Raw genomic sequence first — 140,054 nt, forward strand, 5'->3', positions numbered from 1 at the left:
ATTTGAAGGGCAGAGTTACAGAGAGGGAGGCATCTTCCATCCGCCGGTTCACTCTCCAAATGGTCACAACAACTGGAGCTGGGCCAGGTGGAAGCTAGGAGCCTGGAACTCCATCGGGGTCTCCCAGGTGGCTGGCAGGGGCCCAAGCACTTGGGGCCATCCTCTGCCACTTTCCCAGCTGCATTAGCAGGGAGCTGGATCGGAAGAGGAGCAGCTGGCACTGGAAGCAGCACTCACATGCCAGTGTCCTGGGTGGCAGCTTAACTTGCTGCGCCCCCAAAACACAGTGGCTTCCACATAATGCACAAGGCAAGCCCCTTGGCACCCATGAAGACTCCATACAAATTCTGTACCCATGCCGCGGTCCTTTCCTCTCCAGTGAGGGTCCCTAAACACCACACGCCGGCACGTGCTGTGCTTCTGGACTGTCCAGAGCACTTGCCTACCCACGTGGAGTTCCCCCAAACACGTGGCAAGCTCTCCTCCGTGCTGGTGGCGTGCCCTGGCCTCCCGTGTGCTCTGCTCCTGTGGCAAGCTCCTCTAGACCTAGACCTATGGGGGCTTCCGGAATGGGTGGCAGCTCCTCTATACCCAAGTTTCCCTCAGCTCCAGGGTTCTCATCCAGACCCCAGTCAGCTCTATCTGTATCTGTTTTCAACCACTTTGGTGGGTCCTCCAGGAGCTGCTGTCTGCCAGCTCCTCCAGCTGTGTGACCCACAGCCTTCAATGTCGCCTAAAGGGAGCTCAGTACTCCCCTGCCCTCCACCCACCAGGCCCATGGCTCCCACCTGTTTTCTTGGTCTAATGAATCCAATGACCTTTATCCCCATAAAAACCTCAGTTGGCCTCAGGCTATCCCTTAGCCTCCAGCCCAAATACAAATACAAAAAAGCCAAATGCCCTTGAGCTTTTATTTTTGAGATTAGGATTCAAAGGAGACCCTTGTTGCCTAGTTCAGGCTCACCAGTCCTCCTTTGCTTAAATTCTTCTGTAGGTCTGTCTGCTTTCCTGGGCCACTATCTTAGCTTTCTTAGTTTCTTGCAAACTGCTGCCTTAGATCCTTTCCTACAAAACAACAAAAATTGCATAAGCTATTGAGAGTGGTTTCCCCCAGCAAGGGGAGGGGAGTATTAGTATGGAGTGATAAGGAGTTATCTATGTCTGAAATGTTTACAATGAAATGTTTTACAATCAGAAAAATTCGCAGGTCAAAACTTGTCAGGTGCCTATTGTTTGCAGGATACACTCCCCCCATTTACTTCAAGATGCAGCACAAATACATCATCCCCATGGCCTCTTCCTTGACCCAGCTGCCTCGCTGGCTCTGCTTTGGTGTGCAATACAAGATGAGAAAATGCATAGTACTGAGCACAAATGGATGTGCCACAGGGACTCAGATGGTGACAAGGTTTTTGGCAGAGCTAGGGGAAAGAGTCAGGACAAGTCCAGGACCACCAGCAGTGCCCTAGGCACCAGGAGGCCCTGCCCTAGTCCTCAGCAGCAATCGCTACAGTAGGAAGGGGTGTGTGCCCCTTGCTCCTTTCCAAAGAAATCCACATTCAGAACCAGAAACATAGCTGCAAAGGAGTCCAGTAGTTTCCCATGGCCTAGCCCCTGCAGTGAAGAACAGGCATATGGGGTGGACACTAAGCATCAAGTGACCAGCGCAGAGACTGCTGGAAAAAGCAGTTACCCTAGAGGAAACAGAAAAAAGAAGAGAGCTGGAGGAAGACAAGTAGTGCAACAAAGGCTTGGTTTCAAGATGTGGGATTGCAGTAGGTCAACGCCAGAAGCCTGCCAGGGCAGAACTGAGAGACAGGAAAGCATTAGGTCCAGAAACCGGGTTTTTAGACTAGAACTCCAAATCGTTTTCTGGGTATAACTAATTCCTCCGCAATCCACCAGTTTACACAGACTGTAAACTGCTGGAACATTACCGACAGGGCACGGACATCAACACCACTTTGAAGACATCGGTGACAACAAGAATGCATTAGGAATACATGGGATGCAAAATATTTCAATTTTCTCCTTTCCTCAACAGGTTTATTGCCTTTTAAGAAAATTTTTGTAAAATATAAATACAAAGGCAGAGAATTTACTTACAAAGTTAAAACACAGATTTCAAACATAAACACACAATTCAGAAAATTTTAGTTTTATGTACATTTTCAAGCAACCTCAACATATTATGTTAGTTTTCAATATTTTACAGGGTACAGAAAAAAATAGCTCAAAGTCTTCTTTAAATAAGAGCATAAAATGTTTAAACATATAAACAATCCGGTTTGATGCGTGAAAACTAATTTCACAGCTTTTAAATTAGGATATAAAAGTTTCATACAATTAGTTGTTGTGTGTGGATATGGTTTGAATTTATATTACACACTACTGGATTACATCCAATAGCATTTACCTGGCCCAAGCAGGTACTCTGTAAACAAAACATAAAGGTACAACACCACCAAGTGCCTTCACCAAATCCAACCGCACGCTTCTGACCACACATTACACACAGACAGGCTGTCATCGGAGCTTGCCATGAAATTAAGTCAAAGTGTGAAGCTCCTTTTCCTCATTTTTTGTTTCTCCTTAGAAAAAAAAAAAAGAAAAAAACAAGAACAGAAAAGAAACAAATGTTCCAAGTAAAAACAAACCTATCCCGAAACAGGTGTGCATGGAAAAGTAAAGAAACACTATAACAACTTCATAAAAACTGACTTAAAAGCTTAAAAAGAAAACAACAGGTTTCGAAGTCCTTCTGACTGGAGCCATTTCTCTTATATAAAGAAGAGATCTTTTCCTATGTAATAGTGTCCTTTCTTTACAGAAATAGCTGTACTATGACACATATGCACAAAGATTCACACCAGAATGCACTGTCCGAGGCGGGGCTGCGGCGCTCACCAGCAGTTATCCAAGACCCCCTCACTGGGGTGGAGCCACTCCAGGGTGGAGCCCAGCAGAGTCTGCAGGTCGCTGGTGAATTCCACCAGATCGAGCAGTTCCTTGCTCTCGGGGTTGAAGGCTTCCAGGTCTTTGGAACAAGAGAATAAAAGGCTCGCGGACACCTGCCTATAGAGCTCCGCCTCGGCGATGGTGACAATCTCCACATTGGGAAAATTGCAGCGGAAGATGCGCGAGGACATTTTCAATTTCTTCAGCACATCTGAAAGCAGTAGCCAATTTCGTGGCCTGCAAAACAGGAGGGCAAAGCGCTTTGAGTTCCCGGCAAAAATGCAAACACACCCTGAGCAGAGTCCAGCCCCTAGCCGTGGGCCGGAGGCCAGGGGTTTGCCCCTTTGATCCTCTGCATCACATAGCAACTCCAGACTCATTTGGTGGTATGAAGAAAACACCTAGGCAGGTGGCCTGAATGACCCTCACTGTTCTCCCTACTGGTGGAACTGGCCACAGTTTGAGCCACACCTCTCCACATGCTCCGCTCTGCTGTTTTTCCTGGGGGAAGACTGTCTGTCTGTCTGCCAGCCTCTTTGCTCTCTCCTCTCCTTGGATCCACACTAATGGCACACTGTGCACAGAGAAAGCTGTCTCTTTCCTTTGCAATCTCCACCCCCGCCCCTCAACTCTGTTGGAAGTGACTTTATGGATTTCCCTCGGTGTTTTTGATAGCATACATGTTTACAGCTGCAGAGCCCAAGGAGGGTGTTACTCACGAGACACCTTTGACCTTTGTTAACACGTGGTAGAGCAGTCTCTTGACACATATACCCCAAGGGTGCCCTGACCATAGCAGCCAGACAGGTCTAACCCCATCTGATGACACATGGAGATCCCAAGCATCGTGCAGAATGATTATCCTAACTATATACAAGAAAGCACCGTACCAGAAGGGTCCCAGTGCAACTGAGATGCCTGGGAAGGCCTGTATAGTAGCCCGTTATGGGGGGGGTCTCCTAAGGAAGACCCCCTTCCCAGAGCATTTTGGTGATCGTAGAAGCAACCAACACTCTTCTGTGAAATTCCAGCCATTGATTTCAATACCCTTTTCAATGAGAAGTTTATCCCATGCACCAAGGGACACCCCGGGGTAGAATTAAGCAGATGTGTACGTACTCTTTGTGGAAAGGATCTCCTGCACTGTGTAAGATCTGGGGACTCACCTACCCACTGACATCTGCCTAAAGGGGATTTCTACCACGGCCCCCCACCCCACCCCACCCCTGCAGCTCGGCTTGTGGTCAGCCAGCCATGCTCACCCCTGAGCGACGGATACTTGAACATTGTAGCACGGTAAGAGGGGGCTGTCTGAGAACTCGAATTCAAACACATCACTGTAGGAGTCATCGTCGTCGTCCTGGTCTTCAGGTCCCGGGGGGTTCGCTAAGACATCATAGCCACTTTCGTCATCTGGCTCTGATGGAGGACAAATGAGAGAGGAAGCAATCAGTACACACTGTAGCAAGATTTCAGCTGCTGTCAACAACAAGATTCTTTCCCAACTGAGCCCAGCTTCTAACATCCCCCACCCCAGCCTGGGCTCCCCTCACCCACACCAGAAACATTCTAACTCATTCGCTTCCCCCTGAAAAACAAAATTAACAATGCTGCTCACCACACACTGAGCTGCCATAGAACTCCCAGGAGCCATTGGAGTCATCATCACTGCGACCTTGTAGGTCATTTAAGTAATCTGGAGGGAAGAGGAAAGATAGAATCCACTCGTGAGAAGAAAATGGTGATGGAATTGGGGTGCGGGGCCATTTCCCCCCATATACTCATGCCCAGCTGCCACAATTCTCCAAGTCCCGCGCTCGCAGGACCCCCCCCCCAAGTCTACCTACCCCACCCCAACCAGAGCCTAGGTCTTCCATGCAGAAGCAAAGTGGCAGTTCATTGGCATAGCCCTTCTCCCTCCCAGCAGGTTCAGGTTCAAGTTAGGGGACACAAGGGTGGGGCAGCAGTGACTTCGGAGCACCTGATAAGGAATTTCACTGCAGGTGCCTGCCACTCGTGAAAACCTGGTGTTTCTGCTTCAGGAACCTAACAGCGCCTGGGGCTTAGAGACGGTTTTGTCCTGTGGCAAACCCCACACAGCTGTGGTGATCAGTCCACGTATGGGGAGCTTGAGCCATCTCACCCAGATGCCAGGTGCAAACCCGGGAGCCAGGGCTAAGTTAAAAATGCCTCCACAGAAAAGGCAAACAACTTCAGGAGACCTTTGAAAGCCTGAAGCTGAGGAGCTGGGTTAGCTTCGCTAGAATAAGGCCCCTCCGCCCCAGCCTCGCAGAGCGGCGCTTGCACATTGTAGCCTTTTTGAGTTTTGCCCAGTCCAATGCAAAGTCAAGGGTCTGGTTTGGGAAGACCACTTCCTGCCCTTTTGTCGTACCTGTTAAAAACTTTTCCATTAGTTCACTGTGGGTCATTTTCATGATGGTTCTACCTGAGTACGTAGCCAGGGTAGGGTCAGCACCATAAGAAAGCAGCAGACGGACGATTTCCAGGTGATCGTTCTCTACGGCATCGTGCAGAGGCCTGGGAAGAGGCACACAGCGGCACTGAGCTCCGGGGGCCACGTGTCCCTCCCAAGTTGTCCCCGCTGACTGAGCACACGGGGACCCCTCCAAGGGCCTGCCGGGCGTGGCACTTTATCCTTTGCCATTGTACAGACAGGGCAACTGAGGCACGGTGACTGCCCTGAGGTCAAGGGACAACTTCCTCTTTTATTTACCACTGAAAACCCTTTACACGGCAAAGTGAAGGTGCTATTTTTTGGCCTCACTCTCAAAGGCAAATCTGTCCAAATCCAAGGCCAAAGAGGAACTCAAGTCTCAACGAAAACATTTTTCAACCAGCACCAGACCATTTGAAGGGAGCTCATGGGGGTGGCGGAGTGCCATCAATATGGAAGCCAATACAGCCAGCAATTATTAGCCCATTAAAAAAAAAAAAAAAAGCCGCCTGTTTCTCAAAGATACTAGGTGCGACGGGAGGTGATTAGTGGAGACTCCTACAAACCTGACCCCGGGACCTAACACCCATCAGTCATCAACCCTCTGGCCCCGAAGCAGAGGACGGCAGGTGGAGGGGACTGGGGACTCTGCTTGCCATCCTCTCCTGGTGCAATGCTATTTGCACTTTGGTCAAAAGACAAACTGCCTAGCTACCTGGCAAGACAGCAGCACCAGGAAGATGCTGGCGCTGACTCAGACCTGGGTCTCAGACCAATAAACCAGGCTCAACGACAGGGCGAGGGCCAGGGAAGCAGTGGGGGGAGGGGCAGGCGGCCAGCCATCTGCGGGGGATGGGGGGTAGGGGTGGGAGAGGAGGGCCTCGCAGGTTGGAGATTTCAAAGATGGCAATGATGGAAGCCCAGGATCCTAAAAGGCAACACTCAACTATCTGTGCATTTCCCATCTGACATTTCGCAGACTGGTGTGCTGGCAGCTGACTCTGCGCCTTTCTTGCGGGGTCCCCCTCCGCATAGCCCGATAGCCACGTGCCTGAGCCCGGGACACACCACTGACCTGGTTCCATCCTGGGCACTGCAGTTGACATCAGCGCCATATTCGAGGAGGTGCCGCACGATGTTGAGCCAGCCCCTGGCACAGGCCTCGTGCAGGGCACAGTAACCTGCATTGTCCCGATGATTGACATCACAAATCTTGTTTTCCAAGCAGTACAAGACAACTTCCTGTGCGGAGAGGACAGGGAACACCATCAGATCACCGCACCGTGACGTTCTGTAAGGGGGGAACCTCGCCACCGCTCTCCCAGACAGACGCCCTGGAGCCCGAGAGCCCACGCTGGCTCCGGTGGGCTGTGGACGTCTCGGTGAGGGCTTGGTGACAGGGACCGGGTCACTGAGGTCTCTGTTGGACACCTGGCTCGGCTCCTGCCTCCATCTCCTCCTCTCGGGAGAGAACAGAGGCTCCCGAGGGCTGTTCCGAGGATGCCACCCACACTCTGTGCCCGGTGCCGGCACAGTGACCGTGTAGGGATGTGGCTCCTAAGATTTCAAAGGGCGCATTCTTCAGCCAGGCGCGTTCTGATTCGATCAGTTCATTCAACAGGTAGTGGTGGATGACAGCCCAAGTTTAGACAACAGCGAGGGCTACTCATGTACAACGGGAGATGAAAGGAGCGACAGAGGTCAGCCAGGCCCTCACGCCTACAGTACGGTAAAGAGAGGAGGCAGGAGGTGCCAGTTTGGGGCAGCGGTAAAGATGCTGCTTGGGATGCCCAGGGCTCATGCTGGCCTGCCTGGTTTGAGTCTCGGCTCTTCCTGCTTCGGATCCCAGCTAATGCCTACCCTGGAAGGCAGCAGAGGATGACTCAAGTGCCTGGGTGCCTGTCACCCAGGTGGGAGACCCGGACGGGAGTTCCAGGCTCCTGGCTGCGGCCTGGCCCAGCTCCAGCTGGGGAGTGAACCAGCAGATAGGTCTCTGTGTCTGTCTGTCTGTCTCTCTGCCTGCCTTTCAGATAAAGCAAGAACAAACAAAAAGACTAGGAGGAGGAGAGCCCCGGGCTGCAATGCTTCTGTTAGAATGTGAAGTCAAGTTCAAGACTGGCTCCCTGTGAACCACATATATCATCAAGAGATGACAGGCCTCAAATCCCCGCCCTCTCTGATTTTGGCCTCACTCGCCACCTCCCTCAGGGTCGAATCAATCGAATACGTTCTTACAGCCTTAAGTTAATGGCAGAAATCTGATAGGCCACGCACTGCGACCGACCGACACACTTCAAGAACTAAATAAAACAAGGCCGCCCCTCCCCCCTTGCAGAATGTGCTTTGCGCCAACAGTTTTGCCTGGGAATCGCTGTTACTAATCTTCCTTCTTTGGCTTGTTAAAACATTCATGTGAACCGCTCCCAGTAAGCAGAGCAGTAATTTCTCCCATGTTTTATTACCTTGATTAAGAAAGTTTTCAAACACACTGAACAGTATCTGCCATCAGAAAACATGTCGCACCATCAGCCTGCCCGTCTGGCGCAGCAAAGGGCTACCCAGTGGGTGGGCGGCCCAACACGTGGGCCACACGGCGAGGGCACCTGCGGGTCACGGCGGAACGCCCTTTGTGACAACTCTTTTTTTTAATGTTTCGTTGTTTATTTTCACCGGCTTGAAAGGCAGAGCAACAGGGAAACAGCAAGGGAGACGGGAGAGAGACCCACACACACGGAGGGAGGGAGATATTCCATCCCCTGCTTCACTTCCCAAATGCCTGCCAACAGCCAGGGCTGGGCCAGGCGGAAGCCAGGAGCCAGGAACTGCATCAGGGTCTCCCATGTGAGCAGCCAGGGGCCCACAAGCACTTGAGCCCCGGTCTGCTGCTGTCCCCCAGGGTGCAGTAGCAGGACGCTGGAGAGGAAGTGGGAAGTGGAGAAGCGGGGACTGGACCCTGGCACACCGATATGGGACTTGGGCATCCCCGCCAGAGCCACAGCGCCCACCTCTTGCTGACAGCGCATCTGGTGCAACCTAAAACAAAGGTCCCTCGAGCCACGCAGGAGCGTGGAGCAGGTTCTGAAGACGGAGGGAGAGAGAGGCCATCAGCCGCCTGCGTGCGAACAAGAACGCGAGCTGTTCCAGGCCCATGTGGCGGCTCGCGGCCGAAACAAGCCGAGGAAGAGAGAAGGCATGCCCAGAGAAGGTTCCTGCCTTCGGGTCCTAACCTGCCGCCGAGCCCACAGTCCTCGCGGCTCCCAGGCCACCTGCCCTGAGCGCTCGTATCCAGGATACCGCATGGAGCTGCTGCTCTTTTCGCAGGCCCTCACTAGCCAGACTCGAGTGGACGGCGGCAAGCTAATGAGTTGTGTGCCCCAGCCAGGGAGAGGCCCCCGTCACGTGACGCCGGGATCAGCTCTGAGCGCCACCGACTGCTGTGCACAGATCAATTTACCCAGATCCCGGCGGCCTGCCTGGCGTCCTATCAACCCAGGGTTTATTTGTTCTGACAATTATGGCTTTCACCTGGAAACCGTCAGCGCTACCAGGGCTGATTTGAGGGACCCGAGAAATGAAAGGCCATCGGGGCGGAAGGGGAGATCGGCCCCCACCCCCACCCAGGATGGCCGGAGAGGCAGGAGGAACCCAACAAGCCAGGTCAGTCGGCAGCCATCGTGTGTCCTCGCTCAACCGTGCCGGCCCCTCTGTTTGCCAGGGCGTTTCTCATTGCCCCGGTGCTCAGGGGGAGACATCAGGAGGGGAGAGGAGGAGCGTGGATTGTGTTCGATACTTGGGGAAACTGAGGGAGGACCGGAGGAGTTAAACCCCAAGTTCAACTAACACGAAGTACTAGACTGTGGCTCAGGTCCTTTTGGTACCTGGGTTGCTGGGAAGATTCTCCAGAGCCAACAATCGAGGGCCCCTACTAGAGGGGTGCAATCCAGCCGCACCCAGCAGCCCTCGCCCTCTCTGTTGGGGTCAAGTGTACTTCCGGAAGGGTCCTAGCTGGGAGGCTGACGGCCTCCTTAGGATGGCAAACGCTGTCACCAACACAGCACGTGGCAAAGAAAACAGACAAGGGCCATGCACTCCGTGTCGTCCCTGGTCTATTTTCTGGGCTATAAATGGGAGTGTTCGAGGGGCAGCCCACCCATTCCCAAACAAAATCAAACTGTTTTTGTTGGACAATTCTCTGGTAAGTGGCTATAAGCTGAATGCCATTAACCGCAAAATGTAACCATAAAGGCCATAAACCCGACATTGTTAATTAATTAAATGCCTCATTAACTTTTTTAAAAACATGATTTATTCAATTCATAGAAAATTTAACCATCACCACTAAATGCACAAGCATGTGGTCGCACGCTGGCATTGTAGCCTAAGAGACAGAAGCCTCTTTGGCGGGCGGGGAACGGTTCGCGTGCATCTGGCTTTGCAGGCAGTCTGTCTCAGAGAGACCTGAAGACAGAAGGCACTTCTGGACACCAAGAAGCCGAGGAACCCCTGACAAAGCCCGGGTGGCCTTGCGATCGCAGGGGTCCCTCCAGCTAAGCAGGAGACCCCTGAGACCAAAGCCTTGCCATCCTCCCATTTTCAAAGATTTCAACTGCCATGACTGAACGGCTCACCATCCCAACACTGGCCCCCGCCAAGAACTCCTGGAAAGTGGAGTTCAATGTCAACAGCATTCAGCACCCAAAGGGATGCCCTGGTGAAATTTACACCATAAAAGCGTCATTTGAGGTGGGGGGGGGGGGGGAGGCTTCACATGCCAGCCTCAAAAACCTGGTAGCCTAACAGAGTCTGGATCCAGTGCTCCTTGGTCCAGGCCTCAGGCTTACACTGAAACGGAAAGGGTTCCTTAGAAGGCCCACCCTTGACCCCTAAGGTCTCCACTCCCAAAGGGGTGAGATGGGCAGAAACGACGCCAAGATCAAAGGCCACGCCAGGAGCCTCGACCCCCGAGGCCTGTGGAGCTGGCTGCCCTGCTGCTGGGAGCCCGCATGTGGCACGTGGCCCCTCCTCTTCCCCTCCCAGGTGCTTGCCGCTCTCTCAGCTTGTGGAAAAGCCAACTGGCTGCCACTTGGACTTAATCTGCAAGTAACCGAGCTAATGACCAAATCCTTCCAGAGAGTTCTCTCCAAGATAACCTGAGATCTCAGAAACAAGACAAGACATGCTGGTGCAAACAATAGCATGCGCAAAGCACCCTGCCAGTGTTTCAAAGGTCTGTCCTACCACCAACCTCCAAGCCGCTACCCACGCGGCCACGACTCAGGGAGGCCTCTGGGCCAGGGGGAGACTGGTGGCTGAACAGTGCCAACCGGGGAGGGCTCAAGGCACAACGGACCTAAGCCACTCCCCTGGTGCTCCTCCCCACCTCCACTGGCAGCTGGCCGAGCTGTTTTATTTTTCCACATTCAGTTCCCCGAGGGTTGGTGCCAGCAGAAAAAAAAGCGCCTTTGCCCTGTAGGCTGTTACATCCCAAGTTCAACGGCCTCGGTGGTAGTGCAGAGGGCGCACAAGGGCAGAGGGCATAAGCTGTCTCAGGGAGGCTGAGAGCTGTCGCAAAAGTGCAATGGGAGCCAGGCGGCCCCTGGGGACCCCGTCTCCTCATTCGAAAGAGGGGCTAACACGGGTTCCTGCCGCACAGAGCTGATGAAAGGTTGGGATGAGTCACCCCAGATCATCCTGGTTTAGAGCACAGGGCGCTCAGCGACCAGACTGAGCTGGCTGGGGGGCTGGGGGGTTTGGAGCAAGGCCTTGCTCCTCCTCCTGACCCCTTGGGCTACCTCACTCTGTCTTAGACCACTCAGGGGCCAAGGTTGTGGTGCAGCAGGTGAAGCCACGGCTTGTCACACCAGTTTCCCACAAGGAAATGCTGGCTCCAATCCCAGGTGTCCCGCTTCCAATCCAGCTCCCTGCTAATGGTCTGGGAAAGCAATAGAAGATGGCCTAAGTCCTTGGGTCCCTGCCACCCACATGGGAGACCCAGATGAAGCTCCTGGTTCCTGGCTTCGGTCTGGCCCAGCCCCAGCCATTGCTGGCATTGGGGGAGTGAACCAGTGGATGGAAGATCTCTCTCTGTGTCTCCCCTCTCTCTGCCTTTCAAACAAATAAATCTTTAATAATAAAAGAGACCACTGAGACCTGCCCCGAGGACCCTGTACCTCGTGGGACCTGGCACAGCTGCTCCCCACCTCCCTGCCCTGGGACCACCCCTCCCCCCGCACCAGCAGAGAACCGCAGAAGCAACCCCAAATAGAGCTAATAACTTCTCTTCCCTGCCCCCCTCCCCGGCCCCTTGTTCGGCAGAATCCAGAAGGGCTCATTAAAATTCCCCCAGTGGCCAAGCCCTGGCGGATGTCCGATTCGGTATCAGAGATAAGTGATAGAGACGGGAGGAGGCTGAAACAGCCTACCGGCCTGGACACAAACTGAACATCAGAGAACCCTTTCTTCTCCCAGCGCGATTGAACCAGCCACCAAAGAGGCGGCGGCGAGAGTGAGGCCACACAAACACCCCGCTGCACAGCAGCCCGGCCCTCATGCCGAGGGGGCGGGCTCTGCTCGCCAATGCCCTCCCCTCCCCCCCCCCAGCTCCAGGCTGCCCGCCCCGTACCTCGTAGCCCAGCCGGGCAGCCCGCTGCAGGAGGGTCTCGCCAGCGTTCTTGTTGACAATAAGTCTCCGTGCTTCCGGTGGCATCGGGCGGGACTGGGTGGTCTCCTGAGGGGAACTTGAGCGCAGCAGCTGCGGAGCCTGGGAGGCCGGCAGCAGCTGCTGCAAGCGGTCAAAGGGCTTGGGGTCCTGCTTGGCTGGTGGTGACGCATCGTAGTCCGGACTGGGCTCGGGCCGCTTTCGGACGCGCCGCACGGTCATCTATCAGAGAAGCAGGCCACGCCCACAGTCAAGGCCACAGCCCTTTCAACACCTGCCCCTTGCCTGCTGCCACTGCCTTCGTGGATCAAGGTCCACGTGGTGGGGAGTGGGGTGGGATGGGGCTGTCAAAGGAGGGCGGGGGGAAGGCGTCTCACTCCTCCAAGATGGGGGAGCCCAGGCCAGGCAGGGGTACAAGCTGGGGCGTGGTGTGGCGGGCGGTGGGGGGGGGGGTACCTTGCCGTCGGCGTTGTCCACGTAGTAGTCCCCGGGCAGCGCCAAGCCCCGCCTGGGCTCCTGAGATATGAGGTGCTTGGTTTTGCATAGCCTCTTGCCGGATGGCTTCTCGCTGTGGTCCGGGTATTTCTGCAGCAGAGAGGCTGCGGGGCAGCCCTCGTCTTCGTCTGTGCACAGCACATCTGGCTTCGGGCTCTCTTTAAGTCTCGGCTGTCTGGCAGGCAGCCTCGAGGCTGGCGTGCAGCTTGGCTGAGTCTGCTTTTTCCCGCTTGCATTGGTGGATGAGAGACTCGTCCTGGGCAGAGAGCTGGAGAAGGCGGGCAGGCCTGGGTGCAGAAGGAGGAGGGGCGGGCGAGAAGCAGGCGTTACACGGTTGCAGCCGGAAGGGGCCCATTGTCCGTGCCCACCCCTGCAGCGGCTTCAGGTGTTAAAGATGCACCAGTTACCCTTTCCAAGCATGCATATTTTCATCAGCCCCCGTTCACCCCCAAAATGCCAAGCGGTAGGCTTCTTCAGCCAAGGGCCACGACAAGAGGCCACAAGCGAGGGCGGGGTAGCCAGCGTGGGTGCCTGGGGCCCCAGCACCTGCAGGCAGCCAGGGACTGGAATGAGGATGCAGGCAAAGCCCCCGGGGGCCACACGGCCTTGCCTTCCGGTCCAGCCTCAGGCAGGGGTGAGGAGCAGCCTGGGAAAAGTCAGGCTTCCGCCCCCCCCACCCCCGGGGAGGGGGTCAAGTAGTCCTGCCTGCCACATCCGCAGGGCCCCTCCCAGCAGCCTTTCCGTACCTTGCTCATTGTCACTGGACTTAAGGGACTCCTCGGACCAGCTTCGGTTGCCCTTGGCCTCTGTCCTTTTCCTGCTGGCTTTCTCTTCGCTGATGTCATTCCCCTGGATGGTGACTTCAGATGGAAGTGCCTGGGTCACTTCCTTCCTGCTTTGCCGGGCACCCTTATTCTCTGCGGCCGACACCTGCTGCTCCCACCGTTCTCTAAGGTGCAGCAAGTGGCGTTGCTTTTTAGGATGGAGCCCTGTTAATTCAATACACACCTTCAGGTTGGTCAGCTCACTATAATGTGGGTCTTCTAAGTGGTTAGAGGAACTGTTTGTCATTCCCCTCTCGGGCCAGTCATCTAATGGAGAAATAACTACAAATTAATCACCAAGCCCCCTGGGCGGGGAACAAACTGTCTTACACATCACTACTGGGGGGGAGGGGGGGAGGTGACCGCCTCTCTGCCTCAGCAGGTCACCTGCTTGTCTATGACCACATCTGAGTGCCTGTCCCGGGATGGGGGGGGTGGGGGAGGTGGGGTGCCGAGGTGGGGGTGGGGGAAGGTCTCACGGAGGTGGCGTGGGAATGGGAAGGCTCCCCCTCCCCGGCTCTGTCTATAGGGCAGCTCGCGCCTCCGCATGCACAGGCCCCAGCAGGCAGCCAAAGCCTGCCGAGCTCACCTTTGGAAAGCCGCCTCCGCTTGGCTTTCAGCACAGGGTCCTCCGGCAGTTCTTCCGCAGTGGTCTCGGTGTGGCTGCTGTCACCCGAGACTCTGCGCTTCCGGTCCAGCCGGACAGTGGGGCTGTGCGGCATGTCCGTGGCCGCCTGGTGTGCGGGCGGCTCGCTGGCAGGTGGCCTCTCGGCGAAGTACTTCTCCACAGGAAGATCTTTGTCCTCTGGGGCTTCAAAGGGATCGTGTTTGTTTCCTGCGCTAAACTCGCCTGCGCAGAGGGGTTGAAAAGAATGCATTGAGCCAGGGGCTAAAGCAGTCCGGCTGAGAAGGCAGGGGTTTGGGGCGCAAGTGCACCCGCCAGGTCACGCGCAGTGGCCAGCGGGCCTTTCGTGGAGACTGGGGTGCTCACACACTGGTGGCACATCAGGGCCACACTCACACCACTCTCTGGCCCTTTCCGTGGCGGCTCTTCAAGCAGCTCACGGGAAAATGCAGAGCGGAGAAAAGCAATTGCACGCATCTCGCAAACTTTTCGTACCCTAGGAAAGGGGAGGTGATGAAGACAAACCCATGGGAGATGACAGTGCCGGAGGCCAGCTGAGATGGCGAGCCTTGACAGCCAATGGTGAGGGTGACTTGTGCAGAGGATGTGCACAGGCCCAGGGTGCTGGGCAAAGCCAAAGGCAAGGTTTCCTAGCCCAAGTTCAGAGGCAACTTCAAAGAGCTCAGTCTCGTGGCTGCACACGCGCGCGGTGGGAAAGGCATGTCACTGCAGTCAAGGAGTGGCCCCATGGCACGCCTCCTCCGCATAGGCACCCCTGCTCCCCCAGTCCCTGGCTGACGTTTTCCTAGCCAGATCAGCACTCTGGAAGCTGCCCGAGACAGCCCCAGGATAGCCTGTCTGCACCCACCCCCACCTCCCCGGCTGCTTACTGCCCGCGGGGGTGGGGGTGGGGCTCAACCCAATTATCTACAAAAGCCCAACAAATAGCTAGTCCACTGCTTTCCTGCCACATCTTTTTTTTTTTTTTCCTGATCCGCAATAAAATACAAACGATAACAACAGAAGGACCACCATTAAAGCTAAGGTGTTTGCCCTTGGCCCACTGAAACGAGCCGGCACCTCCCCAGGGCTGTGAGTCTGGGATCTTGGTAGCTTGGAGCCGAGAGGCACAAGTCGGTTTCTAGATGAAATGACAAGACTCCCTTTCGCTAGATGAAATGACAAGACTCCCTTTCGCTAGATGAAATGACAAGACTCCCTTTCGCCGGCCCACTTCCAAGAGGGCTTGTCCTCCTGACCAGCCCGCTGCAGCTCCTCGCCAGCCTTCTGGGGGCATTCTGGTGCCAGCTGGCTATGGGCACAAGCTGCACGCGGGCAGGGCTGGCCCCACTCAGCCCCCTCTCCGAGGGTGTGCCTCCCAAGGCAGGCCAGACGGGCTGCGTCTACTCTCGCGGTGGTACGCCCTATGGACTGGCAGAGCCGAGCCTGGGACTGGGCAGCCAGACTCCCCACCCCCATGGCACGACACAGTACTACCAGCAGGCTCGGCAAGCTGCAGGCTCCCCAACTCTGGTCCCTGCTTTCAGGAGGGATCTAACAACACAGCCGCTGCCCCGGGCTTGGATTCCCTGGCAAGGGCAGCCCCTTCTCAGCTGTCAAATGGGTCTGCGAGCTGTCCCCCGAGGGGCAGCCTTGGTACACATGAGCTGTGCCCAGTCCAGGGAAGGCCTGAGACAGTTATCCAAAGGCTGCCGAGATCCTGAGGCCAGCTCGAACTTGTGACTCCAGTATTTGAAACTCTTAAAGCCAACCACCTCCAACCTTTTAGGTGGGAAAGATGGTTCCGACCGGTAGGCGTCAAAGCAGAGGTGGCTGCACTGTGTCCTAGTCAGAGACAATAGCTGAGCCGGGCCCCACCCTGGCACCTTTCTCACACCAGTTCTCTCCCCCAGCAGATAAAGGAAGAAATCTCCCTGCCCTAAATGCTTTGGCTTCAACTTGCACACCTTACACTTGAACTCCAGGTCTCATATAGTCACTAGTGGGGTTTCGTTTGTTTGTTTTCTAAAGATGTATTTATTTATTTGAAAGCAGAGTTACAGACAGAGAAGAGATCTTCCATCTGCTGGTTCACTCCCCAAATGAATGCAATGGCCATGGCTGAGCCAGGCCAAAGCCAGAAGCCACCCTCCCCTGCTCTCCCAGGAGCATTAGCAGGGAGCTGCATTGGAAGTGGAGCAGCCAGAACTCAAAGCGGCACCCATACGGGATGCCTGTGCAGCAGGCCGTGGCTTAACCCGCTGAGCCGCAGTGTCAGCCCCCAGGCACTGATGTCTTTAACAGTTTCCACCCCCCTAAGATATGTTTTTCGGGGAGAAGGTTTTCCTTCCACGTGCTCACTTCCACTGCGGGCTTCCGGATAGCGAAGTTGAGTTAATAACTCACCCAACCTTCTGCCAAAGCTGCCCATACCTTCTGCCCACAGAACAGCACCATGACCTCTAAGGCTCACTGGAACCGCACCTACCCACTCACCTCCGTCTATCCCAACCTCCAAGCCTCTGACTGCCTTGGTGAAGACCTTCATGAAGGGTGCAGGGGTGACAGCTCGTGGGCCAAGCAATAATCTGAAGAACCCCTCCCCCCAGCCTGATTGCCACCAGCCACGGAGAATGGGCTCTGTGTCACAGCCCTGCACATCACCTTGGACTTCCTCCAACCACTACCTAGTGGATTAGCCTCGCGACGAAGGAGGTGGGTTCTAAGCATTAGACTTCTCCATCGCTGCTCCCTTTCGGCCCTTCTGAAGGTGACAAGCCACATGCTAACTCAATGTAGGCAGGCATGAACAGAGCCGCGCGGCCGGCGGTTTTAACACTTGCTTGCTCCCTGTAGCACGGTCAGATGACTCAGCACACGCATCTTATAATCTATCATGGTTGTGCCACAGCACCACCTCACTGATGCATCGCCATGGCGACATTTACAGGTCACCCTGGCAACAAAGCAACCTCACCACTGAGGCAACCATGCCCAACGAGCCCTAAACGAGATGGGAGAGTACTGAGACTTGCCCAAGAGGTCAAGTCCCTCGGCGGTGACTGTACCACCTCCCGCAGAGCCTGGCCTTGTTACAACCTGCGCCGCCTACAGCAAAGACATGAGCCATCTCTCGGCTCTCAACCCCAGAGCAGCTCAAGGAAGGCGCGCATGTGCTCTCCGGGACGGGAATTTTCCTGAGCCACCAGGTGCCACGAGGCCCTTTGGCTCCCCAGGACACTGCCACAGAGCAGGTTCCAGGTCGACTCCAGCCAAGTGGCTGACACAGGAGATGGTCACCCACGGTCAGGGAGGAAGGGCCCAGTGCCTCCGTGTCCCACCCTCCTACCCATGAGCCTTCAACTTTCAGGAGACTCCTAATGCATCTGTCCAGTTTCTACAACGAAAACTTGACCCAGTCGCCCAGGTTGTCATAAACCCAGTCGCCCAGGTTGTCATAAACAGAAAAGGTGAGCCCTGACCACGGCTTCCAAGTTAATTCCCTTTTCTTAAAGGCGCCCTCCCCGACTCCCCGCCGCCGTCTCAGAAGCCAGTGATGCCTCCTGCCCACCTCAGCTCCTGGATGATCAGAGCTTGGTTCTTTGGCCACCATGAAACCCATGAGAAGAGAACCGAAGAGCCCCTTCCGGAGCAGGGCCCGGGCTGGGGGAAGGGCCATGAACTGAAGGCCAAGTTAATTTTGCAGCTGAGTGGATGCAGCACCTGCTGTCCCCTGAAGTGGCAGGGGCAGCAGCAAGGACAACAACCTCTCTACGGGCACTCTCCTCGATCAACCGCAAGCCACGAGTCTCTGGAAAGGTCTGACCCACCTCCCGTTTAAAGGCCAGCCTTTGCCTCCCCTCCCCCGCCACCCGCGCTCAGCGCCATGGCTGATCACACACTCAGTGGGGATTTACGGCTCTCAGGCTCACTGGGCCCCGGTCAGAAGCCCCAAGGGGTCCCGGGAGGCCTTCCTGGGTCTCCTGGGGCTCGGGCCCTGCTCCCCACTGTCACATGGAGCTCTCTGTTTGGCACAGAACAGGAACATCCCTGGGAGGAAGGCACAGGTGATGAGGCCAATCAGATTTGAATATGTACACGGTGGCTAGCCAGCTGGCCGGAAGTCTGGGCGTGTCATTTGAAAACCGGAAAAAAAGGCCCAAAGGCTTGAAGCTGGCTGAGCTCCTGGGCCCCCTTCCTGCAGCCTCCCTTTCCCTCAGAGCAAAGGTGGCCCCTCTCTTCTAGAAGCGGTGCCCACCTCTGCCAGGTCTAGCAGCCCTTCCCAAGAGCCCACGGCACCAGGCACGCAGGAAGGGGAGCTGAGCGCCAGCCAGCAGGAAGGCTTTCTTTGCAGCCTCTCCCATGAGCAGTTTGCGCCGGCCAGTGCACGCGGTTAAGGGGACTCTGCTAAGTGGGCGAGACCCTCCGAACCAGCAACACAGACCACCTTTCTTGGAACTACCGCACAACGTACCCAGAGCACGGGGATGAACTGGAGGCGGGGGCGGACAGGGCTGACCAGTTTTGCCCCAAACACCATGGGCACGGGGAAACTGCGCAGGGAATGCCAAACCTTCCATGGTCAAGGGCACCGAGCTCTCACACACGCCCCACAACTCTCACTGTCCTGTCTCGCGAGGGTTTGGTACCTGCTCTCGCTCGCTCCACGCACACGACACCCAAATTCGAGCTTTCTGAGGCTCAAAGCAATCCAGCAAGCACTTTCGAGAAAGGAAGACATTCTCTTGCTCCCAACACAGCTCATCCCGGGGGAAATCCCCCAAGGTCAACCCCAGCGGGGACCAGCTACTGGGGGTGGAAGGGCGTCCCGAGGAAGGCCCTTGCCTTCCCTACATGTTTCGCCTCCAGGATGTGAGTCACTCTCGGGCCCCGTGCAAAGAGCCACACTCTGCAGGACTGTCGCCAATGATGGCAAAAGAGCATCCACCGCGAGCAACCGTGCTCATCTTGACGGCGCCCTCACGCCACCTCAACCAAGCCTACACCTTCATACGTCACCGGGTGGCAGCTGGGGGTGCAGGACATGGCTGGGAGGTGCCATGCCCTGCTACAAGGCAGAACAGCTCGGGCGCTGTACTGTGTGGAACCATTCCCAGGCACGGCACCGGCACTTCTCTGGAAAGAGACAGGTGTCTCCGCGAAGGGAGCCTTCCCGGGTGCCTCACCCCCCCCCCCCCCCATAGCTGCCACAGCGTTCCAACACACAGCCAACTAACACAGGAGCGAGCCCCCGGCCCCAGGCAGACACCAAGTGGACCGCAGAGCCTCCTTCCCACCCTGGGCCTGGAAGCGCGCTCGCCCTGTGTTCACCCACACCACACCCCCAGGCCAGCCGCTTGGGTTTACTTACATCTCTCGTTGTCATTCTGGTCCGCAATGGCCTCCTCCAGGGCGACAGACTTGGGCTTTCTGTCCTGACTTCCTTTCAACCTGTCCCAGTCGGCTGGACTGAATTTGGACACCTCGGTGTCTTTGGTTGCTGGGTGGCCACATTCTCTCTCTTTCATCTCCAATTCTGAGAAGCGCATCATTGCACGCTAGAAAGAGAATGGAGATGAAAAAAAAAACAACAACAACACAACGACAACAACAAAACAACACCTTACCATAAAAGCGAGCTCAATTTGTCTTACCTTAAAGGAAAGCATTTCAGAGAAAAGTTTGCCCAAAACCAACCACAATTTAAGATATAACTCACATATTTAGAGCTTAAAGATAAAATTTAATAGCATCTCTATGTAAGTAGCCACACATTGTTTACTTATTACGTCATACGGATATAGATTATCTATGCGGTGTGTATGCATAGCCACATACAGGATTGCATACAGACAGACATTTTCTCTCGCAGATAAGTAAAAACACAACAGAAACACAACGCAAAGGGAACAGCACAACAACACAACAGAAAAGAAACAAATGCACAATGAATAAAGACGACCATGGCCCACAAACTTCCCTTTGTATATTTGGAAATGAAATTTAACTCAAAAGGTTTATGTAAGATTCTAGTAATAAAAATTTGAAGAACTGACCTCACAGAAAGCAGCGGGTAGACATAAAATACTGTCCTCTTGTAATCCTTCCATCTATGTAATTAAAATGGGCACTCAATGGATCATTTAGATAACTTCATCCATTTTTATAAGCAAAAACCAATTTTTTTCTTAACATTGCAAAACAATTTGGCTTCATTCATCTTTTAATTAAAGCTAAAATATCTTAAAGGAAATTCCTGCACAACATCTATCACAATTCACCAGCAAATTAAACACATACTCTATCCCTTTAATTGAGCTTTTCTCTCTCTCTCTCTCCTTCTCTGTCGGTGACAAAACTGCACACGATTCCCACAGACATGCGGCCGCTACACTGCACCAAGTATCAAGTAAGGCATTCTAAGCAACACTTCTGCAACTATCTGCTATCTTACAGGCAGAGAAATCAAAGCAATTAATAGGTAAACGCCATGCATCTCTAGATACCTTTCACGATCATTAAAACTTCTGGTATCAGCATGTGTGCGAGGTTCTCGCATCATCTACATACAGCGTAACTGCAAGTATCCAGACACACGGACCGCCTCCTAAGCGCGCTACCACTCAGGTCCCCTTACTGGACACGTGGCATACATGCCAATTGCCATAACGCCTCATTCGCATCTGCCTGGTGCCTTGCCCTACCGCGTTCCCGCAACCCTCCTCCAGTTAACTGAAATCCGGCCGGTGGGCTCACCTGCAGTGCCCGCTGTTCCCGGCTGAGCTGACTGGAGTCCGCGTACAGTTCGGTGGTGACACACTTGAAGCGATCACCCACATAACCCGCCGAGTTGGCGATTCGCTTCGCCAGCTTCGATGGCTTCGGTTTCAGAACTTTGCCATCGCTAGGCTCTGTCTCATCAGCTCCATCTTTGGTATAGGAGGGGGCAACGTCCACGCTCGGAGGGGCACTGCCCACGCAAAATGGTTTGGGGTCCTCTTGGGCTTTCCCGAAAGCCACCGCAGGGCCGTCGCTCCCCAGGGTGGGCTCCAGGAAGGGAGTGGATGCTGGTACCCCGAGGTTCTCCTTGTTGGTGCCCACCGCCACAGCGTCTTTGTTTATGCTGAACACCGGCTGGCCCGGCGCCTGCTTGAAAGTGTAAGTGTCATGGAAGTCTCCGATCCGCCCCAAGTCCTCTCGCAGGGCAATGAAGTCCCGATGTGGCTGCAGAGCCGGGTCCGGCGGCGGCTTGGCGGGCTCCGCACTCTGGCCCACACTCTCGGCAGCGAAGCTGGCCTTGGCCGCGTTCGGCTCGGCCTTGGTGTCTGCTTCTTCTCGGAGCAGGTCGACATAGACCAGCTTGTCACTTTTGCCAACGGTCTTGCCTTGACTCCAGCTGGGGTTGGCCTTCAGGTTCTTGTCGCTGGGAGCTTCTGGGTGGAGCTTGGTGCCGCTAGCTTCCAGCATCTCAGAAAACCGGCTGCGGAGCGCTGGGTCCTCGTATCGGGCTCTCTCGTGGGACCGGGACCTCCTTTCGGCTTTCTCCTCTTTCGCGATCTCTATGGGCGTGTGCGGGATCAGCATGGGATGTACCATGCCCAGCCCCAGGGCATCCTGGTAGGTCACAAACTCTGGCCGGCCCGTGGGCAGCCCATAGGGCAGTCCAGGCTTGGGGGCCAGGTGCCCAGGAAAGAGACTGCCGTTCGGTAACAGAACTGGGTGAGGGTAGACGGGTCCTTTGCCATGTAAGGACAGGGGACTGATGGCGATCCCCTCAGGCGCCGGGTAAGGGAGGTAACTCCTGGGGTAGGGGATCGGTGGTGACCGGAAGGCCTCGTTTGGAGACAAGAAGATGGAGCTTGGTGGGAGGCCATTCTCACTCGCTTTGAAGCTTGGTTCCGGGTTGCTCGCTTTGGTGCCCTTGCTGCTGGCGCTGCCACTGTGCTTGGCAGGGGTGGTCGGGGGCTGGCCCACGTGCTGAATGACAGATGGTGTGGTGTCCACGGAGCTCCTGCTGGTCTTGGTGCTGTCGGTGTTGGCATTGGGGGCTGGCGACGCGGAGGCTGGGCGGCCCGCGCTGGGCAGGGAGCCCGAGACGCTGGCGACGACGGCCTCGGTGCCGCCCATGCGGGGACAGGACGAGCTCCGTTGCTGTGGGATGGCCCAGTCCAGCGTCTTGTTTTTCAGTGTCACGCTTTTGCCGCTGCACTCCTCGCTGGGACTTGGCCCGGGCACCACCCAGGACGAGGGAGCCGTGCTAATGATTTCAGATCTATAGATAGCACAGCCGCTTCCCGGGGGAGACAATGTTTCTTTTGGAATGTCACTTCCGGAGAGCACTAAGCCACTTCCAGCCCTGCTATGAACCAGGACCGTGGGGGCCATCTTCTTCATGTGGTCGGCTTTGGAAGCATCTACATCCACCACTTTCGAGGACAAGTCCAGTGGCTTGTCGGTGACGTCTTTGGTAACGGTCTGCTTCTCCAATAGGGGAGGTGAGCCGCCATCTTTCCTGTCCTGAACCGTTGTCGTCTTCCGGGGGTGCCCGGGCACCGACGGGGCACCTTCGCTGCCTTCGGGGGCCTTGGGATACTTGCCGCCCGACAGCCTGGCCGCGGGGAACTCGCTGCTGACTGTCATGTATGGCTTCGACAGGGTGACCGATGGCGAGGTGGAGATCCTGCCGTAATGCTTGTGAAAGTCGGAGTAGGTATCCGCAGCCGGCTGCGTGGGCAGGTGGAGGCGGGGCGAGGGCCGCGGTGAGGGCGGCAGCAGGAGGGCCGCGTCCCCCGGCAGGCCACTGCTGACCGCCTTGGCGGAGGGCACCCTCGGCTGCTTGCTGTTCTGGATGTGGGGGTAGGCGTGGGAGTCGACGGGGTTCCCCGGGCTCACGCCCATCTTCCACGAGAGGCTTTTGTCTGCGCAGTGGACCAGCGGTGGCATGGCAGGCGAGGCCGAAGGGGTCGAGAGCCTCATGGGGGAGGCCAGGGAGGACGGGATGTGGGGGCTGACGTAGTGAGGCGGCGGCAGGTAGAGGAAGCGCTCCCCGTTGGTGCAGACTGGAGAATACAGTGGCTGTGCCAGGCTGTAGGACTGCTGAGGTAGCAAGGCCTTGTACATGTTCAATGAATACTTATTTGGCGAGTCGAGGAAAGGGTAGATGGCTGGCGTGGCTCCGTCCATGTAAGGATTGACCCAGGGCAGCCGCAGGTAACTAGCACCATTTATGTTAAGCGAGCTCTGCTTGTCGCTGGCGGGCCTGTCCAGGCCCAGTGTCTCCGCGGGGGCCACGGCACTTTTTTGTATTCCAGGTGGGGTTTTGTAGATAGCACTGAAGCCATTGGGGGGTTTCCCGGAGACGGCGGCCACCTCCACCGTCTCGGGAGTGTTCGGTTTGAACTGTATCTCTGGGTTTCTTTCGGAAGAGAAGCCCAGGCCACCGAGGGAGCTGGGGGCAGCGTCCCGGCCTTTCTCGGAGCCCAGTCCGCACAAGCTGGAGTAGACGATGTTACTGGGGACCCGGAGCCCTTCGCGGATCAGACCCGTGCGGTCCATGCTCAGCGCGGCCAGGCCATCGATGCGATGGGCCGTGCTTGTGTCCACCTTGGTGGGAAGAACAGACACGGTGCGTTACTGGGGGCCCTCCTGCAAAGCAGCCCTCAGCCTCCAGGCCCACAGGCTGAATTCAGGCATCTATTAACCCTGGAAAATCCACCTTCTCAGCAAAAAGTCCTCGCTCCAAGGAGACAGCTAACACAGCCGGGGCTGGGGCTGGGGCCAGGGCCAGGGAGGGGGAGGACAGGGAGACTTCACCTCGCTTTCCCCACACCCAGGAAGGCAGCATTTAACGGAACAAGAAACAGTCCTCCTTGGGACCACAGGAACGGAGGGCTTTTTAGCTAGCTCGTTGCTAAATCAATACACAGGCCAGGGGTCAAACTGTGGTTGCGTCTTTTGACTTCCTCTCCCTGGTGCCTGAAGAGACAAGCCCTGTGTTTCATATTTTACTGGAAAGGTAAGCCCGAAGGGGCTCCGTGGAAGCTGGGAATTTATCCAGCTGAGAGCAGCGAGGTGGCACGAAGCTTCCCAAAGAACAGGCAGCCACAAGCCACCAGTCACTGGGGGACGGGACAGACGGGGCCAGCGTGCCACTAAAAGATCAGGACGGGAGGAGTGGCGCCAGGAGCCTTGTCCTGCAGCACAGCACAGGCTGTCTCCCTGGCCCTGCCCTAGAAGCTGCCCCCTCCCCCCCTCCTTTAATGACATGCAAATTAATGCACGATTGATTACAGATCACTAATATCACAGCAACAGAAGCTATTAATCGCTTACCACGTTGTGGTTCAAGGGATTCTCTTCCCTCAGTTCCAATCTGGCTTTTGAAGCGTCACCATCATTTACAGGAATTTTCCTGTTGAAAAGGACACAGAGACTTCATGAAAGCAGTCCTCGCTGAATCCGGGAACGCGCCCTTCAGAGCCGCGCCCGGAACAGGCCGTTTGCTGCTACCAGCCCCGTATTTTCAACTGTCCCTCGCCCTCCCCAGCGGTGAGTGGGGCATACTGAAAAGTGTCCCAAATGGTGATTCGCCTTGACCCAGGAAAAACAAAGAAAAGGCAGGGCCTGTGGGGACAGGAAGCACAAACACATCCCCTAGGTGCCTCAGCCTGAACTTCCGGCACAACTGTGTCATGCACACATCTTTATTCTAGAGACCAAACAGGCCCATGTGAGCCCTGCTGTCCTGGCCAGTCCTTGTAAGCGTCCCAGAGGGCGGGATGAGTGGCCAAGAGTCCGGGGCTGGGCACCCAAGCACTTTGGTGTTACCCGGGAGGGCAGGCTTTCAAAACTTTTCCCCCCAACAAAGTTAGGGACCATGTCCTCCAAAATGGGTTGCCATGGTGATAATGAAGTCATATTTGACTGCCTTTATCAAAATGACGGGGGGGGGGTACACACTACTATCATACAAATGTCAGCTGCTCCAGGCTGCAGAGGAAGCTGCACATCTGTGCCAGGCTGCTGCGGCTGCCCTGGGACTTGTTATCAGAGAGCGTCGATAAAGACGGCGCTTGGTGCCAACTTCCAAATCCCCAGGATACAATCGCTGACAAGCAGCGGAGGAAAAGTTTCATCATTACCCCAAAGAGCGGCTTCAATCATCTGCGGCTTGCTTGCTCTACTCCCCCCACCACTCCGCGCCCCCACTCCACAAGCGCTGCAGAGCCGGCGGCGGTGCGAGAAGGGACCAGACACCCTGGGCTTGCGTGGAGAGAAGGGTGGCTAGCTCCCCCGCTTATTACTGAGCAAACTATTTGTTTTAAAAGCACATCGAATGCAGATCCACCTGGGCCCACACTCCTGACATTTAGAGTTAAAGCAGCATATAGACTGGGATTAATTCTCCTTCATAAATATGAAATAATAAATTAAGCACGAAAGTGCACTGAAAGGCCGCTTTAGGGGCTAATCTTTTAAAGGGCGGCGATGCTTCGCTGAGCCAGGGTGCCTGTTAAACCTGTAAATCAAGGGCCGCCAGCTAGCAGGGGCTCCTTCTCCCCCACCCCTCGGGGCCCTGCTGGCCGTGGAAAGGTGGGCACATTTACCTGTCTTCGCTGGTCCCACACATGCGGACCCGCTCGCTGCTCATCCAGCTGTGAACGTTTCCATACAGGGGGGTTGCTGAGAGCATGTCTCCTTCTTGGATGGCAGCTTTGCGTTAAGCGTCTATTCTGTTTCAAAAAGAAAGAAGGGGGGGGGGAGACAAAACCCACGAGGTTGAATAAAGGAGAGCTGTGAACAGCCAACTAGGCAATTCGTCCCAGACACAGCCTCAGGAAGGCACACGGGGCTTGAGGGCCCACAGGTGTGCAGTACACACCTGCCCCCCACACCCTACAGCAGGTGCACAATGCAGCTTCCTTGGCTGGTGGGGGGGGGGGGCGGTGTTTTAAAGCCAAACCCGCAGCCCATCCAAGTCACAGCACACAGCCTTTGAAGTGCTTAGTGGCCAAGGAGAAAGCCACTCATCCTTGTTCCTCGTCAAAGGGGAGACAGACTTTATTCGGCGGGGAGAATGGGTGGCCACAGTCAGTCCAGGGACCTCTGCCACAGGGCAGTGGGTTGCTGGCAAAGAGGCACCCACTGCGGCGCGTCCAGGGCTCAGACTACAACGCGCTTCCAAGGCTGAATTGCCAAGGCTGCTGTCCGTGCAACTTCCAGATAGAGGGTGGGAAGAAAAAAAAACCGCACAAAACAACAAAAAAAGAGTCGGTGGGCTGCTGAGCTGCCCCACTCGGGGCCTAGACGAGATTAAGCACCTTCCCCGGGTAGTTTTGCCTGGGTGGTTTTGCCTGGGAGCTGCAGAGGGAGGTGGCTGAGTAATTCAATGACGCCTGCTCGCTGGGGACAAGAAATCATTAGCGAGCAGAGCAAGTGTTAGCAGCCCAGGCTGATGGGCTCAGAGCCGGAGCAGGCAAAAGCCACCCATTTCCCAGCTCCTGGGAGGGGGGAGGCTGCGGAGGCAGAGGAGCCCAGACCACCTCCCCCCCCCTTACCTTCCCTGCCCACCACCCCCACCCACATCACATTCTAGTTTGCTGCATGAGTGAAGGGTCAGGACAAGCTGCATTTTATTAACAGGATTATCACGGCGCGTGATTTATCCTCGTGCAGGATTTTAATTGCTCTTTGGAGGGTGAGCCGTTTCTTTTGACTGCGCTTCAGCCCATATCCTGCTGTTAAATGCTGGGTTAATAAGTAGGGGAGCCTTTAATGCCTGGGACCCATGGCCCTTGGCAACTCTCTGCTCACAAACACATCTCCTGGCTCCCCTGGCCGGGATCTGGCCGCGGCATTTTTCCACGGGACCCAACCCGGCGAGGAGTGTGAAATAATCGGCGAGCGGATCATCAGGGGAACTTGTCTTTCTCCTCCCTCACACACCCACCCACACAGTTTCCGAAAGCCCAAATGTTCCCGAAGTCGACACATTTCCTTTGTTAGCAGGGAAAAAAAAAATATGCAAATGCTTGCTTTTACACTTTAGCAGACTGGCGGGTCGCTGGGTTGGAGACAACCAGGCCGTGGCAGGGAGGGACTCTTCGCTGAGAGTGACTGCGGGTGGGGGGTCGGGTCGGGGTCGGGAAGCACCTGGGAGCACTGAGGCCTCTCTAGGTCTTGGGTCCACCCGCACCACCCCCCTCCGCCGCCGCCGCCGCAGCCCCCAACCGTAGAACACCGGCTGTTAATGAAAATCCACATGCCCAGAGACACCACGCACAGTTAGAGCTCAACAATGAAACTGGAAGAGCCGGAAGGGGGCCGGGGAAGAGGCAGTAATCTGCATGAGGCGTGCTGGGCTCGGAAAAGTCTGCAGACACACAGAGGGCTTTCCAGGGGGGCTGGCCAGGGCGCCCCAAAGGCTGCCTCGGGCGTGGGGGAAGGGGCTGTTCTTCCATCAAACAAATACCCAAGGCAAGTGGAGAAGGCCACACCACGAGGCACCATCAACGAGTGCGCCCTCCCCAGCCCCTGCCACCCCCCTAACAGAGGAAGACCTGCAGGGTCGCCTCAGACAAGGTGGAGCTTCAGCCCTTGGTGCTGTGTCCTGGTTATTGGGTGGCAGCCGCGAGGCCACACCACGTCATTCCATCCAACTACCAAGCAAAGAAATGAGGCTCGAAGAAGCAGGTGCCTAAGAAACTGCGAGCTTCCGGCCGCATGGTTCTCACATCCTAGCCTCCCCTTCAAGCAAGCTGCCTCCCACACGCCTCCTTTAGTAGCCACCTGGTGAAAAAGGACCTCCTGGGACCTTGCACAATCACCCTAACCCAGTCCCCGGCTCCCTCGCAGAGGCGCCGGGGACTAGGTGGAAAGGCGGATGGAGTGGAGTGGCACCCGGGACCATCGGGTGCTAGCCCGGCCTTCGCCCTTTGGGGCCTTCCCTAGTCCTGCTGCACAGGTCAATGAGAGCAGCCATCAGAAAGAAGAGCCGCGACACGCACAGGGTCAGCTGGAGAGTTGTGGCCAGGAGCACGGCTCAGTGTCATCTGTGTGTTTGGGGAGCAGGAAGGGGGCTGGGGCACCAGGAGGCTGCTGTGGACTACACACACACTCACACACACACACTCACACACTTATAATCTTTAGCTGCCCCATGAACTTTTTGTGAACTGTTTAAAAGTGGAGGTCTGTTGAACAAACAGCGGCGCCACTGCCAGCCATAATTTCATTGCAACAAGCTAAAGACTTTTAACTCTTCAGGTTCCTGGCCAGCCACGGAGCCAATGAAGAATGGCCTTGCCTGGCAGGAAGCCCTTCTCCAGGGTGACAAACAATAGCAGCCCAAACCCCACCCCACCCCCACCCTGCGGCAGGGCAGCAGCAAACACCCAAGCACTAAGCCTACTTCCACGGAAGCCACTACCATGACCCCGCCCCCGCCCCTGCACTGGGATGGAGACTGAAGGAGCCACCGGGGTGAGACACAAAAAGGCAGAGGTACGGCACACTCCTCTCTTACCCCACTTCCAGAAGCTGCGGTTGAAAGAGCCCACCCCAGCCCCAGCCCCAGCCCCAGCCCAGCCATGGCACACAGGCAAATGAGCTGATTGCCAGGACAAACAGCAGCAAGGCGCTTTGCTGCCATGCAGGGGGCTCGCTTAGCCCTGATTTTCAGCAGGCCTCTTCTTCCCTGTGCAGGCTGCACGGCTGCAAGTGCCAAAGCGTGTGAAGTCACTCATGAAAGGCACTTTACAAGCACCAACCTGTCTCCAGCGTGAGCTGCTAAGCTGCACCTTGGCTCCGGGTCCTGACCCTTCTCGCCAGTAGTGGAGACCAGGGGACAAGGAGGAGGCGGATCGGGATGGAGGGGAGGATGGCTGAGCAGAGACAGGCCAGGCACGGAGGGTGTCTGGTTTCTCCAGCACAGACTGGGAAGCTGCACAGGCTGCCTGCTGGAACACCCAGTTCCGGGGGAGAGCCCTGGCTCGCAGGCACGCCGCGTGGTCTCCCGTCTCGGGCCACTGCTGCTAATAGAAAGCGGAGAACTTGGGTCAGCATGCACACACTTGGAGCAGGCATTTGCTCCAGAGCCAAGGGTTCTGACTAGAGTGCCTGCACTTGGCCTGCACGCAGCGAAAAAGGCCTGATGGGTACAAAGGGGTCCCAGGAGCCAGGGTTAGGAGGCAAAACCCTGGCCACTGCTGCCCCGCCCCCGAAAGGACACCATTCCGGGCTGCGGGAAAGGACAGGCCACTCGCTGTTCCTCTCCAGGGCATTTTCTCCCAGCGACTGGCATGGGAGGGACAGCGGCCAGCACTGGGGCCCGCGTGGCCCTTTTCTTTCCTAACACGCTGGCTCGGGCTGCACCAGGCCAACCTCGCGTTGCCTCTGCCCTCGACCATTTACAGCTGCCAGCCCATCACAGCCCCCTGAAATCAGACCAAAGCCTCCTGGTGTGGTTCTGCCTCACCTAGGCGCCCCTCGTCCACAGCCAGCCGGCGGCCAGAAGGCCTGGAGAAGTTTGCAGGGACTTCCGGCTCGGGAGGCCCCCGTGGGCATCAGCGACCCTTGCCACCACAGCCTGCCCGGTCCCCAGCCTCCCGCACGGTGTGTCTCTGGGCAGGTGGCCGAACCTCTCCAGCCTTAGTCCCCTCTGTAAATATTTGGCACTGTGTTTTCCAGAGGATTAAGCTGCACTATGGACTTGAGTTTTGCCTGGCAATAGCTGGTGCTGGCTATTTAAAAGCATCAGCCTCCACTAAACAGGCTTCAAACAAGTCCCTGCCAGTTCCCCTGAGGCGGGGGGGGGGGGGGGGGTGAGGCGCGGGTTTGAGGCAAGCAAGGGGGAGGGGGATGACCTGCAGTGCTGCCCCAAGCTAAGGGGGGAGCTTCAGCAGACTGGGTCACAGCCTTACTGTGTGCCTGGTGTCAAGGGAGGGAGGGGTGAAGCCTTCCTATTTTTAGAATATTGGGGGAGGGGCTCCTTGGGAGTGGGAGGAGGAAAAGCTGTCTGGGATGTACAGCCTGGGGCAAGTCTTCCTGGGCTGCTGCTTCGGCTGTGATGTGACTGAGGAGCAGGGGACCCCAATGCCGCCCCCAGGTCCTGGGCAGCCAGCGGTGTGCCCCAGGAAAGTGGCTGCCCTGGCTACTTCCTCCACCAGCTCCTCCACCCCCCACACCGGTATCAAAAGGGTTTGGCAGGGAGTAGGAGGAGTGACCCAGTAGGGCACGGGTGCTGTCTCTAGGTACACTCCTAGGGTAGCATTAGTCTCTGGGGGCGTCCCCACCCACCCCCCAAATTTTGCATTAGTAACAGGCTGAGTGGGGGCGCCAGAAGGGAGGGGCTAGGAAACTTGCCCAGCTCTGACCTTTAAGCGCCCAGAACCCTCCTTGCCTCTCCCCGGGTCGCCTAGGTCAGAAGGCAGAGCCACCCGGGTCGGGAGTGAACTTGGCCCTGGGCAGCGGGAAGGGGGGGGGGAGGGGGGCCCTTCCCAGCGACGCAGCCCGAGCGAGTGCCACGCCGAGCGCTATCGGTAGGCAACAAAGGGATTTTTCCCCCACCACACACACACACACACACACACACACACACTCGTGCGGCTCCTCCGCCAAGGACGCTGCGCGGGGCGCGCCGCGGCGCACACCCACGCCCTCGCGACGCGCCCCCGCCAGCCTTCCAGGAACTCCAGCAGTCCTCCCCACCTCCCCAGTCCCCGACCCTAGTTAACCCCTCGGACCCTGCGACCCAGCGCGCGGCTCGGTGGTCCCCCTTCCGGAGCTAGCGCGGAACCTTCTGTCCTGCCACACTCCGACAAGCAGAAACTTTGGGTGGGGGCGGGGAGGCACCAGGAGAACCAGAGACCTCCCGGGAAATGCCCGCGAACCCACCGCGCATCGGCGCTGCAGCCCCCCCACTCCCTGCTGTCACTCAGGGATCCCTTGGGATCAGAAAGGCGCGTTGCTCGTCTGCACGCTTCCCCTGGAAGGATGTGAGCCAAACGGAATGGGGGAGGAGCGTGGCCCCGGAGGTTCCACAGAGGGGGCGCAGCAGCAGGAATCAACCGAGGGTAGCTGCCTCGCGTGGACGCGCGCGCGTGCACACACACACCCTCCCCCTCCCCCAGGGTCAGGTGTGCCGGCCTATTCAGGCCATGGCGTTGGCTTTTTGTTCCTTTCACTTTCCCCCAGTGGTTATGCCACACCAGAAATCAGGGAACCACGTGCGCATTCTAGAGGGGGTGGATTTGTAAACAGGTGTCCCGAAACAGGAGGCCACCCAGTAGCAAAAACCTATTACTCTCCTCTCCTCCCCACCCCCCAACAACACAGGCCCTGCCCTCTATAATCCCGGCGGCTCTGGGGCCCTGTTTGGAGTCTACACAACCCAGTAGCAAATGTAGAAGAAACGGTCTACACCACACCTCTAAAAACCCGTGTCTGCACTTCCAGCTCCGCCAGGGCTTTGCAGGAATAAAACGCATTTTAATGTCCCCTCTCAACAGAAGCCAGCAACCTCTACCATAAGGCTAACAACAGCTAGCATTAGTATACCCAGGAACCACAAAAGAACTTTTAGTGCACAAAAGATGTACAAAATGCAGGGGTCCCAAGAGCCACATGAGTCCCCCCACCCCGACTGTGCGGAACCTAGGCATGAGTTCCTAGGAGAGAGTTTCAGCAAAGCTGAGGTTGAGGGTGAGTGGAAGGGAGTGCCTACTGCACCTTCTCTACAAGGAACAATAGAAATCCCAGGAAGCGAAAACAAAGCCGAGCCGTGGGGCAACTGCGGGCTAGGTGGGGGCCCCTGAATTTTTGTAGCTGTTCAGAGCTTAATTACTCCTCCTTGATCCGTGGGACCAGACACGACACCGCCAAGGTTAAAATGCCCCGAACAGCGCCGAGCAGATGTGAGCGCGAGCTGGCAGACGCGCAAATGAGGCCTGCCTCGGAGCACGATAACAAGTGACTAATACATTGCATATCGTTGAAAGAAAATTATTTTTCTCTAATTTGCATTTGCTTGGGGGAAAAAAAAAGCCAACCCAAGTCCCTCCTCACAAGCACGAGTCTAATCCTGGAAATACGGCCCGGCTGCTTTAAGAGAGCTGGAAGGAGGGAAAGACTGCCAGTGTTTTGGCGTTGCGGGCTTGTTTATCTTTCCGCCTTTCCTCCAAGGCGAAACTCGTTTTGCAAGCAACATTCCTACAGAAAATGGCACACGTCATAAAAAGAGACCAATTTATAGAACTGGCACCGAAGTTCATGTATCACTCCAGAAGCATCTCCCGGCTCCCCCATACGGAACCCAACTCAAAGTAGAAGTCCAGAGAAACATTTGCAGATATCCTGTGGGCCGTGCACCCAGGGGCCCAAGTCACAGCCGAACAATGTCACACGTACAATGAAGTCAGCATTGAACGAGCCTTCAAACCCCAGGGTGGACCAAGTGGCCAGGCCTGCAGGGTTTCAACCTGGGAATTCCTGGCCGGGTAGGGGGTGGGGGAGCTGGCAGAGTTTTCACACCCAGCTTACCTCCCCCCCATCAGCCCCAGGTCAGGTCCCAGGTTCCTGGGCAGGCATTTGCAGGACGCTATCTGCCTCCTACCCTGGCACCTCCCTGTGGGGCCTGGCAGGGTACCAGGAGCTCTGAGAAGGCCTGTGGCTGTGGGCATCTAGTTGACGCCGCAGGGCTGCACCCTCCTCTCCCTGGGGCCCCTGCAGCTACACACTTGCATGTTCGTGTCTGGGAAGGTGTCTGAGTGACCAGGGCCTTCATTCAGCGCCTCTGTGGATTTCCAAGTGAGCCTTAGCCTTCAGGGACCAGCCTTAGCCTGCTTGGGGCTCAAAGTTATTCCCTTTGCCCACCCCACCCCAGCCCCCATATTTAAAAAACCCAGCCATAAGCCAGCTCAGGACCCAGGTCCCCAGATCTGTGGCCAAACTCGGGCAGCTGGTGCCACTCGCGCCCTCGCGGGCCTTATTCGGCTACCTCTGCCTGGCAAGTTCCTTAAAAACCACAACAGAGAAAAGCGGCCCGAGCTGGCGCCCCAGTCCGGGGAAGTCACGAAGGTGTGTGCTGGGGGCGGGCTGCGGGAGGAAGCGCTGGCCAGCAAGCGCCGGCCCCCTCTGCAGCTCCTCGGCGGGCTTGCATAGTGCGCGCTTTGTGTAAGCGCTGAGGAGGCGCAGCGCTGCTCGCGCGCCAACAGCTGTCACATTATTTGCACTCGCTGTAAACAGCCTTCACATTCCCCCCTTACCACATAGTTAAAGCCAGACTAACAATCCACAGTTAGAGATCAAACCAACAACAGCAGCATTGTGTCTGCCTTCGCTGCCTTCGCACCAAGCCCAGCAGCTGGCAGGTTTCTCCGGAACAAGGGACCCCCGGCACCCCCCCACCCCCACCCCTCCAGGCTCCAGCCAAGGCTAGCCAAGGAAGCATGCGGGTTGTCAGTGTTGTTGCAAGAGAGCACCGCCATTTCGCAGAAATGTCTGCGTGGTTCATCAGGCCCTCTCCCCGTCTGCTCCTCCTGGTAGCTCGGGGAAGCGGGCCGTGGGAGGGAAGGAAGGTGCTTCGGGCTCCCGGGGTGGGCTTGCACGCTTAGCAGTGGGGGCTGGCCCATGCTGGCCAGGCTGGGCCTGGGACGGGGAGGCGCATGGCTCTCCCTCCTGCCATGTCACAGGGAGGCAGCCCGCAGCACAACGCCTCTGGTCTTTCAGAAATTGCCCAACTCACTGAATACTTCCTGGTCGCCCCAGTGATCAAAACGTCTCCTTTATGATTTTTGGTTAAGTTGAACATTTCCATAATCGTCATTATTAGCGCAAATTACACGCCTAATCGGTCCTTAAATAGATTTTAATTAAATAATCATACAAGGCTCATTTTATGACTTAAGAAAGGCATTACTTTTCGTTATAAACTTTCCACCAGGATACACGATCACCATAGCCGACAAATACTTCCTCTGAAAATCACCAACAGCCACTGGGCAGGGCATCCCGGAATGCCCTGATTCACCTGCTGGAATGGACGCGGGAGAGCAGGCATCCGCCAGCCACACCACTTGCCTCCTAGGATGGGACAGGGGCCTCTTCCTCCCAAGTGCTACTGTGCTCTTCTCTTGGCCCAGCAGAAATCCACCCCACCCCGCCACTTCTCCTGACCCATCTGAGTGCCTCCCCCGCCCCCCAGCCCTAGTGCAAAGCAGACAGACTGTGCTTGTGAAATGCTGTTAATAAAACCACAAGCACAAAGGACGGAGGCTCTGGGTGCATGGGTGTTTTGACTGCAAATGCCTTGGCACTTGCCGTGTGTTTATGGGAGGGCGACAACTCCAGGATTTACATGCTTTGGACATTTCTGTACTTCATTTATTCTTTCCTCACTGACGTAGGCCTCGAGCTATTTCAAGTTTGCATTTGTACCCAACTATGAAACGCCTAGGAGTTTCTCCAGTTCGACCAAGTTTTAAGTCAGACCCAAGGCTGGAACACACTCTCTCAGACTTGTCCAACTCCATCCCCAGCCAAAAACAAACAGGCTCGCCCCCCCACCACCACCTTCACCCCCTCCACTCCCCACCCCGCCCTGGAGGGCCCCCGCAGGGCAAAGGTGAAGGCGTCTGGGGATTCCAGGCCAGGCCAGGCTGCTGTGCACACTGGCAATCAGCTCGCAGGTAAGTGCGCCCTGTCCATACACCTCCTCAAAAAATACTGAGCTAAAATGGAGGGGGGGGGGGGAGGCTCCTGGCCTGAGAAAACCCGCTGTCCGCAAAAACAATGTCAGCATAGGCTCTGAGCATTCTTTCGACAAGGACCAAGGCTTCATGCCTACTGAAGCTCTGGCAAGCACAAAGGCTTTTAGGGAAAGAAGGGAAAAAGGTGGTGGTGGGGGGGAACGCCTGTTTCAGAGCAGGCATCCCCTGAGAGTCAGGAACCAAGTGTAGCTTCAATCAAAGGCTGACTTCCCCTCTGGGAGTCCGGCAGGAAACCTGGTCACAGTACCTTACTACCGGCCTGGATCCATACAGGTCTGGTTTTCTTCTCATGCTAGTAATTTTTTTTTCTAAAAAAAAAAATACATATCGATATAAAAGAAGCAATCCCTGGCAGACTTCACTGGAAACCACACTGGGTCCCCTCCAAACATCCGGAATTAATCCCTATCTAGCAAACCACAGCACCTCTGGCCTCTGAGCCGGCCACCCCTCACCACCTCCAACCAGGTCTCTCCCCTCTAGCTGCTGCTCTTCCCGCCACCCTCCCCGAATAATGAGGGGCAGACTTGCCCAGCAGCGCCTAGATACTGGTTCTGGAATCCATCCCTAGCCATATCAAGATCCCGTAGCAGGTCCTTTCATATGGAATCTTTTAAAGGGCAGGAACTGTAACAAAGGGAAGGAGGAACCCACGGGGCTACCCGGAGCAAAACCCTCAGAGGGAAACTCTCTTCTGTGCCCTGGGTCCCAGGACACTGGGAGGTCTGGGTGAGGGGGGGAGTCCCCAGAAAGTACCAGGAGCAGCAAAGATGGAGGAGCAGCCCACAGCAACATGAGCAGCCATTCAAAGTAATTATTAATCCTCGGGGCCTACTATGTGCCAAGTATTCTTCTTTGATCCTAAAGGTGGATAATTATTCCCAGTCTTACAAATGAAGAAACTTACTGAGGCTCGGAGGCCATAAATAACTTGCCCCCAAGGTCACACAGCTAGTAAAAATGGGCCACGGTCAAACTCAGTCCTGGAGTTGCGGAGAGGAGCCAATCATTGGGCTAATTGTGCCATTGGAAATTCGGATTTTCACAGGCCATCTCCTCCAGGAAGCTGCCGAAAGCTCTCTTAGGCTTCGGGCACCCCCAAATATAGGGGTAATGTTTGGCACCCATCCTATCCCAGTCCACAGTCCACAGTGAGGCTTCAACCCGGCTCCTCCTACATCCAAGAATCTCTTGGTACCTTGAGAATCTTTCCCAATCTCCCCTACAGCCTACAAGTCTCTCCTCTGGGACACATCCTGATCTGAGTGAGGCCAATGCCCCCCCCCCCCCAAGGCTGCACTTTGCGCAGGGCAGGACGGGTAGGGTAGGTGGCTGTGCTGCTCTCAGCCCTGCAGGGAAAGCGCTGACTCCTGGCACCAGGGACTGGGCTTGCCACCCTAGTTTTGCCACATAAAGCAATAAATCAAATTATCTAGATAGACCAAAAGCCCTTTGGAAGGAGCTCCTAGAGTTCAAACGGAAAACCCCAGAGACCAAAGTGAGGTGGGAAAGAGAATTCAGAGGGAAATCATTTGCAAGATGCCCAGTCCCCCCTCCACTATGCGAGTGTCAAGCCTCCCCCGCCCCGCCCCAGGGAGCCAAGCCGCAGGCGAGTTGGGGGATGGGTATCTTCCTCTTCCCCCCCCAGCCTTTCCTCCCACAAGCTCGCGGCGCCAAACCTCAGTGCCCAACATCCCCTCTGCACCCTAGGCACCATTTCCAGGTCTGCCCCGGGCTTTGAGATGCTCTAGGGACACCACGCATACACTCTGGGCCAGGCTCCAGTGCCAAGGACGCCCTGCAGCTGGGCTCGCTGAGGACGGGCACCGGACACTCTAACGTCCCTGAACCGGTTGCTTCCCCCCCACTCCTCCCCGGCACATCGTCCGGACGTGCGAAGAAATGGCTTCGAGACGCTACCGGGCAGGCAAGGAGGGATCGAGGGACGCCGGCGGCGCCGGCCGCTCACCCGGTTCGCCAGCCGAGCACGCCCCCGCGGCCCGGCCGGCCCTGGCTCCGGGCCAGCCCTCCGCAAGTGGCTTGCTTTCTTTTTAAACTTTCCGGCCTCCGCGAGCGGCCAGAGTTTTCCAGCTCTACTCCCCCACCCCCACCCCCACCCGCCCCAGCGCCAGCGCCAGCTCCGGGCGGACTTAGCAACCCCTCTGGGGGAGACGCCCCCCACCCCCACCCCCACGCCGGGCACCGCTAGACTGCGGCGGGAGCAGACGCCTTCCCCCGCCTCTCCCCCCCCCTCCCCCGCCAACTTGGGCCACCTGGATTGGGCGGCATCCCGAAACGCTCGCCGTCCAGCAGAGCCTGGGGCCGTCACGTCCGGAGAGGAACACTCCCGCAGCCCCAACTGTAACGGTCGGTCGGGGCCTGACTGCCGAACGCGTACAATGAGCTCGAACCTTTGGCGCGCGCTCGGGACGGCCCAAGGCTTCGGGAGGGGTGGTTGGGGGGGGGGGGCGAGAGCGAGCGAGCAAGGCGGGAAGGGGAAAGGGTTGCTTTCTTTTCTTTTTTTTTTTTTTTAACTCTTCACATACAAGAGGTTTCGTTGTCCCTGGCATGATTCCGAGTGCCCAGACAGAACAATAGAAATGGGGGGTGCCGGATATGGTGCAGGAAGACCCCTATAACCCTATAACCCTCCCCTCCCCTTCGCATTCACTATCAAGCACCTTTAAGACCCCGGTGCCTTCAATGCAGTAAGTGGGTTCTTTTTTTATATATATATAACTTTTCCCCCTAAACCTGTCACCTTCGGCACACTGCGAAATCACAAGAGCAAAGATCGCTCCCCAAGTTGTGACCTCACGAAGCTCTCGGGTCTCTCACCTGCTCTGCCCCTGGCACCGTGACCTGACTCACTGCCCCTCCCCCAACCGTTCCCCTGCTTTGCACCTAGACAATAAATTTAGTTTAATTTAGCTTCCGGTCTTTAATTTTAGCAGGTCTCCTTTTTGCATGCAAATCAATATGGCAATTACCATCTAAAAGCTCGCCCAGCCCCGGGTCAATGTAAATTGATCATTGTCCGCCTTCCACAAAATAACACCGGGAGTCTGTGGTGCATAATGAGATTATACTGGAAACTGTCTTTTAGATCACAAATTATATTTTATGCTGTCAGGATCTTCTCCTAGCGGACTTCCCCGCTTGTCTAATCGTGGGGAGCCGGGTCCGTGGGTACTAGCCAAGGAGACACGGCTCTGTAAAACAACCCCCGTTTCTGAGACCCAGGGAAGTGACCTAGCAAACATCGCAGAAAAGCCCCGTTAATGAACTCCGACGCAACAAAAAGCTCTCCCTTCGTGAAAACACGTTTGAGGGTAACCACGCAAAGCCGTCGGGCAGGGCGGAGACTGGTGGACACTCTGGCCAAGTGTTCGCGATGGACGCGGCGCGGCGACCACGGAGACGGGCGGACGGAGGCCCCTTCCGCCAGTCCCGGCGGCTGCCCCCTCCCGCCTCTGCCACCTAGGCCTCAGCAGCACGGCCGGCTCGGCAAACAGGCGGAATGCCGTCGGCCATAAACGCTGGCAAAGACCCAGGCCCCATCCGATGCAAGGAAGAAGGTCCTCCCCTCGCCGAGGGCGCTTCTCTCCCGCTCCTCGGCGGCCCCCAGGGCACGGGTGTGACCCCGGGACCTAACAAAAGCCTTTCTTCGCTCTTTTAGGCCTCGGGCGAGCGGGGGAGGGGTGGGGCGCGGCGGCCGACGAGGACTCCTGCTGCCCTCCGCCCTGCCGCGCCTCGCTGGGCCGGCTGGGCCCAGCGCCCTCGAGGAAACCACACCACGGTGGCCTCGCCAGGGCTGCCGGGCGCTCCCGAGGACCGTCCTGGGGTTGGGCCGGCCCTGCGGCCTTGCGAGCCTGCGAGCCTCCCGCCCGGCCTACGGCCCAGCCCTGCCCCGCCCGGCCCGGCGCGGGCTCCACCCAAGTGCGGTCTTCCCAATAAAAGCTGGAATTCCCGGCTGGGCTTAAACAAAGAGGGACCGCGGCAAATCGACGCCGCGGGCAAACCAAACCCTAGCTGGAGTTTACGTGCGCGTCAGGGGTCGCCCAGGAGCCTGCTAATCCACCCTAGGGAAGCCGTCCTGGGCCCTGGCCCCCGGCCCCGGGCCCCGGCACGGTGTCCTCCAGAAAAAAAAAAAAGAAAAGAAAAAAAACATGAAAACACATCCAAATGAAAGCCTGCCTCCCTCCCTCCCCTTATTCCTCCCAGAGTCCATACTTCTTTTAGTTCTGTCTTCCGCAGCCCGCTAGGCCCCGCCAGACCAGCAAACGGGACCCCTTCTGGGGTCTGCACTCCTTCCTCCCCGTCCCAAAATAGAAAGCTACTCCTCCACACCACCAAAACCCGCTCTGCAGGTCAAGAACTCAAAACCTCTCCAGGAATCCTCCTACCTGCTCAGCAGACATTTCCCTACCCCAGCCTCGCAGCCAGGTGACCCTAGCTAGGTAGGTGGCTTTGCCCCTCCCTCCCGTTCCTTGAGGCCAGAGGTCCAGCCCGTGGTAAGTGAGCAAGGAACGGCACTGGGGTGCTGGGGGGAGCCACACTTCCGCAGCCACCTCCGTCTCCCGCCGTGCCAAGAGCCTCCATTAGCCTGCTAGGAGTTTTTGTCATTCAGCCTGTGTACCTAAGCACGGATGTATGCATATGAGGGCTTTTTGTGTTGCCAAGTGACCCTCTTCACACCTTTAAATGGGCTTTTGTCTCTGGAACGCACTTACAGAAATTCTGCCCCAGTTTGCAGCTCCACAAAGTATGGGATTCCCCCCACCCCTTGCTTAGCCTATTGCTACACCTCGCTGTATTTGCATAACCCGTGTCTACACCGCTCGGTCACTTCTTCATCGCTTAGGGATCGCGCACTCCAAGTGGGCACCAGAGCCCAAGTGTCTTGATTTGTCTCAGCACATGTCATTCAGGCGCACATCTTAATCTGAGCATTCCTGGCTCACACGGCCACCTCCCTACCATTACATTCTTCTTGGTTGCCTGGAATGGGGGGCTCAATCCAAGACAGACCACTATGCATCTGCAGTTGCAATCAGAGTCCCTTCTTCCACAAGCCCTTAAAAAGGGGAGGAGGCCGTGGGGGACCCGAGGGCAGTGGAATGTCAGTAATGAGCTTTTGTACAGAGTAACCCACTCACCAATTCCAGTTCTTGAAAGAGCTAGACAAATGTCTGCAGACTGGTATTCATTTTTTTTAGGTCAATTCAATATTAGCCCCCACTATGTGTATACAAATGATGGATCTCACGACACATCCACACATCGGAGAACAACTCCTGTTTGGAGGCAGGCTCCCTGACATGTGTAACTCCCCACAAGTTCATGGTTACAAGTATGTGTATTTACAGACAACTCTAGGACTGCTTGGCTCTCTCTCCAGTGCATACCTGTACACACTGAGCTGGCGGCCATCGCAGGCTCGGCCCCGGCATCTGCAACAGTCCCAGTCAGGCCCCCACGGGACCCCAGCTCTGGGCAGACCCTTCCCCGACTGCAAAGACCGACCACAAGAATTCTGAGGTGTACAGCTGCGTCTGCCAAACCGAGTTCCTAAAGTGAGGGTGCCCCTCTTGTGTGCCCACAGCTCCTCCACGGAGAAGTAGCCAGTCCAAGCAGACCAGCCATCTAGCCAGCAGCTGCGTTTGGTTTGTCGAAGAATCGAGCCCGATGCACCAGGATGTGACCAGGCACACACAGAAGAGAAAGGAAACCCCAGAGTCTAGACGACTGCCCCCTCCTCCCACAGGCTACCGGCCTCCAGGAATTCCTGCCAGGCTCGGAGCTCCTCTGCCCCCATCACTCTAGCCCAACGGCCAGGAAAGGGTTAAGAGAAACCCCCGCAGCCCTCACTCTCCTGCTCGCTGGGCCCGCAGGCTAGCTCGCTGACTCGCTGCTCGCGGGAGTCTGCAGCCGTCTCTGCGCCCCCCACCCCCGCCCGTCCTTCAGCCGGGAGGGAGCCTGCATGCCTGTCTAGACCGATCTATCACCGGTACACCAACAACACCCGCGAGAGCGCGGAGACCCTGCCTAGGTCCCCCGGCCCGCACGGTTCACGGCGGACGGAGCCTCAGGAGCGTGACGGCGCCTGCGGGGTGGGGGCGGGGGCCTACAGGAGCTGGCCGCCCGGAGCGCACCACGGGTCCGCCCCGGCCCCGGCCCCCAGCGCTCGCACCAGCCCCGCTGCCGGGACACAGTCACAGCTCTGCGCGCTGGGCAGTCCTATTTTTATCTTGTCTAATCCCAAACTGGGCGGGGAGCACAGGCGTCGTGCTTAGAGAACAAGAGATAGGCGAGGGAGGCGGGGAGGAGCAGCCAGGCAGCGACGCGAGCGGGAGCGAGTTAAAGACACAGTGGAGGCGACCGCGAGCAGGAAGAAAGAGCGGGCTGCGCGGGCCTCGCGGCGCCGCACGCAACGCGCCGCCCCGCGAAGTTACACTCGCCTCCCCGCTGTCCCTCGCTGCCCGCCCCTCCCCACTTCCCAGCGGCGCTCTCCGCAGCCGGGACCTCGGGGCCCCGGCCTGTGTGGGAGGCGGAGGCCAGGCCGGCCCTGCAAAGGGCTGGAGAGAATCGCTAATGAGCTGTGCGGCCCATTGATCCGGAGAACACTTCCTAATTAACTCTCAGTCACCTACTGGTGACAGCGTCTCAAAGGACAGCGCTGGGGCCGGCCGAGCCCCAGCCCCGACCTGCCGGCCGAGCGCCTGGCGCCCGAACCCGGCGCGCTCCCCCTCACTACCCCAGGCAATTCGCGTGCGTGGCGGTGTTCACCCGTACACCGCAGGCCAGCCCCGGATTCAACCTGGACGGCATATTAATCATCGCCTTCAGCGCTTCCCTTACGCGGTGGTACAAACACGAGAACCAACACGGCAAAGCCAGGCCAGATAACAGGTCGGGAGGCAGAGTGGGAAGGGCCGGCGAGCGAGCCTATCTCCCAAGTGTGCCGGCGGGCGGACAACCGTCTCCGAGGCTGGCAATGAAAATGCCTTCCACCCAAGCAGTTCTGTTGGCAAAACCGAATCCAACACCTCGTAAGGATTGATTTCGGCCCGCGGTGTCCGTTTCCAGTGCCACAGGAAGTGTCAGATGGCCAGAAATACCCAAGTCTGTCTGCGCTCACCACCCAGCGCCTTCTCGGGTGGGCCGTTTCCTCCTCGTAGTGACTCCCAGGCCATTTTAAGGATCTCTCTCCCAAAGGCTACCTCGGGAACCAAATGCCAGCACCCCTCCCCTAGCCTGCTCTCGGCAAGAAAAAGGGAAAAAAAGACACACAGACACACAGAGCTAAAACCCTGGGCTCTCTAGACGCAGCGAGGCTGTGCGAATACCTATTTGAAGCGCGCTGGTTTCTTTTTAAGGTTTGTTTTTAAATACACATAACCCTCCTCCTTCCTTCTTCGCTCTTTCATTCCCCCAACCCCCACCCTCCAGACGCCGGCGGCGCGCGCCCTCGCGCGCGGGCACTCACAGCCTCTAGCTGGAGATCGCGGACTTTCTGGAAAAGATTCATTAACAGCAAATTAAGCCTCGCCCGGCCTCGGCCTACATGCGGCCAGTCTCTGCGGTCTCCGGGGCGCGCGGGTACGTGTCCCCTCGAGCGTGCGAGCGTCGGGAGGTCCGCCGGGACCACGCGTGCCTCGAGCTGCCCTACTCCGCGCACGGCGCCGCAAAGCCTCGCTTCGTAAACAGCAGGCACTCCCCGCCGTCGCCGCCGCCGCCCGGAGCCCCCGAGTTGGCGAAGGCTCTGCAGCGCAGCCTCCCGCCCGCTCCGAGCGCGGGCCCCGCGGCGCGCCAGCGCCTCGCCCTCCCCTCTTCGGCCGAGGATCGCGCCCCGGTGCGCAAGTTCCTCTTCGCCCTGAGCCTCCGCGCCGCACGCCCTTCAAGTGGGACCAACTTCCTCCGGCCTCAGACTTTCACACGCCCATCAGGGCTTCCCACCACACTCCCTACAGCCCAGCGGAGCGCCCAGGCCCCGGGCCCCTCCGCCCCCGCCCAACCACATTCTACACCCACCCCAGGGGCTCCTAACTTAAAACCTCCCCTTCCCCCCACCGTCGGGGAGCGGGGGGGGGGGGGAGCAGAGGTGGGCGGAGTGGGGGGAGCAGCGGACTGCAATCTAAAGAGAACATTTACAAAACAAAGCGTCTGACCTGGCTGGCGGGCGGACGGGCCGAATCGGAACCCCTCGCTCGGCTCGATTTCCTAGTAGATTTTTTTTTTTAAATCCACGTGATTCGCGCTTTGGGGCAAGCCAAGAAAAAACCCGGGACTCCCTTCCCGAGTTGCGCGGCGGCGGTAGCAGGTCGAGCTCGGCTCGGCCCGAGGCGCCCGCCACACACACACACACACACACACACAGCCTAGCGCACGCACACGCCGTCGTTCCACTTGGAGGAACGACTGGCCCCTGGAGAGGCGAGACCAAGCGGCAGCGGCTGGGGGTTTTTACAGTTCTTTCCCGAGTAGAAAAAGAAAGCAGAGGGGAACCCGCCGCCCTCCCCTTCCTGCTCGCGAGCTAACGCCGAGCCGAGCTTCCCAGCCTCCAGCCCAGCCGCCCCCCCCCCCGCTCCGCCCGACTCCCGGCGCTCCGCGGCGACCGCGCTCCCGCGCACACACAGGCTGCAAACTTCCACTCCGCGAACTCACTGCTCTGCTCCCAGCCCCCCTCGGGGGGGAGCCGGCAGCCCCCCCCACTGCGCCCTCCTCTCCCTGGTGCCCACGCGGGGCCGCTTAGGTTGGCTGCATTTCTAATAACTTACAGCTATAAAATAAAAATGAAAGCGAGCAAAGCAGCTAAAGGAAAGCGCGAAGCCAAAGCTCCGCGGGGTATACGCGAGTCGGAGGAGAAACCCGCGGCGGGCGGGGGCCCCGGGGGGAGGGGGCCGATTGCAGCCCTCGGCACGCCAGCCCGCCCGCGGCCTCCCCCGGGAGAAGTGTTCCGGACACTGACCTGAAATCCCCGGTCGAGGAGTAGGCTGGGAGCCTGCGATCCGGCGCTTTGAAGTTTTCCCCCAAGCGGAGTCGAGGCGGGCAGGAGCGGGGTGAGGTTGGGTGGGTAGAGGAGAGGTGTGCGGGAAGGGGGGGGGGGCGGGGGGGGGGCGACGTTAGCGAGCGGAGAAGGAGCCGGGCTGGGGAAGCGCGGCGAGCAGCAAAGTTTGCCGTCCCCGGCTGCCCGCAGCCCGCTCTCGGCACCGTGCTCGCTCGCCTCCCTCGCCGTCTGCTGCCAGCCGGCTGCCCTCGGGGTCGGCCCCGCCGAGGGGTGGGCTCTGGGCCGGGTGGGGGCGGGGCGGGGCGGGGCGGGCTCAGCGCCTCCGGGCAGGTGGCGACAGCCCCGCGCGATCCTTTGGGCTCCCGCAGCTGGACTAGGCTCGGCCGGGCTCAGCAGCTCCCGCGCCGCCGCTGCCGCCCGCGCTCGGGCAGGAGCCCCAGCGCCATGTTGTCGGTTCGCCGCGAGCGCCCGCTCGGGCTGGGTGTGTGTGTGTGTGTGTGTTGGCCAAGTCGTCCCTGCGCGGCGACAGCGCGGCTTGGGCTCTCCGCCCGGCGGCTCGCGGGCTCCCCCTCCGCCGCCGCCCGCTTCGCTCCCGCTCTCGGTCGCGGTCGGGGCTCCGGCGCGTCTTCCCCGCAGCCGCCGAGCTCTGCCCGCGTTCAGCGAGGAGCGCAGCTCTGCCTCACCTTGCCGCTGGGAGCCCGGGCTCCGTCTGCCGCCGCACGCCGTGATCCCAACGCGTCCCCCCTCCCTCGTTCCCTCCTCTTCCTCCTCCCCCTCCCTCCGCCCGCCCGCCCTCCCTCCCTCCCAGCAGCCGCCTCCCCTCCCCCGCAGGCACAGCGCTCGGGCTACAGCCGCCCGCCCGCCGCCGCCTCCAGCTCTCGCAAGTTTGAGCTCCCCCAGTCGCCGCTTACCCTCGGCTGCGGCGTCTCCGCGGTGGGATTTTGAACGGGGTGATTCCCCAGGAAAGCTTTGCCCGAGTTTCCCCGGCCGTCATCGATTCGCGGCCGGACGCATTTTGGCCTCTCCAGGTTCGAATCCGGGACCACTTGGGTGGCGCCCCTCTCGCCCCCTGCCCTTCCCTTCTCGCCTCGGGCCGAGTTGGTTGCGCACGCCCGGTCCTGGCGCACGTCTTGGGCAAGCTGGAGACCGACTGGGGCGGCGGCGGCGGCGGCGAGGGCAGCCCGCAGCGACGAAGCCGAGGGTACGGGGGGCGGCAGGGGCGGCTCTCCCAGCCGCGCGCCGAGACTCCCCTTGCTACCCAGAAGGCCAGTGGAGGACCGCAATTACCATAAAGCGCCTCGCGCTCCGCTCAGCCCAAGCTGTCAAACGCCAGCGGCTGCCGCCTCTCCGCCACCAGCGCTGCGCTCCCCTGGCCTCGCGTCCCCCTCCGATCCCCAGCAGAGCCCAGCGGGTGTGCGTCCGCGCCCACTCCCACTCCAGATCGCTCCTTCCTGGCGGAGGAGCTCTTGCCCGTTTCGGTGTCATCAGCTCTCTGAAAACACTACCCCGGGCAACAGTGGCCGTTCCGCCCGAACTCCGCGCCCGAGTTCCCCGGACGTTTCAATTGTGTGGGAATCGCTTGCAGGCGGGGGTGGGGGCGGGGGAGTAGCCCTGGAGGGGTACCGGGAGGCGGTGGGGTGCGTGTGTGTGTGTGTCTGTGTGTGTGCTGGCAGGGGAGCGAAGATCGCCTGAATCGCTCCGGGGTCTCGCGCATTTCAGGGTCTGCACCTCAGATGCTTGGAGGGTCTGCCTTGGCCCCTCACCCAGGCCTCGGGAGATTATCTCCCGCGTTTTATTTCCCTTGGCAAGGAGCAACTTTTGGCTTACACCGTTCGCCCCATAAATTTCCACTCGGTAACGTCGTGCTGATCGGTGCTCGGCGGCGGCGTACAGCCTGCGCCCGCAGCAGTTCAATTCAATTGACACGTATTGAGCTCCTCCAGCGCACCCGGCGCGGCGCTGGGCGCGGGGGGAGGGCGGGGGCTGGCTGGCGGGAGGGGGAAGCGGAGAAAGAGGTTCCGGCCTCCCCAGAGCGCGGAGCCTCAAGGGCGAGCCGAGAAGCCCCAGTTTGTGAAGCTGGCGGGAAAGGGTGGGAGTGGGGGAGGGGGTGTTCCGGTCTAACCGCACCCAGACTGCGGGCCTGGACATCACGGCCAAAGGTGACCGCATTCAGCTGCCCGCTAGGGTCTTTCTAGGATAGGAAGGGGGTGGGGTGTATCTTTCTGCCTAAGGACAAGATGGTGCAGGCTGGATGAGAACATAAATCCGAAATGGGGGTGGCTTGTATATCCACACGGAAAGTTTTAAAATATCCTGGAGTGTCCCCATGCCAAAAATAATCAAAAGCATCTCAAGTTGATTACTAAGTCAAGGTCAAGGCCAAAATCAGCTCTGGCTAGCAGATATTTTCCCTTTTAAAAATTAGACTCACTACGGAGTGGGACTGGTAGTATTAGGTGCGATTTTATTCATTCTGTTTTAGTTCTCAGCACATAGTTATAAAAACAGCCCTTCTCAAAGCAGAAGTGAAACATCTCTACCGTTTGAAACCCGAAACTTCGAGCGGAATGAAGTGTTCAAGCTCCAGAGCTGCTTATAACAACTGATGCAAAAGACAGGCGGGCCGGTGCCCCCTCCAGCAGTGCCCAGGCGAGCTGGGCGAGAGACCCCTTGCAGAACCTGCTGCTGCAGACTGGAATGCGTGCCTTTTTTCTTCCTGGTCTTTCTGGGGGCGGATGTCTCTGAAAGCTAGCCCACACATTTTTTTAATCTCCGGTAACAAGCAGAAAGACACCTGGACTATTATGCTGTAAAGCTATTTTTTATAAAGACATTTTAGGGCCAGACATTAAAAGTTATTAGACTGAACGCATGCGAGTTACAGACCCAGCTGGAGAAAAGGCCCCTGGTTGTGTGTTGTAGCAACATTTCTTTTTGAAGCAACTCCTTTTATTCAAAACAAGTCTAAAATAACCGGGAAGGCTGAAGTTGGGGATGGGGGGGGGGGGAGTCTCTGAATGTGGTTCCAGGCAGGGAGGCCACTGAAGACTGGGGCGGGTGAGCTGGCCTGGGGGAGTGAGAAGCTGTGCCAGGCTCTTCCGGCTGGGTTGGGCCGCACCGCAGAGGCCCTGGCCCAGTGCCCGGCCGCCACCTTCTCTTGTCTCCCCAAGTCTCCCCCTACCCCCCCACTCCCAGGCATAGGCTTTTCCCGGAGTTCCCAGTGGCGTGTAACTGTCCAGAACTTTTGGAAAATCCAGGAACTGGGCCTGGGGCCTGCTGCCCTTCAGAGTCTCCTGGCCTCCCGGGGCTGCTGACAGAGAGGCCTATTTGTCTAACTTTAAAAATCCCGAGAGTTAAAATGAAGGCGGGAGTGGGGGTGTGCTGTAAATGGGAAAGGGGGCTGCGCGGGGGGGGGGGGGGATTTGATGCTGGAGACAAACAGGCCAGTGCGTTGACCTTTGACATAATTTGCACCATCCACACCCCCCCCCTTTTTAGGGAGCCTTCCTGCGGGCTGCTGGGATTAAAAGGTTTCTCCTCCATCTCCTAGGGATACATTTTCCAACTCCGTGGGATTTAAAAAATATCTTATTAAGGGAGTCCTAAGAGGCATTGTGGAGGGGGGGGGGATGATTCGTGACTCACTGGGAATTAAAACGTGGGATTTTCCTGAGATGCTCTACAGCGAAGGGGAGGGGGCTGAGATTACACCTATTGGCCTGGTTCCGTGGGGTTGTGCTGCGGGAGAGAAGCAGAAAGCTGTGGGCAGGGTAGTCCCGCCCTGGGACTCAAGGAAGAGGCTCCGGGAGCTGGGAATGCCAGGGGCCTGCAACTGTGTGTGCTGGCGGCCAGGCCCGGCCCCTGCTCCTTCTCCCTCCCTCCCGAGAGCCCCTTGGGAGCTGACCCGGGGGTCAGGCCGCTATACCCAGCACTCAGCGAAGGGAGGATTTCAATGAAAGCGGAGGCGGAGGCTGAGAGAGCAAGGGAGCTCAAGGGGGGGGGGGGGGGCGGCAGCGCAGCCAGCGCAGAAATAAATAGGCGCCGAAAGGAGAGGTGCCTGGGCTGAGCGGAGGGAGCTGCCTCTCCTCAGCCTGCTCCCACCTCCATGAAAGGTTCTTGCATGTTCTCCCACTGCACATTCTGACCTGGCTCTGGAAGTGGGCAAGCGAACTGGGCCCCGGGAGCAGGCCTGGAGCCTAGCTGCCTATTGCAGGGTAGGCTGAGGGTGCAAGACCTGGCAGGGCCTCCTCCAACCCTCCGGCTACGTCTAGGCTTTGGGGAAACTCCTTGCATCCCTTGGTGAGGTCCTTGCTCAGAGTTTTGGGGCAGCCTGCACCCCAGACGCTGTGCAGGCGGTTCCCGTGTGACACAGGTGTAGGATCCTGGCCTCTGCTGGCCTTTCTCCGAGGTCATTCTCAGGCAGGTGGCACTAGGCTGAGCACAGACACAGACGACAAACAGATAACATACTTGACCTGGGGTCGGCTCTGAATATTGACTGTCTTTAAAAGCACACAAACACCCAGGCTTAGAGCCTTCTGGCCATTTTGCAAAAAGAACTCTAGGCTTACCCAATGACACTTTCACAAAAAGACTGGCTGGATCCCTGAGCCCAGCCTAGCCACCTGGCTTTCCCTCTGAGACCCCAGTGAGGGTGGGATCCACTAAAGGCCCATCCTTGTCCCAAGGATGTCACTGAGCTGGAGACCTGGAGAGGTAGCTGCCTGCTCTTCCTTCTGCCTAGCCTTTGGAAGGTTACTGAGTATTTGCAGGAGATCCCAAGGGCAGGCCCAGGGTGATTCATAGCAACCTTCTCATCATCTGTAGTGTGGGCTCCCGGACCCCACGCATGGGTGGGTGACTGCCGCACAAACCGCGGAGCCGCTGGCAGGGTGCGTGTTGACCGAATGGGCATCAGTGGAGTCTTCTGGGAGGCCGCGTCTTGTTCTCGGCCTGGCCCCAGCTTAGGAGCCCTGGAAACCGCCGCGCTGGCCGGATGCTCCTGCAGATAAACCCAGACGCCACGTCCGCCCCGGCTGCTTATTTAGCAGGGCGCCTCCTGCGCATATTTTGCCCGGCTGGGGGCAGTGAGTGGGAATCGTAGGGAGAGGAGCGGGAAACCACCAACTGCTCGCCCTCGGACTGGGAGCGCCCGCCTACCCGCCCCAGCCTTTATGTGTACAGCCTCTCGTCCACTCCCGCGGGGCCCCACTGGAGACACGCTACCCCAACCCCTTCGCGGGCGCCACCGCGGGACTGGAGGGTTTGGGAAGGCTCTGCCAGCCCCTGGCCCGAGGCGTGGAGGGAGGTGCGGAGGAGCAGATGGAAAGGCGGCGCTGATCTCTCGCTAAATAACCTCTGCGGCCCCCCCCCCCAGGCCTCCGCCCCCGCCCCGGCCACAAAGTCGGTGACAGAGGTGAGTGGAGCGGGGTGATTGCTCCGGGAAGGTCGCAGACAGGGGCAAAGCTCGGGGCTCGTGCAGGGCTGGGGGATTCCAAACGGCTTAATCTGCGGCACACCCCCCCCCCCCGCTCCCATTCCACCTCCCGGGCCGCTCGGCTCTGCCTCCGCCCCCAGTGCCCACCCCCTCCATCCGTGCGTCTCCAGCGCGTTAGCAGCGGTGCAGCTCCCGGGCGCGAGTGCTGGGGGTGGGGGTGGGGGGCCGCAGGGTGGTTTGTGTTGCGAGGCCTGACAGAACCTTCTGTGTGCGGCGGAGGGAGGAGGCTAATGCATAATGCACTGCGCCTGGAAGCCCGGCCATTAGCGGCCTGTCGGTGACACAGACAAACGACTGGGAGGGAGGAGATCCAGCTCGCTCTGGAGTTTAAATATACCAGCGTGGAGGGGAAACGCCATGATTTAAAAGTGTGTGTTTGCAGACACTCGCATATATTTTAATGATTTCCAGCAGGCTTTGCGTCCCAGCCTCGCATCCCTCCTCCCCAAAAGGGGCAATGTGTAGAGAGGAGGGGGAATGAAGGCAGAAGGAGAGGCCTCAACCCAAGACCCATCGCCCGCTTTTGAGAAAACGAAGAGGAAAGAGATTGGCAAACGCAGTGCTGAGAAAGCCAGGTCTGGGGAAGCCACACAACCGAAGCCACCCCCAGATTTTTTCTTCTTTATTAAAAAAAAAAAAATGTGGCCATGAGGTCTTCTACCCTAGATTCAATCCTCTGTGCCCAGGACGGGGGGAGGGGGCAGGAGAAGCCCTGCCACCCCGCTTTCCCCCAGGGGCCCACGTTTTTGAGCTTCCCTTTCTACTGACAATCCAGAGACCTCCTTCCTCCCCGTTTAACACACCAGTGTTTTTTAGCAATTAAGGCGAGAAGGGGGTGGGGATAAAGATAAGCCAATTTTTTTTCCGCCATGCAAGTGTGAAAGATAAGATAAGACTAAGCTGGGGCAAAGCGGCTGCTTACAACCTCCCCTGCGCGATTTTGATCGGTCACTTCTTATCTCGCAAAAATGCTCCTTTCGAAAGCGGCATCAAAACAGAAAAAGGCTGAAGGAAAGCATTTTCATTTGGAAGTGACATTTAAAACCCACCTCCCCTCCAACCAGCAACCCCCCTCTCCCCACTGGTGGGGCTCCCCAGGAAAAGTCGCACCTCGACTGCGGGGTTTCAGGCTTTCTCGTGGAGGGGCAGGATTACCAGTGTAATTAGGCCGAATAAAACCAGGGATGCGTGATGAGGATTTATCCGGCATCCAACCCAAGCTCGCGGCCCGCGTTCCCCGTCTCTTCCTTACTGGCCGATGTTTGTGTTGAAACTAAACAGGTAGTTCTGTTTGGGAGGGTCGTGTAACTAAGTCAACATGAGGTGCTTGTTAATGCGAGATAATAAGAAACTCTGCAGATTTTTAAAGGCCTCTGTGTAAAGGGAGTTAAAAGCATCACCGGTGCCAAACGCGACAACTCCCAGCCGGACCGGACTCGCGGGGAGTTTAAGAAATCCTTTTTTTTTTTTTTTTTTCAAGCACAGGCGTCTCACGAGGGGATTTCCGGAAGACTTTGTATTTGTTGAGAGAGGTTTCGGTATCGAACTTCAGGCCCGCAGGGCGGCCTGCAAATCCACCCCCCCCCCCCAGCCTAGCGGCTGGTTCCAGATCACAAACACCCAGGCGGGCCCCCAGGCGGAGCCGACCGAACCCCAGCAACACCTCTGGCTCACGGGCTCCCACCTCCTCAACGCCAGCCTCGGGTCAGGATCTCGGCGCCCGGGGCACGCAGTCTGCCCCTTCCGGACCAGGCTGCAAGACCCAAAGCCTGGGGCCAGCCGCAGCCGGATTGTCCCCGGGGAGCCGAAACCGCCGGGCGGGGAAACCCCTCCTCTCGCCCTTCCCCGAAAAGCCTGGCCGCGGCGTTAGCGCCTAGCGAGCTGACAGCGGGCCTCACGTAAGGCCCACACGCGTCCCATTAGTCAGTCCGAGTTCCCCTCGGGCGAGCCGTCTGGCGCGGCCCCAAGGCCGGGCGCGGGCCGGGAGGGGGTGCGGGGCCGCAAGCGAGCTGGGGGCGGGGGCGCGGGCTCCGCGGGGCCCGGCCGGGCTCGGTTCCGCGTTCCTGGGCCCGCGGGTAAGCTGAGCCGGCGGGGCAGGCCGCTCCCTGGCTGGCGCCGGGGCGCCGAGCTGCGCTTCACGTGCCCGCCATATCAGCGGCGGCGGCGGAGGGGGGGGGGAGCAGGGAGGCGCGCGGCCGCTCCCGCGGGGTCTCCGGCCCCGCCCCCCTCCCCTGGGGGCTGGGCCGGGACCACCCCGCAGCCCCCATCCCCGCGCTAACCCAGAGCGGCTTTGCCAGACGCGGAAAGGCTGCAAGGGCGCCGCTCCGAGAGCTGAGCGGCAGCGGCGGCGGCGGCGGCGGCGGCGGCGGCGGCGGCGGCGGCGGCAGCAGCCAGGGGAGGGTGCTCCTCGCGGCCGCCCCGGGAACTTCCCGGCCGCCCGGCCGCCGCCGCTGCAGTCACGGGGACCGGAAGCCCTCGCGCCGCCCCGAGCGGCCTCCGCTGGCCCCCAGGGCAGTTCCAGACGAAGGCTGGCCGCGTGTCACCCCTGCCTGATCCCTTCTGGCGCAGGCGACGGTCCGCGCACGGGGGGTATCCCCAGTTAAGCCGGGAGGACCCTCCTCGCGGTCCGGCGAGACGTCCCTCTGCTACCGCCACAAGCACGCGCCCTCCTCCTCCTCCTCCCAATCCCCGCAGCTGGGACGGGAGGGGCGCCGAGCCGTCACTCCGGCCGGGCAGGAGCACCTGCTCCCGGGCCCTGCAGCTGGGCGCGTGGTGCTGGGAGAGGCTGCCTACTGTTGTGTGCCGAGATCGCGGAGGAGAAAATGAGCCTCTGAAGCTCAGGGCCTGGAGCAGCCGAGCCTCGGCCACCCCCATCTCCCACCTACTCTGGGAGATCAAGCCGAAGCCACAGAGCCTGCTGGGGGCCCGGGTCTCCTTTCGAGGGTCAAAAGGGCCGCCACCGCTGAGGATCCGGCTCCTGGCTTTCAGAGGTCGTTCGCAAGACAGATGGGGCAAAACCTGTTTTGGGAGCCTTCCCAAGCGTCCGCCCCCGCTCTCCTACCCAGACACACTCATCTCCCCCCTTGGCCTCACTGTAGCCTCCGGCGGGGGACCGGAGTAGGTCATGGCGGCACCAGCACCTTCCCCCACACAAGTAGGGACCCGGGGTCTGGTTGGTACGCGGCTCGGGACTTTGCCACTCCGCGTGGGGGAGGGGCGGCGGACTCCCCCCCCCCATCTCCTCCGCGCCGCGAAGAGATCGGGCGGCGAAGCCGACCTGAGCGGCTTGCCCTGCTTCACCCCACCTCCCCCCGCGTCCCGCCCTCCGCGACTCTCCTGGCCCAGGGCCCGGCCGGGGAAGGCGTTGTTTTGCCAGCGGGAGCCGAGCGAGTGCGCAGAGCAAAGCCTCCCTGCTCTAATGAGAGTGCACACAGCGCTGCAGCGAGGAGGATGATTACCCGGCGGGCGGGGGGGCGCGGGCCCGGGCCGCGGGCGGCGTGTGCGGCGGCCCCGCGGGCCCGGAGTCCCCGCCTGTCTGGCTGCTAATCGCACGCTTTCTGCTGTTACGAAGGCAGGCGGGAGCCGGCGGCCGAGCCCAGCGCCGGCGACTCGGCGGGTGACACGGAAACATGGCGCAGCGCCCCTCCCCCGCCCGCCCTCCCCGCGCTCCCGCCTCCCGCCTCCCGCCTCGCACTTCCTCCCGCCCGCGCGGCTTTTGCAGTTCTAATGCTCTGCTTTCGGCCTGGCACCATTACACTAGCTGCCGCTTCTCGGCGGCCCCGCGCGTCTCTTTCCCCTTTGTTTTCGGGGTCTATAGAAAACGTTTGCTTTTGTCCCGAGCTCTCGTTAAACCAAACTTGTGGTAGCAACGGAAGGCGGTGCGGGCGGGGAGGGGCCCGGGGATTTTGGCAGCAGCAGACCAGAGCGTGGTGGAAACTTCTCTCGCTGGGTTCCCCGCCACCCCGCCTTCCTCCCCACCCCCACCCCACCCCCCACACACCAGCCAGCCAGGGGACGCTTCCCCCTTTCCGCTCTGAGAGGCCTCAGCGCTCCAGGAAGGAGGTCTGGGTCACGGGGACCGTGTGGCCAGGGGTGAGGAGCCTGGGGTGCATGTGTGAGCCCTGAGTTTTGGGCACTCTGTCACCTCCCTCCTTTGCAGCCCTGACTCGCGGTGTCTTTTCCCTTTGGTCGTCAGGGGCTTTGTATCAGCCCGTGGAGAAGGAAGGGGAGGGAAGAGAAAGTGTTTCGCCTGTGTGTGGTTTTTATTTTGAGAGGTTGTCCCACTGCACGGCCTCCTCCTTTATAGGAGCTAGGGCTAGAAGGGGAAACGTGGGTTCCACGGCGAGGGGGTCGGAAACCTGGTCCTGGAGGCTAGACCGGGTCTACCGACCCGTTCAGCCTCACTGGATTGGCACGCAGGGCAGGGCGACCCTGCGGAGTGAGGTCTTCGGATCCTGGAGAGGCCAGACCTGCCTTCCTTGGGGCGAGAGAGCAGGACACCCTTTCCCTGGCGTGCTCCCCAATGCGATGCGCACGCCGTGGCTCTCTGCACCAGAGCTGCTCAGGCGGCAATGTTTTAAGCCTGCAATTAAGCGAGGCGTCGCCGTGTCCTCTGCTAGTGGCGATCCTGTCAGTCGCACATGGCCTTGGTGCTCCGGTCCGAGGCCCCGCGATTAGTCACAGGCTCGCTTCGCTCCTTCCCTAATCCGCCTCTGCAGGCAGCCTGGGGACGCGGCCGACTTGGCGGCGCTGGCAGGGAGCCACCGCGCGCGGGGCGGGCCGCCTGGCCAGTGCCAGCCCCGCTGCGCCCGAGCCGGCGCGGGCCCCAGGGTGCGGGCTTGGCGCCCCCTCCCCCCTCCCCGCCCCCTGGCTGGGGCGGCGGCGCCCCTCCTCCTCCTCCCACCCCTCTCCCGGGCCTGCGAGATCTATTTGTGTGGTGTCATTTGCATAAAAATAGGACAAGTGTTTCAGTGCGTTCGAACGCGGGAGGCGAAATCCTTATTGATGTGTCTGTGTGGAGCCTTCGGTTGTCGGAGCGGTTTGATTTAGGGTGTTTGTGTTGCCTTCTACGAGAAATGAGAGGAAATCCTGCGCAACGCCTTCGGCTGCCCAGCCCCCCCCCCCCCCAAGCATCCCCCTTCTGCGAGACTGGGAACGGTCCACCGCCTGGGCCCCAGCGCGCCGGGTCCACAGAGAGCAGGTTGAGGGCCAGGCGGGCGGCCCATTATGACTCATAAAACCGGGAGGCCTAATCACCAGCTGCCAACCCATTTACATGTGGCGCTTCCCAATGCTCCCTTCGCTCGGGCCCGGCCTCCCGCAGGCTCGCCCTGGACACGGCTGGAGACGCCCAGTGGGAGCTAATCAAGTGGCCGCTCCATCCTGTCGGCAGCGCAGGAGGCCGACCCCCGCTCTCTCGGCCTCGGAGCTTCTCGCCAGCAACTCCTCGGCTTGGACAAATAGCAGGGAGGGCGCCGGCCGCGCGGAGCCAGTAAATCAATCATTAACTCCCCGGCGGGGCTTGGCCGCGGGAGGGCTCGGCGACCGGAGCCGCATCCGCTGAGCGAGCGCAAGGCCCCCACCCCGGGTTGGGAGCTCTGCACGCGCCAGCGAACAGGGTGCGTGAGGGCGGGCCCCGCTGGGGCCTCCCGCTCCCCTCCAGAAGCCTCCGCCCTCCTGGCCTTTCAAGCCCGCACCTAGCCTCGCCAGGCTGGTCGGGTTACCGTGCGGCCCCTGGGCGGGCTTGAACATTAACGAGCCGCCTCGGACCTCACGGCCTGCTCTCCCCAGGAGAGCGTGCGGCGCTTAGGCAAGCTCCTCGGATCCAGCCGGGCTCCTGGCCACGGCTTGCCAAGCCAAACTGCTTGCACCCGGTGTCCAGCAGTCTCCCTGCAGCACTCTTCCCTCGCCCCCCCCCCCAACGCCCGGGGCCGGCACGCAGGGGGTTAAAAGCCCCGGTTCGCCTCGGCTCCTCGGCGGCTCGGAGGAAACGCTGATCAAAGTGCCTACGGGGAAGGAAATACATGCACATTCGGGCCCGGGTCGAAAGAGGCCGACTGGAGACGGCTCCCAAGCCGCCCGCCTCGACCCGCTTCCCACACTCCCGGGAACGCGGCGGCGGCGGCTCTGGCCCGCGCGATTCGTCCGGCAGAGCCGTGCGCGGCGGGGCCGGGAAAGGCGGCGGGGAGGAGGAGGGACGAGGGGGCGGGAGGCGAGCCCGGGCTGCGCGCCAAGAGGCCCGGAGCCGCAGATTAGTCACCGCTCGGCTCGGCGCTCACGGGTGCGCCCGGGACCGGGAGGGCAGGCGTCGGCCCCGCTCGGCCGGGCTCCCGGGGCCTCGGCGCCGCTGCGCGGGTGCCCCCGCCCCCACCCCCGTGCGCGCCTGGTGCGGCTGGATTGACTCTCGGGGACTCGCGCCGCCGAGATCCACTTGTCAGTTCAAGGGCAGGACAGAAACTCTGCAAGCTGAGTCTTGCGAACAGGAAATTTCTCATTGACAAGGTGCTGCCCCTCCCCCACGCCCGGCTTCAAAACAAAACAAAACCCCAGCGCGAGCGAGCGGCCCCTGCACCTAGCCCCAGCCCGCCGCGGCCTGCGCCCCTCCTCCGCTGCGGCGACCCCCCCGCTTTCTCGGCCCCCGCCCCGCGAATGGAAAGCTCGCCGAGCCCCGGGCCCCGAGCACAGCAGCGCCTGCGGCGGCAAAGAGGCCCAGCGGACGTGCTCGGCTCGGGCCCCGCCGAGGGCTCCCGGCTGCCACCCTCCGGGGTCCGGGCAAGGTCGGGCGTGGGGGTGGGGCGAGCCCCGGTGGCCCTGCGCCTTCTCGGGTTAAGAACCCCGCCGAGCGGTTTTGCGGAGCCGCCGGGTCAGCGGCTCCCCGGAGTGTGTGTGTGTGGGAGGGGCGGTGCGGGGAGGCCGCGCGCCGCCGCCGCCAAGGCGAATCCCGCTGCGGGAGCCCGGGAGGGCTGCGAGCTCGGCCTGGCAAAGTTCCTGTAGAAACTCCATGTTTTGAAACTCCAGCGGCGTCGCGGGACGAGGGGGGAAGGGGAGCGCGCGGGGGGTGGTCCGCAGCGCCTTTCCCACCCCGGGAGGGCGCTGGGCGCCCCCCAGCCCCTGGGGCAGTCCGGAGATGCACGCATGGCTGGGTCCCTGGGCCCGTTCTTCCGTGTATTCCCCTCTAGTCGGTCCACCCTCTAAGGGAAATTTATAACCCCGTTTTCTTTACCGAATTCAGCCAGAAAAGCAAGGCTGCCTTTTTAGGGATCCTGATATCCAGGATAATTTCGTATTTGATACATGTAAATACTTAGAACGCTCAGGTAAGGTCAAATTGTTTATCATCTTAATTTATATTTCAATAGGCCTACAATTTAGAGGCGCGAAATGCCTCCTTATGAATCATTATGGTCTATTAGGGGAAGTAATGTATAAACAGCACTATTTGGGAGGGAATCACTTATGTTGACATTTAAATGGCTCTTCAATGGTTAAAAAAAAGACTTTCGAGTGCCTTTGATTAAATATACAATTTACAAGACCATCAGCAAAGCCATCAGGAATATAAATTCTTCTTGGGATTTTTATTTATTTCCAACTTTTGAAAAGCCTTCCAGGATATGCATGTCACTGAATCTTTATGGGAAAAATCCAGATTTCAGCCAAAATATCATTCTCTCCTCCCAGCTAATGTCTTATCAACAACCCAGGGAACCTGTGGAAGGATGAGTGAACTCCACCAGCAAGAACCCTCGGCAGGGAGTTTGCAGATGGCAGTACCTCCCGGACAGACTCAACCACTTTCTAACAATGTTGCAAAGGCTTATCTTCCTGAGGTCCTGTGTCCCTCCCTCCCTCCATCCTGATGTTCCCACAGCACCCAGCATAGGGCTTTACACTGCTGCAAAGCAGCCCTGTGCACCTGCTGAAGCATCGCCCCAGGTGCTCTGCCTAGCTGCCGCCACCCACACCGCCACATGCTCTTCACTGGGTGACCCTTAGTGCCCATTTCCATGAAGCACTTGCTGCCTTTGGAATGCCCTTTCTTAAACCCTCATCTCCTTCCTGGGCCCCCCTACTGACCTGTTTCCCTGTACAGTCAGCCTTCCAGAGAAAGGTGTCTTATATACATGTGGCGTCTCCACTTTCTTATCTCATGCTTACTCTAAAAGTCAGTGCGGGACCGGGGCTGTGGGCACAGCGGGGAAAGCTGCCACCTGCAGTGCCAGCATCCCATATGGGCGTCAGTTCGAGTCCCGGTTGCTCCACTTCCAACCCAGCTCTCTGCTATGGCCTGGGAAAGCAGTAGAACAGGGCCCAAGGACTTGGGCCCCTGCACCTGCATGGGAGACTGGGAAAGAGCTCCTGGCAGATCTGGCTTCAGATCGGCCCAACTCTGGCCGGTGTGGAGTGAACCTGCAGATGGAAAACCTTGCTCTCTCTCTGCCTCTGCCTCTTTGTAACTCTGCCTTTCAAATAAATAGAAATAAATCTTTAAAAAAAAAAGTCAGCCCGTTTTGGAGTTATCCTAAAATATGGGGCAAGCTGCATCTTTGTTTACAACAGCACAGGATTAAAAACAGCCTCCACTTCCAGCAGTGACACGGCCGGCACATACATAAAATGGAATATTGGGTAGCAATTTGTAAAAATAAAGATGTGTTCTGTGTGCTGACATGGAAAGCCCCCAAGGTCTACTGTTCAGGGGGAAGCCACAAGGTGCCAAACAGTATGCATAGTTTCGTTACAGTCTGTGTAAAAATAAAGCCGGGCAGAGGCGGGGGGAAGGCATACACACACCTTCGGGTGTGTGTCACAGATCGCCAGCACTGCTGGTGGTGCCTTCCTGGTTTCTTTGTCCAGAACACACTGCACCTCACCTCTGAAACTTATTGCTACATCTTACACATCATTTTCTACCCGCCTGCCTGCCGAGAGGGGCCTCGGCCATGCCAAGGCTCTGGGAAGTCCCCGTGTGGATACATCACTATTTGTCATACTGGCGGCAGCCACTCCTCCATCCTCCCTGACCCTTCTGCAGAAAGCGCTCAGACTCACCAGGTACTTCCTGGGTACCAGGAGTAGGGGGCATTTTTTCATTCCTGGCCTGCCTTGGCCGCTCAGGAGCACTTAACACACTCGGCCACTCCCCCAGGCTAACTGCTCCATCTTCTTGGCTTCCCAGAGGCCACATGCACGTGGTTTGCACCCTACTTGTGAACCTCTTCCAGTTTCTGTCTGGGCTCTTCTTTGCACTCTCTGTTCCTTGCCTTGGGCCTGGATCTCCCCCCACCCTTACCCCCCAACAGTCTCACTCAGCCTGATGGCTTTAAATGCCACCTGTTGTTGTTGTTGTTTTCCAGTGCCAGACCTTCATGCAGCTTCCTAAGAACAGCTAACACTTAACACAGTGCTTGTTAGCTGCACAGCTGTCTTGTACGTGCTTTAAATAAACTGATTATTAATCCTTCCAAATACTGTCAGGCAGGGAGACTCATTATGCACATTTTACAGACGAGGAAACCGAGACAGCCCGGAAGCCAGGCAGGCAGCCCTCTTTCTGTAGTCCATGTTCTTTTGTTTGTTTGTTTGTTTTCAAGATTTACTTATTGGGGCTGGTGCTGTGGCATAGCGGATAAAGCCACCACCTGTAGCGCTGGCATCCCATATGGGCGCTTGTTTGAGTCCTGGCTACTCCACTTCTGATCCAGCTCTCTGCTGTGGCCTGGGAAAGCAGTAGAAGATGGCCCAAGTCCTTGGGCCCCTGCACCCACGTAGGAGACCTGGAAGAAGCTCCTGGCTCCTGGCTTCAGATCGGCGTAGCTCTGGCTGTTGCAGCCAATTGGCGAGTGAACCAGTGGATGGAAGACCTCTCTCCCTCTCTCTCTCTCTCTCTCTCTCTCTCTCTCTCTCTCTGCTTCTCCTTCTCTTTCTGGGTAACTCTGGCTTTCAAATAAATAAATACATCTTGTTGTGGGATTGGTGATGTGGCACAGCAAGTTAAGCAGACTGAGCGTGGGTTCCAGTCCTGTCTCTCCTGCTTCCCATCCAGCTCCCTGCTAATGCACCTGAGAAGGCAGCAGAAGGTGGCCCAAGTGCTTGGGTCCCTGCACCCCTTTGGGAGACCCAGATGGAGTTGCAGGCTCCTGGCTTAGGCCTGTGCCAGCTCTGCTCATTACAGCTATTTGAAGAGTGAACCAGTGGATGGAAGATCTCTCTCTTTTTCCTTCTCTTCCCCTCTCCCTCCCTCTATAATTCTGCTTTCAAATAGATAAGTCTGTAAAACAAAAAATGAAACCATGTCGCATGCAGACCAACTGCCCTAGGAGTGAAATCCAAACTCCTTCGTGAAGCCCCTTCATTCGCTGTCACTTCCTTGCTTGCCACTGTCTATGCCTCCCTCTGAGGGCCAGACACAGCTTCTGAACAGACCCTGGGAGTTTTCCCTATAGGGCAATCATCTCCCCAACAAGACTGCACGCTCCGTAAGGGCAGGGCAGTTTGTCACTGCCTACTAAGCTTCAGCAACGTGCAGCAACAAACATGCAAAAACATAATATTCTCAGTGCCTCGCACGGTGCCAGGCAGAGAGAGATACGAACGCATCCTTGGGAATCAGTAATGCAGGACGCGATATCTAAGACTGAATCGATATTCCGTATCATGACAAGAGGAGAAGCCAAGTTCAAGAGACTGAGACAGGAACCATCCAGACCTTTCGGAGCCAAAAGTGTAGGTCCTGGTCACAGCTGGCCTGGGCTATTGGTGCACTGGCCTTTCACAGCAACTATGATGACTCCAGGCTGCATTGGATAGCAAAGCAAGTGGCGAATAATTCCCACCTTTTTAAAAATAGCTACTGTGTTTTGAAGACCTTCCCTCCTTTCGGTGACTTTATTAGCTGCATTTCCACGTAATGTCACTTATGCCCTGTAATAACCCTATGGGTTAGGTATTACTATGTGCGTTTTATTGCTGAGGAAATTGAAGCTCGTAGAGTTTCGGGCTGATCTGGGAGAGCAGCTCCAGGGATTCCACCCGACTCCAGCCCTGGGCTCTTTCCAGTAGAATAATATGTGCTCCTCCGACCAGCTCGTGGGAAAGTGGAATTCAAAGTGTAATTTGGTGTCCAAGGGTTTTGAAATGCACGGAGGGCGTATTCATAATATGCTTTTTCAATTATTTTCTTGAAGCCCCCATGCATTTCAAACATTTCTGCACCAAAATCAACTTATCTTTTCATTCCATTTTCTGGGAACTTTTCGAAGTCCCCTCGGATTGTTTGCCTCCTGCGCAGACGCACTGTTCCCCCAAACCTGAAACTATTTCTGGGACCAGATTCCCCGGAGCTTCTGCAACTGTGCCCCTCTGAGGTCACTCCGGCAAGTCGCCAATGGCAGCAAATATCATAGAAGGAATTTCTTCCTTGCTGGGATCAGTAGGTCTCAGCTGATTGGTTGCGTTCACCATGGGAACAGAGGAATTTATCATCTGAATGGAGAGTTGCCTCCTTCCCAGGTAAGCCTTGCGAAAGTGTGAGGCCAACAAGTTCAAGGGGATGACTTCCTCCCCAGAATACCGAGCTTCTCTAGCTGTGTCTGGCTCTGGCTTTGGTGAGATCCGAACCCACCTTGCCCTTTCATAGTCCCCAGCCACACAGATCCCTAGTGAGCTTCCAAAAAGATCATTCATGCTCTTACCATGGGGAGAGCGAGCACAGGCAGTACCCACCACACAGCTCTCCTGAAGCTAGAGAGAGCTCTTGAGATTTGGGGAGAGGAGGGTCACTAGCTTTTTTCAGCCCTTAGGAAAATAATCACTAGAATTCATTAAGGTCTTTCTGTCTGCCCGGCACAGTTCTAAATACTTGATTTATTTGTTTATTTAAGTTGAAAGACACACAGAGAGCTGCCATCCACTGGTTCACTCCCCAGATGCTTGCAACAGCTGGGGCTGGGCCAGGTGGAAGCCAGGAGTCAGGAACTCCATCCAGGTCTCAACCACTTGAGCCATCACCCCCTGGCTCCCAGGGTGCCCATTAGCAGGAAGCTGGAGTTGGGAGCATTGCCAGCAATCAAATCCCATCACTGGGATGCTCAGGACACAGGCCTCTCAAGCCATGTCTTAACCTTTACATCATTTGCCTGCTCTGGTTCTAAACACTTACATGCATCAATAATCTCATTTCATACAGAAAAACCCCCTAGAATAAAGGTACCGTTACGACGGATGCCCTTGGCACAGATGAGGAACCAGAGGCTTAGATGGTAACCAACTTGCTTGCTTGCCTGATTCTCAAAGCCCACAGCTCAGCTGTGCCCTTAGCCCCCTCGTGGTCTCCTGTCCTGGTGTGTCCCTAGCAAGTCAGCTTCTCGCTTTCCAGGCACCTGCCCATTCCACTGGCTCCTCCCACGGGGCGCTCCATGTGGCTTTGCAGGCAGTGGCCATAGGCAAATCACGTCCCCTGACGACATGACAGCAGAGGCCTTCTCTGTAGCTTTGTGAGCCGAGGCCTGTTCAGGGCCAAGTGGCGACTGTGGAATGATGCAAAGACAGAGGACGGCCATCCGTGCCCTGCTCTCTTTGACACTGCACGCTGGTCGCTCGGTAGATGCCCTTGTGGGGTCAATGCCAGTGGCTGTGCCAGGACCTTTCTGGCCTGCTAGCTGGCACAGGGAATGCGGAAGAGCGAAGATCAATCTCCCGGATAATTTAGGTTCTGTCTTTCCTCAAACCAGCCATTGTCCTCTGCTCTGGGTCTGACGACTATGATTAATGTGCCACCAAGTCTTTCCTCTCTTCGGCTCGCTCTTTGCTTTGGGTTTATCGTCCAGCTGTTGCGAGTCTCTCGACAGCGGAGAGTAAATACAGACGGGAACACAAGCCTCGGCGAGGCTCTCGGCACGTCCTGGGAGGCAGATCGCTGGCGGTAGGCGATGCCACTGCTAACCCACCACCTCCACCAGTCCGGCCCCAGTCCCTTTTCTTTATTCGGAAAATACCAAAAATAAAAATCGCAGGGAAGGCAAGTAATCACATCACACGGTCTGTTCCTCGTTTATAACTGTGTGCTAGCATTTTGCGCCTTACTTTGTTCTGATACTGATTTAGGGCTGCTTCCAAAGATGCACAAAACCCAGCGAAGGTCAACAGAGAAGAAGTGGGACAGGAAATATAATGGCGCGCCTCCGCATAACAGCTCTGCCTGGTCCACAGCAGAGCCGGGAATTCATAACGCCTTTCAAAACTGAGGTAATTCAGCTCCGTGGGCAACACTGGGTTCTTTGTAAAGCAAGAGGGTGGGATCGGGTAATGGAAAGAACCAAGCTGGGGCCAGAGATCAGATGACTAATGCTGGGTCTCTGAATGTGTGACCTTGAGCAAGTCACTCACTGTCTTAATCCCTTTTGTGTTGCTATAACAAAATGCCCTGAAGCTGCATCCTTTATTAAGTAAAGGGGTTTAAATGGCTCACAATTCTGATAGCTAGCAGGACCAAACAGCGCAGCGTCAGCTTCCTAGCAAGGGCCCGTCTGGGGGCCGGTGCTGTGGCGCGGTGGGTTAAGCTGCTGCCTGTGGCGCTGGCATCCCATATGGGTGCTGCTTCCAGTCCCTGCTGCTCCACTTCCCGTCCTGCTAATGTGCCTAGGGAAGCAGTGGAAGATGGCCCAAGTGCTTGGGTCCCTGTACCCAGGTGGGAGAGCCAGATGAAACACCAGGCTCCTGGCTTCGGGCTGGCTCAGCCCTGGCTGTTGTGGCCATTAGGGGAGTGAACCAGTGGATGGAAGACCTCTGTCTCTCTCTCTCTCTCTCTCTCCATAACTGCTTTTCAAATAAGTAAATAAATAATAAAGGGAGGGGTGTCCGTCTGCTGCATCCCAACATGACAGAGACTTGGAAGGGGGCTGGCTAAGTGCGGAAAGAGCAGAACCCATGAGCACTAATCCACTCCTGTGAGGCCTGTGTTAATCAAACCCTTCACAAGGGCAGTCCTGGCCTGATCACCTAATTACCTCCTACCAGGCCCCACCTCTTAAAGGTGCCACCACCTCAGCACTACCATGCTGGGGACCACGCACCCAACATAGGAATCCCGGGAGGGATCACCACAGCCAAACCAGAGCACTCACCCTCTCCCACTTTCACAATCTGAAATTCCCAAATATCTCTGCTAATTGCATCCTCCATCCCACTCCCTCTCTGACATCCAAGGGCACCACTGTGGCAGCAGAAGCCACCACTACCCCTCCAGTATAAGACACCGAGGAATTACTACTAGAGCTAAGGGCTCCAAACACTCTTACCATTTGACCCAACTCTGGAGCCAGTCTGAGCTCCCCTTCAGTTCCTTCGAACCACATGGTCCACTTGGGTATCCCGTGCAGCCCCTAATACCATGCTTCATTTGCTTACAATACGGATGTCTCCCTGCGCACTGCTCAGAGCCCCACCCCCACCCGTTGCCGCCTCTCCTAGAGCTCCTGCAGATTTTTCTAGAAGTAGTTTACAAGCCAGAGGGGGCTGCTGCCCCCACCCCCACCCCGCCATCCCTTGCCTCAAGTGAAGGACTGCTCAGAAGACGGGTACGGTACAAGCACAGAGCGCACAATCCATGGGATTTGAAAGCAAAGGCGCCGTGCTGAGGTGTCTGAAGTCAGAATGGGGTTTACTCTTGCACGGGGGGGGGGGGGGCACAACGGGACTTCCACGGGGCTAGGTCTGCTCTGCGTATTGATCTGGACACCAGACACGTGGCTGTGCTCAGCTTGTTAAAACTCATCAAGCTGTATGCTTAGGACTTAAACGCTTTCCTATCTGTGTGCTGCACCTCCATAAAAAGTTCACAGGGTCGGGAATCTGCCTGCTACCTGGGATGCCCTCTTCTCCCACCAAGTGCCCGGGTTCTGGTCCAGCTCTATTCCTACTCCAGCTTCCTGCTTCTGAGGGTGGGGGGCAGCAGGTGATGGACTAAGTAATGGGGTCCCTGCCACCCACGTGGGAGATCCAGACCGAGTTCTCGGCTCCTAGCTTTGGCCTGGCCCAACCCCAGCCATTGCAGGCATTTGGGGAGTGAACTAGCAGATGGGAGCTCTGTCTGTGTCTCTTGGCCTCATAAACAAAGACTTGTTTCAGGGGCTGGCACTGTGGTACAGCCGGTTAAAGCCCTGGCCTGTAGCGCTGGCATCCCATATGGGTGCCAGTTCGAGTCCTGGCTTCTCCTTTTCCGGTCCAGCTCTCTTGCTGTGGCCTGGGAAAGCAGTAGAAGATGGCCTAAGTCCTTGGGCCCCTACACCCATGTAGGAGACCCGGAAGAAGCTCCTGGCTCCTGGCTCCTGGCTTCAAATCGGCACAGCTATGGCGGTTGTGGCCATCTGGGGAGTGAACCAGCAGATGGAAGACCTCTCTCTCTGGCTCTACTTCTCTCTGTAACTCTGTTTTTCAAATAAATAAAATCAATCTTTTTTTTTTTTTTAAAGACTTGTTTCAAATGTTTTAAAAAGTTAAGAATACATTAATTAAAAAAATAGATCAGGGAAGAATAGGGTTTAAAATGCACACACACTCTGGGCAGGAAACCTGGCAGCGGATTCGTGAATATCGTGAGCGGAGTGAGGGTACTGGGGTGGGAGCAAGGGCAGTGTTGCTGTCCTGGAGCAGCAACTTAAAAGAGGGTGGGGGGCGAGGGGACCAGAAATTCCCTTTTGGCCTTTCCTTTAAATCCCTGGGGGGAATTCCCTTTCTGGATGAAACTTGGCCGCCTGCTTCCACAGGGATGGCGTTTATGGCTTACAGTGGCAGTGGAGGATATGACAAGGATGCGGAAAGGGTCTGGTTAAGCACACTTCAAAATTTTTTTTTAAAAAGTTTATTTTTATTTATTGAAAAAGCAGAGAGAGAGAGAGAGAGAGAGAGATTTCCCATCTGCTGCTTCACTCCCTCAAATGCCCACAACAGCCAGGGCTGGGCCAAGCTGAACCTAGGAGCCCAGAACTCCATCTGCGTCTCCCACATGGGCAACAGGGACCTAATGACTTGAGCCATCATCTGCTGCCTCCAAGGTGCACATTAACCAGCAGCTAACAATCGGAAACGGAGCTGAGACTGGAACCCAGGCACTCCCATCCGGGGTGCAGCCATCTATGCCAAACGCCTGGCCCTCAGCACGGTGTTTAGATGAAGACTTGTGCACATTCACCATCAGGTCATAACAGTGTTCAGAGACAGAAGCGAACTCGGCTCGCCCTAAAGAACTGGAGCCCCGGCGACGGGCACTGCCTCCGTCACTCTCATCTATGATGTTGCCGCCAACACCTCTTCCCTCAGTCACACTGGGCACACTTCAGGCCTGCGGACACTACGGTGTTTGATCTCTCCCAACTCCATGCCACTTTCCCCCCACCCCCACGCTTTCCCATTTCTCATTGGGAGGCGGGGGTCTGCAGCTGTGTCTTTCTTCCATTTACCCGGCTCCAAGTGCAGGAACACCACCTGGGAGGAGATGTAGGCTGGGGAGTGGGAGAGCTGCCTGGTGTGAGTGTGACTGTGTGTGTGTGTGTAAGGGGATTCAGAAAAAGCAGAAGTGCTTTCTTTCTCTCAGCATCACCGTTCACACACCCGCACAGCAGGCAAAAGTCAGGTTCAATGTCAAAACTCATCTTCCAGGGTGCCATGTGCCGGTGAGGAACGGCAGCTGTGGAGTGGATGGTGGGGAAGGGGCAGGGGCCTTAAGAGAGAGAGAAATGCACCCTGGAGAGGCTGTGGCAGCAAAAATCTTCAGATTCAGAATCCCCACAAGGCTCTTTGCAACTTTGAGATTTGAAGACACAGAGGGAAGTGGTGAGCTAGGGGCTAAAGGCGTGTGCGCGGGTTGGGGGGGGGGGCAGGAAGAGTCTGCTCTGTACTCCAAACACTTCTTAAACACCCTTCCTGCATAAGTTGGGAGCTCTGGGAAGGGTAAGACATCCTCCCCAAGGAGACCGCCCTGGGAATGCCACCCCAGGCACTTTGGCTTTGTGTGTCTGTGCAGTCACAGAAGGAGGGCTGTGCACGGGCGCAAAGGCAGGTGTGGCCGGCGTGGGCTTGTCCTGTTCTGGAAGTCAGTCCACTTGAGGCTGGGAAGAGAGGTGGCAAAGGCAGGTGAGGTGGTCCCTGTGTGCCTGGGTATAATGCACTGAGGGCAGCAGCTACCTGGGAGAGGGGCTTGACTGTAGGAGAAACTGAATCTCCATGGCTTAGGGTGTAGAGTTGGCCTTTTCCCCCACTGATGTCACAAAGAGCAGATAATAAGGTCACAGAAGTGGTGATGTTAGCAGCTGGCACGTTGCACCCACTAGGCGTGGTGCTGAGTAGTCTTACATCACCACGTAACCATGGCCACAGGGCAGGCATGTGGCACAGTGGTTCAGACGTCCGTTGGGACACCCACATCCCACATCGGAATGCCTGGGTTTGAGTCCTGGCCCTGCTCCCCGTTCTAGCTCCCTGTTAATAATGCACACTCTGGGTGGCTGCAGGGGCTGGCTCAAGTCGTTGGGTCCCTGTCACCCACATAGGAGACCCGGATGGAGTTGCAGGCTGCTGGCTTCAGCCTGGCCCAGCCCTGCCCATTGTGGGCATTTGGAGAGTGAATCAGAGAATGGAGATTTACTCTGTCTTGGCCTTGAAGGTGAAATCAATCAATCAATTGATCAGGCCAGAAGTTCTTTGCAGCACCTCCCACCAAGGGGCTGTGTTAGGAGCTGAACGGTGCCCTTTGAAATTCCTGCGTGGAAGTCCCACCTTCCAGGACCTCAGCAACAGACCTAATTATTTGGAAACTGGGCTTTTCAAGAGGTAAGGAAGTTAAAATACGGCTGGGCCAGAGTCCTTGGAAGAAGAGGTGATGGGGACGCAGGCCTGCACAGACCAAAGATGACGTTAGGGCTTAGGGACGAGGCGGCCACGTGCAAGCCAAGGAGAGAGGCCCACTGACCCGGAGCACACACTGCCGGGTGCCCTGACTCAGGGACCACCCACTTCCGTTGGTGAAGCCGCCCAGACGGAAGGACTTTGTAGCCTGGAACAGGGTGGAAACTATGTCCCCTCCCTAAAAACCCAGGCCGGCCTTGTGGCTGCCTCTGACCAACCAAATGTGCCAGAGGGCAGCGAGGCTGTGGGAGAGACCTGCGGTTTCCAGCTTTGCCACCCAGGGCAGTTCTGAGTCTGCCATGGAAGAGAGCCAGTCTCAGGTCCAAGAGGGCTCAAGGCCCCAGGAAGAAGAGCCACAGTTAGTCTTAGCTGACAGTGGGGACAACTTCCAGAGGATGGGACCTCCCCACAGCTGTTCTCTGCCCACAGCTACAGGAGCCAGCGCAGGTGTGCGCCACAGAGGAGCAGCCTGGCCCATCCAGCAGATTGGAAACAAAGAAGAAAGTGTTGCTGCTTGAAGCCAGTGAGCTGGGGCTGGCTTGTTACAGTCAACAGCAAGCAACACAAGTCATTGAAACATTGTAGCACGGTTTCCACCAAACCTGTCTGTCTGGGAAAACAGGGGGAAACCTTCAATCAGGCATGGGGGAACCTCTGTCTACAACTGCTACTTCCCTAACCGGCTTTCCGAATCACTATGGAAACAGCTGCCATTTATTAAGCACCTACTAAGTACGAGGTGCATAGTTAGTACATTCCTTTATTTAATCCTCATGACGATATGGTTTAAAAAAAAAAAAGCAGCACCAGGGGCCTCTTCTGTACATGATGAGACTGCGACTCTGAGTGGTCAAGCAGCTCTCCTAAGGTCACAGAGCTCCTCCGCCTGCTGATCCCAATCCCTAATGGGTGGAGGGCAGCCCAAGGAAGGGTCCACGCCAGAAGGCAGGCACTTTGTCATCCTCGCTTTGCAGACGTGAGAGGCCGGGCGGCCCGCAGCATGACCTCCACGGTCCTCTGAGAGCTGCCTGGCTGTGGGGACGTGGGGTGCTCACGCACACATCCCTCCCCGCACCATGCGTTGTGCTCATCAGCGGCCTCGTGCGGGTGGGGGCCGCTTTCTAGCCTTCAGCACAGGGTTGGGCAAATAGGAGCCCATGAATGTGCACCCTCAGGGGCTAAGTCAGCAGCATGTGGTTGCGTAGCTCTGAGCCTTACCTGTGAGGCTATGGGGCTGATGGGGAGGTTAAGGGTCCCAAAAGGAAGGCAAGGGGCATGAGAGAGGAGTTTCCTTAGAGTGCCAAACACAGTCCAACTGGCTGTCTTTTTCCAGAACAAGAGTATGAGAGGCCTCAACTGCCCACTTCACAGTGTCAGCCCAGCCAATCATAGCAGCCATGTGATAGCCCATTTCTCTGCAGCCCTGTCTTCCCAGGAGCCCTATTCGGCATCTCCTACCCTCCTGGGAACCAACTGGAGCCCAGTCTCTCTCTTTTTTTCTTTTTTTAAGATTTATTTATTTATTTGAAAGGCAGAGTGATAGAGAGGGAGAGGGAGAGAGAGGGAGAGAGAGAGAGAGAGAGAGATCTTCCACCTGCTGATGCACTCCCCCAAATGGCCACAATGGCTGGGGCTGGGCCAGGCTGAACTCAGGAGCCTACAACTCCATCCGAGTCTCCCATGTGGGTTGACAGGGGCCCAAGCACTTGGGCCATCATTTCCTGCTTTCCCAGGTGCATTAGTAGGGAGCTGGTTCAGAAGTGGAGTAGCCGGGACTCGAACGGGTATTCCATTATGGGGTGCTGGCTTTGTAAGAAGGCCTAACCTGCTGTGCCTAAATACCAGTGTCTGCCCCTCCCAGCCTAGTTCCTGATGCCTCCTCATTCTGAGAAATTCTCATTTTGCATCACGTGCAGCCCTGGCAGGCAAAGCATCCCCCACCTTCCCATGGGAGCCAGGAAGCTGGTCCTAGAGCTTACCCTTTGACCTCCTCAGGTGCCCCACGGTCTCCAGACCTGGGGTGAAGAAAGCAAGGTCAGAGAACGGCCACGCTCCGCACCATGAGATGGAAGAACCAGGCCCACGAAAGCCGCTCTCCGTCTGCCTTCCCACCAGCTGCCACTCAGCCCCCCTCCTGGCACAAGTGGGCCTCCCAGGGCCCCACACCACGGCGTCTGCCCTGAAAACCTTGTGTCCTCAGCCAGCTGTTTCCCATCTGGAGCCCAAGGAGCTTCCAGTTGCAATCAGGCCCCTGGGTAGGGCTGCTATGGGGTCGCAGGGCACCATGGGAGATCTTGTATAGGCAACCAGCACCTTTGGGAGCTGTGCTGGTCAGAATGAGAAAGCAAGGGGGAACTGGTGTTGCACACTTAGTCTCCAAAAGGGACTACAAGTGACTTTCTCCCCATCCCTGGGGCCCCGGCCGACATGAACTATTGCAACTGGAAACCCAGCACCTGGCACCGACTCTCTGAACTGCCAGGGGTCGAATTAGAAGAAGAGGAAGTCATCTCACTGAATCTGCATAACACAGCCATGAGATCCTGCAGCACACTTAAGCGCATCTGTGTAATCTGACACTCTTCATTAAGAGGGGAGGTCTTAGCCCTCATTCCTAGACATCTGGGTGGGCTTGTGACTGCTTTCAATACAACAGAAGTGACACAAGGAGACCTGTAAGGCCAAGTCAGAGAAGGCCATGCACCTTCCTCCGGGCCCTCTTGGGCTCCCCACTCTGGGACATGTCAATTAGAAGTCAACTACCACACAAAGAGTCAACACAGGTGCCCCTGGGGACAGCCCAGCTGAGCTCCCAGCCAACAGCCGGCATCAACCGAGAGCCATGGAGTCCACCACCTTGGGTGCCGTTCAGATGGCTACAGCCCCATGGCCAGGCCCTTCCCAGAACTCTTGACCCACGGAGTTGGGAAGACCACAGAATACTTCTAGGATCATTTGTTGCACCACACATCTATTGAGACTTGCAGGGGTTGACTAACTTGCCACAGGTCACGCACCTGATCAGTGAGACAGCTGAGACTCCAATCCGGTCTCTCTAGGTCCAAGCCCCAGCCCCTTGTCACTGTGCTCCCCTGATACGGTCTGGCTTCCAGGAAGAGAGCATTCTTTTCACTCAACTCATTTCCAAATCTGCTTGTGCATCAGAGTCAGCTGCGGCGAGTCTTAGAGATTGCCAGGCCCCACCCCAGGCCTACTGAGGCAGAATGTTTAGGCGTGGGGCCAGGACTCTGCATTCTCAATCGGCACCCTGGGCCACCCTGGGCCCGTGAGCGTGGGCCCTGCTGCTGTCAGGCGACCACAGACAACCAGCATCGGCGATCAGCAGGCTCACTCGGGGTATGCCTCACCTGAATCCATTTACACCTTCCTGAACCCCCTCCTCCCCACAACAGCTCGGAGACAGGCAGACAGCGATGGTGGGTACCTGCACGGTAAGGATTCGGAGCACGTGAGCACCCTGCCCAGCTCCCTGGGCCCTGATAAGATAGGAAGATGATGCAGAGCAATGGAAGAAGCAATGATAAGATCCCCGTGTGACAATAAACAGACAATGGGGACAAGCAAACCTCAGCGTGGGCACCAGGAGCTTGTGGGGGTGTTCCGGGGAGAAGGTGGCAGCTGGGAGATGGCTCTGGGTGGGGGACCCAGCCTCTGAGGCCCCCTTCATGGGCAGAGCTGTGAGAGAGTGGCAGGAAGCCCCCTGCTGCTCACGGTGGGTGGGTGGGGGCCAGGGCCGGAATAGGAGGGGTTTTGTACGTGTGTTTTATTTTATTTGCTGTTTCTAACAGCTCTTGTCATTGAACGTCAAGGACCAAACTTCAGATTTTATGGAAAATGCAAAGAAAACTACATGTTTTGTTTTGTTTTTTTTGTTTTTTTTTTTTGTTTGTTTTTTTTTTTTTTTTTTTTTTTTTTTTACAGGCAGAGTGGACAGTGAGAGAGAGAGACAGAGAGAAAGGTCTTCCTTTGCCGTTGGTTCACCCTCCAATGGCCGTTGCGGCCGGTGCGCTGCGGCCAGCACACCGCACTAATCCGATGACAGGAGCCAGGTGCTTCTCCTGGTTTCCCATGGGGTGCAGGGCCCAAGCACTCCCTGGCCACAGCAAAGAGCTGGCCTGGAAGAGGGGCAACCGGGACAGAATCTGGCACCCCGACTGGGACTAGAACCCGGTGTGCCGGCGCCGTTACATACTTCTATTTCCCAGGGCTCTGGCTAGCATTTCCCCATGCCGGTTTTCTAAGATGCACTTTGGAGAATTATTTTTGTTATTAATTATTATTTTAATTGTACATATTGATGGGATACAGTGTAATCATGCCACACATTTACTCAATGTGTAATGATCAAATCAGGTTAGTTAGCATTTGCATCCCCTTAAATGGTTTAAAAATACTTGTTTTCATCCACTTGAAAGGCAGAATAACAGAGAGAGAAAGAGAAACAGAGAGAGAGAGAGAGAGAGAGAGAGAGGAGAGATTGATCTTCTGCCTGCTGGTTCACTTCTCAAATGGCCACAACAGCCAGGGCTGGGCCAGGATGAAGCCAGGAGCCTGGAACTCTATCGGGGTCTCCCACATGGATGGCAGGAGCCCAAGCACTTGAGCCATCCTCTGCTGCCTCCCCGGCACATTAGCAGGCAGCTGGATTGGAAACAGAGCAGTCTGGACTCGAACTTGCACTCTCGTGCTAGATGTTAGGCTGGTGAGCTAGGGCTTAATCTGCTGCACCATAACCCCAACACTCCCAGATTTTTTGTTTTCTCCGTGTTTTGCTTAGGGGCAGACATTTGGTGAAGTGGATAAGAGACTGCCTGAGGCATGTGCATCCCCTAATGGAGTGCCACGTTCAAGTCCAGGCTCTGCTTCTGATCTCAATCCAGCTCCTGCCAATGCCCACCCTGGGAGGCGACAAGTGATGGTTTCAGTGCTTGGGTCCTTGCAGACCACGCTGGGAGACCTGCATAGAGTTCTGGCTTGCTGGCGTCAGCTCAGCCCCAGCCTGGCTCAACTGTGGCTGCTGTGCGCATTTGGGGAGTGAATCACAAACGGGAAATCTCTGTATCTGTCTCTCTCACTCTCAAATAAGTTAAAGATAAATTTAAAAAATTTAAATGTTTTGTGGCCGGTGCTGTGGCGTAGAGGGTTAAGCTGTGGCCTTCTGTGCCGGCATCCCATATGGGTACTGATTCAATCCAGCTCCCTGCTAATGGCTTGGGAAAGCAGCAGAAGATGGCCCAAGTGCTTGGGCCCCAGCAGCCATGTGGGAGACCTGGGAGAACCTCCTGGCTCCTGGTTTCAGATTGGCCCAGCTCCAGCTGTTGAGGCTATTTGGGGAGTGAATCAGCAGATGAAAGATCTCTTTCTCTCTCCCTCCTTCTCTCTCTATTTCTTTCAAATAAATAAATAAGTCTTTTAAAAATTTAAATGTTTTGATCAACCTTTAGTAACTGTACATATTTATGGGATACAATGTGATATTTTGAAAAATATATACAATTTGTATACATTACTCTCTCCTATTCATTACTCTATGTTTGGAACCTTTGAGAGTAGGGAGAAATTAAAAAAAAAGTTTTTAAATAGTTCTTTATTTATTTATTTGAGAAGTAGAGAAGGAGAGGGAGAGAGCTCCCATCTACTAATTTATATCCTAATGCCTATAATAGCTTGAGCTGGGCCAGGCCAAAGCTAGGAGCTGGGAACCCAGTCCAGGTCTCCCCCATGGGTGGCAGGTGCCCAAGTACTTGAGCCATCTCCCCTGCCTCCCAGGGTGCACATTAGCAGGAAGCTACATTCTCTGAGCTGGAGCAGGAGTCAAGCCCAGGCACGCCGAAATGGGACATGATTATCTTAACCAGCGACCTAACTGCTAGGCCAAATGTCTAGGCCGAGCTTGGGAGAATTTTCGAGGTAGAAAAATACTTCGTTCCTGCCCTTGGGGAGGATAAACCTGGTAGCGTCCACAAGAATGCCCAAAAGGAGAAAATTCCAAGTGCTAACAAGAAGAACCTCCACACTTGACTGCTGGGCATCTAAACTGGTACAACCACATCAGGAAACTTTTTGGCAGTGACTTTGAAAGCTGGATGTAAGGGCTGGTATTGTGGCACAGAGATTTAGGTTGCTGCTTGCAACTCCAGCGTGCACAGTAGCGTGCCGGTTCCAGTCCCAGCTACTTCATTTGCCATCCAGCTCTCTGTTAACGCATGCTGGGAAAGCAGCAGAAGATGGTCCAAGTACTTGAGCATCTGCCACCCGCGTGGGAGACCCAGATGGAGCTCTGAGCTGTAGTCATTTGGGGAATGATTCAGTGGGTGGAAGATCTCCACCACCCCTGCCCCCGGGCTGGGCCAGGCCAAAGCCAGGACCCAGGAACTTCTGGGACTTCCACATGGGTGCAGGGGCTCAAGCACTTGGGCCATCACCTGCTGCTTTCCCAGGTGCATTAGCAGGAAGCTGGATTGGAAGCAGAGCAGCTGGGATTCAAATGATGCTCACTTGCCGATCCAGCTCTCTGCTGTGGCCTGGGATAGCAGTAGAGGATGGCCCAAGTCCTTGGGTCCCTGCACCCACATGGGAGACCTGGAAGAAGCTCCTGGCTCTTGGCTTTGGATTGGTGCAGTTCCGGCCATTGCGGCCATCTGGGGAGTGAGCCAGCGGATGGAAGACCTTTCTCTCAGTCTCTGCCTCTCTCTGTAACTCTGCCTTTCAAATAAATAAAATAAATCTTAAAAAAAAAAAAAAAAGAATAAGAAGGCTGAACACAGACACAAGCTGTGGCCCAACAAGTCAGCTCCTGGGTATGCTTACACCCAGCGGAGGCATGGACGCCAGAAGGAACACATGCAAATTTTCACAGTGGCCCTATTCATAATCGTCCCCAAGCAAAACCGCCCAAGCATCCATGAACAGTAGCACAGCAGACACATAACATGTAGTGTGTTGTGCGGTGGAATACTCCACAGCAACGAGACGGGACGAACGAAACTGCACACAATATACACAGCTTTCCTAGGCGCAATCATGGGGAGCGAAAAAAGTCACATGCACACCAGAGCTCACCCTGTAGATTCCCTTTCTAGAAAGGACCAAGTCAGGCAATGCTGAGCGACGCTATCACAAGTTAACATGGCGGTTACTCTGGGGGCTCTAGTAACTTGAAGAAGGCACGGAGGATTTCCCAGGAGCTGGTGGTGTTCTGCTTCCTGATCTGAGAACTAGCTCCGTGAGCACAGTCATTGGCCGTGCGCTAATGACGGGTACACTTTTCTCTTGGGTTGCTGAGCTTCGCTAAGAAGTCGCTCATTAGCATTGTCATCATCCTCATCTAGTGGGGAATGCAGGCTGAAAGCACAGAGGAGCTCTGGCCCAGACTTCTGAAGAGACCTACACTGGAAGGGACAAAGAGGAGCTGGCATTGTGTTATAGCACGTTCTATAGCATGGTGCTGTCTGCAGCCCCCGCATCCCATATGAGCTCCCGGGTCAAGCTCTGGCTGCTCTGCTTCTGGTCCAGCTCCCTGCTACTGTGCCCGGGAAAGCAGTGGAAGATGGCCCAAGTACATGGGCCCCTGCCACCTGTGAGGGAAAGACACAGACGAGCTCTTCCAGCCACTGGTTCACTCCCCAAATGGCTGCAATGACCAAGGCTGGGCCAGGCTGACGCCAGGAGGCAGGAGCTTCTTCTGGGTCTCCCACGTGGGTGCAGGGGCCCACCCAAGGACTTGGGCCATCTTCTACTGCTTTCCCAGGCCATAGTGGAGAGCTGGATCAGAAGCAGAGCAGCTGGGACTTGAACCAACGCCCACATGGGATGCCGGCACCACAGGCAGTAGGTTAACCTGCTGTGCCACAATGCCAGCCCCCATAACATAAACTTTTAAAAAGTGAGAGAAAATGGCCAGGTTCCAGTACCTGGTTGAGTTCGGAGGCCTGGAAGAATTCACTGAAGCGAGGCCTGAAATTGAAAAGCATCATTCAAGGATGGCAAGAGAAAGAAAGGCAGAGGAAGGGGTGTGAGGAAAAGCAGGAGTCGCCGACCTGTATCCTTATGCAGCAGACGAAGGCGTGTCCTGGACGGCCAGCGAGAGGTGCTGAAGTAAGGTAAGGCCCAGTGGTGACACCTCCAGAGTCCTGGGCTAGAGCTGGGCCCCTCTAAGACAATCTCAGAGAGCTGCCAGGAAGCCTGCAGGTGTGGCGTGCCCCATGGCCTCTCCCACCGGCACCTGCCCTGCCTGTGAAGTGCAGACAGGAAGAATCTGCTGCAGCACAGCCTTCTTGTCTCTCAGCACTGGGATGGCCTGTGGCCTGTCTTCGCAGCTTTCCTGGGGCTGTGGCAATGATCCAGGAGCAGACAGCGCTGTGGCATAGCGGTAAAGCTGCCTCCTGCAGTGCTGGCATCCCATATGTGCACTGGTTCAAATCCCGGCTGCTCCACTTCCCATCCAGCTCCCTGCTATGGCCTGAAAAGGCAGCGGAGAGTGACCCAAGTCTTTGGGCCCCTGCACCCGCATGGGAGACCGGGAAGAAGCTCCTGGCTCCTGGCTTCGGATCAGCCCAGCTCTGGCCGTTGCAGCCGTTTGGGGAGTGAATCAGTGGATGGAAGACCTCTCTCTCTCTCTCCCTCTCTCTCTCTCTGTTTCTCCCTCTCTCTGTCCATAACTATGCCTCTCAAATAAGTAAATAAATCTTTTTAAAAAATGACCCAGGAGCTCTGGTGCCATAACAAAACCACCTTAGGGATGCTATGTGTAATTACTGCACGGATTTACTTAAATTCAATCTTAAACAGAAGACTCCAGAGAAACTGGTTTTATCACTTGGTATAGGCCAGTGTCGCAGCTATAGATAAATATGGTTTTGGCTTGAACTGTTGCAGAATGCATTACTCTTTCCAGTTTCTCTCTCTCTCTCTCTCTCTCTCTCTCTCTCTCTCTCTCTCTCCACACACACACACACACACACACCCCACATCTGTGTCCTCTGTCCTGTGACTTTGCAATTCATCCTTCTAAGTGGCAGTGTGCACCTCCCTATCCTGTTGGTGTCAGGACACAAGACTTGTTTTGGCCAGTGGGATACAGGCTGAAGGAACTGGGCAAGTTCTGAGTCTAGAACATAAGGAAAATGCATTTGCACCTCTGCCATCACCATGAGACCATGGCCCAGACAGCCCACTTCTCCTTGGAGGACGAGGGCCCTACGGAGCACATCTGGGCCCAGTTCACATCTGGTGTCGAGCCCAGTTGAGCACAGTGTAGAGCAGCTAACCATAGATGACCTGCAGATACAGACAGAAGAGGGGCTGACGCTGTGGCACAGTGGGTTACAGCTGCTGTCTGCAGCGCCAGCATCCCATATGGGCACCAGTTTGAGTCCTGGCTGCTCCACTTCTGACCCAGCTCCCTATTAATGCTTCTGGGAAGGCATCGAAAGATGACCCAAGTGCTTGGGCCCCTGCACCCACATAGGAAACCTAAGAAAGCTCCAAGCTCCTGACTTCAAACAGGTCCAGCTCTGGCTGTTGTAGCCATCTGGAGAGTGAACCAGCAGAAGGAAGACCCCCCCTCTCTCTGTAAATTCTTCCTTTCAAATAAATAAATAAATCTTTAAAGAAAGAAAAAGGCATTCTAGGTTTCGTGGTGGTTTGTTACACAGCATTACTGTCACCCATGGCTCACAAAGACACAATCTACGCTCTAAAAGAATCTCTCATCTCTCCCTCTGTGTGTCTTCCTACTCATCTTCATTCTGTTTCTTTTAGTTTTCACAACATTTATCACAACCTGAACTGTTACATGTTCTTTTGTTCGTGTGCTTATTATTCTCTTTGCACAATAAAATGTAGTAATTTCTTAAGATGCATTTTATTTATTTGAAAGAGTTACAGAGAGAGAGAGAGAGAGAGAGAGGTCTTCCATCCACTGGTTCACTCTCCTAATGGCCACAACAGCCAGGGCTGGGCCAGACCGAAGCCAGGAGCCAGGAGCTTCTTCTGGGTCTCCCACTTGGGTGGCAGGGGCCCAAGCACTTGGGCCCTCTTCTGCTGCTTTCCCAGGCGCGTTAGCAGGGAGCTGGATCAGAAGTAGAACAGCCGGGACTTGAACCGGTACTCATGTGGGATGCTGGTGTTGCAGGCAGCAGCCTAATCTGCTACGCCACAATGCTGGCCCCCTGAAATGTAGTTTTATGATGTCCAGGATACTATTTGGTGTCCTGCCCAACGTGGGTGGGTGTGCGAGGGTGTTAAATGATTATGTGCCGAGCAGGTGCAGCGCCCTTTCTCTCCTTCGTTAATACGCCTCTTACACAGGTTACCTTCCTGTGTGCAGCTCAGTGGCTTTGCGGCAGGCAAGAGTGAGACAGAAGCAAACCTCTCGTAGAGAGAACTCTATGAACAGCAGACCTCCAAATGTCCCTGGTGAAGCAGGAGTTCTCCTTCCCCAAGGGGCCACTCGCAGGGGCAGCCTCCGGGACTCTCACACCCCAGCAGGTGGCTCGGCCCGTGCCATCAAACTTGACCAGGACGAGGCGCAGAGAAACCTCTGCACACCCTACCAGGGCTGTCTTCCCCCTTCGGAGATGCCTCCGCCTAGCAGCGCACTGGGGAAACTTCAAAGGGACTTCTGTGGCTTCCAAGAGCTGTCAGAACGTTTGCCTCCCTGGCACTGCCCGCATCCCACGTTAATTAAATTATATGACAGAGACACCACCATGTCAAGGTCAGATAGTCCAGCTGTCAAAGCCTAATATTAGGCGTAGGATTTTATAGCACAGAGAAAAGTATATGTTTAAACAAATTCCTTTATCTTTCTCCAATCCTCTTGCCTCTGGCTCTTGAGACAGCTACTATTAGACACTTCCTATGTGAAGAAGAATCCAGACAACTTTGTGCGGGGACCCACAGGGCTTCCCCGAGTTTCCGGACAGTCGAGGGTTCTGGGGGTCACACCTACGTGCTGGGACTTCTTCACAGCCTCTGGCCATGGCGAGCTTGGCTTCACCCTGAAGGAGCGGAGCAGGCCGTTCCCGGCTCCGCCCACACAGCAAAGGTTCCTTCTTTCTTCCCCAATCGTCCAACCAGCCAGGCCACACGAAAAAACGACTTTCGCTCCTCATACCATCATGCCAAGCCTGGCTAGCCAGCCTCTGGGAGGGTGGAACCCATCCATGAGAAGCCTCTGCCGCTGGGATGCCGGGCACGGGCAAGGCTCTCAGCTACGGGGCGAGTGCTCACGGAGCGCATTCCTGGTTGCTTTGGTCTCTCTCGCGGTTACCGATGAGAACTCAAAGGCTGTGAACTTTTGTGCAGTCACCAAAGCACAATGGGTACCAAATGTGTTTACATTTCAAGTCTCCCCAACACCTACGAAGACCTTGCTATATGCCAAGACATTATTTTAGGTCTTTGATGTTCGTCAACTAGTGCAATCCTTCCAACGCTGTGAATGGATTGAATTATTACCTTCCATTTCACAGACGGGCAAAATGAGGTGCCCAGGGGGAACTGCTTAAGGTCATGCATCTACTCAAGTGGCAGAGTCACATCTTGAACTCTGGTAGCCTAAGTACCACGAGGTCTTTGCTATAGCATCCCACAGGTGTAGTAAATGCCCCCTGTGCACATGGCTTCCGGTGATACGGCGCTGGGAACAGGCAAGCAGGGTGATGAAGAAGCAAGCGATGTCTCCACGAGGGCAAAGTATTTCTAAGTAACGTTTTAAGATACAGTTAAAGTAATTCAGACCTTTGAAGGGTTTTGAATTCTTTCCCAGGATAGGCGTGTTGGATAAATATAGCGCTGTTCAAAATCTTGCCTTCCTATAATGGGTGTTCATCGCACTATTCTTGCAACTTTTTGTGGGTTTGGGATTTCTTTTTTAACTAAAAGAATTTTTTTAAGGAATCAGCCTTAGGGCAGGGGTTTGGCCCAGGGATTTCAAGATGCTCACGTCCCATATCGCGGTGCCTGGACTCCATACCAGGCTGCGCTCCTGACCCCGGCTTCCTGTTGATGTGCACCCTGGGAGGCAGCAGTGATGGCTTGGAGAGCTGGGTTCCTCCCACAGCATCTGGGGGGGGGGGCTGGATTGCATTCCCAGCCCCTGGCTTGGGCTCTAGCCCGGCTCCAACCATTACAGATATTTGGGGAGTAAATCAGTAGATGGGAGAGTGTGTGCTCTCTCGCTCTCTCTCTCGCTCTCTCTCTCTCCAGTAAATAAAAAGAAAATAACAGAATCAGCCTGGACAGGACTATCTTGGAAAGAATAAGCAAGAAGCTGGGTGCAGTGGGTGCCGGCAGACAGGCAAACAGGGAGTGGGAAACTGGGATGGCAAAGGCTTTCTCTGCTGCCTGGAGCGAGCCCTCTTTCCTATCCTTAGAATGCGCTGCCACATGCAGGTGTTAGCATAACATCTGCCGCTACCATGAGGTCATCCGGGCAGAGCCTTGGGAAAGGAAGCACAGAACTCACAGTCCCCAAGTCCCTGTTCAGCACGTGGGTTGCTGGAAGGTGAAGGAAGTCTGCTTATCCAGCTGGAAGCGCAAAGTGGGCAGACACACAGCAGCATCCTCCCTTTGGCGCAAAACGCAAAGCAGAGGAGTAAAACCAGGGACTTCTCCTCCTGCCCCCAGCGTGAGCACAGCAAGGTTTGCAGCTCCATGGGGCCTCTCTCTCTCTTCTCTCTCTCTTTCTGCTCTCTCGGGGAGACTGCACATTCCTAAAGGGGCATGGGTCCTGGGAGCCTGGGGTCTCCCTCAGCCACCCCAGCACACGCAAGCACAGTGCAGGGCTCATGAGAACCTCAGTGAAGGCCCGACGAATGAATGGCTCCTGCTCACCAGCCATGAAGGAACGCGTGGCCCGACGCCCTCGCATTTTGTATGTGTGGGTGCCTCTTGGGGCACAGATGTCACACTAAGGACAAGCGAGCAGGGATTCCAAGCCTTGACACACAGTCGGGGATACTTTTATGACGCACAAGGATAAGTAGTGGCCAAGCCTTCGCTATTGCTGTTCAAGACCTGAAGCTCCCAAGCAGGAAAGTTGGGCCACCCACAGGCCCACCAGGCCACTCAGAGGGACTGCAGGATCCCTCTCCTGGTCCACTGACAACCCACTCACTCTTGAGAAGCTCTGAGTTGAGGGTTTGCGGAGGACATTCATTCCCTGGCTCTTGGAATCATCCATCAGAACTGGACCGGGGAGTGGGTGGTCTGAGAGGGCTGCGGAAAGGCAGCGGGGCTTCCTGGGGCTTGGGCTAACTCGGGAATGTGCCCAGGTTTTGGGGGGCGACATGGCCTGGAGAGGGCACGCTGCCAGCTGGCGCTGGCCCGGGGCCAGGGAAGTCTGAGTGAACTTGGGCCAGCCCTGTTGGCCCACAAACTCTGTAAGCTGAACTGCTGCAAGGCTCCTTGGCCTCTTTGTTTTCACTTCCCCACAGTTCTCCCTTAGTGTTGAGGAATGTGCTTTGAAGGTTCCAGCGGGTTTCGCCTCTGCTTAGGGAAACCAAGAACAGGGGCTGGGCCCAAGCCAGATGCCTTGAGGGAGGGCACCTGTGATCACACTGCGAGCGCCCCAAGGGGCAGATTGCTTGAGGGGGAGCAGCGTGGGGGTCCCTTAAGCCAGCCCCCCTTTTCGGCTGCCTCGCAGTGCTAAACCTTGGAGATTCTCAGGTTTGTTTTGTTAAGAAAGACTGTATTCCCTTCCCAGCTCCCCCCACCCCGAGAGCCTTCATTTGTCCAGGAGCTTTTGGGGATAAAGCTACACTCTTCTATTTGTCCAGGGCAGGAGAAAGAACTGAAGGGCCAGTAGGAGCTAGAACGGTGGCCTCCGTTTGCATTACAGTCATTTTCCTGATGGGCTTTGGGCAACAAAGTGTTGGCCCTCCAAGAAGGGGAAGTGAAGGCTACCTCCTCACCCCAAGAACAGTCTCGCAGGCCCAGGCTGGGACTGACTGGGGTCAGGGGTAAAGGAGTCCCCACGCTGCAGGCTGCCCGGCAGGGAGAAGTGGAACCCCCGGAGTGTTGGCTTCTGTCTCCCCTTGCCCAGCCCTCTTGCCTGCCCACTGTGGCTCAAGGTCTTTGTTACCAGGTGCATAAATGGATCAGGTCTCTTCTGCTCAGCCCTCTGAGCGCTCAGAGCACCTGTGGCCCCTTATGCCCAACATAGTGCTTTGCACACAGCAAGTGCTGAATCGGTGTTGAATGCCCAAAACACCTGGGCTCTTGGGCGAGTGAGAGCACCCTGGCTCTTGCTCTCGGCCTGAGGAGCTCTCCTCAAGAGCACGGAGCTCTGGGGTCTGCTCTCGCTTCGGCCACTAACGCGCGGGCGCTCCCTCAAAGCCCCGACAGCATTGTTGCAGGATGTGCACACACTCCGGATCGCGCCAGCTGGCTCTTTATCACCAGGTGAGGCCTTTCTGCTCCTGCCCGGGCCCTGGTCCCAGAGAGGTGTCTCTCTGGACATCGGCTGAGGATTTTCCCCTGGTCCTTCGCCATCTGCTTAGATTCACAACACACACTCAGTCCTTGGGCACGTGATGGGTCTGTTGCTGTCTGTCCCCACAGCCATTTATACAGCTCTAGCTCCTGCGTGCGACGGGGCTGTGGCACATGAGCAATAACTCCAGGGCCACAAGGGTACCTGGGTCATTTTTCTGCAGCCTGCCTTGTCTGTTTGGACCTCCCTCCTGCCTGGTGGTGACACCAACCCTGCTTAGGGATATTGCGAGCTATGGCTCCCCTCCCCACCACCCCACCGCCTCTGGTTCCCACTTCTCCTGGATTTCAGCTCCAGCGTGAGTGTGCACTCTGCACTCTGAGGCTGAGGGGACAACACAAGGTGTGATCAGAGGGATCCCTGCCTCCCTCTCGCTCCGAAGAGTCCTTTACCCTGCATAGGTAATTTCCGCCTTTTCCTTCCAGCTCCCTCTCAGCCTACGTATATTTAGTGCACACTGCCCTGGATAGAGTTTAATTAGGCACCAATGCACCCAGGGGCAAAAACCAAGGACCCCTCTCGGATTGAGCAAATGGGGCCCAGGCCCGCCCCGGGAGCTGGCAGCCAGCCTCCCGTGGCTGGTAAGTGACGGCTGCCAGCAGGTAGGGAGGTTGTCCATTCTCAGCTAATGATCGCCTTAGGCACCAAGAGATGGAAAATCCAGGAGGGCTGGTGAGCTGCAGGCCGCAGCCAGGGACAATTGTATGGACCAGTTTAACAGGGCCGTGGGAGGGATGGCAGAAGCAATGCCGCCGGAGCCTGCGTGTGCATGCATGTGTGTGTGTGTGTGTGTATGCGTGCATGTGTGTGTGTGCATGTGCGTTTCCTAGTCTCCTTTCTCTCCTCTCCCTGCTGCCTTTCCCTTGCTACTGCTCCGCTTTCGTTTTTCCTCTTCTGTTTCTAGCCCACGCGAGTTGAAATTAGAAGGGTCTTTGAATTCATTTATTTGTTTTAATAAAGACAGCATTTTTAAAGCAGCATATTTGCAGCAATTGAGTGTTAAACTAAACACCAAGCCAACTAAATGTGTTAGGGGGAAATGAAAAGTCAGTTTACAAGAAACATATAATTAACGCGTTCTTCGACTTTCCCTAAGCCTTTGTCTGGCAGAGGACAAGGCAGAGGAACCGTAATCAACTTTAATAAAATGAAAGATGGTGTCGAGGCAAAAGGGGAGCAAAAAAGTTTGCGCGGGCAACAAAAGCGGGGGGAGGGGGTCCTGAGTTATAATAAACATGTTTCAGAAAAGCAAATCTTTTGTTTCCTTGTTTTGAGTCAACAGCCATTTTCTCCTCCCCAAATTGGAAGGCTGGGTTTGGTAGTGTACCTGTACAGAGGAGACGGAAGCCGAGAGCTGCAGCAGGAGGGGGGAGGGGCAAGAGGCCCACAGGAGATGCACGGGAGTGTCTGGAGGCTGCTGAATCCGGGCTACTGGAGATCACCCTTGCACAACAACACAGTCTTCACATGGCCCTGACTCCCAATAAACTCCTCCCCTCCTCACCCCTTGGAGAAAGTGAAATAAGACATTAGAGTTTCAATAATCTCATATGGTGATGATCAATCAAAACCCAGAGGAGAAGGCCAATTTATAGAAATTGTATCTGCTTCACTGGGCGGCTGGAACCAAGCAGCTGAAAAGAACACACTGCTATAGCCTGGGATATGTAAAGTTGCCCCCAAATGACAAACGCCAAAAATCACTGCCTGGACACACAGGGCCTTTTCAAAGGCAGAGGGTGCTCCCGGGAGAGAGGCCTCGGTTTGGGGATCGCTGGGAGGACCTGCACACGGTTAGGCCACATCAAAGCTATTTCTTTTTATTATCTTTGGGCTATTTTAAGTTGGAGTTTCCATCTTTCTCGTTGGTTTTATCACCAAGGAAGTTTATTTGCTGAATTAACTTTTAATGGACCCTCGACTTTGTTCTTCAAAGTTGGCTTCTAGAACCGGGCCCTTTTGTAGCCAGGACTTCTCCAGCCTTTGTGATCAGGTTGCCTTCGTGACCCCCGCCCCCCACCCCAATCCTGGAGGTGAAGGGCTCAGCCTCTGTTAACTCCTTGCCTGCTGGTGTCTTTTCTCTGTAGCTACTAATCACCTCCTTTTGATCATTGCCAAGTTCTCAGGTTGAAGGAAGGAGAAGGGACCTCTTGACCATTCTGGCTGGCTTTCCACATGAGCCTGAAAATGTGGACAAATTTGAAACATCTGCCGGGCTGCTTTGGTCTGATTGCTAAAATATGCCGACCTCAAGCCCCCTCCGCCCCCGCCCCTTTTAATCTGTTTCATATTCACAAATTAAGCATTTAGTCTGGGTAATAAATCAGGGCGGTTTACGAGGCTCACACGAGACAAACAAGCGAGAAGGGCGCGACACAGGCCCCTGGAAGGCGAGTGCACGTAGCTGCCAGGAGCGGGGAGCTCCACGCGCTCGGACGCCGAGAGTAGCCCTGGCGTGCCCCGACACGCCGCCAGCACCCACACTTTGGCGGGTCACGGAACAGGCTGGGTGGAGGGTGCAGGGAAGCAGCCCCAGCCCGGGGTCCACACCCCCATCAAACCTTCGGCGCGAACCCGCGGCGCCCGCCCCGCCCCAGCTCTGGGCAACTCGGAGCCCCCGCCCTGCCCCGCCGGGGAGCGGCCACTGGCAAAGGCGACAACCTCCCTGGGCACGCGCGCGCGGGCACGCGCGCGCACACACACACACACACACACACACCCTGTGGTGGACCCATTAAGCCTCTCCGGGCCCGAGAAAGCTGGATCCCCTCCCCCACCGCTTCCATCTGGCTGGGCTCGGCCTTAACGATCCCAGGCCGACATTCACCAGAGAAGCAAAGACCCCGTCCACACTCACGTGTGACCTCCACTAAGCCTGGACGCTGCCTCCTCCCCTCCCCAATCTCACCGCGCTGCCAGTTCTCAGGTTTTGGTCTCATCCACCACAAAGCTACTTTCAGATTCAGTGTGTGTGTGCGCGTGGGGGGTGCAGTATGTGGAGAGGGCTCTCCTTCACAGTGGACCGAGGCTTAAGATGGACTTGAGGAGGGGAGCAAAGACACAAACGGCCCGGGCCCCCGCTGCAGAAATCCCTGCCCGGGTTTTAGTGGGGTGCCCAAACTCAGGGGGATCCAATCTGTGTAGCGAGAAGCAGGCTTGGGACCAAGGGTCTCGGGCCAGTCCCAGCCCAGGACCTTGGGAGACCTCGGAGGGGAGAGCGGCTCCGGGATCACCTCGTCCGGGCCTCCGTTGTCCTGCTATATTCAAGTTCCCTCTCGACCGACGTTCTCGCGGCTATGGTGGGACGCCGGGGCGGCGAGGCGGAGGGCGGGAAATCGGAAAGGCTGAACCTGCAGCCCGCTCCAGACCTGGGGGGAGGCAGATGAACAATTCCCCACCCCAGAACCCAGTACACACGTCGCCCTTCCTCTTCCCCTAGCACATATTCCGACTGCGAAAGCCATTACCGCCGGCGCGCGAGAGACTTTTTAAATATTTACAGCCCGCTCTCCGCACGGTAGCCTGATCCATCTTGTGGGCGCGGAGGCGGGGCGCGGGGCTCCGCTCTGGCGGAGGCGCGGAGTCCGGGCGGGGGGCGCCAGCCGCCTCCCCCGGCGGCTCCCAGAACCCCCAACCTGAGCTCCCCCCAAGGCAGGGAGGGGCCCAAGACGGCGCGCAGCGCGCCCAGGGCTCTCCCAGGGCCTGGGCGGGCGGGGGGACAGCGTCCGGGAGGAGGGAGGGCCGGGAGGCTGATTTAAAGGTTCTCACCGGGAAGCGAGCGAGGCACAGACCTGAGAGCCGCCGCGCGGTGAAATCCGAGGAGCTCTCTTGGCGAGGAGGGGCTGTCAGAGGCCATTTATCTCTCGCCAGAGTGGAGGCTCGGCTCCCACACCGCCCGCGAGTAACAATGGCAGCGATCAGCAGCTCTGCACGCGCTTCAGTGCATGAATGGATTGCGGAAGATGCCTGCGCTCCGCTCGGCTCAGTCGGCTCTCCGAGCGCCCCCGCCCCACCCGCCGCCCCCGCCCCCGCCGCCTCCCTCGGTCCCAGCCTGCGCCTTGCGCCTCGGGCTTCGCAAGTTGGGCCCCGCGGCGCGGTCACTCTCACCCAAACGCCCCGCCGCCCCTCCCCCCTCTCACCCCCCGCCGCCGCCGTTCCCAGGGCCTTGGCACACCGCCATCGAGTGTCATTAGGGGCTGAAACTTGACACAAGCCTTCCCGGCCTCCCCGGCGCAGACACCCCCGCCGGCCCCCTCCCTTCTTCGCTCCCCTCGCCCCTCGCGGCAAGTTTACTTTCAAGGAGTTGGACCGTGTTTCCGCAGCGGCGTGCGGGCTCCGGGTGGGGAGAGAGAGCGAACTGGGCAGGGCGTCCTCACCTGCCCGGCGGCCCAGGGTATTCGTAGATCCCACACCCAAGGCCGGCTCTCCGTCCCCCACCCCTTGTGGCGGCCGAGGCACGCAGAGTGCCTGGCGCCGAGCACTTGCCCATACACTCCGGCCCCCGCGCACCCCGGCCCGCCCACACGTCCCACCAACTTTCGAGTCAGCGCCTGAACCGTGTACCCAGATTGTCCTCGGCAGCTTACAGTATGGAGAGTTGAGAGGGTGCCACAGACTGCGAGGTCGGCTCCTCCTCGACTCTGCAAAGTCGGTCTCATAAAAGCACCCCCTCCAGTTTCGGCTTAGGGTTGTGAGAGCAGCGGGGATATTCTTGGGTTTGCTTTGGTGGAACTGAACCAGAACTTCGGGGATGTTTCTGAACCAGGGGGCGCTGAGCCCCAGATGCGTCAGCTGGGGGGGGCAGAGGGGTGGAGGGACGCAAGAGGTGGGCACCCGCAGCGACCCTAGGACGGCGCCAAGTCGCCCACGGGAGGAGAACAAGCTGAGCCCAGTGTGCCGGAAGACGGCCACACGTGCGCAAAGACGCATACAGAGACAGAGCGCGACTCGCCAACCCAGGAGACTGCGAGGAGAGGCGAGAAGCTGGCAGCGAGACAAAGCGGGAGGAGAGAGCCAGGCAGGCTCAGCCGCAGACCCGGAAACGCAGGCAGCGGCAGCCGCCCGAGCCCCGACGCGGAGGCGTGCGCAGCCAGGCCCTGCCTGGCATCTCCCCATTTGCGCGCCTAGGGACCCAGACACCAAGTCTCAGCGGAGAGTCTGCTGCCGGAGCTGGTCTCGATCGGGCCTGGGCTGGCCTGGCGAGCCTGCTGGAGCCTCCGCAGCAACTGGCAAAGTCCCGGGAGTGGTCTTCAGCGACCCGACCCCTGAGGTCTCCGCCCCTCCGCGAGCCCTGAACAAAGGTAGTAGGGGAAGAGGAGCTGGCCACTGTCGGTGGACACGAGCGTGGTCTTTGGAGAGTTCGGATCTCCACTAGTGTTTATCTAACTTGGCGACGCTGGAGGGCTGCCAGCCTCCATCGAATTTCCATTTGGGCTTCCCATCGCAATACCCTTCGGGCCTTGCCCACACCCGGACCTAAGAGCCATCGGGAATCCAGCTCGACTTCTCGCAAGGAGAAGCGTGTAATGTGGACAGAGGCCCCCAGACTCAGGCTCTCAGCGACTCCCCCCCCCCCCCGTCAGCACACCGGAACCATCCATGCACCCCCTCAACACACACACCCGGTGCCTACACCCTCCCCCCTGCGCGTTGCAGGCTCTGAAGCCTGGGGCAGCAGCCGCGGAGTCGGCAGCGTCTCTTCCCTCGAATGAAGCCGAGCGCTTCAAAGTGGTAGCTTTGCATACACTCGCTGCACCCACCCCCACCACACACGCACGCGTGCGCGTGCACACACACACACACACACACTCATTGTCGGCTGGGAGTCCTCCCAACCTGACTGCCTAGCATGAACGCAGCAACAGAGCACCGAGCCCGGGACCCCAGCGGATGGAGGTGGCCGACGGAGTGGAGGAGCAGGCCGGTGGGTGGGGGAGGGGGCTCCTGTCTGCGAGAAAGAAGGCAGCTAGGAGAGGCAGCCTGCAGGAGGGGGAGCATAAAGAGAAAGCCAACACTAATCCCTCAGCCTGCCTACGTGGGGCCTGACAGTTTACAAAAGCCTTTTCCCTGAATATTATCTCATTTGCGCCAGCCTCACCACTGGGCTGGGAGGCAGGCAGGGCAGGCAACATTTCCCCCTTTAGCAAAGAAGGGAAACGGGGCCCAGACAGGTTAAGAGAGGTCCGTAGGAGGGTCACAGGGCTGAGAGTGGTGGAGGAGGCCCGAGGCCTGGGGTTTCCTGCCTGAAGTTCACTTTCCTGTTCAATAGTTGTGTGTGTGTGTGTGTGTGTGTGTGTGCAAGGGAAGGGGGCTTGCTGGACAGGAACGAACAGTCCGGTTAGGGAAATCCAGGAAGGAAGGACATAGCCCACACCTCTTCCTCTGCCGAGGTCTCACACAACAGCAGCCTAGAGCTGGCCTCCAACCTGCCTGCCGACGGCCGACCTGCTAGTGCGTGGCTGTGCCTTTAGTGGTGGCCATTGCAGAGGTCCTGTACCCTCTCTGGGAGGCCCCGCTTGGCTCCGGCTCCGCAGCCATCAGCCCTCCTCTCTGCCTGTCATCCCCGCCCCCAGCCTCGGCTGCAGGATGCCTTGCGTCCAACTGTGGTTTCCGGGCAATAAAACAACTATTAAAGTCTCAGGCACGGCTGGTGATTTGCATCACATCCTCTCGTGCATGGATTCAATATTTAATACACAATATTGAATACGGATATTAAAAATCAATAGCTGGGGACCCCTGGGGAGGAGACACAGTGCGATCCTGCTTCAGGAACGCAAGACAGGAGCGGCGAGTTCAGCCAAGCTGAGCCCAGCGCCCAGGGAAGTGAGGACTAGTAGCTGCATCTCAGCTTCCTGACAAGCTTAACTGCACCATTCCTAAGCGGGGCCAGGGGACTGCTGTGCCCTTGGGCTTTGGCGGTGGGGTGGAGGGGGCAGTGTGTAGGGGGGCTGGCAGTAAGGTTTGTTTCCAAGCAGGCTACCAGCCAGGTGCGTGGAGTCGCTTTTTTGTTGTTGCTGCTGTTTGCACTTTGGTTTGGTTTGTGTCTGAGTCTTGCAGGCAGGCACTCAACTCTTCCCACCACGAGGGCTCCTTTCCCGGGCCTCAAGACATCCATCACCGTAGGCCTCATGGGGAGCTCTTGGCGTAAGCTTTCAGGGAGATGGAACAGGAATTACAATGGCTCCGAATATCCTTCGCACAGTAAAGAAAATATGAATGCCGGATGCAGGCTCTGAGTTGCAGGGTCTGGTGCGACACTGCCAGCCTTCTGGGCACATGCCCTCGGGCCACAGGACCCGCCCAGGGGCCTGGTGGAGGCTGAGTGGTGACAGAGGGAAGGTGGTGAGGAGAAGGCTGAGACGCGGAAGCACTCCCGCTCCAGAGCCAGGATCCAGATTGTCTGTTAAACAGCCAGGAGAAGAGCAAGCTCCCGGGACGCATAATTATCTTTTCAGTCCTGGAGAGGAGCACAAATTATTCTCTTCTTTATCAAAACATAGAAATATACTTTACCCTAAATAGAAACAAGGTTCTATTAGACTGATAGGGTAGGGGTGAAGGAGAGTAAGTAGCTTTCAGAGGATTCATTCCCCCTCCCCCTCCCTCCCCGCACTCCGCTACAGAAACAGAAGAGAAGCTGATAGTGGGAGACACACATAGGTTATCTGATTGGAAGGGCCTGGAGAATTTTTGATGCCAAGAAACTAGGTGAACTTGACCTACTGCACTGCTATCCCAGACACCACGTTGCAATATTAATTTTATAGATTCCCTTTATATCATAGCTTCAATCAATATGGATTAAGTCGGAAATCTTGCTCCAGTTATAAATACACTGAAAGGACACCTTAGGAGAGCCCCAGATAGGAATTTGGGTAAAAGTTAGAAGCGAAGGAAAAGCGTGTTAGAAGATGACAACGAGGGAGCCCGTGGCCTCCTCTCTTTGTTCCCCGCCAGCTGTCAGAGAACCATCACAGGGAGGGAACGGGACCCTTCTTGGTACTGTCACAGGAAAAGAAAGTAGTCGCTTTCCGGCTGCTACAGATCCCCCCCCCCCCCCACACACACACCAGGTTCCTTCTCACCGCCCAGCCAGCCCCCTGGGAGTTTTTGCTTGCCTGTATCTATGCATTTCTGGGTTGGGGGTGCCGCCACTCCATCAACATCGGGCCCTGGACCTATGGCACTTGCTAGCAAAAATTGCATCCTGAGGAAATGACATGCTTAAGAAACGCTGGCTATAGGGCAACCCCGTTGCTCCCTCATCGTCAGCAGCGGCCACCTGAGTCTCATCAACCCACTGGCACTTCCCACCTTAGCCATGGGGCCTCCTACTGACCCACTGACCCACGCAGTGTGCCCCTAGCGGAAACGTGTGGCTAGGGCTTGAGCTGACCGGCTAAGGGAGAAGGAAGGCTTTAGAGAGGCCCTGTTGAGCCTCCGGCACAAGTTTGGAGTTCACCTAGCTTGGGGGGAGGGGCACCAGAAGCCACTGAAAGTGACCCGTCCCCTCAGGCCCCCAAGCTGGTACTGGCCTTTGGGTGGGCAGGCTTAGATGCTGCACAGGGACCTACAGGCCAAGTCGCCGGCCCCCCGAGGGTGGGGGCCCTCCCGCTGTGCTCCTGCTTTCCTGGAAGGAACTGAAGTCGCTGGCGGAGTTGTTGGAGCCCCTCCGGGCCCCTCACTACCTTCTGGTGCAAGCCCACAAGGACGATGGTGGCAGTGCTGTGGCCGGGACCACCCACTCCACAGTACCGCAAGCCTCGGATTCTGGCGCCAAGCCCCACAGTTCCGATAAGACTCTAGCTCCCTGCGCCTCTCGTCCCGCAGGAGAAAAAAACACTCCTGGAACTGCTAGGGTGCACGCGGAGCCCGAGGCCGGGGGCCGTGGAGGGACGGTCCCCACCACCAACAAGTTGCCGGCCGAGATAACAGCTGTGGGCGGGGGAGGGGAGCCGCAGGCAGCCACGACTGAACGGTTGCGATCTAGAAAATTCAACAAGAGGCCGCCGCGGTGGCGGCGGCTCCAATTAGCTGAGCCAACTGGGAAGGCACAGAGCGAGGCGGCGGCCCCGACGATCGTGCCCGGGGCGAGCAGGCGGGCGGGGGCGCGGGGCCTCGGAGCTGCCCGGGCGGCCCTCGCCCGGCCCCTCCCGCGGGCTCTCGGAGCGCGCCTGGTGTTTACACACTGTCCTTCGGACACCGGATCAAGTTTCAGGCCGCGCTGGAGGCGCCGGGGGCCGGCCGCAGGCCGGGGCGCGGGGAAGAGCTGGAGCGGGATCTGAGACAGCGCTGCGCTGGCGAAAAGGCCCGGCGTGCGTGGGCACAGCTGGTGCAGCGGTGCCCCAGAGGTGGGGGGCGGGCGGACGGGCGGGCAGGTGGGACCGAGGAGCGCTTGGCGGAGCGAGAAGCACCTCCGGGGTGCAAGGCTGGGGTCCTGCGCCCTCCAGGGCACGAGGACCTGCCCCAGGGAGGGGATGGGAAGTCTGCTGAGAACCCGGGCGCTACGCCGGCCCATAGCGCCCTGGTGAGCTCCTCCCCGCTCCGGGAGTCCCTTTGATATGCTACCCGATCCAGACCCCGAGCGGGGGAGGGAGTTTACGGGTTGGAAGAGGGATGCGAGATGGGAGATCTCTTGCTTCCCTGCGCGCCCTGGTCCCGGCGCTGCGGAGGCCTCAGGCCGAGCGCCGGAGGGCCCGCCGCTGCGCAACTCCTCTGAGCTGGCAGCCCGCGGGTGCCCCACGCTGTCAAGCGGCGGCGGGCGAGCTTCCAGCAGCACAGACACACTGTAAACAGCCGCGTGCGCGCCCTCCCCGCCCGGCCTGTAAACCTCACCCAAGCACCCTGTCGCCTTCTCGCTGGCTCCCGGGCGAGGCCTTTGTGGCCCAACTTGGGGGCAGGGGGCCCCCACCCCTCCCCTGGGCCAGCCGGGCTCCGACGCGAGCGTTGTGAACCTGCAGGGGTTCGGGGTGCTACGGGGAGCGGGAAGGAGTCAGCGCCTGCCCCCTCCCCGCTGAATGTCTGCTTTGTTCCGGAAAACAAGGGAAGCATTAGGCTGCTGCCCCCGGGGAAACACAAAACTTCTTTTTGAATCTCGGGAAGGGCGGTTGACTGCGTTACGGAGCTCCCGAGACAGACCGAGGAAGGGAAAAGCCGAGAGGGCGGGAGGAGACGGGGAGACTTCCGAGGGAGGCCGAGGGACACAGCGAGGGGGTGCGGGGAGCAGCGGCTCAGGGTGGCCGGGCCGGAGACCCGGGAACCCGAGTCGGCGCGAAGGTGCCGCGCGAGTTCCAGCGAGCAGCCTACTCGGCCAAGTGGCGCCTGCCCAGCCGGCGGCCGTGCCAGCTTCCTGCCCTGCCCAGGATCGCGGAGCAGTCGGGGACGCCGCCGCAGGCTGGCCCGGAATCGCCGGACGATAGCGGCGGGGGGGGGGGGAGGGGGGGGGCTGAGGCTGCAAGTAACCCCTGACTAGTGCCTCCAGCACCAGCACCTCCCTCGAGAACGGACCCAGATCCCGGGCCTGCGGGGCGTCGGCTGCGGGGTTTCAACCTGGGTGTGTGTGTGTGTGTGAGCAAAGTCCCAGGGGCTCGCCGGCTCCGGGGCCGGAGGCCAGTCTGAGGTGTCTTTGGGCTCATTTGCCGACCGCCTGTACGATCGGTTCCCATCCTGGCTCAGCCGTTTCAGGAGTGCTGGGCCAGTGCTACCCTGGCCGGGACGAGCACGCAAGGCGGGCGAGTGAAAGCACATCTACTGCCGCTCCCCCAAGCGCCACCCCCTCAGCCCTTCCCGCGTCCGAGAAAGGGGGGAGGGCACCCTTGCCCTGACCATCGCCCCCTCTCCCCGAGAGTCGCTCCCCTCCGCCTCGGAAGCTCAGGCTGCGAGCGAGGGTTTTCCCCCTTTCCCCTGGGCTCGCTGGGTTTCTAACTTCCTCTAAACCTCCCTCCTCGCTCCGAAAAACCCCGAGGAGAGGAGCCGAGAGGAAGCACGCCGCTAGTGTGCGAAATAAAGACCATGTGTGAGGACGGCGGCATCACAGAGTGCAGCCGCGCGCGGGGGGGCGGGGGGGGAGGGCGGGGAAGGAGAAGTCCCCCCCCCCACCTCCCCGCCGCGGCCTGAGGCTCTGGGTCGCAGCAACCAGCGCCTCTCAGCTCGGCGTTGGGGACGCGGAGCCGAAGCGAGAGGCAGTGGAGAAGGCTGGGCTGGCCCCGGGGCTGGCGGCGCGGAGGGGGTGTCGGGGCTGCCGCGCCGTGGGGGGCGGGGGGCGGGGACGCAGCCCCGGCTTCCTGGGCCACAGCTGCGACCGAGGGCGCAAGAGCAGATCGCGCTCGGCGGCGGCGGCGGCGGCGGCGGCGGCGGCTCGGGCCCGCCGTGCTCGCAGCTGAGAATCAACAAAGGGAGGCGGCGGGCGAGCGGGGGAGGGGCGCCGCCGAGCGTTCGCTGGCTGCTGTGGAATAATAAAAATAATTAATAATGCTAATAAGAGAAAAATCCCCCGGCTTTCATGGCTCTGGGTTTCCGAGTGGCTGCAACGCGAAGCGCGCTGTCCTTGAGGCGGCCTCTCTCGCCCGGCCTGCCCGCCCCTCCCCCTCCCTCGCCCCCTCCCCTCCCGGGGAACCGGGAAGAGAAAGGTCTGCAGCTGACAAATATTATCCATTCTCCCCATCGATCGCGGAGTGTACAGATGTGAGCGCTTGATGTGCCCGCGGAGCGGCGGATCCTCCCTGCTCGCTCGCTCTCGCCCAGGCTCCACTCGCCGCCCCCCTCCTCCCCCTTTGTTCTCCTCCCCTTTCCCTCTCTTTAAATAGATTTCAGGGCGCTGCCTGTTGGAGAGCAGCTGGCGATCTCTCCCGAGAGAGGGAGCGAGCGACGCCCGAGGTGCCCTGTCACCAGCCTCCCCTCCCCCACCTCGCCTTCTCGATGCGGCCACCCCTCCACCCCATCTTTCTCTCATGGCAGAGACAGAAAACACCGGGACACCCACGTCCACTGCACCGCGAGTCTCTCCGAGCCTTTGGACCCCTTTCGCTGTCCCCGTGCTGTTCCTTGTGTCTGTGTCTGTCTGTGCGGGGAAGGGAGGGGAGCGCAGGGAGGAGACCCAGGGCGGTAGCAGAAGAGCCGAGAGTCGGGATCTTCTCCCCAGCAGCAGCAGGGACGCAGTCCGGGTCACGCTAAGAGGGTACAGTTTACCCATTAGAGAAAGCCGGTGGAGCCGGCCCTTTTATTCCTCTTTCGCAGATGGCAGATTAAGCCGGCAGCGCCCGGCCTCAAAGGGACCGGCGGCTCGGCAAAGGGTTAACCCGTCGGCCGGTAATCGCGGACATGCACACGCAAGCACACACACACACACACACACATAGACACCCACACACGCGCACGCGGCGCGCCCTCCCCGAGCGCCTACCACGGCCCGCAGTGCGCCCGGGGCTGGGGGAGTAGCGGGGGGGGGGGAGCTGGGGGAGGGGCGGGCTTAACCAGGCCGCTCGACCGAGCCGAGGCCACCTCGCCGTCTGTCACTTAAATGATTGTCCTCCGCTCCGCTCAGTGCGGTCAGTACGGGCTGTTAACAGGCAGTTGCAATCAGTTTCCGAAAGGTCAGCCAAGGTCCTCCGGCTCTCGCAGACGGAAGGCATTACGAAACCGCTTTTGTATCTGCAGGCACTTTAGAAAAAGAAGCGAGGAGGGGCGCATTGCAGCGTCGCGGCTGCCGCGGCTCTGGGGAGAGGGTCGGGGGCCGCGGGGCGGGTGAGTCTGCCCCCGCGGCCCGGCCCGGGCAGCGGGGAAATCACCCGCGGAGTGACCCAAGCCCTTCAGCTTTCAATGGGGAAGCAGGAAAGGGGGGCGGGGCAAGCGGCAAGGGAAGGAGGAATGGGAGGAAGTGGGAAAGGCGTCCTGGCTCCCTTCCTCACCCGGTCTGCGACCCACACCACGAGCCGGATGGGGGGAGCGGGCGGCCTTGGGTTTAAGGGGACCCCATTCTGATCCGCAGACCCCTCCGGGCGCCGGGAGGTAGGGTGGTGAGGTGGCTTGGGGCGGGGACGGGGGTGGGGTGGGGAGAAGACCCCGGCAGAGCTAGCGAGTCCCCGCGCGGTGTCTGAAGACGCTGCCGCCGCCGCTAGAAGTCGTCCATCAGCAGCCAGTCCAACCTGCCAGTGATAATGTGCGATCAACACCAAATCACCCCCGCCAGGCGCGATCCATCACCGCAGCGCGCTGCGGGCCCGCGTGAGGCTGACTCGCGGCTGCGGGGGGGGGGGGCAGGCACAGAGCGGCCGCCCAGCACACCCGGGCTCTCGGCGCACCTAGCTACTCCTCACCGAGGCCTGCACCCCGGCGTTCATAACTCTCCAAGTTGCCCAGCTGCAGAATGCAAAGCCAGTGGCTCCGAGTTCCGGGAGGAGGTCACTTAGGAGCCCGCCAGCCCTCCGTGCCCCTTGGTCACACCCTGCAAAGCCGCCCCTGCCTTGGAGCTGCCCGTCCCGTCCCCTCCCCCTCCTCCGAGAAAGCGTGGCTGGCGGGAAATTAATATTTAATATCGTGAAATTGATTAAAGGGCTGGAAGCCGGCGATGGGGTGGGGGGAAGGGTAGGGGCTCCTAGCGTAATTAAAGATCTGAGAGTCGTGGCCGCTCCTCGTCGGCCCTGGCCGCACGTGGCCTTTGTGAAACCGAGGCAGGGTCGGGCAGAGCTGAGCCGCACTGGCCAGCGGGCAGCGGCCCGCGCAGCCCAGGAGGGTTGCAGTGGTGCATCTGAGCGGGGCTCTCCCGGAGGTGGTGAGTGATGTTCGCCCACCTAGGGCTTTTCAGCGAGCGGCCCGTCTGAATTACTGGGCTCTTCGCCGCCGCTGGAGCCCGAGGCTCGGGTCCCGCTGCACGTCACTGCTTGTTTGGCGGAGAAGTGACTTCACCGTCCCGGTCCCTACAGATTGCATTCCCCTCGGGCTCCCAAGCCCTCCAGCGCAGCCTGAATCCAAACCGGGCTCCGAAGCCAGCCCCTCAGCCCCTAAAGGGGGTCTGGGGGGGGCCCACTCAGCAGCACTTCGGGAGGGCAACACCAGGACCACCCTTTCCTGGGCCAATTTGGGGCTTTTAAGTCCGAGGCTGCCCCAGGCTCCCGCCGGTTCTCCCCGGTCCAGGCCCCACCCTAGACCACTCATGCCTGGGGCAGTTTAACTCGTTCAGCTGTGCTGCAGATGGGGCCTGCTGCTGCAGGCGGCTGTCTCCTGGGAGTCGTCACCGAACCAGCTCGGCCAGCCGCCTGTCGTGCCGTTTAAGGTTACTGCGCCTCCAGGGAGGGGCACTGGGGCTGGACAGGGCTGGAAGTGGACTCAGCAAAGGCACTTGCGGCACCCAAACTGGAGCTAGGAGACGACGTCAGGGGGCGCAAGGTCAAGGGTAACTCCTTGGCACTGGTTCGAGTTTAGAAATCAGATGGTTGTGTCTGTGATGGGAAAGACCCGGCTTGTGGGGGGCCTGGCTCCAAAAGGGGCTGCTTTTAACTTTTTCCTGGTATACGATTTATCTCTCTCTCTCTTTTTTTTTTTTTTATGATGATTTGCTGTCTGAAAAAGTACCAAGTGTGTAGAGAGGAGAAAACACACAACACACAAAGCAGACCAAGCGGCAGCCGTGGCCAGCATCGGTCGGGGGACCAGGAGGGGAAGGTCAGGAGCACAGAGGATTAGGCCTAGTCTTGGGTTTATTGCTGCACTTGAACAAAGTGGGGGGGGGGCGGCTGACTAAACCGGAGCAGGAGAGAGGTCATTAAAAGAGGGGTTTCCGAAGGAAGGAACGGCTGCTGTAGCTGCTGCTGCAGGGGTGGGCGGAGAAAGTGTTTCCATAAGAATAACAAGGCAGCGCATATGTTATGCACACCGACTTGATTTCACCAAAACAAAAACCAAAAGTTCACTCCAGCCTCTCCCGCTGAGCTGATAAGCAACTTGCAAAGTTTGGAAGGAACCTTGAACCAGCGGGAGGTGTCAGCCCATGCCTGACAAAAGGTAATGGTAAAGCTTTGGCAGGTAGCACTCAGTTCCTACCATTGTGATTCTCCCCCTCCCCTCACCTGCTCCCGCCGGGGAGGAAAGGGGGGATCCCCTGACCTCCCAGCCTGAGCCCCCGCAGGAGATCCCTCCGAATAACCCACATTCATCCACGCACGCCACTGCCGGTAACTTGGACTGCAGGTCTGGGAGTGTCCTGGGAGGAAGGCAGCCTACCCAGAGCAGAGAACCAGGTCAGAGCATTTGCCAAGGGCAGCGCAGGTTCTGCAGCCTTTACAATATCATACCATGGACTTCACAACCAGACCTACCGGATTTTCCAAGGCATTCCTGGTTGCATGAGCTCTGGGCCCTGTGACCTAACGGGGCATCTGACGCCCTGCCTGTGGTCACGGGTTTGGTGGGACTGCGCCCAGAGGTGTCCAGGAGCTGGAGGAAATGGTTAGGCTGTGGGGCTTGCAGCCGGGGGTCCCCGCAGGTCCTCTAGCCTGGCGGTCATCCTCGTCGCAAGCCTCATCCCAGCCAGGGCCTTGTCCCTGCCCTCTTCTAACAGGAGTCCCGGGTGATTGAGGGCTAGCATAGCCCTTCAGAGCCCGCACAGGTGGGGCGCGGGCGGGAGGAGGGGGAAGCTGTCTGGGGAAGTGGCGGAGGAGCCGGGCTCTCGGGTCCCGGAGGGCCAAGGAGGAGCAGCTTCCCGCCCCGGAGCACAGCGCGCGCGTTGGCTCGCCGGGGAGCTGGGGAGCTCCCGCCGCCGCCGCCGCCTCCTCTCCCCCGGGCGCGGGTGGCGCGCCGGCCGCCATCTTGGCCCGGCTGCGCGGGCGGCGCTGCCCCCGGCGGTGGGACCGCGGAGCCGCAGGCCCGGCCGAGGCAGCAGCGCGGGTGTTCCCAGGTTTCCGGGGGCGCGCGGAGGGCGCCGCGCCCGCCCCTCTGGAACTCCCCTCCGCGCTACGGACCACGCTGATCTGCGGCCGCTGGGAGTCAGGCGGCGAAAGCGCGACCAGTAGTCGCGCCTCCCGGAAACACCAGGGTGGATTTTAATCCCGAGAAACGTCTTCTTGGTCCAGGACTCCTGCAATGGGCAACGTGTGCTCACCTCTCGGATCCCCGTCCCCCGCGACTTGGGTCACCGTCCCCAACTGCAACCTGTCCAGGGAAGGGACGCGAGGCCAGGGACAGAGTCCCTGGCGTTCAAGGGGTTTCCAGGGCGCTCTCTGAGCAAGAGGATTTGAAAGTTACCACGGCTCCAGGGCTCTTGATCGCACCGTAACTGTATCTGTCCACTTTTTGGAATTTAACACACATTTATGTAGAGCTTGCTAAGGGCAAAAGCAACGTGTTAGGGCCTAGGCGAATCCAACAGTAGGAAAGTGAATTTTTTAAAGTCACCTCTGGTACAATCTAGGTGGAAAGGCGGACTTGTAAATGAGGAAACACAAATAAAAGGCAATTTGAGATGAACATAAAGACAGGGCATGAACCTTTGCAGTAAATGGCCCAGGGAAGGGGCCAGCTAGTTCTCTTTAGGATCTGTTCCGGGAGAGGAGAGGAGCGGAGCACAGAAATGTAGGAGCCCTGGATTGTTGCAGTTTGGGAACAGTAACTGTCAGTGCTTGTGAAAGGTTCCTGTTTAGGAAAAATGATGTTTACTTTACATCAAGCAAAAATACCAAGAATTAGCAACCCTGGATTCACTTCTCAGCTCCTGAGATTAGTGAGCGAGTGGTGGAGATGCAATTTTCCATCAGAACACAATACCCCATTTGAAACCCATGAAACCCCCAGCACAATTCATAAAAAAGAAAGGCTTTAGACACTAAATCCAAATGGATGGTGGGGAACGCCTCTAAACTCTTTTTAAGTCTTTAAGACTTAAAGAAAATGGGGTGGGGCGTATCATGGTACAGCGGGTTAAGCGTCTGGCTGGGACACCTGCTTCCCATATGAGCACCAGTTCAAGTCCCAGCTGCTCCACTTCCGATCCAGGTGCCTGCTGCTGCACCTGAGAAAGCAGCAGAAAATGGCTTAAGTGCTTACATCCTTGAACCCATGTGGGAGACCCAGATGGAGTTCCAGGTTCCTGGCTTTGACCTGGCTCAGCCCTGCTGTTGCACCCATTTGGGGAGTGAACCAGCAGATGGAAGATCGCTGTGTGTAACTCTGCCTTTCAAATAAATACCTAAATCTTTGAAACACACACACAACAAGTAGGTAGGAGAGGAAGATTTGGGGAATTCCCAGTTGCCATGATATAATTAACATCCTTTCAAAAGATAGTCCTTCAACACACCCAATGCAAGTTACCCAAAGTGAGGAAACAGGCAAACAAAAGAAGGGCTCCTGACCTACGCATGCATAGCTATAAAGGAAGAATAAGTCACCTAAATTTTTCCTTCCCCGAGAAGGCCCGTCTGTTATGGCTTCACTGTGAAAATACCTTCCCAAGTTTGAGGGTACTTCGCAAAGCTCATGGAAAGTGGAATTAAAAGGTTAGGGGCCAGCGCTGTGGCCCTATATGCTGTGGCGCTATGGCTGGTAAAGCTGCTGCCTGCAGCGCCGGCATCCCATATGGGCGTGGGTTCGAATCCTAGCTTCTCCCTGCTAATACACCTGAGAAAGCAGCAAAGCGTGGCCCAAAGTGCTTGGGAGACCCAGAGGAAGCTCCTGGCTTCGGATCGGCCCAGCTCTGGCCGTCACGGCCATTTGGGGAGTGAACCAGTGGATGGAAGACACACACACACACACACACACACACACACCCAGTAACCTTGCCTTTCAAATAAATAAATACATCTTTGAAAATAAAAGACAGGTTTATTTTGGTGCAAAAAGAGTTTGAAATCTGTGCACTGTGTTGACATAAGCATTTGTTTTCTGGGAACCTCGCAAAGACTTCCTACAGGGGCCTGTTGCTCCAATGTGCTATGTCAACTACAGCCTCAGGCCTGCCTACTGGCTCCCACCATGCCCTGTGTCACCTCCATCCCGCCCTGTGTCACCTTCTCTTTTCTTCTTGATCAGGGACAGAATCCATTTCTCCTTTGCCTTGACAATAGAGCTGCCATTCGCCAACTTGGTGGCTTTGTGACAATTTGGAGAGGGATGCCCTTGGGCCTGCATTTCAGCCCTCCCTCCATGCTGTGGTGGCTATGGCTCTTTGTGCACCGACTACACGATCTGATCCGGCAAACCTGCCTGAGAAGCCGGCTGACCGTTTAGTTTTGAGCCACGAGGCTGCTGCTGAATCCAGATCCCTCCGGCTTCCACCAGCGGAGGGGTTGGCACTATAGACCCGAATCACCTGAAGGGTGGCTGGCCTGAACCAGAGCCATCCCGGGAAGTCGGGGCGAGATCAGGAACGGGGCACGTGGGTCAGAATTCACCCAGACGTTCTCCTGGAGCTTAAGGAGAGCCTGAGCCCCATGCCTGAAAGGCTTTCTGAAAATGCACTCTTAGCCAGGGAGAAGGAAGCAGGCCCGAAGGTCCCCGCGCCTTCTGGGTTTTCGGAAATGGGAAGCGGTTGGGTTTCAGATGGAGGGAAGGTGTGTCCGGTCGAGGGAGTCAGAGAAAGCAATAACTGCCAATTTCAAAGCAAAACCAAGTCATGCTTTTGCCACCACCTTTTTTTCTCGCTGTCTCCCAGTCCCGCCACAATGAAATAGCAGATCAAAGGCAGAGGCAAATACAATTATGTCGCCTGTGAACCCCCTAGCATGAAATTAGAAGTCAAACTCCCCATTCAGGGGTTAGAGGCAGGGATAATGGGAACCTGGGGCCCCTTGCGTCACAACACTGGACGCAGTGTTGTGGAGACTGAAAACCACACCTGCGGGGGGAGGGGCACACATCGCAAGTATGAAGTTAATTTCTTATTTTCAGAAACGTATTGACGACAGTCCTAGCTCCGTACCAAATAAAGAGATCTGTAGATTGTAAAGGGGGGGTCGGGGGGTGATCTGTAAGGCAACAGTGGAAAGAACACTATTGGAGGCTCACAACAGATGTCCCCCAAGATGGTGGCGGCCGGACCGCCAGGGCCTAGCCTATCGCCCTCTTCCCTTTCAAGGCCAAAGAGCCTAAGACACATCTGATCCCTCCGCTCAGCTCTTCTGGGTCCTTCCCACACCTGACAAGCTCACGGAGACAACTGTCCTTTCATAGTTTCTATTTTTCATCAAATCCGTATTTGCCTTAGAGTTCCATTTCTTTTACCCTGGCCTAATTTTAGCTCTCTGCTTCCCCCTGCCCCCATATAATTTCTGAGGCCTCTTGAGGGTATAAACGCCTATTATAACATAGACTATTCTGTTTAGAGCCACTGCTAATTAAGCTTAGCTCTCAAGGGTACCTGGCATGGCTTTTTTCCCCCCCTTCCCAATGCCCACAAGTTCTTTGCCATTTCTCCCAACTGAGAGGTAGGGGCCATGCTGCTTGCCCTTGAATTTGAGTGGACAATCACAACTAGAGACTATCACATAAGGGAGGCTTCGCGAATTGTAAGGGTGCATGAGAAAAGGTAGGCCAGCTTCCAGCTTTTTTTTTTTTTTAAGATTTTAATTATTTTATTTGAAAGGCAGAGTTACAGAGAAAAAGGGAGAAACAGAGAGAGAGAGAGAGAGAGAGAGAGAAAGAGATCTTCCATCCATTGGTTCACTCCCCAAATGGCTGCAATGGCCAGAGCTGGGCCAATCCGAAGCTGAGAGCTTCTGCCAGGTCTCCCACAGTGGGGGGTGAGAGGGGGGAGTTCAGGAGCCCAAGCACTTGGGCCATCTTCTACTGCTTTCCCAGGCCATAGCAGAGAGCTGGATCAGAAGTGGAGCAGCCGGGATTTGAACCGGCGCCCATATGGGATGCCGGCACTGGGGGCAGCAGCTTTACCTGCTACAGCACCAGCCCCCCAGCTTCCATCTTACTTGCGGGAAGGCTTTGGGGGAGCCCGAGCTTTTCCAACCCTCACTACCCTGAAGCCACCACAGGGTGAGGGAGGCCAGGCCACACAGAGAGCCTGTGTTTGTGCTATGCCACGCAGCTGAGGGCCCAGTCCCAAGCCAGACATGTAGGTGAAGATGCCTCCGCACGACTCCAGCCCTTAGCTGTGGCATCATTCCACCAAATTCCAGACCCACAGACTCTGAGCAGAACTCAATTGCTTCTGCGCGCCCTGGCAGCACACAAGCTAGAGAGGAGGAGAGCGGGCTTAGAACATGCTGCTAAGCCCACGGAAGAAGGAGAGCTGGATTGAAAATAAAAGTGTGCAGAGCAGGAATTTGTGATGGGAACGCACACCCTCCAGTGCTGCTAATCAACTGTCTTGCTGCGGATGAAATCCTGGTGACCTGCCTCCTCCTCCAGTTCCATCCTGCACTTGCCATCAAGGATTTGCTTAAAGGGCGCTTTCTGTTTCTCTCTCCTGACTTACACTGGCTGTACCAGGGCGCCAGCTCACTAGGTCAGGAAGCAAAGAGCACTGCCAGCAGGCTAGTGTTGCTCGCCCATCCATTGTCTCCTCTCCCTATGTTTTCCTGGCCACTCAGGGCTGCCACGGGGAGGGAGTGAGTGCCGACTTCACCTTCTGCCCAAGTCCCACAGGTCTCTGCCTTCCCACTCCACTTCCTGACCCGTGCTACACCCTGGGCTCCTGCAGGAGCTCCCCTTCACACAGCTGGGGCACGCCTAACCCTAACCCTAACCCTAACCCCAACCCCACAGGCTGCCAGGCAGTGCATGTGGCCTCTGCCCCACAGCCAGCCCCTGGTGCCCAGGCAGCCCGCTGACCTTGACCCTGACTCCCAGGCTACCCTTCTGGGGAAATGCTTAGCCTAGGGAGACCTGAGGAAGGGCCGGGGAGCCCAGGGCTTACCTGCTCCTCCTCTGTCCCCCTCCAACACAGCATGCAGGGAGCAGGAGAAAGAACAAGTAAAGGAGCCTGCCATGGGGCTGCCCAATTGGCCAAACTGGGGGGAGTGTGTGAGTGAGTGGGGGGGAAAGGGGGAGGGAGGGAGGGGATGGTGAGAGGTGTGGCGCTACAGAACAGGCCAGAATAGGAGCAGCAAAGAGAAGCAGGCTCCTCTCCGCCCTGCCAAGTGCCAGCAGGCGAGCAGGGTTCAGGGGCTGAAGAGACAGCACAGATTGGGGTGAGGTGCCATCCCTGCTGCTCATGCAGCGCAACTAGGGACCAGGGTACAACTCACCCTGAAGTCCAAGGGCCTCGGACCAAAGGCTGGTACGGCTGGCTCCCCAGGGCCACAGCTTCGGGGCCGCCTGCCTATTAGACCATGGAGTCCTGTGGCTCCAGTTCCCACAGTGTACAAGTAACTCTTTCTTCTGACCCGAAGCCCAGCCCAGTGAGACCTGTGCCCAGGTAGGGCCTTACACAAACCTTCCTTTCTACACTTCAAACAATATCAGCCCAGATCCTCCCATCACTCCTTCAAGGGCAAGGGCACAGTAATTATGAAAAGCTTATTATTACCTGCCTGCTGCTTCACATGCAATTTCTTCACCTAATCTTTCTCCAATCTCGTGACGTAGGCATTCTCATGCCCATTTTATAGATAAGGAAACTGAGGCACAGAGATTACACAACCCTTAGGGGTAGAGCCCCCATCTTAAGCACGGAGATGTCTTGCTCCTGAGTTTTCAGCTATAGCGGTTGATCTCCCAAACATTCTGACCACTCATGCTGGGCCAGGCCCTCCACAGGGCTTGCAACGATAAGTGAACCAGTCCTCGCCCTTGGGAGTTTGCAGTTTCAGCAGGGGGAGACACAGAGATTTCGGATGGCAGCTAGGCCAAATACTGTGGGACCCCAAGCTGCTCCTCCTGTCCGTCCTTGGACACTGGCTGCCGGCTGGCTCTCTTCCCATGCCTGTCTTCCTCCCTTCTGTCCACGGGGTCTGCACCCACACTCCTGGAAGGGATCCTGGCCCCCTAACTTGCCGAGCGAGGCTGTCTTGGTTGGAAGACTGTGCTGGCCTCCAGGACTCCCGGCGGGGGGCGGGGTGGGGGGGAAGGGGAGGAGCTAGATGCTGACGGCAGGTTTCCTGAGCTGGGAAATGGGTGCAGGGGCCCCAACGCTGAGCAGGCTGGTAGGCCCTCGCAAGGCTTTTATTGAAGCCTGTTAAAGGGCTTTGGGCTTCCTCTGATGAAAGGCGCTTAAGTGCATCTGGTTATGATTACAGGGGAGGAGAAAGCCAGGCGGTCTCTGGGGGGTTGGACCAGTCATCTGGCTCTGCCTTCCTCAGGGCAGAACTGGCTGCTGAGGAGGCCAGGTGTGGGGGGCCAGACAGGAAGCAGAGCCCATGCAAAACCCTCCAACTCTCCAAGGCTCCTGACCCCAGCCCCTGGCTCTGTCAGGCGCAACTCCCAGCAAACAGCAGTGAGGCTCAAAGATGCCAGGTTTCTTGGAGAAAATCAAGTTCACAATGGCTGCTGCCCACCCCTGGCCGGCAGCTCTTCCCGGGTCTCCATCCCCTTCCTTTTCCAAAAGTCTCCTCCCAAGAACCCCTGACCCTCCATCTATTTTCCCCGGCTGCTCTTTCTCCCTCGGATGAAGTTTAACTAGGCTTTTGCACAAGTGTTGCTGTAAGCGATAAAAACTACGGAAATGCAGACTTCCAAAAGTTAAAAAAAAAATGTTTTCTTTCTCCTTTTCAACTAGCCTGTACCGTTTCCCATAAAACATCCGTCTTTAAGGATGTTCCACGTCTCTGTAACTGACAACCATGCTGAATTAAAGGGAGAGATTAATATGAAAATAACGTGGCCGCCCCCAGAACGGCACCTGGCAGCCCCAAGCCGCTGGGTGCCGCGCCTGGCCCTGCGCCGTACTCCACGTGGGCACAGAGAGCTCTCAGGGGGATAGGATGGGTTAAACACAGTCCGCGATTGTAGAAACGAAAATGCATTTTTTTCTTACTGCTGCGTGTTATTATTGTCAAGTCTCTTTGCACCACCGTTTCTAAAAAGAAACCCGTGGGTCTGCACGGTCCTCCGCCGCCCGCTCGCTTTTTATTGTGCACGCAGCCTGGTCTGCGTGGATCCAGCACGTCGTGACCGCCTAGCTGGCGTGCGCGGACACCCTCGGATTGGCATTTCGATAAGAGCTGGGCGCATTGTCTCGGCGGCGACACACACACGCGCGCGCACGCGCGCACACTCACACACACATACACGTACACGTACACACACACACACACACAATGAAGGGCTACAGACCCCTGGCCAACCCTCCCCGAAACCCATAATTAGAGATGACCTTTGCGAGAGGCAATTAAAATATGGTAATGATCGATGCGCTCGCCTGTTTCCAAAAAGGCAAATGCACAGGTGTTGGCTTCAGGAGGTTCCACCTGGCCCGGCCGCGAGGCCTCCTACGGCTCATGAATGAACTCTTTCTCCCGGGAAGCTTCGATTCCCCGCTACCTACGCGAGCGCTGGCTCCCCTCCTCCCCTTCCCCTCCCCCATCAGTGCTCTCGCAGCCAGGAGCTTGCTGGCGGCGGCGGGGCTTTGTCATCGGAACGCACACACAGACACTCACACGCGCGCACCCGGCCACCACGGGACCGCGGCGTGTCCTTCCTTGTCGCACTCCCCTCCCAGCCCCCTCTTTTAAACAGCTCGTCCAAACCCTTTCTTTCGTCCTTTATGCGCGCGGTCCTTTGCATCGAGGGCTCAGGGAGTATTGTAGGGGGCCTCCCGCGCGGTGCGGGACCGTGGCGGGGAGGACAGGACCCGAGGCGCGCAGGGAGGACGCGTGGGCAGCCGGGCTTTGTTTTGGTTTTTGCCCCTGCCCGGAGGGCGGAGAAGCCTCGGCCGAGTTAGGGCCTACAAGCTGCAGGGAGCACCAGCCCCTCTCCCCCTCCGCCCGCAGAGCGCACGGAGAGCTCCCCTTTGGAGTACGCTCGGGACTTGGCGTGTGTGGGGCGCAGCGCTGAGGGGAGGGTCTCCCCGGCCACAAGTGGCTCTCCCCGCGCAGACAAATGTGCAGTGTCATTATGGTGGCTCCTGTTGCTCGGGGCCTCGGGGATGCTCCGAAGGCACGCGGGCACCCCGCCCCTGCATGGCGCTGAGGGGCGAGAAGCGGACTCAGGGGCTGGGGCTCCCCGGGGCACTGCCTGGAGGAGACGCCGCACTGGACCTTCCCGCACCTCCCCGGCTGCCTTCCGGGATCGCGAGCACGGAGCCAGGGCGGCCTCTCGCCTTTCATTACGGGGCCTACGAAAGCAGCAGCCCAGGCAAATATGTAGCTATTAAAATTAATCGCCCTGCGTTGTCAGCTGAACATAATGCAAATTATTTATGGGCTGTCTGCGCAATATTTATCATCGTGCAGGCTCCAGGCGCTTCGTGCCTCCCGGCCTCCCCCGCCCGCCCTAGCCCGCGCAGGACGAAGCAGCGCGCAGGCTGCGGCGGCCGGGGGACTCTGGGCACCCACATGGGGTTCCGAGGGTGCGGCATCAGGCTGCCTCCCGGGCCTACAGGCTCGCTGCAGTGCCTGCTATTTGTTATACAGGTCTTGGATGCCTACTATGTGCAAAATCGGCGGTCTTCGAAACGAGGGAGTAAAAACCAATTTGGAGACATCTGAAGCAGACAAGCTGGGGCCCTTGGGGAGACTCCCACGCTGCTCAAGTGGCTTTGGGGTGGCTTAAGTCTGTCCTCCGACCCGGGAAACCCCTGTTTTGCTCAAGCTGGATTCGCACTAGAAAAAAGCAAGAGCATCGGATGTGCCCCACAAATTTGAGTGCAAGGCGGTGGAGGGAAAGGGAATTCGGCGTCCTCCGAGCCTCAATACTTGCGCGCTGATCGCGGATAACAGATTAACTGCTAATTGTCGAAAGCGGCCAAGCATTCAGTTTATCACTGCTGGGGGCCCCTTGGTATTCGCTGCACTTTTTATATGTAAAAACAGCCTTGGTACCTCCTAAACGGCTTTTGTGTGGCTTTTGTTTCTCTTTCAAATACGGTGTTTTAAAAAACAGCAGCAACACGCCACCCCACCCCCTCTCCAACCAAGCCTGGCTTTAAAAAAAAAAAAAAAAAAACCAACCAGGAGGAGAAATAATCTATAGGACAATCCCCCCCTACTGGTCGGCGCTGGCGTTGGGGCTTTTTACGCAGATCAAGTCGCCCTGGGCTGCGGAGGTAAACAGGCTTTCGGCACCGCTGCTAAATGAATCACGAGGGGGAAGAACCGGGACTGCGAGGCGGAGGAGGCCTCGGGATCCGGGCTGGGCGCCAGGGCGCAGCACGAGGGGCAGCGGGGTGGAGGCGGGTTAACCCTGGCGGGAGGCCCCGGGGCCAGGGAGGTGAGAGGAACGCCGGTGGGCGGTCCGGCCGGAGGCCCCTGATGCTAGTCTTGGCGGCCGGGTGAAAGCGCTGCCTGGGCCCCGAGCCCCCCAGCGCGCCTGGGCACCTCCTGGGGCCGGCCACGCTGCGTGAGCCCATCTGCAGGGAAGGAGGCCGCCTAGGACCCCCTCTCACACAGCTGAGCAGCTCTGGGGCTGCAGGGGCAGAGGCAGGCCTAGGTCTTTTCTTCTGATGTTCGTTTTTGGAGAAGGATCACCGTCCCCACCTTGCTCTTAGCTGAGCGAGCCTGAGCCAAAGCCTACTTCTGGGGTCCCAGCGTGGGGTGGGGGTGAGGGTAGTGGCTATTTACGAACGTTGCTCTGCACAGGGACAGAAGGGGACATAGCCAGGAAGCTACTTTGAATTTATATTTCTCCTTCCGTTTTCTTCTTCTCGAAATACGATTGACCCAATTTAAAGGCCCCCTTTCCCATTAATCCCGAATTTTTGATGGGAATTTTTCTTAGAACAGCCTAAAGAGTCTCCCATTCGTTCTGAAACTTACTCTAAAATATGTAAAAAAAAAAAAGAAAAAAGAAAAAAGAAGAAGAGGAGGAGGTTCAAAACGCGGGTTGCTGGTGGATTTGCTGGTGGATTTCCTTTATCTCCAGCCTTCCTGCGTGGGTTTGAGGAGGAGCTGGTTTTTACTTTGTTAAAATCAGCAAATCACTTTGTTCTTTTTTTTAACTGGAGGGAGGCTGGCTGCTGACCACAGTGAAGTGGACAGGGCAGGCTGCATTTACACAATGCACTAACTAACTGGGTGCTCAGAAACCCATGGTGGGGGTGGGGGGGAGGTGAGGGGCAGAGTAGTGTTCCTGTTCCCATTCTCCAGGTGAGGGGGCTGCCCCTCCCCCTTCCCGTTGAACTGAGGCCAGAAACCAGGTGAACCCGGCCTGCTCCTCAGGTCAATGTCACTTAGCAAAAGGCTGTGTCCTTTGCTTGGGGACGTGTTTGCTGTGACCCGAGCCACCCTCTCGGGCTGGAGGCAGCTCCTTCCACAGCCTGCAGCCTGCACACCTCACGGATCGTCTCCTACGACTGTCTGTTCACTCACTTCCCTGCACCCAGCCACTTCCGACCCGGAGCCCGGCAGTCCAGTTTTTAAAGTATTTCTGCACACAGACCCTGTGGCCGTGCCGGAAGTGTTTTATGGACCCGTGAGCCCAGTTAATCCCAGAAGGCGAGGCAGGATTAGTCCCGGGGGAAGGTGGGGGGTTCCGTGGGGGTCGGGTGGCTTCGGCAGTGCGTGCCCCCTCCCCGATAAACTGGGAGATGTGAGCTAGAGTGCACGGGACCGGAGGCCTGCGGGCCCCTGGCTCTGCCCTCCGTCCTCTGGGAGACCAGGGCTGGCCGCGGAGAGCGCAGTTGTGCGTGCTTCCCCACCCCCGCCCCCGTTTTTCGTCTTGCAGCCCTCTGGAAAGGAGGAGAGCCGCAACTCGCGGAGGGAGCCGGAAAGAAACACTTAATCACCGGCGTCTCGCTGCTCGTCACGCGAAGATGGCAGCGCCTCCCCTGGGTTTCAAGGTTCCGGGAAAGGCGTGTGTTCTGCCTTGAGGCGCGCGAGCTGCCGCGCTCCCTCCCTCGGCTCGGCGGCCGGCCCGGGCTCACCGAGCTTCTTTCTCTAGGCCGACCGTGGGGGCTAGGCCGCGTCTGCGCCGCCCTGGGAAGGACCCTCGGGGCTTGGCGAGCTGAAAGGGACGCTCAGAGGGGGTGAAAACACACACTGGTCCGGGGCACGCAGGGGCGTCGATACAGAACGTGCACAGTGCGCTCCTACTGCGGTGGCCAGAGGCCGAACCAGCCTCCGCGGGAGAGGGGGCTTACACAGCCACCTGCACACACCCCCCACCCGGCCCCGCTGCCGTCCCTCCGTTCTGACCCCGGGGCCATGGCGAAACACGGAGCGATCAGGTCCCCGCCGGCAGCCCCACTTCCCGGGGGGAGCCGAGGATCCCCGGGTCCACCCGCGCGTCCCGCGGGTGCCAGCGTGCGCACAGACGCCAGGGAGGAGGGGGGCAGCGCGGCCCCGGCACCTGGACTCCTCTCGGGCGGGCGCAGCACACAGCCGCTGCTGGCTGCCGAAGCGCCCGAGGAGGGAGGCAAAGCGGGGGCCCGGGAGACCGGCTGCACGCTCAGAACCCAGGGTGTGCGCGCGTGCCCGTGGCCGGGGGAATCGGTGTTTAAGGGCAGGCAGGGTGAGTGTGAGCAAGCCGGCACCAGCCGTCCCGAGGCCGTGGGGCTCCGTGCCTAAGGCTGGCTTGCTCAAGCGGAGAGCTTCGCGAGGCGCCGCCGGGCGTCTGGCCAGCTCCGTGGGAGGAGCCCGGGGGCGCGCCCGGAGCCAGGGGACTGGCGAGAACCAGCCGCCCTCGCAAGCGGCCGTTTAGCTCCGCCGCCCAGGACCACTGACACTCCGCGATAAGGAGCTCCCGAGCAATCGGCTGCCCCCAGCCCCTAGTCACCCCCGCGCTGCCGGATGCTCTGTGGCTGCGTGGGTCAGGGGCCTTCGCCCAGCCTTCCCTGACCCCGTCGCTGTCAGAGCCAGTTCTAGGACTTCCGCACCACAGACCGGAACTTTCCTTTGCAAAGTAAGGGCCAAACGTTGGGCTTCCGGGCTCTCCCCATCATATTTGCCTTTGGAAGGTTGGAGTCCAGGCAGTACCCTCCAAACACCTCCCCACACCAAACAGCTTGCTTTCACCCCACTGCCCTGGGCAAGCCGCACAGCCGCTGCTCACTGCGCTCAGCCCTGGGCCCAGCCCAAGCTGTGCTGTAGCAGCTCTAGACCGAAGGGTCAAATGGCTGTCTCAGGATTGCTCTGCTGGTGCCCCAATACTGGAAATACGGAGAACACCGCCTCAGATACACTGCCTTGGGGTTAGGATTTGAACTCAAGTTCCAGTTCCCTAAGGCTCATATGGGAGCCAGGGATTTGGGTATGGTGGAAAGGACACTGTTACCCCTTCTCCCCACCCCCACCCCGGCGGGGGGAATGTTAAGAAGACAAAGCAGGCCCCCACTGTCTTCCTTGGACTTCCCCCTAAAGGCCTGCCGGTGCAGGACAGAGTGTTTTGTTAATGGCGCTCATTGGGGTTGGATTAATGGCAAGTTGGCGTGAGGGTTCAGGCACCATTCATTCCATTACCCAGCCTGGCGCTGCAGCCTCACAGAGCCGCACCGGCTGTTTCAGACCCTGCAGCGCACTCTTTCGGGCCACCTCCTCCTAGAGCTGAGCACACGCGGCTCTGCAGGTGTACCTACGGGTGAGTTTCACTCTGCTCTGGGCAAGGAGTGTGGCCCGCAGTGGCCCAGGCTGCCAGTGGGCCACATTTTACTGATCCACAGAGGGAAGTACTACTTGTGTAAACAGAATCGGGGGAATTTCTAGTGTCAAAAGGGTCTCTGGCAGGATGGGGAGGGCTGGGGCCATCAGGGGCCTGAGGAGGCCTGCGCCCCCTACCTGGCCTCTCTCTCTCTCAGGTCACACATAATTCATTGGTGACACTGCCTTTTCCTTTTCAAAGGGGGCAGGAACGGCCTTTCCCTTAGTGGCTACAAGCAAGAGCGATGATCGCCTAATCAGTGCCCGGCTCTCAGTAGATCCTTATCTGAACTGTGCGTGCCAGGCTGCCAGTTCCCAAAGACAAAGCAAGGGCACCTCCGAGTTCGCTCTCCAGGCCTCAGGGTCACCTCTGGGACACCCCCTTCACAGCCCCAGGGCCCCCACAAGCTGCTGCCTGACCAGCCTCCCTCCAGAACCAGAACTCCAGTTCTCCAGCACCACCCAGAGTTCCCGGTTCCCCTCCTCCAAGCCCAAGGCATGCAAGTGAGAGTCCAAGGCTATCATCCCCTCAGCACACCCTGCAGCAGGTAAGCCAGGAAAGAGACAGCCAAGAGCAAAACGTGGGCTATGAAAGCCAGAAGCCAGGGCATCTACGTCTACTGCTCAGTACACCCCCCCCCCCCCCCCGGTCTGAGTTTGCAACCAGTGATCCATCAATCCCCAAATAGAAAGTATAAAATAATGCCTTCTTGGAGTTCCATTAATTAAAAGTTCTCGAAGGTGTGCAGAAAGGGACTCTGCCTTCTTGGGACACACAGCAGCTGAGCCAAGATAATACTCAGCTCAGCGCCTCCAGTACACATGTTTAATAGCCGGCAGAGAGCAAGGTTCGCATCTAGCAATTAACCACTTCTCACAGTATTTATAAGTGATTTCAACGTGTACTGGATTAAAAAAAAAAAAAAAAGCTCAGGACTGGTGCTGTGGCGCAGCGGATCCCATATGGGCACGAGTTCGAATCCCAGCTGCTCCACTTCTGATCCAGCTCCCTGCTAATGCACTTGGGGAAAGCAGCGGTGGATGGCCCAAGTGCTTGGAACCCTGCACCCACATGGGAGACCTGGAAGAAGCTCCTGGCTCCTGGTTTCTGCCTGGCCTGGCCATTTGGGGAACGAACCAGCTAATGCAAGACCTATCTCTATCTCTACCTCTCTCTGTAACTCTACCTTTCAAATAAATAATATTAAAACACACACACACACACACACAAAACCCCGAGTCTTGCTTGAAATATACACACAGGCAGCCAGCATTTTGATGGGGACACATTGCCGCAGCTGTCTGCCCGCAGTTATCTGGCCCCTCTGAGCAAGAATTCGCGTTTTCTTTTTTTTTTTTTTTTAGCTCGAGAAGGGACAGGCGGCCCTCATGGCTCTTCGTTCAGCAGTCCCCTGGCAAGCAGCCTATCCCCCAAAGCACCGGCGACAGAGGCGGCCGCATTAATACTCGCGGGCAGCCCGCTCTGCCCTACACTGTCATTTTTTCCATCGGTCAGGATCGGGCTGGGGAGGGGCGTTCTCCTCCGAGGGGCTCTGCACGGATCGTTGGGTTTTCCCCGGCGAACTTAACACGGAGGCAAAAGGGGCAGATGGAAACCAGGCCTCGGCTGGCCGGGCGCGCAGAAGCGCCGCACTCGGCAGCTCGACGCAAAGCCAGGGCTGGATTTTCGCAGCCCGGGCCGGCGGCCTCCCCGCGCCGGCGCGATCCTCTCTCCCCCGGGCTCAGCAAACGTGCTCGCTTAATTCCGCCCTGGAGACAGCAGCTGTGCGGCGAGACGTGGGGTGTGTGTGGGGGGGAGAAAACCTGCAACTTTTCCAACAGAAAGTGTGTGCGCACTGGAGAGGTGAAGGCCCACCCCGATTCTGTGCACGTAGCGACACAGCATCTAATCAGTGTCACTGCCAGGAATACGCTTCCGCGGCGGGCGACACCCGCCCCCGCCAACCTGCAGGAGGCGGCGGCGGGGTGGGGGGGGGATGCAAATGGCGTCTCGCGGCGTCCCAGACCCTGCGCGGCACCCGCTGCCGCGACTCGGAGCAGACGTTGCAGCGAACCGAGGTGCAGCGTCTGGGGACGCGAACACGCCGGCAGATCGAGCCCTTCTCCGGCGCCCGGGTCGCGGGAAAAGGAACTAGCACCACTCCCTACTCCGAGGCCATTCTCCCGCCCCCACCTCCGGAAGAACCGCCCTTCCTCGACTGGGGTGGGGGGCGGGAAACTTTAGAAAGACAACCGGTCCGCGCCTTCCCCGCCTGGCACCGCACAGGAACGTGGGTGGGCTTCCCGTCCGCCACCACACCACACTACCTGGCTCTTCCCGGGCCTCGGACCCGAACCTCGTGGTCTAACGGAAGCAGAGTACATTTCGGGCCACTCGGCCGCGGGGAGACACCAAAGTCGGGCATCCCCAAGGGTTCTGGCCGCTGGCCAAGTTTGTGTCCTTTCCCTCCCACGCCGGAGTAGCGCGCGCCACTTTGGGAGAAGTCGGAGTCCCTCACCCCCGGGTCACCCCTGTCTTCTCCGAGGGGGCCGATGGTTTCTCTACAGCACCTCCTCCCGCCTCGCAGTCCCCGCGCGGCTCCCACACCCCCTGGGGAGGCCCCAGAGATAGCCCGCGTCTTCCTGTGCTCGCTCTTCCGGGGGAGGGGGAGGCGGGTTCGAGTGCGTTGGCCACCGCTGCGGCCCGCAGCCCCGCGGAGCCACCTCGGCGGCCCTCCCCGGCCTCAACCAAGGCTGAGGCTCTCCCAGCGTGGCCCCGCGGGGCGTACCCTCCCCCCGCCGCCGCGTACTGGGGCGCCCCTGGGACGCAGGCAGGGATGGCGGTTCCGGGCGTTCCGGCATTTGCATGCAAAAAGAAAACAAGGCCGGCCACTGCAGGAGCGGCGCCTCCATTCTAGGGGGTTCGGACGCCCGCGCAGTCTCCGCGTGGGCTCCGCTCTCGCCGCAGGGGCCCGCTTCCGTCCCGGCTTCCTCCCAGCGATTCCTCGTCCCGCCTGCGCCGCACCACGCGGAGCTCCGAGAGCCGGGGCTCCCACACCGGCCCCTCCATAACTCGCGCGCCCTCCTCGCTCCGGGCTCAGGGCGCCGCTCGCTCCCAGCGCCCCCAAGTGCTCCGGTTCCACCTGGGGCTGCAAAAGCCGCCGCCCCGCGCCACCCCCGCCCGCCCGCCCGGCCCGGAGCGGCCCGGCCCTAGTCCCAGCCCGGCTCCCCCGCCAGCTGCGCCGCCACCGCCGCACGTGACCCGCCCCCGTCGCGGCTTCCGCTAAGCTGCCTGTTCCGGAGCACAAACAATTTCGGCTCTGACGCGGGGTCTCTCGGGCCCGGGCGTCCTCTGCTCCCTGCTACCCCCCCCCCCACACCCCCCTCTTCCGGGTACTAGAACTCCAAACAAGTCGCTGACCTTCGGGCGGACCGGCTCCGGCTTCCACCGACTCCGGCATTCCGTTCAAACCCTGCAGCCGCGGCTTCTAAGATTTCACTCCGCGCCGGGCTCGAGGGGGAGGGGGTGATTTTCTCCGGGAAGCGGGTGTCTCAGATCGAAAGAACCACTTCACTCTCCTTCCCTTCCTCCGAAGTGAGTTTTTAGACTCTCTGGAGGCCCGGGGGGCGGGGTGGGGAGAACGGGAGCCAGGCGCTCGCAAGGACCCCCTCCTCCCTGCACATGCCGCCTTGTCAAGTGTGACCCGATTTCCAGGGTCAGCGGCAGGGGGCCTGGCCGGCTTCGGAAATACCACCAATCGGTGGGCCGTGGCAGCGGCCAGAGCTGGGCTGGAGTGCAGATCCTGCGCTAAATTGGCAGCGCTGGCTCCCACTTCCGCCTCTGTGCCAGGTACTTGATGTGCACGGCCAGAAACTGAGGCATAGCGAAAGGACACACTTGGATGGTTCTCTGGGTTACCCAGCTAGTTAACTGACTTGGTGGGAAGTTGATCCCAGGAATCGCTGAGTCTCCGCAGGCTGTAGTAGGTGTCAGTGCTCCCTATGGTATCAGAAGTACCCACCGATTGACAAGCCTCGAGCCCGCCCGAGGGCTATGGACTTTACCCGTAGCATTGTGGTGCACGTACAGCAGCCGATTTGTGGAGCCAGCAGGTGTCTGAGTAAGGGACTGACAGAATCATTGATGGAGAAAACAACCCTCACCCTTGTCCCTTCTAAGAGGATTGTCCTATCTTAATAAAATCCCTGGTTGTGTTGTGAGCGCAGGAAACTCTTCAAAAAATACTCTGAGCCGCCGCCCCCACCCTTCACTCACTCAGCAAGCACTGGAACTTGCTAAGGTGCATACTCAAAGCAGCTTCAAGTTGGGGGTCAGCCGTTCCCCCCACCCTCTCCTGTTCTGTAGCCTTCTGCTCAGCTCACTGTCAGTGAAGCGGTTCTGAACCTAGCAGGTTGGGAGGCGGGGGCAGCCTTGGCTTGCCTTCCACAGGCCAGGAGCTCAGTGCGAGCGGGCCTTGCAGCTCGGAGGTTACTTTTGAGCCCGGGGACCCCACCGTGCAGCTTGCTGTGAGGTCACATCTGCAGGAAGGCAGTTGCCTACTTTAAGTGACAGCTCTGCAATGCTGGGACCCCACTGATGATTTGGAGAGCTGTGCCCGGGGTGGGGCATTATGGTGCCCGCCCCCGTGGGGGCCTGAGCACTGATACAGCTCAGAACCATGTTTAGGGAGACTGCTTGGATGTAGTTTGAGACCATGTTGTAATCCCCCCCCCCCACGCCAGCTTCTAAGCCTAACCAGTTGTCCCTTCCATGTCACCAATTGGGCAACCCGAACTAAGAACACATTTCAATTCATGCTTTCCAATTTGACCCACCCAACACCTGTTGGCTACCTCTGGGGGTTAAGTCACTGTGCTACACAGGACCTGGAACAGGAAAATGCTTACTGGCTGCTGCTAATTATAGCCATAGCCCCGCCCCCTTCCTTCTGTCCCTCACCCCCTCCCTCTGACAGTTGTCTCTTTTGGCTCTTGTTCCTACGATTATTAACCAAGAAATGAAACCGTGCATTTTATCTCGCAAGTTACAACCTTATCTTGATGATCAGACTGGGCTTTCGGCGGCCTCTGCCACCGTCTGGGCTGGCGTGGCCAGCAGGACCCTGTGACTTCAGCCTGCGCCCAGTCCAGGTTGGAAGCATCCAGCGATCTCCAAGGCGGCCACAGGCCTGAGTCCCACATCGCTGGATCGCAGCTGAGCACAGCCTTACCGAGTCTCACTCCTTGTGCAGAGGGGACTGGTGACAAGTGATGCTGAACCGGAGGTTCGCGATGCTAATTTGATTTATTATCTGTGTACAGCCTGGGGAGGAGAAAAGGCTCATAAAAGCGTTCTAGGCTGGTCATACTGAATGTGAGCATTTATTTATCTGCAAAGCTGCCCAACGTCCCTGCAGGAAGTCGCGGGCGCAGCAACCCTGACTGCACAGACAAAAGTCTCCCCTTTACACAGGGCTGCTTTTATTGTTTCCAACAGCTTTGTGCTTTCCCTGGGGGAAGAGGAGAGTCATACAGTGCGTTTTCTTCCTTTTTTCTCACGCTGCAGAGGAAGTGATGTTGTGGAAACAGTGGCATTCGCTTGGCCTGCAAATCGCACTGGAGCCAATGTTTGGAAAAGCTCGGTGCACAGTGGCACTCGCATGTTTCTCCTCCTCCCGGCCCCAAGACCCCACCCCTAGGCCAGGGCTGAGCGAGGGGACGGTGCTCGCACACAGGTGGCACAAAGCAAGACAAGCCGTTCTTGGGAATGGTTCCCTGGCTCCAGGGGCCTCTGTGGGGTGGGTGTTCTTGAGCCCTTGAGCTTATGTGGGAGTGAGAGTAAAGCCCCCACAGACCCCAGGGAGCACCTTTCACTCCTTCTGCACTCATTGGACCTTTGCCGATTGACCATTTTGTGCCAGGCACTGTACTAGGCTTGGGCGTGCCCTCATGCACTTGACATTCTACTTTGCCCCTCCTACCAGATCCTGGATGTGCAGGACAGATGTTGTGGGGAAGCAGTAAGCAAGCTGCTACTTGAGACGCCTGCATCCCATATCAGAGCGCCTATTCCAGTCCTGGCTGCCTGGTGTTTCTGATCCAGCTTCCTTCTAATGCGCCTGGGAGGCAGCAGATCATGGCTCAAGTACTTGAGTTCCTGCCAAGTGGGAGATCTAGATGGAGTTCCTGGCTCCTGGCTTAGGCTCGGGAAGTGAACCAGTGGATGAAAGTGCGCGCGCTCTCTCTCTCCCTTTCTCTCTCTCTCGCTCTGTCTTTTTAAAAAGATTCTTTAGGTTCTACCCCTTCACAGCCAGCCTCTTCTCTCCTTCATCGACTGCCTTAGTGCAGATCCTTGAGGAGCCTCTGATGGACACGCTTCTCCCTCCTGCCCACACCCACCTCCTCCACCTGCTCCTGCTTCCACTAAGTCCTTCAAGCCCTGAGGAGCACAGGGCGAGGAGTCAGCCTCTCTTACAAAGATGGCTCAGAGGCCGGCGCCACGGCTCACTAGGCTAATCCTCCGCCTTGCGGCGCCGGCACACCAGGTTCTAGTCCCGGTCGGGGTGCCGGATTCTGTCCCGGTTGCCCCTCTTCCAGGCCAGCTCTCTGCTGTAGCCAGGGAGTGCAGTGGAGGATGGCCCAAGTGCTTGGGCCCTGCACCTGCATGGGAGACCAGGATAAGTACCTGGCTCCTGCCTTCGGATCAGCGCCGTGCGCCAGCTGCAGTGCGCTGGCCGCGGCGGCCATTGGAGGGTAAACCAATGGCAAAGGAAGACCTTTCTCTCTCTCTCTCTCTCTCTCTCTCTCACTGTCCACTCTGCCTGTCAAAAAAAATGCATAATTAAACTCTAAAAAAAAAAAAAGGAAAAAAAAAAAAGATCGCTCAGAAGTCCCACCCAGTGACTTCCACTTCCATCTTATTCTCCTGCTGCAAGAAGGGGGTCGAGTGTCTTACTCAGGTCTTGCTGTGAGAACAGATGAGCAGAGGGTTGCGGCCCTCTGCACAAAGCCTCAATTTCCCACAGTGCTGCAAGCTGGAAGTCAAAGGTCAAGTTACTGATGTCTCCGGGTAGGACCCGCTACCTGGCCGCGTTCTTACGAGGGCTCCAACTTCATGACCGAATCACCTCCCACAGACCCCACTTCCTTAACCATCACACAGGGAATTTTGAGGGGGGTATAGATCCACTTTTCCTTTTGAGGGGGGTATAGATGTTCAGTCCATGGCACCAAGAACTTGGGTCCATTGCTCTGGCAAAGTACTAAGGTAAGAGAGAGGGGACAGGTACTGGCTTAGGCAACCAGCCACCTTTGCCCGTATAGTTACAGAAAGCAAGGATGGATAGTATGAAAACTGTGTGGTTGGCCGGCACCACGGCTCACTAGGCTAATCCTCCACCTAGCGGCGCCGGCACACCGGGTTCTAGTCCCGATCGGGGCGCCGGATTCTTTCCCGGTTGCCCCTCTTCCAGGCCAGCTCTCTGCTGTGGCCAGGGAAGGCAGTGGAGGATGGCCCAGGTGCTTGGGCCCTGCACCCCATGGGAGACCAGGAGAAGCACCTGGCTCCTGCCTTTGGATCAGCGCAGTGCGTGGGCCGCAGCGCGCCAGCCGTGGCAGCCAATTGGAGGGTGAACCAACGGCAAAAGGAAGGCCTTTCTCTCTGTCTCTCTCACTATCCACTCTGCCTGTAAAAAAAAAATTCCCTAGAGACCTTTTGGGGTCTCCCTGTTGCTGGGGTTGGGAGGCCAGAGCCTCTATGTTGCTGTAGCTGTAGGTGGAGCCTGCCACAAGCTGAGCTAGTTCAGGTCCTCCCGGGATCAGGAGTGGGAGAGAGGAAGCCGGTTAGTTCAGGTAGGGTCACCTCCATGGGCATGAAGTGAGTGTAGTCACAAGGGCCCCACACTTGGGCTTGGAGGCTCCACGGTTGCCATCTTGAAACTCTGAGCAATGTTATCTTGGAATCTGCCTGCTGAGCGAAGCCTGATGGGACAGTGGAGAAGCCTTGGGTTCTCGGAGTGTCTGCTGGTGCAGAGGCCCACCTCCGGCTGCCTCCTGACTCACCGCCTTGAGCTGCGTCCTCAGATGCCCCTCTGCACTGCCTGGTGCCCTGGCCGTACCCAGCTTCCCACACACCACTCCTGTCTTGGAACTGCAGCCGCAGAGGCCTGGATACCAACACTGGGAAAGCAGGGGTGCCTCATGGCACCCTGGAGAGGTGCAAGATGGCAGCTTTGCTGACCCGGTTGGCAGGCCTACAATAGACTTGTCCGATTAGGATCAAGGTCCTGAGTGTGGCCCAGCTCTGAGGTTGTGATCCCTGGGGAGTCACTTGACTGCCATGGATTAGGGCAGTGGACTTGGGGGAAGGGAAGATTGATTTTCTTGTCTGCCTGGGCCTTCCAACAACCAGGGCCAGGCCAGGCCAGAGCCAGAAGCCTGAAACTCCCTCGGTCTCCAGTGTAGGGTGGCAGGGACTCAACTACTTGAGCCATCACCTGCTGTCTGCCAGGATCGCAAATTAGCAGGAAGCTGGATCAGAAGCAGAGTAGCCAGGACTCAAGCCCAGGCACTCCAATATGGGATGGGATGTGGGCATTCCAAGTGGTGTCTCACCTGTTGCAACAAACACCAGCCCCCCGGGCTTACTCTTTTTTTATTTTTATTTTATTTATTTATTTATTTTGACAGGCAGAGTGGACAGTGAGAGAGAGAGACAGAGAGAAAGGTCTTCCTTTGCCGTTGGTTCACCCTCCAATGGCCGCCGCGGCTGGCGCGCTGCGGCCGGCGCACCGCGCTGATCCGAAGCCAGGAGCCAGGTATTTATCCTGGTCTCCCATGGGGTGCAGGATTAAGTGTCCGACACAGTCAAACCGCACCTGGAGATTCCCATGGCCAGGTCCTGTCCCAGGAGACCTCTGGCCACACTTCTGCTGCTGTGTCCTTCCAATCAGTTCCCTCCATTCCTCGCCCTACTATGAGTGGATCCAGCCCCAACTTTACCATTGAACTAGCTCTGTGATGTTGTGCAAGTTATTCTCCTCTGAGTCTTCATTTCCTCAATCTTAAAAAAAAAAAAAAAAAAAAAAAAACCACTAGACACAGGAGCGGCAACACCGCGGATTGCTAGGGGGATAATCTGTTTACGCCCCCTTTGTTAATAGAAGAATTTAAAGCACAGAGGCATGCAGAAAATGTCGAGGGAAATGATTTCTTTCTCACACTGCTTTCTCCATGCTTATATCTTGTTTATTTCACTCTAACTCCAGTGATCAGAAGAGACTCAAACGAGACGGATGTCATAGACTTGAACATTGGATGTGTTTGCTGAATTTCGTTTCCATGAGCTAAAGCTAAACCTGTAAGGTGGGTGTTCCAGTTACCTCTCGCAGGGGTTTCGTATAAGCCCCATCTCAATAGAGCTCCTGATCTCATGGGTCAGCTACTAGGGCAGGACTAGGGTGGGCAAGTTTTCTGTTCCACTTGGGGTCAACAGTGCTGCTCAGATGGTGGCTGTCCTGGTCTGGAGGCTCCAAGTTGTCACCATGCCCATACATATGTGGTGCTTTAGCAGGGAAGATGGAAAGGCCGGTCCCAGCTGAAGCTGTGAAGCATGGCGCCTGCCTGCGGCCTCCCCAGCATGGTGCTGTTAGGGTAGAAGCACTTCTTGTGTGCTGGCCCGAGTCTGAAGACCAAGCCAGAAGCTACCCTTGGGTGTCATGCCATGTCACTTCTGCAGGTTCATTAGTTACAGGAGCGTCCCAAACCCACCCGGATTCAGAGGCAGGGAACTACAGAGAGGCATGCATGACAACAGGCGTGGGCTATGGGAGCATCCTTGGAGACCAGCCATCCCAGTGGACCAATCACCCCCTAAAGTCCGTGCCTTTAGCTCTGGGTGACGAAGTGTGAATATGAGGATGCGAGGGCTCGGATAGGCTGCCATTCATTGGCGGAGGGCTCCCAAGAAATCCCGAGTGAGGAGTGGGAGGTGGGAAGGCTCTGGGAACCATCGGCCTCTGCAGAGTAAAACTCCGTCCCCGAGCTGAGGCTGTGAAGTCTTAGTTCTGGTTCCAAACCAGCCTTTTGGGTTCTTGAACTTACACGAAGGTCTCAGATCCCTATGAGGGAGTTACTATAATTGTCTCCATTTTCTATATGGGGACACATAATTACACTGCCCAGAACCACAGCTAGAAAACGCTACAGCTAGAATTTGAAACCAGATCCCTTGAACACCAAAGTAGTAGGCAATTTGGTAGTTTACCGTTTCAGTAACTTTCCCGAGGTTACACAGTGAAACCAGAAATACAATTCAACACCCATGTATGGTAAAAATGCTTAGCAAACTTACAAAGAGAATGCAAAGCGCTTTATCTGATTAAGAGTGTGAATAAACCGGGGGTGAGCGTTGTGGCACAGCGGGTTACGCGGCTGCTTGAGAGACCCACATCCGTACTGGAGTGCCTGGTTCGAGTCCCAGCTGCTCTGTGCCCCCTGTTCAGCTTCCTTCCCATGTGCCTGGGAGGCAGCAGAGGATGGTCCAAATACTTTTGCTCCTGCCATCCATGTGGGAGACCCGGATGGAGTTCCTGGCCAGACCTAGCATTGGCTAATTGTAGGCATTTGGGGAGTGAACCAGAACACAGATGATCTTTTTCTCTCTTTCTTTCTCTTTCTCTCAAATAAATTAACAAAATCTTTCTTTTTTCTTTAAAGAGGCTGGCATTGTGGTGCAGTAGGTTAAGCCATTGCCTATGATGCCTGCATCCCATATGGGCACAGGTTCAAGACTGAGCTGCTTCACTTCCAATCCAGCTCCCTGCTCATGTGCCTAGGAAGGCAGTGGAAGATGGCCTAAGTACCTGGGTCTCTGCCATGCATGTGGGAGACCCGGATGGAGTTCCTGGCTCCTTGGCTTCAGCCTGCACAGCCCCAACCATTATGGCCATTTTGGGGGTGAACCAGTGGGTGGAAGATCTCTCTCTCTCTCTCTCTGGCCTTCCTTCTTTGTCTGTCACTTTGTTTCTCAAATAAACAAAAAAAATCAACCTTTAAAAAAATAAAATCTTGGGGCCAGCATTGTGGCACAATGGATTAAGCTGTCTCCTGTGGCACGGGCATCCCATACGGGTGCCAGTTCAAGTTCCAGCCGCTCCACTTCCTATCCACCTCCCTGCTAATATGCCTGGGAAAGCAATGGAAGATAGTCCAAGTGTTTGGGCCCCTGGCACCCACGTGGGAGACCCGGATGGATTTCAGGTTCCTGGTTTCAGCCTGGCCCAACCCCAGTGGCTACAAACATTTGGGGAGTGAACCAGTTGATGGAACATAATCTCTGCTTCTCCCTCTCACTATAACTCTGTCTTTCAAATAAATAAATAAGTCTTTAAAGGAAAAGAAACTTTTTCAAAAAGGTATGTATAAACAAAACTTACAAAGAGTATTTTATTTAATGGTATATACTGAAAAATTCCTTCCTGAGACCAGGAACAAGAGAGATGCCTGCTGTCACTCCTATTCATTACTATAGTGGAGCTCACAGCCACTGTGATAAAGCAAGAAACAGAAATAAGACACCCAGATTGGAAAGAAAGATATGAAATGGAGGCCGGTGCTGTAGCATAGTGGGTAAAGCTACCTCCTGCAGTGCCGGCATCCCACATGGGCGCTGGTTCCAATCCTGGCTGCTCCACTTCTGATCCAGCTCTCTGCTATGGCCTGGGAAAGCAGTAGAAGATGGCCCAAGTGCTTGGACTCCTGCACCAGCGTGGGAGACCTGGAGGAAGCTTCTGGCTTCTGGCTTCAGATCGGCTTAGCTTTGGCTGTTGTGGCCAATTGGAGAACAAACCAGCAGACAGAAGACTTCTCTCTCTCTCTCTCTCTCTATCTCTCTCTCTCTGCCTCTGCCTCTCTGTAGCTCTGCCTTTCAAATAAATAAATCTTTAAAAAAGATATGAAACAGTCATTATGTACAGATGACTTGGTTGTACACACAAAAAAATCACAAAGGACCTACAATCCAATTATTAGGATTAATAAGTGAATTCAGCAAGACCACTTAATTCAATATAGAGGGCTCGATGAGAAATTTATGTAAGGTACTAAACCCATACTTATTTAATCCACACCCACCTGTCTTTGGCTTGAAACAATGGGGACATGTCCTTTTTAAAAAAATGTATTTTCATTTTATTTGAAAGGTGAGGGGGAGAGAGAGAGATGGAGAGATCAAAAGATCGAGAGAGAGAGAGAGAGAGAGGGCTTCCATCTGCTGCTGCACTCCCCAAATGCCTACGCTGGGCCAGGCTGAAGCCAGGAACCTGGAACTCACTGCGGGTCTCCCATGAGGGTGGCAGGCACCCAAGTACTTGAGAGACCACCTGCTGCGTCCCAGGGTGTGCATTAGCAGGGAGCTGCATTGGGAGCGGAGCTGGAGCTCAAACCCAGGCTCTCTAATGTGGGCCGAGGCCGTCCCGAGCGATGTCTTCCGTGCTGCGCACAATGCCCACTGCAGCGCTTCCTTCCTTCCTCCCTTCTCTCTTCCCTGGCCTCTTTGGGTCCTGTCCTCTCCGCTCCCTCTTCGCATTTCTGTCCCAGTCACTCCTGGGCTGAGGCGCAGTCAGGATCGTGTCCACAAGCAGCACTGTGTTGGCCACAGCTCCAGGGTGTTCCGTGCACACAGCTGGTCACCCTGTGGGATCCTGAGCAGCGCCCCCTTCAGGACTGTCCCAGTGCGGGGGCAGGAGTGCGAGTGCCGCTAAGGCAGGTTACTGGGAGAACCAAGAGTCCCAATTGGTAGCGTTGCCGACTGCCATGGTTGATTGCATGCTGCTGGTAGCTCCAAGCTGCCTTGGCTTGTGCAGTGACAATCCTGCTCTCAGTCCTCCTGAGGTGAGCGCTATTTCTACCCCCATATATGGTGACCAGCTGAGCCTGCATGGAAGCCCAGCGAACCCCGTCCGATGAGTTACAGGAAGTCCTCATTGTATTGGGAAATCTTTTCAGGTGCCTTTGAGCATGCGTGGAAAGAGATGGACGGGACACCTGCAGAGCTCACTACCAGGTCTTTGCACCAGCCCGTCCCTCTGTTTGGAATGCCGGTTCCTCCTTAGTCCCCTGCTGAACTCCTGTTCATCCTTCAATCCTTAGCTCCCACCAGCTGGCATTCCAGGGGTAACAGGGCTCTCTTGGCTGGGTACCAGATCTCTTTCTCTCCCACTGGACTGCGGGCTCCTGAGGCTAGGGATGTTGGTCTATTCCTTTCTGTGCCGGGCACCTGTGCTATTACCCGGCATGGTTAGCTCAATTCCTGGCCTAAGCGCAGCTACGTAAAAAACAGATAACTCACCCCACCCTACCTGGGCACAGAGTAACGGGCAGTGTGGAATCAGCACTCCTGGTCTGGTCTCCTCCCCCTCCCATTCATCGATCAACTCCTCCACCAGTCCACAGGTCTCGCTAGCGCGTCATTGCTTATTCCCATCCATTGCCAAAGAGGACTCCAGGCAGCAAGCAGGTGCTTCTCCCGTGAAGGTGCGAGCGACCGTATTTTTCGAAACAACGACCAGGACACGTGATCTGACACATGTTCCGACACATGGTCTGACAATGGGATGGAATATTTGAAATCCCCACTGTCTCGGCGAAGCTGGGTTGCGTGACTCTGTGTAGACGCGAACCGGGAGCCTCGGCCTGCTAACGCGCACCCAGAGCAGGCAGGAGCTTGCCCAGAAAGACCTGTGTGATGGCGAGAGCGGCAGGCACAGATAGCTAAAGGGGGAAGTTGATTTCTGGGGTGCTCTAGCTGGAGCGCTCATAGGGAGCAGGGGAAAATTTGTGGCAGAAACAAGCCGTCATTAAGACCATATGCTCTGTTTCTAATCGATGGCTCTTGGAAGCAATTCCCCGACATTTCATTCATTTTTACTGCCTCCCCTTCAGGGCCAGGGAGAACAGCGCTGTTAGCCTGCGTTTATAGATGAGGGTGTTTAGAAACAGAGAGGTTAAATGGCTCAGCCCCAGTCACAGAGTGAATCAGAGACACAGCCAGCCTCGAATCCAGAATTTCGACTTGAGCTTCTGTGCCAAGATCCCTCGGGGCACATTTCCTCTCTCATTTGCATAAATCATCAACATTTTTTTCCAAGCTTGTGCTGAGAAAGCCCCTTTTCAAACAGCGGAAACTCCCTTTGCCTTCTGTCGCCTTAGTTTTATTTTATGAACCAAATTCTTTTCCTTCAACACGTAGACTTGCTATTTTCCCTTCCGTTGCACCCTTTGCAAAAGAGGTCGTGACCTTTGCTTACAGATGCAATGGAAACGGGTGAACCCGGATGAAATAAAACAGATGATCTGGTGACCACGGAAAGTGCAATGGCAACTAATGTTCAAAAAACCATGCAGTTGATTATAAATCTTAGATCCTGGCAGGTTATCAGAGAAAGACGCCGGCTAAATGCTGCCACCAGTGTTTGAACCCTATGGGGTGTGAGCCATTCCCCCAACTTCGGGAGCAGCTTCATAGGATTAGAAATCAGAAACCGGGCACAGCCGGGTCACACGCGTTTTGAGAAATTTCTGTTTGGAAATATGTAGCGACTCATACCTGAGATTCATGATCCGGGAGCCGGGCCTTCTAATTGCAGCGTGATTACGTAATCATTCAAAATCCTTCCCCATACTGCAGAAATTCTTCGCTCATGACCTCACGTGCCTGAAGGCCCTTAGGTGACTGGTGTTGAGCTTTCTGAGCGTGAACTGAACTTTCTGGCATGTCAGGTCTGTACTTAGCACATTGCTGGTGCAAGAGTAATGATAATAATAATAATGCTCTTGGGAGTAAGAGCATATGTGGTGTGTTTGGGCAAAGAGCTTCCCCTCCCTATCACGTTTATCAGACAACCAACACAGGTTATGGCTGGTATGTTAACCAGCAGGACACGAGGAATTGGATCCATTCGAAATCTTTGGTAAATACCAGTCAGCGTAGAGAAAAAGCTTTTTCTCTACAGAGTTCAGTCAATTTCTTTCTTTCTCTTTCTCTTTCTTTCTTTCTTTCTTTCTTTCTTTCTTTCTTTCTTTCTTTCTTTCTTTCTTTCTTTCTTTCTCTTTCTCTATTTGCTTGAGAGGCAGAGTTATAGACAGAGAGAGATCTTCCATCCACTGGTTCACTCCCCAAAAAGCCACAACGGCTGGAGCTGCGTCCATCTGAAGCCAGGAGCTTCTTCCAGGTCTCCCATGTGGGTGCAGGGGCTCAAGCACCTAGACCATCTTCTACTGCTTTCCCAGGCCATCAGCAGGGAACTGGATGAGAAGTGGAGCAGCCGGGACTTGAACCGGTGCGCATATGGGATGCCAGTGCTGCAGGGGGCTTAGCCTACTATGCCACAGCGCCAGCTCCTAGAGTCAGTTTCTTACAAATGAGTCATTAGTAGTGAGGTATTAATGCGATCATGCTGTGTAATAAAATTTCAAGACATAGCCAAACTTGGTGACCGAACACTTGGATTTCCTGCTCTTGGGTGTGAAGGCCAGCTCGGGTTCCGCTGATCTCACCTGTGTGCAGCTACACACTGTGGTCTGGGTTTGGTTCTGAGTCTGCGGCACGTGGCTCCTCCTTCGCCTTGGGCCGGCAGCTTTCAGGATCATTCTGCTCTTGCAGGAGTTCTCTGGAGAGTAAAGGGCATGTTGAACGGTAGAAGCCCATGCGGGTGGCACATTTGCAAGTTACACAGGCAAACTCAACGTCAGCAGGGCAGGGAAGCGTGGCAGCCCAAGAGGGAAGGGGCGGGGAGGGGGAGGGAATATTTGTTGCAAATCCGCTAGTCGTCTACGATTGTCGTCTCTAACAGCTTGGCGTTATGGGCTCAGTTGTCTGCTTCCGAATCTCGTATGTCGAAGCCCTACGCTCAGAGTGTGGCTACATTTGGCGTGATGAAGCGAAAACGAAGCCATCAGGATGGATCCTGACCCAATATGATTGTGAGGGCTGTGTCTTGCACACGGTGCTGTCCCCTCGCACACTACTTAACACATTGCCCTGTGTGCCTACTGATGTGTCTGTTGGATGAATGAACAAAGGAATGAAATATCCCAATCTCAAAATCAAGGATCAGTATCGTTATGTCTTTTTTTTTTTAAGATTTATTTATTTATTTGAAAGTCAGAGTTACGCAGAGAGAGGAGAGGCAGAGAGAGAGAGAGAGAGAGAGAGAGAGAGAGAGAGGTTTTCCATCTGCTGGTTCACTCCCCAATTGGCTGCAATGGCCAGAGCTGTACCAATCTGAAGCCAGGAGCCAGGAGCTTCTGCCGGGTCTCCCACGCTGGTGCAGGGGCCCAAGGACTTGGGCCATCTTCTACTGCTTTCCCAGGTCATAGCAGAGAGCTGGGTTGGAAGTGGAGCAGCCAGGTCTTGAACTGGCGCCACACTCACATCCCATATTAGAGTGTGTGCTTCAACTCCTGGCTACTCTGCTTCCAATGCAGCTTCCTGCTACTGCACACCCTGGGGAAAAGCAGTGATGGCGCAAGTGCTTGAACCCCTGCCACCCACGTGGGAGACCCGGATGGAGTTTGGCCTGCGCAGCCCCTGTTGGTGCAGCCATCTGGGGAGTGAACCAGTGGGTGGAAAATCTTTTTTTTTTCTTTCCCTCTCTCTGCTTTTCCAGTAGATGGAAACAAACAAACAAATAAATAACCATTAAAAATAATTTTGTTGCCTAGAAATATTTCTAGGGCCCATCTTCTCTATTAGAGATTGCATTTTTCTTTTCTGTAATGGGCCAGGGAATACGTATTTCAGGCTTCGCAGATCATGTGGTTTCTCCTGCAGTTACTCAAGTCTGCCGTTCACTGTAGGGCAAAAGCAACCACAGAGAAGACAGAAAAGAATGGCTACGGCCCTGAGCCAATAAAACTTTATTTACAAACACAGACAGTTGGCTGTGGTTTGCTATGGGATAGGCAGCAGCGCAGTCCAGCAGAAGCAAGTGCAGGATGGCGCAGCTGAGCCGCGCATCCCCAAGATATTTGCCCTTGAGGCAGGAAATGGTCAGAACAGAGAGCGTGAGTGCACTCAGGCAGGCCAAGGGAGCGAGAGTTCGCCTTGGGGAGCAAACCTGCGGATGAAGCCCGTGCCTCAGAATGGGGCAGTTCCGGGGTATTGGAGGTTTGAGTCTCTGGATCAAGGCTTAGCTGAAGTGAGACCCAGCTCTGAGTTTCAGGTTAGGTGAACCGCTGTATGTGCTAATCAGTATTGAAGCCAGTTTCATTTTTTTTTTTTGTTTTTTTTTTTTTTTTTTTAGATTTATTTATTTGAAAGGCAGGGCAACAGTGAGAGAGGGAGAGACGGAGAGACAGAGAGAGATCTTCCATCTGCTGGTTCACTTCCCAAATGGCTGTAACAGCCCGGGGCTAGGTCAGGCCAAAGCCAAGGGCCCGGAAGTCTACCTTGGTCTCCCACGTGGGTGGCAGGGACCGAAGCACTTGAACCATCATCCTCTGCTTTCCCAGGCACGTTAACAAGGAGCTGGACTGGAAGCGCGGGAGCCTGGACTCGGACCTTCTCTCTGATATGGGACACAGTGCCTGCACCTGCTGTGCCCCTGCTGGGTTCCTATGCTGAAAACGCAGAGCAGCCTTTGCTGTTCTGGGAGTGGAGCAGGTTAATTACGCCAGCAAGTCTTTGCTGCAGAATGTTGTGGCCGCGAGCATTGGCATGGGCAGAGGTGTGGAGATTCTCATTCCAAGTGTTGCTCAGCCGCTCTGTATTTGCTAAGACACTTCCCTCTTACCCCTGTCCCTTACACAACAAAATGAACCAAGTTCAAACAAGTAACAAGCAGGGAATGGCATTAGGCACCGCAGTGAAGATGCCGCTGTGGACATCAGGCGCTCCGACATAGGTTCAAGCCCCCGCTCCACCTGAGGAGGGGGAAGACCCAAAACCCCCTGGCTCCCTGGCTCCCTGGTCTCTGTGGGCTCCCGCCACAGACCTGCGCTGTTTCCCAGCCGTCTTCTTGCCTGAGCCAAATAAGTTCCTTTTCTGTTAGGCCATCACAGTTGTTGCGTTTCTATTATGGGCAACTGAAATGCCTTCCTGTGTGACACGGGACTATAAATGTCTCTGCTGTTACCAGGATATCCCTTTACCTAGATGACAAAAACACAGCCGTCCCTCAGTATCTGTGGGAGATAGGTTCTGCCTCCCCCCGAATACCCCCCCACCCGGTACCAAACTCTGCCGGTGCTCAAGTCCCGCACCCACATGGGACCTGCGCACAGCCCCCCCGCATGCTTTAAATCCTCTCTGATTGTAATCCCTAATCCAATGTGACTGCCATGCACATAAATGCTATGGCATATTGTTTAGGGAATTCTGACAGAAAGACACTGTACCTGGTAGGCCAGACAAGTTCTTGTTTTTCTCGAATATTTTCCGGCCGCGGTTGGTTGAATCTGTGGATGCGGAACTGCAGCTACTGAGGACCGATCCTAACGCCCTTTGTAAAAGGCAAGCGGGCCCGTCCCAGAAGGCCTCATCTCTGACCTAGGCTGCAACGCCACACACACGAGCGGTCTTCGCAGAGCTGGTAAATGACGATGGGAGGATCGATCCATGTTTCTTTTTTTTTTTTTAATAATTTATTTGACAGGTAGAGTTATGGGCAGTGAGAGAGAGAGAGAGAGAGAGAGAGAGAGAGAGAGAAAGGTCTTCGTTCCGTTGGTTCACTCCCCAAATGGCCGCCACGGCCAGTGCTGCACTGATCCGAAGCCAGGAGCCAGGTGCTTCTCCTGGTCTCCCATGCAGGTGCAGGGCCCAAGCACCTGGGCCATCCTCCACTGCCTTCCCAGGACTGGAAGAGGAGCAACCGGGACAGAATCCAGTGCCCACATGGGATGCCGGTGCTGCAAGTGGAGGATTAACCAAGTGAGCCACAGTGCCGGCCCCGATCCATGTTTCAAACAAATGTTCAGAGAACCTGGGGAAGATCATATAAGGCTTATTTATGACTCCTGAAGATGAAACATGTGGGGCTGGTGCTGTGGCGCAGAGGTTATCTCGCCACCTGTACACCAGCATCCCGTATGGACGCTGGCTTGAGTCCTGGCTGCTCCACTTCTGATGCAGCTCCCTGCTACTGCACCTGGGAAGGCAGCAGAAGATGGCCCAAGCACTTGGACCCCTGCCACCCACATGGGGGACCCAGATGGGGTTCCTGGCTCCTGGCTTCAGCCTGGTGCGGGGTGATCTGTTGTGGCCATTTGGGGAAGGAACCAGTGGATGGAAGATCTCACTCTCTCTGTCTCTCTCTCCCTTCTCTCTCTCTTTCACTCTGCCTTTCAAATAAATACATGATTTAAAACAATATAAGAATAAAAAATGCTCAGTGCCCCAATTGACATAGAAAAATCAACGGGTCTCTCTTGGATTCTGTTGGAAGTGAGTGAGCTTTCGGAGGCTGAACATGAACACCACACACGGCAATCATGAGCATCCTACATTTCTGGAGAGTTTCAGTGGTCACCAAACCCTTGGACCCTCATGGAAAAGCCCTTTTGTGTTGGCTTCTTGTGCTTTTAGGAATGCCGGTAATTCTCTGCAATTCTCTGCCTGGTCGCTTACCGCAGCACAAGAACACCCATTACATTTTCTTTTCGTTTTGCCTTTGCAGGAGGAACCCTAAGCGCTAGTATTATTTTCCACTTTGAATCCCTGCTTGACAGAGATGGAAAGTTAAGTCATGTAATTGCTTTTGTGTTTTGTAGCTCTTTTCGCTATTTTGGAAAAAAAGAAAGAGTTCAATGGATAAAATGTGGGTTTGCACCAAACCCCAAGCATCACGAGCCCTAATGACAACCATGTGTTATTCCTGAGAATAGACACCTAATTTATTTTGAGGAGGAAAAAAAAAAAAGCTGCAACATTGCTCAATCCGTACACAGAGCGAGGCAGAAAATCCCAAAAGCATTTGAGCACAGATAGCCATTGCAGGTATTTTAAAGGAAAAAACGCATTTGGTAAAATCTTCAGCTGTAGATTGCAACAGGAGTACCTGAGGCAAGATCGCCTTCCCCAAACTCTGCAGCCATAGAACCTGTGTCTTGGGCTTGGCAGACGTGAAATGCCTGGAGGCGATCTGGCCTGGCTCCACGCCTGCTGCTGGTGTTGTCCACAAAGCAGCTAGGCCAGCATGGGACCTTGTGAGCGGCGGCCAAGAAGAAGAGCTACAAACAGGTGGGGCTGCAGAGGGGGCCTGCCCTAGCCCCAGCCGTCTGCATCTTCTCTCTCGCCTTTGCAACCAGAGTGGGCAGGCCTCTAGTGATCTCTGATTGGGTAGTACCTGCTGCTGGGAATGGCAGGGGAATGGGTGCTCTTTGTAGCCATCAGGCCTGGGCCAAGTGCTAATTCTGCCCCCTCTATTGCCAGAAGCCTCCGGTGGCCTGGCGGTAGGATGAACTTGGGTACCCATTGGTTCCTGGGCCCATGACTTTGAACCAGTAAACTAAGATTCCCTGGCGTCCCTGCAGAGTTAGGCACTAGTTTGGTGCGTGCTGGAAGCTAGAATCAGAGCCGTATTTGGAAGCGCTCCAGCCCCAAATTGTAAAGTGGGTAGGATTTTTTTTTTTTTTTTTTTTTGCTTGGTCACAAACTGCTATGCAGAGATGAATGCCCTTTATTTTCTTGACACTAAAATTACCTTGGCTCTTGCGCTCCCATTTCCACTGATGGCAGAAACGGTCAGTGTGCCAAGTCCAGCCAGCTCAGACACTGCCAGTTTCAAGATAGTCCTTTTTTTTTTTAAAGATTTATTTTATTTATTTGAAAGACAGAGTTACAAAGAGAGAGAAAGAGAGGCAGAGAGAGAGAGAGAGGTCTTCCATCCGCTGGTTCACTCCCCAGTTGGCTGCAACGGCTGGAGCTATGCCCATCGGAAGCCAGGAGCCAGGAGCTTCTTCCGGGTCTCCCTTGTAGATGCAGGGGCCCAAGGACTTGGGCCAGCTTCTACTGCTTTCCCAGGCCATAGCAGAGAGCTGGATCGGAAGTGGAGCAGCCAGGACTCAAACAAGCGCCCATATGGATGCCGGTGCTGCAGGCAGCTTTACCTGCTATGCCACAGCACCGGCCCCCTAAGATAGTCCTTTTGGGGGGGGGTGCGGTTCCCCTTTATCCTCACCCTGTCCTTCCCTTCCCCCCAGGAATACTCAAGGGTGAGTCCCCACCCCCCAGGGGTACTCACCGACTTCTGCCCACCTGCCGGTCCTTCTCCAGCCTCTCCCGAACTTTGCAGCTTAAAGCAAGCATGCCAGTTATTGCTCCCAGGAGGGCTGTGACCTGAGCAGGGCTCGGGAGGGGCACCTGCCTCTGCCCCCCTTGGAGTCTGCCGCAGAGACTTGAAGGCTGGGGGCTGGGCTCGTCAAAGGGTCTTCGCTGCCAGCCGACGCCGCTGTCATCTGAACCTCATCTGGGGCTGTCAGATGGAACACACGGTCTGCGCTTGTGGCCTGGGCTCCCTCCCAGTATGTGCCAGTGCCCTTCTCAGGGTAAGAGGAGAGAAAGAGACAGACAGACAGACAGACAGACGGGAGGCAATTTGCCTTTCATGGCCCAGCCCTCAGCTATGAAGTGGTGTCACTTTTGTCATGTTCCATTTGTCAATGGAACTGGGGCCAGCGCCGTGGCGCAGTGGGTTAACACCCTGGCCTGAAGCGCCGGCATCCCATATGGGCACCGGTTCGAGTCCTGGCTGCTCCTCTTCCGATCCAGCTCTCTGCTGTGGCCTGAGAAAGCAGTGGAGGATGGCCCAAGTCCTTGGGTCCCTGCACCCACATGGGAGACCTAGAAGAAGCTCCTGGCTCCTGGCTTCAGATTGGCTCAGCTCTAGCCATTGCGGCCAATTGGGGAGTGAACCATCGGATGGAAGACCTCTCTCTCTGTGTGTGTGTGTGTGTCTCCTTTCTCTGTGTAACTCCGACTTTCAAACAAATAAATAAATAAATAAAAAGGTGGTCACACAGCCTAGCCAATCTCTGTCCCTCTGCCTTTCAAAGTAAGTAAATAAACTTACAAATAATAATAAAATAAGTGTAATAATGGAAAGTTTAAATAATATTTATTTTTATTTTATATTCGTGGAGTACAGAGAAACAGCTGGAGAGAGATCGCCACAGCCAGGAGGTTATGAGTTCATCCAAGTCGCCCATGTGTGGGCCAGGGACCCAACAACTTGAGCCGTCGTTTGCTGCCCCCCAGGGTGCTCATTAGCAGGTAGCTGGCATCAGAAGCAGAGTCAAGGGGCCAGCGCTGTGGTGTAGCAGGCAAAGCTGCTGCCTGCAGTGCCGGCATCCCATATGGACGCTGGTTCGAGTCCTGGCTGCTCCTCTTCCAATCCAGCTCTCTGCTAATGTCCCTGGGAAAGCAGCAGAGAATGGCCCTAGTGCTTGGGCCCCTGCACCCATGCTTCAGCCTGGCCCATCCCAGGCCATTGTGGCCATTTGGAGAGTGAATCAAAGGATGGAAGATCCTTCTCACTCTGTCTCTCTCTTTCTCTCAAAAGAAAGAAATCTTTAAAAACAAATGCTGTTCCTGATGTTCTAAGGCTCCAAGCTCACATCTATCTGGTTCTTGACTCCTTTGGTGTGAAAAACAGCCCTTCGGTTGGTGCTGGGTGCTGGTCCCTGGGGACTGCGCTACTTGCAGCCTCACACACTCCTAACTCGGGACCGGGAGGGCGGAGGCGGGCTCACAGATTTCCTGTCCTGGAGTCAGTGAGTGAGGCTTCTCTGGCCGAGCACAGCGCCCCTGTGGCTGTGGGACTCCCAGTTCTCTCTCTGCTCCTGGAAGTCCCCTGAGAATCCCTCAGCTTCTCCCAGGCAGGCTGGGCAGGGCCCCTGGATGCCGCTCCGGGCAATTGGCAGGGTTGGGAGTCGGCTGCAGCCCGCCCGACCACCCGCCCGCCTCCTGCCTTCCCAAACTCGGGTGGCCAAGAACGCAGGCGGCAACCCTTCAGGCCGGCCGTGGTCTGCTTCGCTCCCTCCCCAGCCTCTCTCCCTCCCTTTTGCTTCAGATGTCGGAAAAGAGCAAACGCTGAAAGAAAGCAGCAAGGATCTAGCCACATCTGGGGACAATTCCGTGATCCCTCCCATAGCTGATGATTCTTTTTGTAAAAGTTTATTTTATTTCTTTGAAAGGCAGGGTTAGAGAGTTGGGGGGGAGGGGGGAGGGAGAGATCTTCCTTGTGCAGGATCAGAGCAGCCAGGACTTAAAGCCGCACTCCCGTAGGGGATGCCGACGTTGCAGGTGGCGGCTTAACCCGCTGTGTCACAACTCTGGCTTCTCGGTCTTGTTTGCTCTTAGATTGTAAGCCCACGGAAACCAGGCTGCCGGTTCTTTGGCCTCAGTGTGCATGATTGTTAACTAGGATTTACTGAGAGCCTATCTGCAGAAGATCCATCATGTTCCAGAACAAGACAGTCTAGTGGGGGTGGGGGTGGGGAGCAATGGGACCACCCAAAGGAGCTCTAATTAGAGGAGCTCTATATATCGGCTCTATGATCATCTGTCCTGGAACCCACTTATTATTTTCATTTACTGGAAAGGTAGAGCAAAACAGAAAGAGAGAGAGAGAGAGAGAGAGAGAGAGAGAGAGAGATCTTCCATTTGTTGGCTCACTCTCCAAATGCCCACAACAGCCAAGGCTGGACCAAACAAAAGCCAGAAGCTGGCGACTCTTACTCTCTCTCATGTGGGTGACAGGGGCACAACCATTTGGGCCATCATCGATGCCCTCCAGATGTAAAAGTGGGAAGCCAGATTGGAAGTGGAGCAGCCAGGACTCGAACCGGCACTGTAATATGGGATGCCAGTGCGGCAGGTGACAGCTCAACTCAGTGAGCTACAACTCTGCTCCAATGTGTTCATTCTTCATTTCCACAGTGTTCTGTCCATGGTCAGCTGCAGGAATGGCTTCCTCCGTTCACCACCGTCATCAAATACTTGCTATGCACCATACGCTCTACCAGGCACTGGAGGGATAGTGGCACACGTGGTCTAGTAGGCACGACCATGAGTCATTACACAGGTGACGGCCAAGTGCGGGGGGGGGGGGGAGCCAAGGTCAGGATGGCAAGGGGAGGGGTTGCTGGAGCTTGGAGCAGGGCACATCCTGTCTTGGTGACACAGAGTGTGTGAGAATCAGCAACTGCGCCCCCTCCCGCAGGCACCAGCCGCCCGCGTGCATGACTCGCAATGCAAGATGAATTTCTCTTTGGCATTTCCCCAGGGGCCCTAAGCAATCTCGGCTGCGATTTTCCTCGCCTGGAACACGGTCTTTCAGGAAGCTGCCGGTGCTCCGCTGTAGAGGCAGCGAGCGAGCAGTGCGGGCGAGGCCCAGCCTCTGGGCTGCACGGTGAGGTGAGCCAGAGAGAGAGCGAGGCACCTGTGGAGCCGTCAGTGCCACCATGGAAGGGATGCTGAGGGGAAGAAAGGGCCACACAAGCACAGCTTTGCATTTGGCTGGGGAGCGTGAAGGATGCGTGCAGCCAGCTCCCAGACCGCAGCCTCGCACGGGCTCCGCCCTGAGGGCGAGATCCCAGGTCCAAGGGCACTGTTTTGTCCGTCCGTCATCCGTCATCCGAGGAGCTGAGGAGACGGAAGAGGGCCGGGCTGTCCTGTGCATGCCGGGAGCGGAAGCCGAGGTGAGAGACTAGGGAGGGTTTTGTGGCCATCAGGATGGTCTGGATTTTGGTGAGCGCCTCTCACAGGAAACACAAAATCCATTATTGGGGATGGACGGGAAGATGCTTACAGTGCGAGGGTAAGAATGGCCCTGCGGAGTGGGACAAGGGCGCACCTCACAGAGGGTTGCGTTTCTGGGCCCCAAGGCTGGCTGTGCCCTTCAGCCACTCAGCTGGCACCTGCTCATTCATTTTGCCCGTCACACATTTAGGGGACACTGACTGTGTTTAGAATGGGGCTGTGCAGGGAGCCGCACCTGTGCTGTGGCACAGCGGATTCAGCGGCTGCTTCTGACACCATCCCACCTTGGGGCGGCCACTCCGCTTCCCATCCAGCTCCCTGCTAATGCTCCTGGGAACGCAGCAGAAGATAGCGCAAGTACTTGGGCCCCTGCACCCATGTGGGAGACCTGGATGGAGTGCTAGGCTCCTGGCTTTGGTCTGGCCCCATCCTGGCCATGGTGGCCATTTAGGGAGTGAACCAGCAGATGGATGATCTCTCTCTCTCTCTCTCTCTCTCTCTCTCTCTCTCTCTCTGACTTTCAAATAAATAAATTTATATATACACGGCCCTGCCAGTGTGACCTTGGGTGTGGTATTGACCTTTAAGACTGCATTGCGTCATCCCTGCAATGGGCTCCATAATGCCTTCCTCACGGGCAGGTGGAAGAGCAGATGCGAAGCAGGCAGGATGTAGAGTTGGGACGTCAGGTGGCCCCTGCAGCAGCCACTCCGGGAGCACCCAGGGGACTTTCATCCCAGACCTGCGGCGGCAGGACAGCTCCCTAGCAGACATAGCAACCGAAGGCCACTCTATCTCTGCTCTGCTCTCCTTGTCCGAAGGCGAGTGAGGCAGTTCTAGGTATCACTTGCTCAGCCTAGAGATAGGGCCCCTTCCTTCTCTGAGTGTCAGATTGCGGACTTGCCCTCAGCGGCCCCTGCCTCGGACTGGGTCACGTGACCAAGCTCAGCCAGTCTTTGGGCTCATCGTGATCGGTGGAGAGCAAAGGGAAGTGAACCACGGACAAAAGGCGGGCTCAGACACGGGAGAGACTTGACCGTGGGAATAACCACACCCACGGTTTAGAGCACAGTTCCTCCCTGAGCCAATGGCACGTTTCCATCAACAGACTCTGAGTCCCTTGCCGGCACATAGTCAGCACTTTATAAACACGTGTTAGCATATGCAAATTATTGTCAGCAACACGGGGACGCAGTTTGCACCTGTTTCTCTCTCTCTCTCTTTCAACACCTGTAAGGACTTTAGGATGCCTAATACAATTTTGGAAGCGGTACTCAAACCGTGACTCTGAGATTCATTTAGGGAGAGAGAGCAAGGAGGAGATGCTACCAAGAAATGAAAGGACATCGTTTTCTGGTAGGAGGAAGTCAGGAAAAAAAATCAATGCCCAGTGTCCATCTAAGGCAGTGAGTACGCACACAGAGACTTGTGTGTGCGCGTGCGTGTGTTGGGGGGGGTGGCTAACTTTCACTTCTTGCTTTACCAAAGCAATTTGCATTGAGAAGTGCCCCTCACCCACTGGCCCTGGTGAAGCCGCTTTGCATTTTGGTTAACCAAACAAATCAAATAGTGGCTCCCAGTGGCTACAAGGGTTGATCAGAGAAGAGCCATCGCTCACTGCGTCTCAGCTCTATGAACTAGAGCCCTGTTTAAAACTCCCACCACTGACCAAAGCATTTTAAGAAAAGGTCTTTGGGCTGAGTCCTGCCCTCCCCCCCCCCCCACAGCAGTTCGGTTCCCACACAGAGCCCATCTAACGGTCTCTCCTTTTGCCTTCCACGTCGGCGTCGGGAAGCCCAGGGCCAACATGACCTCCGGGGCCATCGGGCGCAGTTACAGGTGCTGTTGCAAGCTTGCTTCCTGGGCATTCTCTCTAAAGCTGACCAGGGCCTTCCCCGGAGAGGACATCCCCTCTCCCCCGCCAGGGTGCTGCCATCTGGTCCTCACTGGATTTCAGAAGGCGAGGGAGGGCCGGCGCCGCGGCTCACTAGGCTAATCCTCTGCCTTGCGGCGCCAGCACACTGGGTTCTAGTCCTGGTCAGGGCGCCGGATTCTGTCCTGGTTGCCCCTCTTCCAGGCCAGCTCTCTGCTGTGGCCAGGGAGTGCAGTGGAGGATGGCCCAAGTGCTTGGGCCCTGCACCCCATGGGAGACCAGGAGAAGCACCTGGCTCCTGCAATCGGATCAACGCGGTGCGCCGGCTGCAGCGCGCCAGCTGCGGCGGCCATTGGAGGGTGAACCAACGGCAAAGAAAGACCTTTCTCACTGTCTCTCTCTCACTGTCCACTCTGACTGTCAAAAAAAAAAAAAAAAAAAAAAAGGCAAGGGAGCCCAAGGACATTGCAACCTGGGAGCCAACAGGAGAAGCAGTGAGCCAAATAGGGAGAGGGAATGTGACAATGCCCGGGCCTAGCTTTCGACTCTCCTGCATCCCTCCCACAGTGTGGTAGAAGGGAGAACATGTGACGTAGGCCAGCTTAGTGATTAGCCAGTCACCAGCACTTGGCAAGACTTAAAACCCTGTTTACTGGGGCCGGCACTGTGGTGTAGCATGTAAAGCCACCACCTTTAGCGCCGGCATCCCATATGGGCGCCAGTTCGAGTCCCAGCTGCTCCACTTCTGATCCAGCTCTCTGCTACGGCCTGGGAAAGCAGTGGAAGATGGCCCAAGTCCTTGGGACCCTGTACCCATGTGGGAGACCAAGAAGAAGCTCCTGGCTTTGGATCAACACAGCTCTGGCTGTTGTGGCCTTCTGGGGAGTGAGCCAGTGATTGGAAGACCTCTCTCTCTGCCTCTCTGTAACTCTGCCTTTCAAATAAATAAATAAAATCTTAAAACAAAATAAAACAAAAAAGAAGCCCTGTTTATTAAGCTGTATGGGCGGTGCCTCTGACTCAGAAAAGCAGGTAGGCCCAGGCTATACACTGACGCGCAGAATGAATGGTTTCCTATTTCGAACACGCTGGAAGATCCCCATGGCAGATGCCACTTCTTGTCCCTAAATAGCTGCTGTCCATTCTCCACACTTGTAAGTAATACCTACTTACAAGTAGAGAGAATATGGTGAGTCATGGTAAATATGATGCATTTTCTTTTCTTTTTTTTTTTTTTTTTTGGCCAGGCATAGTTAGACAGTGAGAGAGACACAGAGAGAGTTATATATAGAGAGAAAGGTCTTTCTTCCGTTGGTTCACCCCCCAAATGGCTGCCGCGGCCGGTGCACTGATCTGAAGCCAGGAGCCAGGTGCTCCTCCTGGTCTCCCATGCGGGTGCAGGGCCCAAGGACCTGGGCCATCTTCCACTGCCCTCCCAGGCCACAGCAGAGAGCTGGACTGGAAGAGGAGCAACCGGGACAGAATCCGGCGCCCCAACCGGGACAAGAACCTGGCGTGCCGGCGCCGCAGGCAGAAGATTAGCCAAGTGAGCCACGGTGCTGGCCGAATCTGAGGCCTTTTAAAGTTTAAGAACCACTGCCCTAGACTATTAAAATATTTTCACATTAAGGTGTTTTTCAGTGATTTTTCTCCCAAAATCTAGTATAAAAAAGTATCAAGAACTAAGACATCCTAACATCCTAACATTCCTTTTGTCTTTTCTTCTACCTAACTTCCGCCACCAAATTTAAGAGGACATATTACTAACTTCAATAAAATTACAAAAGAGGCCAGAGCTAAGGTGTATCGGGTAAAGCCCACGTGGGTGCTGGTTCGAGTCTTGGTTGCTCCCCTTCTGATCCAGCTCCCTGCAGGCGTACCTGGGAAAACAGCAGAGGATGGTCCAGGCGCTCGGTCCCCTGCAACCATGTGGGAGACCCGGAGGAAGCTCCTGGCTCCAGCCATTGTGACCATCTGGGGAGTGAACCAGCAGATGGAAGACCCCTCTCTCTCCCTCTCTCTCTCTCGTAACTCTGCCTTTCAAATAAATAAATCATTGAAAAATTATGAAAATACATAAATTCTGTATGGGTGAGGGCAGAACTCCTCAAAGTCTAAAATTATTGACAAGCAAGAGCAAAACTGATACTTCAAGCTAAGTGTGTCCAAGGTTGAAACAAACTGAGCCCATGGTGGCTGATGTGATGGTCAGTGGCAGGTGTCAGCCTGACTGGGCTAGGGAGTGCCCAGGTATTTCCTCTGGCAGTGTCCTGGGTGTGTCTGTGAGGTTTCCAGCTGAGGTTAATATTTGAATCCAGAGGTGTTGGGTGCGGCAGTTAAGGTGCTGCCTGGGATGCCCCCAGCCCCCACAGAGAGCCTGGTTGCAAGCCCTGGCTCTGCTTCTCGTCACAGCTCTCTGCAGATGCACGCTCTGGGAGGCGGCGGATGACGGCCCGAGGCGCTGAGTCACCCCTGCCGTATGGGAGACCCAGGTGGAGTTCCCAGCTCCTGGCTTCAGGTTGGCCCATTCCTAGCTGTCATGCGCACTTGAAGAGCGAGCCAACAGGTGGAAGATCTCTGTCTTTCAAGTAAGAAAAAAAAAAAAAGAATTAATGAAAAGTTCACAAAACAATTTTTAAAAAGAAAGCCTGAGTAAAGCTAATTGCACTTAATGTGCGTGGACTTCATGCACCCAGGTGAAGAGCCCTATGGAACAGGAGCGCCCAGCAGCTGTCTGACTGCTTGAATGAGGATGTCCCGCCCACCGGAACTCCCACCGTCCACTCTCCTGCTTCTCGGGCCTTCTAGCTCAAGCTGGAGCTGCACCATTGGCTCCCTCGGGTCTCCAACCTGCTGACTGCACAGCTTGGGACTTGCCAGTTTCCATAATTGCAGGAACCCATTCTTTATAATCTCTCTGTCTTGCTCTCATTCTCTCTCTCTTTAGATAGGTAGATAGAGAAGTGTGTGTGTGTGTGTGTGTGTGTATACACATGCACAAAATGTTTTCAAAAATGCACATGACACACAAATATACATAGA

General features: G+C 56.8%; 1 protein-coding gene and 1 long non-coding RNA gene across 17 annotated transcripts; one reads left to right on the forward strand and one right to left on the reverse strand.

Annotated features, from left to right (window-relative positions):
- Window positions 1–2,018: 2,018 nt before the first annotated feature.
- BCOR (BCL6 corepressor) lies at window positions 2,019–113,923 on the reverse strand. Of its 16 annotated transcripts, none has more exons than XM_089324230.1 (16): window positions 44,474–44,489; window positions 43,752–43,797; window positions 25,622–25,747; window positions 24,348–24,426; window positions 20,772–23,618; window positions 20,072–20,125; window positions 19,387–19,573; window positions 13,980–14,240; window positions 13,313–13,657; window positions 12,528–12,853; window positions 12,036–12,293; window positions 6,489–6,655; window positions 5,351–5,496; window positions 4,577–4,654; window positions 4,221–4,377; window positions 2,019–3,195 (listed from the first exon to the last, which is right to left on the reverse strand). In XM_089324230.1, the coding sequence occupies exons 3-16, from the start codon at window positions 25,705–25,707 to the stop codon at window positions 2,904–2,906; spliced, it is 5,283 nt and encodes a 1,760-aa protein (XP_089180356.1). In that variant the 5' UTR covers window positions 25,708–25,747; window positions 43,752–43,797; window positions 44,474–44,489; the 3' UTR covers window positions 2,019–2,903. The 16 variants fall into 16 exon arrangements, with proteins under 16 accessions (XP_089180356.1, XP_051682974.3, XP_069922759.2 ...); XM_051827014.3 differs by lacking the exon at window positions 44,474–44,489 and adding an exon at window positions 35,028–35,088 and having other exon boundaries at window positions 43,752–43,878; XM_070066658.2 differs by lacking the exons at window positions 43,752–43,797; window positions 44,474–44,489 and adding an exon at window positions 113,804–113,923.
- LOC138847530 (uncharacterized) lies at window positions 55,605–57,786 on the forward strand. Its single transcript, XR_011385420.1, has 2 exons — window positions 55,605–55,788; window positions 56,968–57,786. It is a non-coding gene; the product is annotated as an uncharacterized LOC138847530 (long non-coding RNA).
- Window positions 113,924–140,054: the final 26,131 nt, after the last annotated feature.

This window comes from Oryctolagus cuniculus, chromosome X, assembly GCF_051225735.1.
Source record: "Oryctolagus cuniculus isolate XC-2025 breed Fujian yellow rabbit chromosome X, ASM5122573v1, whole genome shotgun sequence".
In the NCBI taxonomy this organism is placed as follows: domain Eukaryota; kingdom Metazoa; phylum Chordata; class Mammalia; order Lagomorpha; family Leporidae; genus Oryctolagus; species Oryctolagus cuniculus.

What these genes read in the sequence shown, in the direction of transcription:
- BCOR (XM_070066658.2), bottom strand. Translation starts at nt 25,707, where the DNA reads ATGCTCTCAGCAACCCCCCTGTATGGAAACGTTCACAGCTGGATGAGC. An exon ending in CCAGAATGACAACGAGAGAT is followed by an intron (nt 14,241 to 19,386) that starts GTAAGTAAACCC and finishes CCCTCTGCGCAG; the next exon opens with GCGAGTTTAGCGCAGGAAAC. An exon ending in CAAGTATCCGTCGCTCAGGG is followed by an intron (nt 3,196 to 4,220) that starts GTGAGCATGGCT and finishes CCTGTTTTGCAG; the next exon opens with GCCACGAAATTGGCTACTGC.